Here is a 144,179-nt window from a genome sequence, read left to right as displayed (position 1 = left end):
CACGACTTTTCAAAAATAGCAGATCTACAAGCTTGCAGCGCGGCATAGGGCCCCTCCACCTTGGGCCCTGGTAACTCAGTCCCACTTTACCCCTTGTGACGCCCCTGGGTGCTTAGCTCTATAGGCCTACAACTGAACTGAAGGATCCACACCAAAATAAAAAAAATGCAAGACAGGCTCAGATGCAGTGTTCCATTTTATTCTGAACGCTAACGCGTTTCGGGAACTTTCGGCGCTAGGCCTTCTTCAGAGCAAGTTAAAATAATACATACATAGTGAATCCAACTTACACAATCATCCCCACCTGTGTAGGGGGGAGGTGCTGACTTGAAGTACTCAATTGCTGACAATATGGGTTTCAACATACAAAATGGCAGTTCAGAATAATAATCAGTACAAAATCACATTTCTTTACATTGTGTACATTCTAGTTGGAATTTAAGATATAATGACCCCTACAAGGAATAAAACATCTCAAGGGGACCTTAAGAACGAAAAAACAGAAAAAGGCATCAGAAACTCCACGAGTGCAGGGTCTATGAGAGAAGTCATCATTTAGGCCTTGTGGTTAATAGTATTGAGTTCATAAATCCAAAACATTTCTCTCTGGGATAAGAATTTTGGGAGGTAGGCCTATATGGGTAATTGTGCCCGTAACTGTTTCCTATAAATGAATCTGGTAGCCTATAACCTAGCCTGACACTCAGACTGAATTAACATTTCGTTTCACTTCATTATTCAACAAAAAAATTAAAGGGGTGTGGCTAGCGATTCAGGGTCTGGAACTAGGCTAGGTATAACCATTATTAACCATTATTTTAAAAAAGTCTTACAGAGAGCGCCCTTTGCCTTATCTGTTGATGAAATATCCCTCTCCTCTCCTCTCCTCTCCCCACAATACTGCAATGTAGATGCACTCCGTTACAAGTAGGCTAAAAGTCTGGAATTCATTTGTGCTTGAGTAAAAGTACGAAAGTATTGGCATCAAAATGTACTTAAAGTAGCCTACCAAAAGTAAAAGTACAAAATGTTTGAAAATAGCTGATCTACAAGCTCACAACGCGTCGCATGTAGGGTTGTAGATCGCTATTTGTGGGCTCGCCTATAAGGCGAGCACACTTTAGATATTGTCATTATTTATCTATCAGTCAGTCAGACAGTAGACGGGAACTTCGGTTCCTTTCTACTCCTACATACTTAGTGAGAAAATGAAAATAAAAACATCAATGTGTTCAGTTTACAGTGGCGAAGTGCGCTATTATTTTTTATAGCAATCAGCCAAATGGTGGCGCTGTAGGAAGCCTTCGAAAGTGCGAACTTTGAACAGGTATAGCTCATGCTGTGTTTTAGTTACAGCCATGAAACCTGTATACACGTATGCGTCTCCTCATGCCGAACAACTTTTACCCTCTAACTTTTGACCTCTGACCTTTAGGTCTCCCACAATTCGGAATTATATGAAAAACAGTAAAAATCTATCTCCTCCTGGGATTTTCGCATCAAGTGCACAAAACTTTTTTCACATGAACTTTGGACCAATACGGTCAGATTGATCAACCAGATTTTTTTTAAAGTGAAATATAATTTTTTAATAATTCAATCAATATTGCGGTTTTATGCAAATTATTCTTCGGCCTCTAAATCATACATGCAAAGTTACACGTTCATGGCATTTGGCAAAGATGTGGAGGGTTAGTCAAAGTATCACTGAAACCAATTTTATTCCAATCGGCCAAAGGGGGGCGCTATACGAAGCGTTTGAAAATTCAAACTTCAAACGGGCATAAGTCATGACTCGTTTTGTTTGAAGACATGCAACTTGTTACACGCGTGCTTTGACTCGAGCGGAAGACATCTGTGTCGTTGTTAAGTAAGCTCCGCCCTTCGATTTTCCGCCATATTGAGCAGTTTGTAAAACGCGTAAACCCGCTTTTATTCTGGAATTTTCGCTCCACGTGCACAAAACTTTTTTTACGTGAACTTTGGACCGATATCTAAAGATCTGTCAGATCGGATTTCTTTAAAATTGAAACATGCTTTTTTAAATAAATTCAATGAATATTGCAGTTTTATGCAAATTATTCTTCTGCCTCTAAATCATACATGCAAAGTAACATGTTCATGGCATTTGGCAAAGATGTAGAGTGTTAGTCCAAATATCACTAAAACCAATCTTACCCCAATTGAACAAAGGGGGGCGCTATATCATTTTGAGCAGTTTGTGAAACGCTTAAACCCGTTAGGATTTTTTTTTTGCAATTTGCATGAAACATTCTACACACAATCTAAGGACCTTTATCTAATATGCCTATGAAGTGCACACACACAAAAAAATTATAATAATGAATATAGCTGCAAGCAGCGATAAAGTGGCCAAAGCCAAAAACACCTCAAATCATGAACACAGCCTGCAATGTGCGTGAAATCTTGCAAGCACATTCCCAATAGGTCAAGGAACAGATACCACCCTTCTTACATTGGCCTGTTATAGCGCCACCAGCGGGTCAACTTTTGCACAACACATTTTTGGAACAAAATGGACCAATCGTTGACGTCAGTAACGTCAAAGAGAGCACTGCCTGCGATCTTGACATTTTGTACTTTTATAGCCATTGTTTTCTGGCTTGAAGCGAGCCCACAATTGTTTCGAAGGAACAATATTTTTCTAGTTTCAAATAGCCATGGTATAGAATAGGGCTAAAGTGCATTAATGTATTTTTAATAATATAATTTATAGGCCTATCTGCAAAGTAACTAGTAACTAAAGTTTTCAGATAAATGTAGTGGAGTAAAAGTATGATATTTGGATCCTAGATGTAGTGGAGTAAAAGTGAAAGTACAAATAACTCAAAACTGTAAGTACAGTACTTAAGTAAATGTACTTAGTTACTTTACATCACTGTTTTTTATGGCTTGTGGGGCGTCACGATACCATACGTGGACTCCGTAGTCAAAGAGGGGCTGGATTATTGCACCAGCTATGGTCTTCAGTTCAGTGTGTTAAAATTGACCAATGGGGCGATCCTCTTGCCTATAAAAACTCCTTAACTTCTCTCTCTGAGTCGACTCTTTCCCATCATTCCACAATGCTAGGCTTCTTAATTTTTTTGGTCGCCCTGCCTGTCTCCGTCTGTCTATCTGACACTGACGGACTGACAGGCAGACAGAATGCAAGCGTAGGCCCACTCCTGGACTTGTTTCCTGTGTTGGTCCAACTGTTGGAGAATCATTGTGGTAAGTCACAAACTACAAATTATATAGGCTATTGTTTTGCTTATGTCTTACTATGCTTATACAGTGGTTTAAAGTAACATATTTTTTTATCCACACAGCAAACTCCCAGCACGTCGCCTGGAGTGTCGAACTCGGACCACCTGCTACCTGTCCTACCTGTGGATTTGACAACGACACGACGCTCACATTTGAAAAGGTCCATACCAACATTGGCGGGGCAATTGATCCATTCACAGGTAACGAAAACACCATGCACGCTCACAGGGGCGCTTAGAAAACAATTCTAAACAAATCAGATATTGCAATTTTGCTATTTTGAGGCAATTAGTCTACAGAGCGCATTTGTGTGCTTGATTGTTTTAGGGTTATAGGCTATAGGCCTAGGCTCTGATATTCGCTACAGAGTTATCGCATTAGAGCGCATTTGTGCATGTTGTCTATTTGTGCTAGGGTTATTTTGTCTCTAATATTAACCAGTAGGCCTATATTCTAGGCTATTTGGTAACAGGAAAACTACCTAAAACAAACTCGACCCAAACTCGTTTCCCAACGGGTCTGTAGCCTTAAAGTGATAGTTCACCTATTTGTGGGCTCGCCTATAAGGCGAGCACACTTTAGATATTGTCATTATTGTGGGCTCGCCTATAAGGCGAGCACACTTTAGATATTGTCATTATTTATTTATCTATCAGGCAATCAGTAGACGGGATCTTCGGTTCCTTTCTACTCCTACATACTTAGTGAGAAAATGAAAATAAAAACATCAATGTGTTCAGTTTACAGTGGCGAAGTGTGCTATTATTTTTTATAGCAATCGGCCAAATGGTGGCGCTGTAGGAAGCCTTCGAAAGTGCGATCTTTGAACAGGTATAGCTCATGCTGTGTTATACATACAGCCATGAAACCTGTATACACTTATGCGTCTCCTCATGCCGAACAACTTTTTCCCTCTAACTTTTGACCTCTGACCTTTAGGTCTCCCACAATTCGGAATTATATGAAAAACAGTAAAAATCTATCTCCTCCTGGGATTTTCGCGTCAAGTGCACAAAACTTTTTTCACATGAACTTTGGACCAATACGGTCAGATTGATCAACCAGATTTTTTTTAAAGTGAAATATAATTTTTTAATAATTTAATCAATATTGCGGTTTTATGCAAATTATTCTTCGGCCTCTAAATCATACATGCAAAGGTACACGTTCATGGCATTTGGCAAAGATGTGGAGGGTTAGTCAAAGTATCACTGAAACCAATTTTATTCCAATCGGCCAAAGGGGGGCGCTATACGAAGCGTTTGAAAATTCAAACTTCAAACGGGCATAAGTCATGACTCGTTTCGTTTGAAGACATGCAACTTGTTATACGCGTGCTTTGACTCGAGCGGAAGACATCTGTGTCGTTGTTAAGTAAGCTCCGCCCTTCGATTTTCCGCCATTTTGAGCAGTTTGTAAAACGCGTAAACCCGCTTTTATTCTGGAATTTTCGCTCCACGTGCACAAAACTCTTTTTTACGTGAACTTTGGACCGATATCTAAAGATCTGTCAGATCGGATTTCTTTAAAATTGAAACATGCTTTTTTAAATAAATTCAATGAATATTGCAGTTTTATGCAAATTATTCTTCTGCCTCTAAATCATACATGCAAAGTAACATGTTCATGGCATTTGGCAAAGATGTAGAGTGTTAGTCCAAATATCACTAAAACCAATCTTACCCCAATTGGCCAAAGGGGGGCGCTATATCATTTTGAGCAGTTTGTGAAACGCTTAAACCCATTAGGATTTTTTTTTTTGCAATTTGCATGAAACATTCTACACACAATCTAAGGACCTTTATCTAATATGCCTATGAAGTGCACACACACAAAAAAATAAAAAATAATAATGAATATAGCTGCAAGCAGCGATAAAGTGGCCAAAGCCAAAAACACCTCAAATCATGAACACAGCCTGCAATGGGTGTGAAATCTTGCAAGCACATTCCCAATAGGTCAAGGAACAGATACCACCCTTCTTACATTGGCCTGTTATAGCGCCACCAGCGGGTCAACTTTTGCACAACACATTTTTCGAACAAAATGGACCAATCTTTGACGTCAGTAACGTCAAAGAGAGCACTGCCTGCGATCTTGACATTTTGTACTTTTATAGCCATTGTTTTCCGGCTTGAAGCGAGCCCACAATTGTTTCGAAGGAACAATATTTTTCTAGTTTATCTATCAGTCAGTCAGTCAGTCAGACAGTAGACGGGAACTTCGGTTCCTTTCTACTCCTACATACTTAGTGAGAAAATGAAAATAAAAACATCAATGTGTTCAGTTTACAGTGGCGAAGTGCGCTATTATTTTTTATAGCAATCGGCCAAATGGTGGCGCTGCACGAAGCCTTCGAAAGTGCGATCTTTGAACAGGTATAGCTCATGCTGTGTTTGAGGTACAGGCATGAAACCTGTATACACTTATGCGTCTCCTCATGCCGAACAACTTTTACCCTCTAACTTTTGACCTCTGACCTTTAGGTCTCCCACAATTCGGAATTATATGAAAAACAGTAAAAATCTATCTCCTCCTGGGATTTTCGCGTCAAGTGCACAAAACTTTTTTCACATGAACTTTGGACCAATACGGTCAGATTGATCAACCAGATTTTTTTTAAAGTGAAATATAATTTTTTAATAATTCAATCAATATTGCGGTTTTATGCAAATTATTCTTCGGCCTCTAAATCATACATGCAAAGTTACACGTTCATGGCATTTGGCAAAGATGTGGAGGGTTAGTCAAAGTATCACTGAAACCAATTTTATTCCAATCGGCCAAAGGGGGGCGCTATACGAAGCGTTTGAAAATTCAAACTTCAAACGGGCATAAGTCATGACTCGTTTCGTTTGAAGACATGCAACTTGTTACACGCGTGCTTTGACTCAAGTGGAAGACATCTGTGTCGTTGTTAAGTAAGCTCCGCCCTTCGATTTTCCGCCATTTTGAGCAGTTTGTAAAACGCGTAAACCCGCTTTTATTCTGGAATTTTCGCTCCACGTGCACAAAACTTTTTTTACGTGAACTTTGGACCGATATCTAAAGATCTGTCAGATCGGATTTCTTTAAAATTGAAACATGCTTTTTTAAATAAATTCAATGAATATTGCAGTTTTATGCAAATTATTCTTCTGCCTCTAAATCATACATGCAAAGTAACATGTTCATGGCATTTGGCAAAGATGTAGAGTGTTAGTCCAAATATCACTAAAACCAATCTTACCCCAATTGGCCAAAGGGGGGCGCTATATCATTTTGAGCAGTTTGTGAAACGCTTAAACCCGTTAGGATTTTTTTTTTGCAATTTGCATGAAACATTCTACACACAATCTAAGGACCTTTATCTAATATGCCTATGAAGTGCACACAAAAAAAAAAAAAAAAAAATGAATATAGCTGCAAGCAGCGATAAAGTGGCCAAAGCCAAAAACACCTCAAATCATGAACACAGCCTGCAATGTGCGTGAAATTTTGCAAGCACATTCCCAATAGGTCAAGGAACAGATACCACCCTTCTTACATTGGCCTGTTATAGCGCCACCAGCGGGTCAACTTTTGCACAACACATTTTTGGAACAAAATGGACCAATCTTTGACGTCAGTAACGTCAAAGAGAGCACTGCCTGCGATCTTGACATTTTGTACTTTTATAGCCATTGTTTTCTGGCTTGAAGCGAGCCCACAATTGTTTCGAAGGAACAATATTTTTCTAGTTTTGACATAAAGCTGTGTGAAATACTTGCCATTAAAACAGTGGTTAAAATGTATTAATTGATTACCAGAGTCCCGTGGTCAGAGTTCTGGTCAGTTTTAGATGAATATTAAGTAGTTCCAATGGGGTGGGGGCCATTTGGCGTGGCCCAATCATTGAAAATAGATGAATCCACAAAACTAGCGTCATTTTCTCATTTGTATTGTTGGCCTATTTCTACCATATAGAGCGAGGTTTTGTTCTGATCAGCTGCCTGCAAATCACCTTGTTTTGGGGAAATACGTTGCAGCGGCGTAGTGATACTGGACACAAAAAAATAGTACCATGTGACAGAGGGGTCAAAGTTGGACGAAAGTCGGTCTATTTGGTAGAAATAGGTCAACAATACAAATGAAGCTAGTTTTGTGGATTCATCTATTTTTAATGATTGGGCCATGAGCCCCTGCCAAATCACCGGAACTACTTTATATTCATCTAAAACTGACCAGAACTCTGACCACGGGACTCTGGTAATGGATTAATACATTTGTAACCACTATTTTCATGGCAAGTATTTCACACAGCTTCATGTCAAAAATAGGTGAACTATCACTTTAAGCTAGATGCAGAATAGACCAAAATCAAATCTTTGCACAAAATATTTTGCGTGTGTCTGCGCGCGCATGTGTGTGTGTGTGTGTGTGTGTGTGTGTGTGTGTGTGTGTGTGTGTGTGTGTGTGTGTGTGTGTGTGTGTGTGTGAGAGAGAGAGAGAGAGAGAGAGAGAGAGAGAGAGAGAGAAACGGGGAGGCGGGGGATTGGGGGGCGATCTAGCGCGGTATTGAGCGTGACACTGTATCACAAATCCCCTTTCTTTTCTTTCCAGGAATTGTGGTGATCCGCGAACCCGGACCATATCTTCTCATGTGGAGCTTCCTTACACACGGCATTCCTCCTGAACATGTGTTGGAAACCTATCTGGTTCTTACGCATGGTCTCGAAAGAAGGGTGATCTGCGCAGCTAGATCTTCTGCACGCTTCATGGCTACCAGCTCGGTGATTCTGCATTTGGAAGAAGGCTCACAACTCGAGTTGAAGCTCCGGGCGCATGGCCAAGTTTGGGATGGTGAAATGCATTTCTCTAACTTCAATGGAGTGTTGATTAATTAGATCTTAAAGGAGTAGTTCACCCAAAATGAAAAGTGTTCTATTGATTGCTCACGCCATGGAGACTTGAGTTCAATAATATATAGGCCTATATATATATATATATATATATATATATAGGGTCTATATATATATATATTATAGTAGGCCTATTTGTCCTAAAAGAAAGATTTGCCCCAATTGATTCCGGTTGAACCAAATGCATTTGGGTCCCCATCCGGAATCAATGAGGGTAAAATGTATTGTTATTTGTTATCAAATTGTTGTCTTGGCAATGCGACAAAAAGCTAAAACTATTATTGAACTCAAGTCTCCATTGCGTGAGTAATCAATAGAAAGAACTTAATTTTGGGGGTGAACTACTCCTTTAACCGCTTGAGCACCCGGCCGGGATGCATGGCAATCTGCAACCTTCGCCAAAAATAATCGACCTAATACTAGGCTATACCAGTCGTGAGCTTGTACATCGGCACTTTTTTGGCGAAGAGATTTGGTGTAGCCTTTGTTGTGGGCTCAAGACTCCACTTTAGGCACTCAGGCACGTGTGTAGTGATTTTTGCATTATTACATTAATGAATCACACATTTTCAAAATCTATCACTTTAGTTAGGTACTAGTTACTTTGTAGTTTGATTATTATAAATGTTGGCGTTTGTTTGTTTTTTTCTTTACATTTTATACATTTTGAAATGTTATACACATACAAACCTTTGAAATGAGACATTCTGCGAGTAGCCTATAGGCCTACTTTCAAATGTTGTACTTAAAAAAAATATGTTCCAGACAAGATGTGAGTAGTCCTACTTAAAGGGGGAAACCACCCATTTTCAATATTGAACTATGTTGTTAATATACCTTAGAAGAGTTGTGTGGAAATAAATAAAAAGTTCCCCCGCTTCTGTGTTTGGGGGTTTGTATTGTAAATCACACTGTGATGACATCACACCGGTGATTTACAATACAAACCCCAAAGTCAATCCTCCAGTTCTAGGCAACACAGAAGGGGGGGGGGGGGCTTTTTTTTTTTTTTTTTTTTTTTTTTTTTTTTCACACAACTCTAAGTATAGGCTATTTATACATAGTTGAAAATGGGTGGTTTTCCCCTTAAACAACACTGAGAGCTTGTAACAACTTGGTTTAATTGCATGGAGCCTCTTTTTTCTTTTTTCCCCCCCCTGTTGATTCCCAAATATAAACTGTCTATAATTCAAATGAGCATAAAACAACAGTGTCAAGTTCTGTCAACTCATTCTCTTGGTTTAATTTTAGCCTCTTTATGCATTTAATACTGTTATAATAATGTTATTTCTGACTGTCACCTGCTTTTACACTTAATAAAGTGGAGTTGCTTGCTTAGTTTTTTGTCCTGTTGATCTCAAAATAAATGAATAATAAATGATAAAACTAGCTATTTTTAATAATAATACATGTAAGCCCATAGTTCTGTTGCTTGCATGTATCTGCTGTTGCTTCAACTCTTGTGAAACACTTAGAGACAGAGTTATAAGTTATAACATGTCCTAGTGTTCCACACACATTTTCTCTCTCACACACTTTGAGGCGTGGGAATCCACCTTTTTGGTGTGTTCATGTTCTAACTAGTTCATGTCACATTTTAATGCACTTTAACCATATTGCTCTCTATTGTCTAATTAAAAAATACAGATCTACAAGCTCATAGCGCCTCATTTGGTAATTTTGTGGCAGAATAGTGTGCCTTAGTAGTAGTAGTGTATCCTTCGGTGGGTTCCCCAGCAAATGTGTCAATTTAACCACTTTGACCTCTGTAGTGTTATTGTTTTTTAATAAAAAAAACAAAACAACCCTGCTACTTTTGTGTTATGCTCCAACCATAGTATGATGAAGCTGTAATTGAGGGGGGAAACGTTAGAATATGTAGATAAGGTTTCTGTCCCACAGTAACTATAGGCTATAATATTAATAATCAGTAATATAATGACATACAGTATTTTCAAGGGGGGACCAAGCTGCACTCACAACCTCTGACCAGCAGGTGGAGCCAACGTCACGGTGTCAGCGCATGAAACATAATAATTTGATCATTTTATCATTTTATACTTGACAAATTGACGCAGGGGACATAGGACCATATATATAGCCTACTCTATGCATAGGACTAGGAGCAGGGAAAATAATAAAATGTAGCCTACTTCATACTAGGCTTGTTTATTTGTGTGCGTGTGTGTGTGTGTGTGCGTGTGTGTGTGTGTGTGTGTGTGTGTGTGTGTGTGTGTGTGTGTGTGTGTGTGTGTGTGTGTGCGTGCGTGCGTGCGTGCGTGCGTGCGCGTGCGTGCGTGCGTGCGTGTGTGCGTGTGTGCGTGTGTGTGTGCGTGTGTGTGTGTGTGTGTGTGTGTGTGTGTGTGTGTGTGTGTGTGTGTGTGTGTGCGCGCGCGCGCACGTGTGTATCACATAGCAAGAGTTATCGCGTGACCTGACGCTACACGAGATTTGCCAGGCAGAAACAAACGGAAGCTAGAGTCCTGGCTAGTCGTCTGGCTGCTGGCTTCAAGGAGTTGCAAACGTCCAGTTGTCGCTTGGGAGGAGTAGACATTCTTCTTACCTGAACCACACACACTTTAAAATACGAGCAAAAAAATAGAATTTCTTCGCGTCGGAGCAAGACCCCTGCGGCAATGTCTGCCCAAGCTCAAATGAGAGCTCTGCTCGACCAGCTCATGGGGACTGCGAGGGATGGTGAGTTCAGTTGCAGCACAATGCTAGCTGTGCTAGCCACTTAGCAAAGATGGAGCTCATTGCAAAGGCTCGCTTGTGTTGGCGTGTTGTTGTGGACAAACATTGCATGAATGGATGGGTGGACTTCAGGCGGCTGTTTCAGTGTCTGTCGATCCAGTTAGCCAGTTCTCTTAAGGGCTTTAGATTTAATGTTTGTGTCCATTATAGCTAGCGCTATGAGTTTGACTGTTAGTGTAGGCCTGCAAGCAGCGGGTAATGAGATAAGCCTCTCCCACCCGAGTCGCCGATAATGTTACAACAAATCAGTGGTGGGAAGAAGATGTACTCAAATGTTTTACTTGAGTCAAAGTAGTAACACTTCAATGTAGAAGTACTCTGTTACAAGTTAAATTCCGGAATTCAAAATGTACTGTCTTGAATTAAAGTACAAAAGTATTGGCGTCAAAAGTACTAAAAAAACGTACTCATTATGCACAATATCGTGTTTTCACACGTTGCATTTGAGATTTAGTGGAGTAGAAGTAAAATTATTGAAAATTGGAAATACTCCATTACAGTAAAAGGAAAACTAGTAGAAGAACTACAGTACTTGAGTGCATGTATTTAGTTACTTTACATCACTGCAACAAATGAGCAACACACTCCCCGTGGATCTGATTTTTAAGTAAAGGAAACACATTATTATTTTCAGCAGGCAACTCTGCTTAATTAATAACTTATCTGACACTGACGTTGGCTTCTACGTTTAAAAAGATTGGTCAACTATCGGGAATGGAAGCTCATTTTACCGACTTACTGACTTATTGTGAAAAGCCGGACTCAGCAGCAGGAGATTTTGTATTCATGCAATCCATGCACTTTTGTGTTCATCTGGGATTTACTTTTATGTATTATTTTGCATTCTTGCGCGTGTAAATTGTTGTACATCTGGCAGCACTGCCTGAGTACAGTGAAACTAATATACTCTGTTTGTTTACTAATCAATCAGTCACTACAGGCAATCACTAATATAGTGGTCATGGTTGTATTGAAATCCAGAAATTGCTTATAGCAGCTATTTGGATACAAACATTTAAAGACGGATAGGGCTGTCAAGTCTCTGGTCATGAGCATTGAGCAAGCAATGACAACTTTGTTAATAGCCCAACCCACTTGAAGACAAGAGCTTGACGAGCAAGTCTCTTCATTAAGCTAAGATTAGTTCATTATATAGAGTATGCAAGTTTGTGTTGTGCGTTTGTGGGTGTGTGTTGAGATTAATATAAAATTCTTCCCATGCATATGTTGCATACAAACTGAACAATTGTGGCCCCTTTATTTTATTCATAAAGGTTCAGTGTATCTTTGCCAGCCTACATCAATCTGCAAAGGAGTTGCAGAAAAGCCTGTCATGTTCATCGAGCCGTGAGTCACACATGATTTTTAAAGCTGTTATGATGAATATCCAAACAATATGTTTGCCTTCCGGAAGTTTTTTGTAGCCTATATTTCATATCTCACAAATGGCAAAAAAAAAAGAAAAAGATTCTTCAGGTGGCACTAGAAGTACAATTTGGAGTAGTGTATGCAGCCTGAGCTATGACGTCTGGTCGCGCTGAACAGGAGCACTTCATTGTTCCTTGTAGACGTCTGTTTTCAAAAGAAAATATTAGCCATCATCAATCAAAACAAAAAAAGATAAATCATAAAAAAGAAGAAAAAAAAAGTTGCACAGATCATTTACAATCTGACTTGTGTATGACTCCCAACTTCTTACTACAGGTATGGGCAAGAAAACAGTTCCCATTTATACTTTCCTACAGCGGGTTTAAAATTCTGCAGCTGAGGTCTTGAAGATGCAGATGGGTACAGTATATGGTGCAGATCGCAGTGTGTATAAACTAACTTTTTTCCTTGGTTTTATTCATAATTGTTTTTTTTTATTTCTTTTCAATGTTCCATATCAGTAAAGGACTGACTTGGCTGGAGCAAAAATTCTGGAATGTTTACACCTTATCACATTTTCTATAAGCAAGGTCTTTTCCCCCCATCTAGTCAAAGTTACAGCTGTTGCATAAAGATCCCTTGATACACATCAGTCACAGTCACTGTTGTTTTGTTAATTTGTCAGTGATGTTCCCATACTGTGATTATGATCCTTCTACCAATATTCCAAGCCTACTACTGTAATCAACTGTTATCACAAGCTAAACTTAGTAGAGGATCTAATGTTACCCATTATTCATGAAGAGAGGCTTGGCTGAGGTAAGCACCAAGACTGACAGGCAATATCCTAGACCAGTATGGCCATCTGCCATCCGTAAGCTGGTCACATTACTGACATTAGTAGTCCAATGTAGGCTAGCGGAAACCCTTGTCTTGTTACTTACTGTTCATCATAATACAAGTCTAATATTTTTTTTATTGTTAATAGAACTCTTTGTTCAGACATGACACCCAGTGTTTGGGTTTTCACCTATGCGGTGGACACAAGATCTTGAAATATACCCGTTAGTCACATTTACATTTTTCTGCCCCTTTGCCGTAGTCCGAGCACAGTAACAGAATAGAAAGCATTGGATACCTCGCTCCTACTAACAAGTATGTGAGGTCGTTCTCATCGGCTGTTTTTGGACTGTTTCAGGGGACGAGACGCGTCAGAGGGTCAAGTTCTCAGACGAGCGGGTCTGCAAAAGCCATCTGCTGAACTGCTGTCCTCATGACATCCTATCTGGAACTGTAAGTACTAGTAGGCTACCACTGAGTCCTGAATATGCTTAATGTTGAAATGAACCTTCTGAAAGGTGTTGGACATTTGAGGTCAATGGATCTCAAACGTGACCTTATAATAAAAAAAACATGTATGCTGTCATTGAAGCTCTCCTGAGGAAAAACATTGTATGTAGCACTCATGGATGCCTTGCTTATATGCTTATAGCCGACAAGACAATCAATAGATTTATTGTGTGGGAGGAGATTATCACATGCTGCTACTTTAAATGTGCAACAGATCCATATATCATTTTTTATTTTTGTTAACAATGTCATTCATTTCTGATCTAGTTTTTCGGCACATAGCTTTCCCTATTGTAATTGTCACTGTTTCTCTCTCTCTCTCTCTCTCTCTCTCTGTGTGTGTGTGTGTGTGTGTGTGTGTGTGTGTGTACACATTTTGATAGCGTATGGACCTGGGTGAGTGCTCAAAGACCCACGACCTGGCACTTCGGGCAGATTATGAAATTGCTTCCAAGGAAAGGGACCTGTTCTTTGAGCTTGACGTAAGTGGTGTCCTATGGCTATTAGTAATTATTCCCACAAATACATGTATCAGAATCTAAGTCCTTCTCTTTTTTTCTTTTGTTTTTCCTCCTAAGGCGGTGGATCACCTGGAATCCTTTATCGCAGACTGCGACCGGAGGACAGAATTGGCCAAGAAACGTCTGGCTGAGACCCAAGAAGAGATCAGTGCTGAAGTGGCTGCTAAGGTAAGAGTTGTAAGGCCTCTCCACACCAAAAAGTCTGCAAAGGACTGCAAAGAACTTGCAAAGGACTGCAAAGAACTGCAAAGAACTTGCAAAGAACTGCACAGAACTTTGTCTGCCGACTGTATGCCGACTGTACTTACTGTATGCAGTTGTGCGCATGCGGGGAGATATAGCATGAAATACCATTCCAAACCAGGAGGTGGCAGTAGTCTGAAAGGCTATTTTCACTCCATACTTGATCGTCCCTGCATGCCGTCGCTGTCGGAAAATGCTGTTATTAAGCCTATTATTTATATTATTATTTGGATAAAGTAGAAGTGTAGAACAACCTTTAAAACCAATCATAATCATTTAAAATTGTATCATGATCTGACACTTTCACAACATCTTGTTGCTGCTTCAGCGTTCTGCCTCCGTGTGACGTCGCGCATTGAAAATATCAGAGCTACAAGCTCACAACATGTCGGAACTTGAAGCGTTGTGAGCTTGTATGTCTGCTATGCTCGACACGCACCGTCATACGCTGAAGCACACATCCAGCTTTTCACAGCTGAAAGAGGAGGTAATCTAGATAACCAAACTGGACCCAGTTGAAACGTGGATATTATACAATCAAGCACCTTTCTAAGCGTAGCAATTGGGCAACTTCTACATCGCGCTAGGCAGTTCACTCGCGCCCACTTTATTCAGTTATGTGTAGTGTGTTGTCTCGGTGTCCTCTGTGACTGTGTGGAAACAGTATGCCAAACAGATAGCTACCAGCGGATTGTGTGTTGTCTTTTATCCGCTCTCGTTGGCTCATTTCACTGCCGACCGTCAAGGGACCGACTCAACAAAACCGGGCAAGTCCAGTTTCCCAGTTTTCGGTCGATAAGGTTCCCGACCCGCTGCCGAAAACCTGACGATGAGCTCCCGTTCGGCAACCGACGCTATCCACCGCCTTCCGCCGCCGAATCGTCGACGAATCTGTGCGGTTAAAAGTGGCCTGTAGGCAATGCCATGGAAACCTTAAAGGACAACTTTAGTTTTTTACAACAAGGGTTCATATTTTAGATAGTAATTAAAGAATATAAAAGATGAGTTTTAAAACTATTCTTTCTATTGTTTTAGAGATTCTTATTTCAGTGGTTGGGGGCATGCGTACAAGTGGCTAAATATGTCATTTTACACAGAATAAGCCCATTCCCAAGATGCAACGCAACCTTTCATGGTTGGATGTGACTTATGGGGGCTAGAAGTGTTACTGTAAATGGCAATAAAGAAACTGCTGGCTTATTGTGTAAAAAAATACATGTTTAGCCACTTGTACGCATGCCCCCATGCGTACGCATGCCCCACATTTTAGCACGGTAAACGCGATAAAACAATAGAATGAAGCAAATGAAAACATTTTAACCCTCACGTTTTCTTTTCTCTTATTACAATCTAAAATATGAACCCTTGTTGTAAAAAAAACAAAGTTGTCCTTTAACTGTTCTGCTGCCCTTGACGATCCTCACCGTCATTAAAACCGGTTACTACACGACGCCATTGACAGCGCTCACCGTCAATCTTACTGTATTTACAGTAAATGTATTAATACTTACAGTATGTAGCTCCGGTCGCGGCCGCATCGGTAATGTCCGCGATTTGTTTAAAACGCACGTTGGGCGTGCACGCGAAGTGAAGCTCCTCCATGTTAAGTCAATGGAGAGGCCCATAAAGAGACTTCATTTACTCCAAATAAGACTTTATATCCCATAGCACAGCTCCAAACAACAACAACAAGACAAGCCTTGCGGCCGCCATGACACACTGTCACATGACACATGTCATGTGACTAGATGACGTAATCGTTGATGTCATTCAGCAGTCCGTGTGTGTACACACATTCCAGGCATGCCTTACACAATAACAGCGTGTGCTAATGGGCGGATCTGCGTGGCGTCAACGAAAAGTTAACCCTTCATACCCTGCAGCACTAATTGTGTTAACATTCTGGGGTATGTTATAAATATGGTCTACACAGAAAGTGAAACCCACCATTGCATTTGCATTTTGACACACAGTAGGTGTTCCTGCATAACTTCCGGGTACAACGATGTCACACGCATAACCTCTATGGTGGGTGACATAACGTCAAACTGCATCTTTCTCTATGACTCGGAGTGCGTCCATACTGAGACGATTTTATGTGATTCTGCATACGTTTTTAATCGTTAAGACATTTCGGCCACACAGAGCCAGTGTTTTGGGTGCCCGAATACGCACCTCTTTGAAACCAGGTCCCAGAGTGAATAAATGTGAAGATGACGCTGTCGCGTCTCCGTGTGTACAGCCGAATTTGCATAATTCCTGAAACGATGACGTTGCAATACAACCTCTCCCATAACCCGCATGCTCAGGCAGGATGTCTGGCTCAATACATGACTCGGCATGTATTGACTCAGACTCAATCAATACATGTTTAAAATGGACTGGGAATGTCTCTACTGTTGTCAAAATGTGTTAAATAAGGCTGAGATGGAACAAAAAGGAAGAGGGGGATGAAAGGGGTAGGGGAGAGTTGGGGGTAAACTATCAACAGGGTTCCCACGGTCATGAAATACCTGGAAATATTTGGAAATTAGAAAAATATTTTTCCAGTACTGGAAAAGTTTGGGAATTGATCAAGGGTCCTGGAAGGTCCTGGGAAAATAGCTATGCATTGTCTTTGGTTATTGATTTTGTTAATACCTCTGAAATGACAAATTAAACATTGGCCAAATTGTCAAATATTAGAGGCAGAAATTGTAAAAATCTCCCGCTCCTTTAACTGCGCTCTTCGGGGTGCTGGAGCCAGGGTGGGCCCAAAACAACCGGGAGAGACAAGTTGTTAGGCTCTCTACATTGCTCGCTAGGAAATTAATCCTTCAAGCCTGGAAATCAGTTAAACCTCCATCCATTGACATGTGGATAAAGGAACTAGGAGGTGTCTTGCACCTGGAGAGAGTAAGATTTGTCCTTACAGATAGGGAGCCCCAGTTCCAAAAAATATGGTCACCTATCCTGCGCCTCTTAGAGTCCCTGAAAAGAGCAGACAGTGCTTAGTCGCCCCCTAGGGTCACCTGCTATCTTTTACTGATTAATTACAATGTGTGATTACTCTGAATGCTGTTCGCCTATCTCCGGGGACGCGCGCCGCCATCAGCCATTTGTTTGTTTGTCTTTTGTCTTGTTTTTTCTTTCCTTCCTTGTTTTTATTGTCATCTTTGCTGTTGTATTATTTAAGGTTTAACTGTCAGGTTTGTTTTATTGTTTATATGTGTATACTCGACTTTTGTAATGTTATAAGGTTTTTTCTACTCTGTCATATGGTCCAATTTGTTTTTGTCATCATGCTTGTTCACCATTTCTGCTATGGACGATATGTCTTTAAAAATGAAAAATACTAATAAACAGATGTTAAAAAAAAAAAGAAATTGTAAAAATAGCCGATCTAAATGCTCACAACGCCTCGCAACGCGAGGCGTTGTGAGCATGTAGATCGGCTATTTTCATAGGAGTAAGCGACTCGTTATTGAGCCGAATTATTGTTATATAGTCCTGGAAATCGGGTTAAATATTCTGGAAAAGTTTTGGAAACCAATTGGTAAAGATGTGTGGGAACCCTGTATCAGTGCATTGACTGAAAAATAATGTTGCTTGAAATGTTCTCAAACTGGATTGCATGAGTAGTCATGGCTATGGCACTTTGTTGTCTTTGCAGGCAGAGAAGGTCCATGAGCTGAATGAGGAGATAGGGAAGCTCCTGGCCAAGGCTGAGCAATGTGGTGCTGAAGGCAATGTGGACGAGGCCCAGAAAGTCCTGCAGGAAGTGGAGAAGGTCCGCACCAGGAAGAAGGATGCAGAGGTGAGGGGGTGCTCTGGAGCACAGACATAGAAAGGTAGACGCCTCTTCCGGCTGGGGGGTGCTGGTCCAAGACTCCTGGCAAAAAAAATAAAAAGAATTACGGAATTCTTCCCTATGCGTCACAGAAGCGGAAATTCGGTCGGCCAATCAGAGGCAGATAGGGCGGGTTTTCTCATACGCAACGCTGAGCCGCGCAACATCAGGAACTGGATGAAAACAAAACTGGAGCTGTCACCAAACACTCAGAGATTTGTGAAATAAGTTCCCAGAGAGAAACATGGTCGTTTCATGTACAGCTCCGGGTTGTACAAACAGATGCACATAGGGTGTGCCAAATGCAGTTCTAAGAGCGGCCATTTCTTGGGTAAACACAGCCTTACATTGGTGTTCTGATTAGCCTATAGTATTAGTTCTATGCAATCAAACAATTGAAACACCTGTGTTTTGACCCAAGAAATGGCCGCTAAGGACTTCAATGACGTAGCCGCTGGCACACACTATAGGAAAATAGAATGCTGGGAATCACTTTCCACAGGTAAGTAACATGATTCATTAATCTGTCTAATGAATGTAGACGGGAATGTGACCAAATCCTGGATCCAACTCCATGTCTGGTATTGACACTTGCTTTGGCCGTGTAAACGTGCCAATAAAGCTCCTTTGAATTGAATGGGAAAAGTCCCGGAAAAGACGCGCTGTGATTGGCCAGCAGTTTTTTTTGAGTGACAGTCTGTCTTCCACACTCCGCCATTTCTGCCAGGACTCCTTGACCAGGCGTGCCAATGAACTGCAGCGGCGGGGGAGGTATCTAGCTTTTTATATCTGTGCTCTGGAGCATAAACATAAGCTGCATCAAGTCCTCAAATTAGATCCTATTTCCTACACTTCTTTCCTATTTCCTTGTATGTTTCAAGGTATTTTGTTACAAGCAAGGAAATAGGAATTAGGAAATAGGATCTAATTTAAGGACTTGAGACGCAGCTATAGAAAGGTAGACGCCTCCTCCGGCTCTGGGGCGTTGGTAAAAAAAGTATTGGCATTTTCTTTTTTTTAAGGCAAGCGTCCGGAATTCTGAATGACGCTTCCACGTGCGTCACAGAAGGGGATGTTCGGTAAGCCAGTCAGAGACTGGATTCCCTCCTTCCCAGAGGCACTTGCTCTGGCAATGTAAACGTTTGTCTCCTCATGCCAATGAAGCTCATTTTAATTGAATGTAAGTCCAGGAAAAGACACGCTGTGATTGGTCAGTTGTCACGTTGAGTGGCAGAGTGCCTTCCGCACTAACACCAATAGTTTTTTACAAGTCGCGCCAATGAACTGCAGCGGCGGATGAGGCATCTAGCTTTTTATATCTGTGCTCTGGAGTAACAGAACTGATCTGGTTTTAACCCATTTAGGCCTAGGATTATTGAATGCTTTAACTATTGAAAAATAGCAGATATACAAGCTCACAGCGCGGCAGTGCCGCGCTGTGAGCTTGTAGATCTGCTATTTTTGAAAATGTCGTGAAAATGTGTGAAAATCTTTGAATATATGTATTTTCAAAGCGAACGTTTGTAACTCATATTTACAGGGAAAAAAATGTGAGTGATCAAATAAACTAAACTAAGACAAAATATATTGTCAATTTCGTCAACACATTAAAAACTAGACTAAAACGTTAGGGAGGGACTAGTGGAGAAGTTTGGTTGCTCTCAGGTGTTGCACACTGAAAATAGCAGATCTGTGTAAAGTGTAAAATCAGTCATTACGATGCCGTCAAGGCCTGCCACAATAAATCTTATGATATTTAGCGATTAAAATTAGACTAAAACTCTTCAGTTGACTAAATTATGACTAAAACCAAAAGACATTTTATTCAAAATACTATGACTAAAACTAAATCAAAATGTGCTGTCAAAAACACCCCTGCCTTATACCATTACCATCTGCCCTCTCAGGAAGAGTACAGGAACTCCATGCCTGCGTCCAGTTTCCAGCAGCAGAAGTTGCGGGTGTGCGAGGTCTGCTCCGCCTACCTGGGTCTCCATGACAACGACCGTCGCCTGGCCGACCACTTTGGTGGGAAACTGCACCTGGGCTTCATTCAGATCAGAGAGAAACTGGATGCTCTGAAGGTATGCTCTAGCATAGACATAGAAAGGTAGACGCCTCCTTCGACTCTGATGCATGTGCATCGAGGGACTAAGGGAATCACGTGTGCATTGCTTCCACGTGCGTCACACATAGGGAAGTTGCTAGGCCAATCAGAGGTAGGTGGGGGCGGGTATTTACGTACACAGCCTGTAAGAACAGCTGAGCCGCGCAACATCGGAACTGGCTGTTGAATTGAATTGTAGTCCTTGGATAAGTCCCGGAAAAGTCGTGCTGTGATTGGCCAGTAGTCACTTTGACTGACAGCGTTCCCTTAGTTTTTCCAGGATGTCCGGACTACAACTGTTGCACGTCGCTCCAATGAACTGCAGAGGCGAACAAGGCATCTAGCTCTTTATATCTGTGTGCTCTAGCCCATACATGGTCAACTGGCGGCCCGCGGGCCACATGCGGCCTCCACCTCCACTTAATGTGGCCCGCAAGTTAATTAGTCCCCCCAGGAATCCGCAGAGAAAAAGTTTTTATTCCGCGGAGAACAATCCTGATTCTGCAGAATTCTGTGGGGAACAATTCTTGATTCCGCGGACATTAAAAAAATAACCTAAAATGACCAGTTATCAAGCTAAAAATTATATAGTTCTAATAATCAAGTAAAACCCTTCATGAAATAGCTACAATTAATTGTAATTAGTGGTTAGAATAATCGAATAATCATTTTTGAGAATAAAAATCTAATATTAAATCTATTATTATTTTAATTGTTATTGTTTTTAATAATTACTTTCTATTGCAAAGACTATATTGTCATGCAAACCCTGCCCATAGTAACCACATTTTAGAGGATAGCCTACCTATTACCTAGTATGGGTGTAATATTTATTTATTCTCTTCTGCATTAGCATTGTTATTGCCAGGACCATAGAGGCATAGAGAGGAACTATAGTTCAGGACACAGTTTCTGTCAGGAACGAATGTGGGACCGGGCCGTCCAGCGTCAGTGCAACTAGCAGGAGGGAAGCTAAGCTATTCCCCCAGGCTCTGTATGAGGTGGCCACTTGCAAGACCAAGTACAAATCGTTTTATAATAGTAGTAATAACTACTCCCGCCGCTCTGCTGCCACTGTGACCGTTATTCCGCTGACGTCAGAAAAGTCTGCGAATGGCCGAGAAATCCGCGGGTGGTCACGAATTCTGCGATAAATTCCGTGATCGCGGATTCCTGGGGGAACTAGTTAATACCGGAATACTAATATATTATCGATTTCAGCTGTTAGAATTCCAAACATAGAAAAAATGATAGGCTTTAATTACTTCAGTCTATATTAGTAGCTAAATGACTAGTATTACAATGTTATTGTATTTTTTTACGTCCAATGTATTTGTATTTAAGTTCATAAAGTTAACATTGCATTTGAAATTTTAAAACAAAAGAAGAAAAAAAAAAGTTACTTTTCGGGATTCCAATTCAAAAATAGCAGATCTACAAGCTCAAAACGTGTCGCCCTTCGACGCTTTTTGAGCTTGTAGATCATCTATTTTTGCTATGTACTGTATATGCATTGTGGCCCTGAGTGTGAAAATGTAGTGGCCCTCTTCATCATCAAAGTTGCCCACCCCTGCTCTAGCCCATTCAGGCCGGGAACACATTTTAGTGTATTGCAGTACATGTACAGTATGTAGCAACATATTTGTTTTTCGTAATTTTTGAATAATATTTGACTTTATTCTGAAAAGTATTGACCGTTCAAGTGGTTAAATATTTGACAACACATGAACATGAATCTAAAATACACTGTTGATCCTGTTGTCCAACAATGAAACTATATCTATGAACAGATTGTGGGGGTCCCTGCTTCATCTCTCTCTCAACTAAGGGGTTCTTGGCCTGAAAACCTTGAAGACCCTGATCTACATGATAAATGGGAACAGAAATATTTCCAACACCTTTTTTGTTTTGACAGGGATCAAGGATTCTTGACGCTTAACTTCTAACTCGACTGTTTCGATTGTCACCTCGTTATTGTACTACTATTGTACTCATTCACTAGGTCGTAGGATGGTTAAAATAGTAAAAATGTGTAATGAGTTGGATGTTTGTTCAACATGTCAATTTAAAGGAGAGCAGGAATGTGTTTGTGTACACGATCAAACATATAGCTTGATACCTGAACCAACTTCGTTGTTTCTGCATGTTTGAACAGAAAACTGTGCTGGAAAAGCAGGAGCAGAGAAACCAGGACCGCCTGAAGAGGAGAGAAGAGAGGGAGAAAGAGGAGAAATTGAAGAAGAGGTGGGTAGAGCACATTCGGTCGCAATAAAGTGTTTATATAAAAAAAGAAACAGTATGTGAAATGGCACATAAGTGAGCAGGGAGTTTTGTAACGTCTGGAACTACTGTGTGTGTGTGTGTGTGTGTGTGTGTGTGTGTGTGTGTGTGTGTGTGTGTGTGTGTGTGTGTGTGTGTGTGTGTGTGTGTGTGTGTGTGTGTGTGTGTGTGTGTGTGTGTGTGTGTGTGTGTGTGTGTGTGTGTGTGTAATATATAGTGATGTGTCGTTCATGAGTGATTCGTTCATAAGATTCGAATCATTAGCATGACTCGTGAACGATTCGTTCAAATCCCTCAAAAGGGGCGTTCACACTTTCATTCACACCCCCGCCCCTCCCCCTAATAGCCCCGGCCGGCAGACAGGACGCGACAGGGGCGCCCGCTGGCCTGGTGGTCAAGGCGCATACCACATACTAGGCTATGATGCCTGCTGGTTCGATTCCCGATCCAGACAACCTTTGCCGCATGTCATTCCCCATCTCTCTCCCCATTTCCTGTCAGTCTACTGTCCTATCGAATAAAGGCATAAAAAGCAAAAAAAAAAAAAAGACAGGACGTGACAGAGGGCTGTACTCGCAACGTAATAAAAACGCTCCCGCGATTGTGTTTTTCACGGGACGATCGCGCTATGAACGAATCTTTTGAACGGATCATTACCGTGAACGAAATGATCCGTTCACTGAAAATGAACGGGATTGCCCATCACTAGTGTGGAATGCTTTACTGGCAAATTCATCATCTTTTTTCCCCTTCACAGGACCAGATCACGCAGCAGGGAGCATAAAAGGTTGGTACATTGTCCATAACTATTTAACAATTTCTAGTATTGTATGACCTTTGTAGAGGTGTATTTCTCCATCTCATGGACAATTTGTGTAATTGCAAAAAAATACACTTGACAAGTTAAATTAAAAATTCAATCCATTATAAGATTCCCATTAAGCTGAACATTATAAATTTAATGGAGTTGTAGATATGAAGTATGAAGGAGAACGAAAGTGTTGCAGAATATAGAGTGAGGGCAACCTGAGTTGTCTGCTTACTAGTGGTTGTCATTGTCAAGAGAATCAAAACAAATAGAATGGTTTTCTTTAGACGTTACAAAAGGGAATACATCAATCTTTAGGGCAGGGGTTTTCAAAGTGGGTGACGGGGGAACCTGGGGTGCCGTGACGGCAGTCCAGGGGTGCCGCGAGATAATTTGATAATATTTTGAATTTGTCTGGACACTTAAAAAATGTTTTAGTATCATTTTAAACTTGAAGTACGTTATTTTTTGTCAGTTCTAACCAAAATGGCTATTATCTCAATGTTTTCCTCGCAACATAATCGCTAAAATATGTTATAAATATGAGATGCTGGGAGTGAAAACTATGAATATAATGCCTCGGGTGGAAAAAATATTTATAGGGGTCCCCCGAGCCAAAAACGTTTGGCGACCCCCTGCTTTAGGGCCTGCAGCATTGATGCTCAGTAAGTGTAGTGTAATGATCAAGTGTAATGTCAGCCTCAAAATTTGGGTTGATACTTAATTTTTATTTTTTATTTTAAATAACTGGGTAAAGACTCTTCAAATGCTCCATTGTGGTGATTTAAATCTCCAGCTTTTATTATATTGTAAGAATATCGGGCTACAATGTAAGTAATATGCATGCTCTCTTCTCCTCAGGTCTCGTTCACGTGACCGACGGAGGAGACGCTCGCGCTCTTCATCCCGGGACAGACGCCGCTCGCTGTCGCGCTCCAAGGAGAGGGAGAGGAGGCGACGCCACCGCAGTCGCTCACGCTCCCGGAGCAGAGGCCGCCACAATAGCCACACCCATGACTCCAGACACAAGTAAAAGACGCTTGCGCAAGCAAAATTGTCTCCTGTTCATTGCCCTTTTATCTCCTACACACATCCACGGTTGTTTCACTATTGGAGATTGTCAGGGCTGATTTTTGTTTTCAGGGCTTGTACATCTGCAATTTTTTAATAGCCAAAAGCAAAAATCTAAAATGACACGGATGCTTTCTCTGTTTTAATGGGTTAGCATATTTTTGTAATGCCTTTTTTTCTCCTTCTTTTCTTTCTTTCTCAGGTCATCCAGGGACCGAGAGCGCTCTTCCAGAGACAGGTCATCCAGGGACCGTGACCGAGACCGAAAGGATAGCGTGAACGGCAGGTCAGACTCTCGCCGGACGGATGATGAGAAATTGTTTGGTAGGGATGCAGGAGACCTCTAAAAAGTCCATCCACCTAAACCCAAAACCTCCTCCTGTCTCTCTCACACATACCTGTATATCTTTCCATCCACGCATCTCTATGAATGATAACTTTATATCGCAGACTGTTCTTGTATAACTTCACCTGACCCCCATTTTGTTTGGTCTTTTCTTTGACCGTGACTCCAGTCAAATCTTTTGTATACATACGGTAATTTACTGCATCACTTGAAATATTATATGGCTTCTTTTATTTAGCATCCGGATATATATTGAGGGTTGTCGTTAGATGAGGATTAGTCGATGGTGCAATGTAACATAATGCCCATACGTCTGTGAATCGGGGGCTGGTTTATATTCAGTACATGACATGTCTTTTTTTTTTTTTGTGTGTGTGAAAGTACCTTGCCCTGAAGCCAATTGGAAATGTTGAGATTTGTCTTGATATAAGCATTAACTGATTGGCTATTAGAGTGACTTTAAAATGTAGTCAATGATTCATTATCTTTTTTTTTTTTTCTTGTATACAGAACCACTCTTCTGTAAATGGCGTACAGTTATCCTGATTATCATGTATCTGAATTGGCTCGTGTTTTTATTTTATTTTTGGCCTTTATATCATCAATGTGCGTCAAGGAGCTGTTGAAGCCGCAACTGCATGACTCGAATGTCCACATGCAAATCGAGACTGCAGGTCTCCGTTCTCCAATGTCCACTTAAAGTATATTTTAGTTTCAATTGTTATTTTGGTGATGCCCCATTACTTGTTTTTAGAAAATGTAAAGGAATCCTGGTTGCTGGTGTTGTTGGTCTATTGCTTGCTTGAGAGTTGGGGCAGTTTGATATGGAGCGTAATGCTATTTTGTAGGAAATGGTGGCAGAGACTCCTTCCCAAAATGTGTCCTTTTTTTAAATGTGTTGAGAAATATGTATTATAACATGTTATCCATGGAATGTGATAAGTGGGTTGAGATTCTTTGCTCCTTGTCATAAAAAAAGAAAAATCCCTATTCCAAAACAACACCTGCTACTTTGGTCTTGTCCTATATTCAAACTAATTGGAATGGCTTGTGCAATTTATTCATTAGAATTTGTCAGCCTACCCAAAATTGAATGAAAAATGTAATCGATGCATTTCTTGACCTAATGTGTGAACTCTGTAGACTTGTCATTTGTGTTTTGCTGGAATACTTATTTGAAGCCTCAATAAAAAGCCCGGCCTTTTAATGTTCATGCAATTTCTTGCCCCAGGACTCACAAAATTACATAGAAGGAAAATAAGTAATTTAAATAACAAATTCCCAGAAGGGTCAATGAAGTATTGAATTAAGTTTAAGAAAAGTATGCCACAATTAGTGAATGTCTATTTGACAGTATTGCTCTACAAAACCATCCTGATGCTTGATGTGCATGAAAACAATGAATTGCTTCAATTCAAAATGGTACTTGCTTGCTATGGTCACAATGCACATACAGTATTTTCTGGACTATAAGGCGCACCTGACTATAAGGCGCACTGTCAATGAATGGTCTATTTTCAAACTGTTTTCATATATAAGGCGCACCTGACTATAAGGCGCACATAATAGACGCTACCGTTGCGTTATGCATCCAACAGATGGAGCTGTGCTAAAGGGAATGTCAATGTCAATGAATGATCCATATATAAGGCGCACTGGACTATAAGGCGCACTGTAGTTTTTTGAGAAAATTAAAGGCTTTTAAGTGCGCCTTATAGTCCGGAAAATACGGTACTTTAGTTTACACTGATGGGAACAACCAACACGCACATAACTTATCTGTATGTGTTATCTGAGGTGGCACATTTCTCACATCTTCTCCCCCTTACAGTTATTCCACTAATGTGTTGTAGAATTTAGACAATATGTCACAGGTGGGCATTTTGCTGGAATACTTTATTTGAAACTTCAATAAAAAAGCCCAGCCTTTACATTTTTATAGTACATCATGCCATTTTTTGCCAAGGGACTCAAAAAAATCAACAAAAAAGGTGAATAAAACGAATAAGTAATTTACAAACAAACGATAAATACATTCACTTAGTCGACAGCTGGCTGGCAGACATTGCACACGACAGAGCTTGTCTGAATTAAGTGTCAAAGTCAGAAAAATCTCATTAAGCCAGATTTATACTTAGTCGTAGAACAGGCATCATAAACAGCAGATCTACATACAAGCTCAACACGTTGCATCTGCGATGTCATACAACAGACTATAAATTAGACATTACAATTGCACTTGAATAGTATGAGGAAGAATTTTACAGCAAAGCCTTGATCCCAGGGTAAGGCTTCCTTTGAGATTAAGTTATTTTAAAATGCCCTTCATGTAATGCTGCCTTTCATGGCCATCTTGTACATGGTTTATCAGATTGTCGGGGCATTGTCAATGAAGTTCAATATTTTCTGGTACTTCATATATGGGCACTTGTTTCACAATGTGTAGCTCTCCAGTTTCAAATCAACCTTCATTTTCTGTTTCTCCATGACTGCCTCCAGCTCCGTGGCTCTCCGAGCATCCTGTAAGGGGAGAAAAAAGGATAAATGTATAAATTATAGTGATTTATGTGTTTTCATAACAGACCCTGCCAGGTTCTGTTACCTTAATTGGGAATGTGGGATGTTTTTTGAAACATTCATTACCTCAAGCAGGGCTTTCTGCACTGTGAGCTGACTGTATACTCTGGCGCCCTCGTCTGGAATCACCGCACGTAGCTCTTCCTTGTTGAGGGAGAACAGCTGTGCACCGGTCAGCACTCCCAGACACAACACCGTACTAAAGGACAGAGGTTGAGAAAGGAATGAAATGTTGTATCCTTGTTATATAATCACCCATGATGCTCTCGCAACACAACTTTTTGTTTAAAAAGAAAATAGACGTATAGGCTATTATGATGAATTACTATAAGCTCACTATTACTTATTAATTATTACGACTAATTAAACAACTCTGTTGAACATATGGAGTGATCTTATACTTTATAGCACTGTCCGTCTTTACTAAAGGCTCTGTGACAATGTGACTGAGCACTTTGGGGCATCTTTCCCATTCATTCTGTATTGAGCACACCACAGCATGATGGAAGTGTGGAACCCAGTTTTTAAGAAGTTCTTTGTGGGCCAAGTACTATTTTGCTTGATTTTTTTCCATGTTGAAAAATCTTCATATACACCGGTACACACACACACATATATATATATATATATATATATATATATTTATTTTTTTAAGTAAAATTTTTTGGAAATAGCAGATATACAAGCTTGTAGATCACCTATTTCATTTCCACTATCAATGTTCTTTTTTTAAGTATAAAGTTGTCAAATATGTCAGTAATTTCCTTGTATATTTAGGTTATGTGTCATATCTATCATGTGCAACTTCAAAGCCTAAAAGCCAAACAGAAATGTAATTGTCAACGACAAAAACAATTAAATTGTTAATCGCAATTATTTGAGTGACAATTAATCGTCATGTAAAATGTCATAATCATGACAGCCCTAATTGGGTGCCACTGAAACCAGTTGAGAGTGGCATGACATTGATCATCAAATCAGAATATCTTTGATTTTCATTGACTCAATCAAGCCGTATCAATTTGTTACTCCTTTTAATGTCAGATCTGATTGAGGGGTGCCTGTTTATCCTGTTGGCTGATTGAATAGAACATGGGGAGCATCTTGGGTGGATTATGCTGTGGTTGGTTGATTAGAAATGGAAGGGTGGAGTCTGCAAAGCATATACAGTAACAGCTCAGTTGGAGTGTAGGCTGCCATGGGGATGAAGATGGAACTTTTCCACTCCATTAATTAAAGCACTGACTCAGTGACATTATGATAACTATGACACTCACGGTTCACTAAAGCCCTTCCCTCGGAGCCACTCGGCCACCTCGTCCGGCGGGGAGTGGTAGTCCAGGGGCACAGAGGTGTCCGACGAGCGGGGGATGATGAGGGACGGCTTGTTGAGGTTGGCCTTCCCGTTGGTCAGCCGCTGCAGCAGCTCATCATTCACCTGCATGACTGTGGCAGGTGAGAGTCACGTTTAGTTCCAGTGGTGGAAATTGGTGTTCACATTTTTTACTTAAGTAAAAGTATCAATACTGCAATGTAGAAATACTGTTACAAGTAAAAGTCTGGGCATTCATATTTTCTAAAAGCAAAAAAGTATTGGCAAAAAATGTACTTTAAGTAACAAAAGTGGAAAGTACTCATCATGCAGAATGCGCCATTTCACAAGTTTACAAATGTATAAAATATATCGTCGTTGTCAGGTGAAAACCTTGTATGTCCAAAAGAAGGCGTTGTGTGCTTGTAGATCTGCTGTTTTCACTACTTTTGTGCGACGGCCTTGTATGATGTAGCAGGGCTTGGCTTTGCGAAAAGTTACACATTTGAAACTTGGAGATACGAGGTTTCTGCCCGATAGTGACAATATGAAAGTTTTTTACTTTACACCACTGCCTATTTTGGGGATGTCATCAAAATGCTTTGCCATTTGTCGTACAACAACGAAAAACTATCCCAAAACTAACCCCCCCACCTTCTCTGCGACTCTCCCACTTTGGTTTAGAAGCTGGTACCTTTATCTGTGTCTTCTTGCGCCTGTATGTGTTGGCTGTAGGGCGGTAGGGTGCGGGGCCGCTGGGGGGACGGGGCAGGGTGCAAGGCGGTGGGGCTGGGCGGGACCACGGAGAAGGTCTTAGCCAGCGGGGGTGGGGCAGGAGCCTGGGAATGGGGAACAGAGAGCAAATAACATTGGAATGCATGCAGGTATGTAAGCAGTGGTGTACAGTAAAGTACATTTACTTAAGTAACATTTTTAAGGTATTTGTTGAGTATTTACTCTTTCTAGGTCTTTTACTTCTACTGCACTACTTCTCGGATCTAAATATTATACAATGACAATAAAGATCTATTCTATTCTACTTTCACTGTACTACATTTATTTGAAAACCTGATTTACTTTGTAGATTTTGCTTATTATCACGAAATAATATACATTGACCACTTCAGCCTTGTATACATTTCGTCCATTTGAAAATAGGCGATCTACAAGCTCACGATGCGACGCATTGTGAGCTTGTAGATCTGCTATTTTCAAAAGATGAAACGGGACTTTCTGCATAATGAGTACTTTCACTTTTGTACTTGTATATTTTGATGCCAATACTTTTGTACTTTTACTTTTTTTTTCCAGACTTTCACTTGTAAGAGTATTTCTACATTTACAATATTGATAGGCCTACTTTAACTTTAAATACAACATATGAGTACCTTTCCCACCACTACGCAGGTAGGCCTGCGTGTGCGTGTGTGTTTATGGTGCATTACCTTGGGAGCGCTGTTTGTCACCGGACTGTCTATGTGAGCCACAGGCTCCAGGATGTTGAAGGGAACAAAGCCCACCTCGTTGAACCTATTTCGACATTTCCACCAGCGCTTGGATGATTCCACCACCTGCCCAGGACAGTGCACCAATTAGTATCTCATTATTGTTTAATAAATCATAATAAATCATAGCTACTGTGTATAACCTGTGTTATACTATTCCCAAATATTGTCATTGTCGAGTGGAAACCTTATATGTCCAAAACCGTTTGTTTTGTATTTATCATTTTAAAAATGAGTTAAACTAGTGAGAACAGCCGATCTACAAGCACATATTGTGTGCTTGTAGATCTGCTGTTTTCACTACTTTTGTGCGACGGCCTTGTATGATGAAGCAGGGCTTTGCTTTGCGAAAAAAAAAATTACAAATTTGAAACTTGGAGATACGAGGTTTCTGCCCGACAGTGACGATATGCTAGCAGTTTTCCATTGAGCACCCCGTTGCCATAATTGCTGTATCAGTGTCGAAACAATAAACATAGATCTCTATCTCGTGTTTATTGGCTTTGAAAATCTGATTCTTAAGTTTCAGGCTGACGGGCTCACACCGTGCAAATATGACTCGGGCACCCCAGAAACACCCTCTCTATAGTTGTTAACCTGGTTACTAATCACTGAGTAAGGTGGCATGTTTCAGGCTGACGGGCTCACACCGTGCAAATATGACTCGGGCACCCCAGAAACACCCTCTCTATAGTTGTTAACCTGGTTACTAATCACTGAGTAAGGTGGCATGTCTTCCTGAGATCAGACTATAGCCACAAGGCTAGTAGTTTACTATTATTGGGTGGAGTTCAAGAATGCACCATGCACCACTTGTGTGCAGGGTTATTATATAATTCACATAATGGCTCAGTGCTATGCCACGTAATTGTATTAGTCATTCGCTTGTCAACGTTGTGCATAAGCATTCCCATTCAAATTAGCATTTTTTTTGCATTTGAAGACAGTGTGCGGGAGTATTTCGTTTTCAGTTTGTTAGACCATTGTTTGGTATTCTCCTTGCTGTGTGTAGGTGTGCTAGAGACTATAATATATTTGGGTATTCAACAACAGCAGCTCACAACCTACAAGCTCACAAAGCCAACAATGACATGCCCCAGTATAGGCCTAGGGACGCCAGGGTCAAAGCTGCTGTCTATACATTGATAATTCCCTGGCTGAATGTTTGACACTTTGACTGTGGTCAAGGGTTTTGTTTAATGTTGGAACGAACCAAAGCAGATTCCTTGAATGAATCATACTTGGTGAAGCAAATGCATAAAGCACACACTTGGCAATAAAGTGATTCCCAACATTCCTAGATTTTTGTTCACGGGTTCCCAACCATTTCTGAATCAGGGCCCACTCGAAAATCTTGAAAATGTTCACGGCCCACCCATCTTACTTAAAGGAGTAGTTCACAGTTTTCTATTGATTACTCGTGCCATGGAGTCTTGAGTTCAATAATATTTGTTTGTATTAGTCAAGAGAAAGAAATTATTATAGTAAATGTACCCCATTGATTCCAGATGGGGACCCAAATGCATTTGGGTCCTCATCCAGAATGGGGGTAAATTCATTGTAATCAAATTATTGTCTTAGGAATGCGACAAAAAACTCAAAATATCAATAGAAAAAAAGTAATTTTGGGGGTTACTTTTTTTCTATGGATTACTCACCCCATGGAGACTTGAGTTCAATAATATTGTTTAGCTTTTGTCGCAAGCCAATAATTTGATTATAATAAATATACCCCCATTGATTCCGGATGGAGACCCAAATGCATTTGGGTCTACAAAGAGTTTCCTCAAATTATTGGCTTCGGAATGCGACCAAAACTAAAGAATATTATCTCTAGTCTCCATGGGGTGAGTAATCGATAGAAAAAAGTCATTTTGGGGGTAAACTACTCCTTTATGACATATATGCTGTATATCCACAAGTTTCCAACATCCCATCGTGCATTGCGCAGAAATTGGACGGAGCTTCCGGCGCCGTGATCTACAAGCTCACAACGGCTGCATCTGCGACGCGACGTGAGCTTGTATGTCTGCTGTTAAACCGGAAGTGTGGTGCAGTGTGGTGCAAAACATTCTCCAGTAAATTCCAGCGGAAAGAGGTGGATATATTTTTTTATATTAATGTTATATTAGCATTTATATTATATATTAGTTATATTAACAATTCCGAACACACAGGTTCGGAATCGCAGTTCTAGTTACTTACCTCTAGTACATCTCCTTGCATCACAGACAGCTCACTACTGTTCCTGGCTACGAAGTCATAACTACAGCTATATAGTCTCTCTGGCTCTGGTGGATGTGCATCGCTGTCACTGAGGGGAAAAGGAAATGAATAGAGTTTTATCTTTTGCTCTCGCACAGCAAAATCCTCAGTGTTAATTTAACCCGGGGACAGTAGATTTGGGTCCCTTTGCACAACATGGGTAAACAATAACGGGTGAGTGATTTGTATTTGCAGAGGTGACCTACGTTTCATCGTTGGTGGGTGTGGCAGGGGGACCGACTGACTGAGAAGACATTTGCTGTTGTGAAAGAGAAAAAAAGGATATGAGCACAGCCTGAGACATGCAGAACGAGCTAAAGTAAGACAAACACACCTATTTTTTTTAACACACACACACACACACACACGCACGGTACAATGGGTCTATGCCGTACTGTACGCAGGTATTCCATACCTCCTGTTTTGCGAGGAAGGCCTCATGTTTGTGTTGTGACTCGACCGGATCCTCCCAAACCTGCCCGTCTGCCTTGGAAGCTTCTGGCTTCCAGCCATCCAGAAATACTGGTGTGTACGGTGCTATAGGCCCATGCAGCTGAGAGCTGAGAAAGAATGGAGAGTCAGCATTGGCCTTATATATCAGTTTACAGTGTAACCAAAAGCAACTGGGTTAAACGTAGGTGCAGCTATTGTGAATTAAAATGATTGAAGGACATTTAACATTGAGGAATTGCTATGCATGAATGTCAACCCTGACTGCTTTGTTTTGTGTCAACTTGTCTTTCAGTCAGTGTGGTCGGTGTGTGCAGTCATTTTGGATTGAAGCTGGATCAGTATTCTCCACAGTATCGGAGACAAATATTGACTTGTGTCATGTCAGTTCGACCTCCAAAGGCCAGACTGGGTGAAACTTGTCACTGTTGGCTTCAGACAAACTATAGCGTTCATAAATTCAAGCCGGTATAATCAAACCCTTCACCTGTGGCCCTCTCACCCAAGTCAGTATCCTACCTCACAGTCACACACACACACCCTATTTATTAGGACGTCTTACTGGTGTATACTGTAAATGTTTCATTGATGATTAACTGAATGTGTACGTATGTGACATTTCATTTAACTAGATTTTCCTGATGCCCTGTCACTATTGGCGCCCGAAGTTGATTGCTGGTACTGACCCAGGGAGAGTCCAGTTGGGGCCGAGAGAAGTCCAGAGCTGCCTCTCCTCCTCGTTGAGATTGTCTTGCAGCAGTGAAACGGCAGAGTTGGTGAGGGCAGGGCTGGAAATGGAAGCCCCCAGAGCTGGTCCTCCTGTCGTTTTCACCATCTGCACGTACACAGATAACAGAAGATCATCAGATTCATGGAGTAGGCTACTCATTATGTATCATAACGTTATGGATTAGGCCAAGAAGAGATCTTGAGATACAGAACACAAGTTTAATGTCACGTCATCCTCCTGATGCATCGATTGGAATCATTTTAAAATAATATTCAAGATACTGACTCCTGACTTTATTATATACTGTATATCTATTCTCATCAGTTGATAAGATTATTGCATATAATTTCCTCACTTTCGTTTCCATTGTTAACCTTTGCCTGAAAACGAATTTCCCTGAAAGGACCATAAGGTTTTTAATGTAATTAAATTATGTCACAATTGCCTAACGTTAGTGCCACTCTTATGCAGCATGTCTTGATATTTGACAGTATTGCTCTAAGAATGATTTAAAATCACCCTGACTGATTTGGTTAAACTTAAACTGCTAACACTGTTGAAGCTATTACTTCAAATCAGAAAGTCGCTTGGTATGAACACAAGGCACAGACATACTGTATGGGCCCACCCAATCACGTGCGCGCGCGCCAGGCACACACACACACACACACACACACACACACACACACACACACACACACACACACACACACACACACACACACACACACACACACACACACACACACACACACACACACACACACACACACACACACACACACACACACACACACACACACACACACACACACACACACACACACACACACACACACACACACACACACTCCCTCTTTCCATACAGGTGTGCCACAACACAAGCATTTCACACACCCTGTTTTCAGGTTTACCACTGATCTCTATTTCAGAGAGCAGGCGGAACTGGCTGAACCTGACAGCTATTTTAATTTGACGTATACATTTCATAAATATTGTATTGAAATATGTTAATGCAGCACCCATAATCTCAGTTCCTTCTCATATAACATCATGTCATTCAAGGTTCATTCACACAGAGCACTATGAAAGGTTTCTAAGTCAAGTGGATGTCAGAGTTCACGCCAACCATTACAAAATATATACAATGGTGAACGATGTATTTATAGTTATAATGCTCTGAGTGAACGGCCCATAAGGGTACATGGGGCAGGGCTATCATTTGTTTTACATGCATTATGTTAAATGTATACATGTATTGACTGATAAGTGTTATAGTAGAAGTACATCTCTATCAGGGAACACAATACTTTGAGGCAGATATTAACTGCATACCTACAAATAAGAAATGGCAATACGGCAAACAGTCCCAAAATGAATGCTATATTAATCATGTCATTGGAGTTTCATTTCAGGCTATCGCAATGGGACCTGCCTTGTGTAAATATTGAATGGCACTCATAGTTTCTGCTAAAGGCCTGTCCATACTTCGACCGAAATGTTCGGTGAGTTGTGTTTTCCGACGTGCAAATTTTCGAACTCTCGTTCGGTCTAATGTTTTTCAGAAGTCCAGAGTGACATAATTTTATGGTCGAAAAGGACCTTTTGACCGAAATCTTCGGTTTCGGCCGAAGTATGGACAGCCCTTAACACTTGCAGCCTCTTCTATGGAAGTGTTACAGTGTTACACAGTCACTTGACTGGCTGTGGGGCAAAGCAATTGGCACACTCCAGATCCAGTGCACAAAGAGAATGCGTTTGATACTGTATACCGATATATTTGTCTCCTCCCGCATGGGACTTTGATGACATCATGGCAGACAATTATCGTCACTGTCGGGCAGAAACCTTGTATCTCCACGTTTCAAATGTGTAGCGTTTTTTCGCTAAGCAAAGCCCTGCTTCATCATACAAGGCCGTTGCACAAAAGTAGTGAAAACAGCAGATCTACAAGCACACAACGCCTTGAGGTGTGAGGCGTTGTGTGCTTGTTGATCAGCTGTTTTCACTAGTTTAAATCATTTTTAAAATGATAAATACAAAACAAACGGTTTTGGACATACAAGGTTTCCTTCCACCCGACAACGACGATATATTATGCTCTAAGTACTTTAGGAAACCCTCCCTGTACCATCTCAGCTTTTCATCCTGCCTGCTTTAAAAGACCAGGCCTCATGCTGACAGCAGTGGCAACAATAGCAGGTGGTGTTGTCTCTGTCGGTAAAACTCTGAATGAGTGTAAAGGTTCTGACTGACTCACCATATCCAGCGGTTTGAACACATGGTGTACAAGCTCCTCAGATGAAGGGTTGGCAATGGCAGACTTCAGACGAGCCTAGATAGACAGAGAGAGATTATCTCAGTTATAGACATATAGACATAGAAAGACGTGACAGACAATAATAGATTAGAAATGAATAGTGAAAGAAAATGTGTTAATGTTTTATGTTTGTATGTTCAGTTGTTGTGGCAAAAGTCTTACAGTAAAGGAAGAAGCTAAAACTGTGTTAACAAGACGAGTCGAAAAGCCCTGCTAGCAACCCCCAGGGGCTTTGCTGGCAAGGTCACCAAAATCAGTCAAGTTCATCTGTCTTAGCACTTAAAAAAAGTCGGCTATCTTATAGTTCATAATGATAAGGTCTTTGATTATTTAGTTTTGTTCAATTGTAATTGTGTTATTTGCTAAATACAGTATAGTACATTTTCATCCATTTCTAAATGAAACAATGGATCTTCCTATGTTTTTCTTTCAAAGCCATTATTCTTTTTTAGACTGGGATTCAGACCCACATTTAGTTCAAAAGCCAGCTTCAAATAACAGCCAAAACCATGACAGGACATTAAACTCTGTGGCTCACTGTGTTGAGACATTCGCTATATTATGTTCCTGAGATCATGGGCTCAAATCTCACCGAGTGTGTACTTTTATTTATTTATTTTACTCATTGTCCAATATCCAGACAAATCAGTGTGAGGTTAGGGTTAGGTTGTTTTTTGTAAGCTTAAGGACCGAACTTCCCCCGTAAGATGCAACGATAAATAAGGAGGCAACACCACACCTAAATAAGGCATGACACAGAGGAAGCCGGCACTCCAGTAGTAGACCAGTACACACGCAATCGAATAGGACCGCCAGGCCAGAACGTCAGGGTTAGGTAGGTTAAGGTTAGGGTTACGGCCCTAGTTTTAAAAAGACCAGGGAAGAACTGTTGACATGGTAATGAGCACTGACCAATCAGCTTCATGGCAACACGGTTGAGATGTCTTGCGTGCAAATGCCTGGGAAGTTGATGCTAAAGGGAAGGCCATGGGGTTCACCTTCCTAAGCACATTAGGTTCAAGGGTCAAGGGCCTAAGGGTCAACAACATCAAAGGGGGGGATCATTTTGGGAGCATGAATGCACACAGCAGGTTTCATGGCAATCCAGCATCCACCCATTTGATCTTGAGATATCTTTAGTAACCTGGTGATACTATAATAAGCAAGGGCATTGGGCACCAAAATCAATAAGGGGCATCTTGTTGATGAAGGTGCACAGCACATTCCAGGGCTTGAACCAGTAGTTTTCATCAAATCAGGATTTTTCTAAATATTGTGTGTATTATGTTTGGGGTAAAAAGTGTTCAAGTGCATATTTTCTCCTAGTGGCAATGCAATCCAGCCAGTAGTTTTCAAAACATCTTGTTTGGGACCAAAGTGTTGGACAGACCAACTGACCGACAGACCGACCCATATGGCTATCCTTACATCCCCACTGCTAGTGGGACAATTTATTTTGTGCTAAATACTCTGTCTGTTTGGAAAGATTCAAGTAAAATATGAGAGAAGAAAAGAGGGCAGAAAAAAAGAGTGGTACACAGTACATTTTCATGCTCAGCAATTATTGTAAAATATGAGGTGGCTAAAAACTCACCAATAGGCTGAAGCAATATCTGAATTTCTGGAAAACATCAATGAATTCTTCTTCTGGTGGAGGACGGGCCTTTGCAGTGAGCAAGTCCTCTGTTGAAAAGGAACGGTGAGTAAAAAAGATAAGCAACTAAATCCATTCAATACACAGAAAATACATTTTCTGTAATGTACCGTATTATCAATCTGGGGGAAAATGACAGTTTCCACTTGAGCTGGCAGTTTTTCTTCCACTAAAGGCAGTCAGTGTCCAATCACTTGCTATGGAGGTCGGACGAGACAAGTTTCCTTCGCAATCGAACACTACAGAAGGTGATTTCAAATCCCCTGTTACAGTGCCAGTGGTGCATATTCCGTGTTGTGTCCATAATCTATTCTGTAGAGTTGGGTTGGAATGAAAGCCTGTATACTCTGTAGTGTTGGCTTGTTATGAAAACCTGCATACTCCGTATAGTGCTGAGTTGCAATGAAAACCGACATACTCTTGGACCCCATGTGGCACGTGATTAGAAACCACTGTATTAAAATATCGGTTGACATGACTCAGAGTTGACTTCAAAACTAGAAATATAGTATTGTGGTTATATACAATCAGCCAACCAGTTGCGGTGTCTGTCCAGACTCATAATATGTAATGAATACTTTGAAGGAAGTGTTTTGGGAACATTGTCACATTGACCTTGTACTTTGATCACCTACTTGTAATCAGTTCATTCTGTAAGTCCATGTGGATGTTAGTGCCGAATCTTTAACGAAATTCCCCAAGATGCTCATGAGATATTGTGTTCACAATTTTGGGAGGGATGGGCGAACGGACAGACAGATGGATATTCATATATACATACAGCCAGACAGACAGACAGACAGACAGACAGGCAACTGGCAAACATAATGCCTCCGGCCATGGCTGACCATGGGAGAAGCATAAAAGCTAAATATTGACACACACTTTCTCTATCTCTCTCTCTCTCTCTCCCCTTCTCTCCCCATTGCTTACCTTCAGTGCTTTGCTTTTTGCTTTTCTTCTTTTTCTTCTTCCTCTGGCTGAGTATAGTGGCAGCTTCGGCGGTCTGCTGCAGTTTCGCCATGAAGCTCTCGATGTCTTCGAAACAGTGGTTAAGGATCCCCTGAGGAGCAGAGAGGGAGAGAGACAGGAACCAGTTAGTCACCCTCAGGAATTACACCCAGAGATGATGGAAATCTGCTGTCTGTCATGATGAGGAGACATACCACTTCTCTCTCTGCGCGCAGGAAGGAGATATCTGAACCTCCGTTCACACCGTTTGCTGTGGGGAAGGGAGGAAGATTCAGTTCATCCATTTTCGTTCATTGGAGGACCTGGTATTTCCTACATGTGGAATTCCTGCCACCCGCTCTTCCCTGTACACACACATATATATCCCCCTACCCCCACCCTAAAAACACACAATGTAATCTCTGTGCTCCCGGGGAACCTTTTACCTTAAATACCTCTCTGTGCCTCACTTCACTTCCCCTCCCCGCGTCCCCTTTTCCTACCATCTCATCCTCTTTTCCCTCACTGTCTTCTCCCTGACTCTTAAGCCCACCTCAAATGAATAAAGACGCAAGCTGTTTTTACTGTCATTAACCACATGAACCTCAGTGCCCCTATATTCTGGGCATAATAAGCTTACATTTGGCGAAAATGTACAAACATTTGGCAAGGTAAATCTCCATACCTCTGGGTCCGGGGTAAGGCGGAGGGTTGGGAGGCGGCGGGTTGGGGGCATGTGGCATGGGGGGGCTTGGAATTCCGTAGGGGTCGATCATGGTTTCTGTATTCTGGGGAAGCCTGGAAGGGTGAGAGTAGAGGAGAGATATGTAAACATACATACAACACAACAAGGATGGGACTGACATTCAATTCATCAATTGGAGGGGATGAGCTCACTTCCCTATAACCTCTTCTGGGTGATATGGACAAAACCAAATATCGATACAGTGTCGATATATATATATATACTGTATATAAAACAAATCCCTTTTTTTAGAGTAGACATTTTTATTTTTGCTATTTTTGAAAATATAAAATACGGTTTAGAAAAAAGAGAATGCTTATGCCATATCATGATATTAACATACCGGACAATATCTTATCACAAATATCAATATATTGCCCAGCCCTACCTGCAGTTGTCTTTTCACAGATGGTTGTTCCAACAAAGACTGTTGCTAATAACAACTATTCACTCAATGCCAGCATGGGAAACACCCATCAGAACAAGGGCTTGACTATCCCATTCGATTGTCAAGATCAAAATCCTTTTTGAGATGAATGCAAAATCCTGAAAGAATGAACCCATATGGCATGTGGTGTGTTCTGTGTTGCGCTATATACAGCACGTAGTATACGTCCATGAACATTCTATTTTAATTGTACACCCTCTACTAACCATTTCATTCAGTGACCACCCGCAAGTGAATATATGTGTGCATGTAGGGGGGTGGGCGATATGGTGATAATTATCGTTGAGACGATACAATGTCTCCACGATATGCCTTTTCAAAGGTATCGTATATATATCGTGATACAATTGAGGGAGCCATGTAAAAAATCCTGTTTAATCGTTAATACAGAGATTCATTGCAGAATTCAATTAAACCTGCATTTTGGTCAAAATCATCAGTCAAGGTCTCCACTTAACTCTGACAGTATACAAATGAAACCAAATGGACCCATAAGGGTCCATTTGGTTTCATTTGTATACTGTCAGAGTTACTTGTAAAGTTCAATTTAGACTTCACAAAAGGAACCCAGGGTCTATTTTTTGTCAAGTAACTTGAAAAATAACCATAAACTAATGTGAAAAAGAATTGTGATAAAATCGTGTATCGTGATACAGCTTGGGAAAATATTGTGATATTGTATTTTTCCATATCGCCCACCCCTATGTGCATGTCGGGAGGGAATAATAATGGTTACACCCTCCAAAACAAACTAGAACACACCACTGCCATGCACTGTAGGTGACTTCACAACTGGGTGACAATAATGATCACGAGAACAGATTCCTCAAGGTAATCCACTGTTTATGGAAATGATATGTGGCGGCTCTTGAATGTGAAGCCCACAGCCCTCATACATGCCAACCCACAGTAAACAATGTGGGAAAAACCTAATCAGAACTAAAACGTTAAATAAAACACATGACTTAAAGGTGCTGTAAGTGCTTTTTAGTTTTAGTTTTGTTAGTGTTACATAGCTCTATTTAACGGCAATTTCATTCAACCAGGAGAGAGAATTGAATACAGATATAAACTGGAAGTATTGAAACTGAAAATGAGCAGAAAAGATTTGAACTGAAACTCTAACAAATATCCCTTACCAGTACCTTTGACACAAATTCTCCCATAGATATAACCAATGGCTATGGTAAGCAAACAGTGGAAATACCAGAGACAAGGACAAAACGTTGGCTGACGCTGGTATGTTTGCCTTTCCTTTTTACACACCTGCACAAGCAACAAGTCCTTCAAAGTACTAATTCAAAACAATTCGGCAACATTGAATTGGTACAGTCCAGTCATATCCACAAGCAACACATGGCACGTTCTCTTACCCTCTGTGTGTCCTTTGGGTGTCCTTTACTAACTCCTTAGATTGAATGCCTCAGTAGTTTGTCCAGGTATGAACTTAAAGCACTGCTGTCATGATAACCCTCTCTCTCTCTCTCTCTCTGTCCACCTCTCTCTAGCTCTCTCTCTCCCTGTCACAATGGCCTTGTTCTGTGTCACACACCTTCTTAAGTTATGCAGAAAACCAGAAAAACTGGTCTCCTCTTGCTTTTCTGTCTCTCTCAGCTGCTCTGGCCTCACTCCCCTCCCTCCCTCCCTCTCTGTCAAACAGGTGGGTGAATACCGTCACTGTGATGTTGATTAGGTTGTACAGAAACTAAGAGGGGATGGCGAGAAGAGTGGGGCCAGGTAAATACTGTAATTGTAGAGGAACCATGTCTGTTTGTTTGTTTATTTGATCATTTCTGTCTATTCATTTTACACTGTAGATTCATGACAGACAGACAGACTGACTGACTGATACTTTTGATTATACAATATAGACCTATCCGTGCACTAATATTTCTTCCTCTCACTTCCTCTCTCTCTTTGTCAGACTTTTGTGCTTAGACGCACGCACGCACACACGCACACACACACAGGGCCATGACCGTGATGTTCACTGTACCTGAGCGCCTTGGGGCGCTGCTGGCTCCTGTTGGAGGTGGAGGCCAAAACTGCACCTGTGATGTCATCGCGAATCTGCTCCGCCTGCAGAGACAAGTGGCGTGAAGTGGTGTAAAGTACTGGCATGACGTGTAAAACCTGAACTGGCCTGGCTGGCAGTTCAGCTGTGTGAGAGCGTGTGCTGTGTCACTCGGTATCATGGCTGCTTAATAATGCGTTGTGAATAGGGGAGACCAAATTAAAGTTGAACAGCCATTATTGATCCCGCCATAGTTTTCAGGTGAACCAATGCATTGATTTAATTTAGTGAAAAGCCAAATTCAGTTGAATTATGCATTATGTCGTTGTGATGCGCAAGCAGCACATTTAGTGACTGTATAATGTAATTTCTTTGCAAATATTTTAGTAATTATCACAGAATGTTGCCATGTTTGGATTTGAATCCAGGTCTTCTGCATGGGAAACTAAACAGCTACCTTATTTAGGCAAAAGGAGAATCCCTTCTGGCCAAGAGACGTGGGATACAGGCACGGCTACTCTGCCACATTAACAACACGGCTGTCGAATGTCAGCTATAGTATGACAGCATATTCTCATCCTCTTGTACTCTCTAAGCATGACAGATAGTCAAGGCCAATGGCCAAATTAAAATGAAATTATCATTTTAACCATTCATCTCCAGACCCATCTTGTATCAGACATGACAGACTGAATGAGAAATGGCTGTTTAGGTGTTGTTGGTCACATATACTCACCTTCACAGTCTCACAGCTGAAGAAGTGAATGTCTGGTTTCTTCTGGTCTGCACTTTGGCACACCAGCAGAAGTAGAGATGGGAACCGCTTCTCTTTGTGGAGCGCCTCACAGCGATAGATAGATTTGAAGGAATAGTTCTCCAGCTCATCCTGTATGAATAGATATTGATTATAATATGAATGGCGATAGCTGCAACAACAATAATAATCATAATAACAATGATCTTGTCATTGTCTTTATTTATATCATACTCAACATTCAGTGTTGTTCTATAAGCTCACATGAATGGCAATCCTAACTAGGCCTGTCACAGTAAGATACAATGTTTGAGGACAATGTACACACACCCAACTAAACAGCATTGGCTTTGGAAATGACTTTGTGAAAGGGTTGGTTCATGGACGTGTGCTTAACATTGTATTTCAATGCATTTTAATGTTCTCGGGTTTATTGAATCATTGGTGGTGGTAATCATGGGTGTGGTCACCGCACTATTGTCTTTCCTGCACTGCTGGTGGCACTTCCTCTGATTAATAGGAAGGTGCCAAGTGCTGTGGAGGAGAGGGGTTTCCTATGTTGCTGAGTACCTGTAATGTTATTTAAAGAGTCATTGAGTTTTCACCAAGTTATACTTTATAGTAACGCATCTTTAAGATGTGTAGGTTACTTTTAGGCAAGGGGTAATTGACGTCATTATTTATATGGAAGTATTTGGAAGTCATTGTTACTAATTAATTGGTGCTTTCCTGTGGCAGGATCCACTCCTTATTGCGACCGTAGGTCGCACTTACTACAGAAAGCTCCACCAGGTGTCCGTGCGTCCGTCAGTCAGTCCGTCACACGTCAGACGTCACACTTTTGCCCTGCTCATATCTCCGCAACCGTTGCCCCGATCCATGCCAGATTTTGCACACACACTCCTTACCTGCCAAACTACAACCTCCAAGGACCCCCGGAGTTCCAGGGGGACCCCCAGGTCCCTGGGGGACCCCCAGGTGTAAAAAAAATACCAAATGTGCAAAAATGACCAAATGACCACCCCCACGGGGCTGCTCACGGGGAATTCCCGGGGACCACCCACTCCTGCTACTCCAGAACGGATGCAAAAGTGGTGGCGCCCCCAGTGGAGGACCCCCTCCACTGCAGCTCACATAAAATGCCCTAACTCGGCCTAGGAGCGTCCGGGAGAGCCGGGGCCGGTACCTATTCGTCCGCCAAGGCAACGCGGAGACCCCACCCCTCATTTCTCACATGGCCCTCTTCTAGCGAGACCTACGGTCGCTTATCTCCCGATTAGGGAGTCTTACTGGTTTAAGGGAGGCTGCAGTGACAGACATATTAGTTTTGGCTCTAGTTACTCCCTGAGGGAGAGCTACGGGGCCTTGCTGCGATCAAGGTTATACCCGAAGAGAGTTCTTAGCCAGTTGGGTTATGTTCGTGTTCGCTTAAGTGTTTATTTATTTTTCAGCATTGTTAAATTTGTTATATTTTTTGGTCAGTCTTATTTTTGGCTAGCTTGAATGCACTTTAAACTGCACTGCTGATGGGAGGTGTTTGGGTGAAATAAAAACCCTTAAAGACCATTCTGGGACTGTTCTTGGAGCCTTCGCCGCTCAGGCAACTTTACAAGGCTGTTATACCAGTGAGACTCCCTAATCGGGAGATAAGCGACCGTCAGGTCGCATACACAAACTTTAGAAGGCAATGGTAGCCAATCAGGAGGGAATGTTGATTACATGGATGGCCATGTGAGAAATGAGGGGTTGTGGTTTGTGGTTTGGCAGCCAAGGAGTGTGTGCAAAGTTTGGCATGGATCGGGGCAAAGGTGGCGGAGATATGAGTAGGGCAAAACTGTGATGTATGACGTGTGACAGACAGACAGACGTTCATTGCAATGCCATGCTTTTGTGGATACATATTCCATTTACCCCATATTAAATCTAAATGTACTCTACCTAAAGGTTTAATTTACTTTTCCCTACATTCATCTCAATTAACCACATTTAAAGGACCTACACCATGAATTTTCACTTTTTCTATTTTAAAACCTTTTTTTGGTGTCCCACTGGCACCTTCTATCCTCACAAAGTCCTATTTCTGACAAGTGTGTCTTTCTCTGGTTTTGGGAAGACAGAGATGAGAAGCTCTCAGAACAGTGCTGTTCTGAGAATTGACGCGTGTGACGTCACACACGTTTCTGTTTAAAAAAAAATAAAAAATAAAATATATATTTTTTTTTTCAAAAAATATTTTTTTTTCTTTGGAAAAACCCCACTAGATGCGCCACTGAGCAAACAGAGGCCGTTTTTGGTATTGCAGCTGGAGAGCCTCATTATAGTAGAGCTAGAACAAACAAAGGAATGGTCAGAGTGTTTGTTGAGGGTTAAAACCTGTCTAAGACTCAATTTTGAGCATATATTTATACAAAAAATATAGTTTTAAAAGCATGGTGTAGGCCCTTTAAGGGATCTCTTTTTTTCTATATGTTACCTCTAGGCTAGCCCTGTTTATTTCTTGCCGTGACCCAAGAATGTGATATCCCTGATCTAAATTTTATAATTCTTATAATGAATGTTCAATGAAGGGAATGGGTGCAGTGCTACAGTATATGTACTCTTACTGCTATACTGTGGGTATGCAAAGTGGGCCCAACAACCAGTGGTTACAGACAAAGAGAAGAAAGAAAATATATATAAAGTATGGCATAGCATGAGAAAATTAGCTTGGCTTCAAGCTGTCAGATAAACTCCTATGATTGAATACCTTTTGAAAATCCACACTGTAGCGACACACTGTGCCTACAGGCGGGCGAGAGAGCAATTTGATCAGGCTTCTGTAAATTGCATCCAGCAAGTCTTCAATTCACTACTGCTCACTTGACAGGCTCTAAACTTGTTCTTAAGTGTGTGCATTGTGTTACTGTCATTCAATCTTCAGACAGGTGCAGTACAAGTTATTTTGTCCCCACAGGAGTACACTGTCTGCCCCTGATGCTCTCAGCTGAGTGTCCTGCTTGGGGTCCAGAGTGTTCTTTTTTTTTAAATGAGGATCAATATTGGCCTGACCTGGCTCTGTGTGTCTCGAAGTCGAATGGCCTCTGGTCCAACCTCCAGGATCATCTGCTGGCTCCATATCTTGTTATTCTGAGCCAGCACAGAGAGACGGGCCTGTGCTTCCTCCACACTCTGCACCTCTCCATTCTGGAGCGAGAAGGTCATCAGGTGCTGCGTTGGAGTCAGACACAGAGAAGAGAAAAGTAAAGAACAGGGAATACAAAATATATAACAGGCATCTTTATCTTTATATATATATTTCAAAACAATTCTCTCTGTTTTTGCCAATTAACTGGGGTACTGTGCTGCATGCTTTCCAGATAAAGGGGTTCTTAACTGCAGCATTCCATCCAGTGAGTAGAAAACAAGACAGGGTCTAATAACAGGGTGGCTTCCCTGTGCAATCTTCTGTAGCTGGATAGAATGTTTCAGTTTGTGAATGAAGCACCAATGATGTGCTCATGTGCTAGGTTTAGAAGCATGATAGCTGGAGGCGTAGCAGCATCTTAGCTTTGTGGTTTGCTGCGATTGGTCTATAGACTGTACATACATATAACATACATATAGTGGGTTGAGATATTATATATACATATACATATACATATACATATTAAGCCTTAGAGTGCCCGAGCGTAAAAAGAAATAGTCTCTGAGGAAACTGGTTTGTGCAAATGTCCTTGTTTTTGTTCAAATATACTGTAAATGACAGCTCTTACATTGACAACGTATTGTGACATTTTGATCATCCTCTGTGTGCCCGGGCTGCTGCTTGAATGTTTCCTGCCTATCCTAAAACACAGGACAGGGTGGGAGGGGAGAGGAGAGGAGAGGAGGAGAGACGAGTGAAGGCAGGGATGCTGCAGGTAAGAATCAATTATTTGTATCATTCAGTTATTACAGTGGGTGTTGCAGTCAAAGGACCTTTGCTCCACTCATACATGTAGAAGTAGACAGTTCATTTGTTATTGACAGCCAATTGCCATATGAGTCATTTGAAGGTAGCCTTCCACACTAAAGGATCAAATGAGCAAGTGCAAACTACTGTTATGTAACTGTGAATTGAATGGGAGTTTGTTTGCAACTGTGACGCATGATTGCTGCTTTTGTGTATGTATTATCCTTAGTGTTTCAGCCAGGGGTGAAAGGAACTCATTACAAGTATTCTTGTTACAGTAATTAGTTACTGTAACAAGTTACTTTTCTCTTGAAGACAAAATTGTACTACTTTCAAGAGCACCACCAAATTGAAGAGGATTGGACACATTAATATCACATTTACCATTTCACAGTGACAATATGGAGCTACGTAACTGTTGCTCAGAATCTTCAAGGGAACTGCTTTTATTTGAGTACGGTAGTTTTCAACTTACTTCTACTTGAGTAATATTTAGGTCAAGAAACAGTATTTCTACAGGGATATTCTAATACTCTTTCCAACCCTGGTTTCCTCTGGAATACAGTACTTTGACTTATCCAGCACTAGAGAAAATATTGCCAGACAGAATGTTGGAAAGTCAAAACATCCTAATACACATGTTTCCTTATTCTCAATCTCCCTGCCTCAATCTCTTTTGCTTTTCAGTTTCTTATTCAGTAAGCCCATGCATACATACTGTGAATGACCAGCCCAACCAGTCTGACAACAATACCATGTGTCGGTGTCCCAGTGGTCATTTCTTAGAATGCTGTTTCAAACCAAACTAGAGTATCGCCCAAATGACTTCATGACAGTTTCCCCCCTAATCTCCTTGGCACGTCACTCACTTTATACATCCTTTAATACAACTATACGTTGTGGCTAAAGGTGGAACTGACAACAGCATGTTTCTTTAAAATAGAATGTCTGAGGAGCAAGGCAATTTGAGTTAGCATAAGTTAAAGACTGGTTTTGTCCATAATACATGTGTTCATAATACATGTGTCATTGTCATTAAATGTTTCGATGAATTGAGTACAAAGGACCCCAATGGAAAGAAGCCATATAGTGCTTTATTGGGTTTAAAATCATCTTAGCAGATCTTGTATCGAACTGTACTTGCTTTGTTTTTGCAAAACTGTTTATAAAGTATTCAGTCAGTCATTCAATCACATGAGACTGCACAATCCCAAGAATGCTTACATTTGTAGACAACACAAACACTTCAGCAATGAAGACAGCTAATTCTTAGGGACTTTTTGGGGCAGATTGTCTCTGGGTGACTCATACATTACACAGATACACACATTGATACATACTGTATATGTCAACTATTACATACGCTCAAGAGAGGTGAGAGGTTGTCAGTTCATTGTTTTAGTGAAAAATGGTTGTCACAGACATCACATAAATGTTTAATTTATCCTGGTGACAGTGAAATGTAATGTAATGCTACATACAGATATGACAATTTGTGAGACAATTTCTGCCAACCTAAATGTATTACTGACATTACTGTATTACTGAGTATAGTAGCATAAAGGAATCCAGGAATTACAAGGCCTCTCAATATACATACATAGGACCACAAGGTCTTTTGTTGTTTTATCCTTTTAGCCCAAACGTATGACTGTGTACCTGTGCGGTTATTCATTCAATCAATCAATCAATGTGCCTAACCACAATATATTAAGTTCACAATCAATAAAAGAGACCTATCTCAGAAATGATTTTTGAGATCAACTTACCGGTTACTTGCCCCCAAATATTTTGGATCCGATTACGTCAACAGTCTTATGTCAGTGAGTGTGAGTGCCTCCTAACGGGGTTAATAGCAGTGTGGCTCTATCCTCATACCTGTCTTTCCTCTCCAGCGATTAAAACATTTGTCAAAGTGGAGGTGTGTCACCGTGTTCAGCCCAGCCCAGTCCACTCCACCTTAGAGATAAAAATGTCATTTCTCTCTCCCTCCCTCCCTCTCTCTCTCTCTCTCCACACACACACACACACACACACACACACACACCTCAAATTCAACTTCTTCTTTTGTTCTCTCAGTCTTAGACACATGATATCACCCTTTCTCTTTGACTGGCTGTCTTCTTATATTAGAGTACTGTAAAGAAAGGAATGCTTTTTGCTACACACGTCCAAGTGTATTTCAAATAATTTGAAATAAGTAAGAAACTTTATTTCCTTCACAGGTGTTGCCAATGATAATGAAGGCTTGGTTCCATTCTGGTCAAACAGAGCCAGGCCTAGATGCTGATACTCTGCATGTTGGCTCACTGGAAACGTGTCAAAGTGTGGTCCAGGCAGAGACCCTCATGGTTCCTTGAGGGCGTTCCAAATGCCCGCTTATGGGTGTGTAACTCAGTGTTCATTGTCTCCACCAGCCGAAGGCTGAGGGAGAGTATGTTTTCCCCTCCGTCCGTCCGTCCGTCCGTCCGTGCGTCCGTGCGTGCGTGCGTCCGTGCGTCCTCGCAGTTTGTGAACAGCTAATCTCAGTCACCGTTGGCCCGATCGCTGCCAAACTGAGCACACACACTCCCTGGATGCCAATCTAGAACCTCTGCCCCACATTTTTCAAATCAGCCTCATGGTGGCGCTATAACAGGCCGATTTGTGTGGCCTGGTTGTTACCAGCTAATCTCCGGCGCCGTTGGCCCAATCGCTGCCAAACTGAGCACACACACTCCCTGGATGCTAATTCAGAACCTCTGCCCCACATTTTTTAAATCAGCCTCATGGTGGCGCTATAACAGGCCGATTTGTGTGGCCTGGTGGAGACCTGTGCTCGGAAGAGCACTGCTTCTAGTTTCATGTGTGTTCACTTCACTTGAACACTCTCAGAGTTATAATGGGGTCCTTGAAATTAAAACTTTGAGAAACACTGTGTTACACTAAATAGAACAACAGATCAGTATCACTGGTAACACCTGTGAAGGAAGTTTAAGGAAGGGGGGCGGGGGCCCACGCTTCTTGCCAATATGGCTGCTGCTGTGCATAGAATTAGATAGAGCCTAGTATTAAACAGTTTGGGAACTAATGGCTTCAGGGGCTACTTGTGCTCCCTTAAAGGTCTGATCCTAAAATCACCCGTTACCATATCTACAACAACAGTGAGTGACAGACCTTGCCTAGGGCGCAGCTTTAATACCTGAGATTTCTGAACATAGAGCGCATGCGAACATGCATATACAAGCCACAAGATGTCGTTAAAGCTGCATTCCGGAACTTGTTTGAATGAATAAAAAACAAACAGTATGATGATAGACCTACCTGTCCTGCAGGCAGTGGTTGGAAGTGGTCTTCCATTGAGAAATTAGGACCCCTGTGTCGGGTTCAGGATGGTACACTGACTGCTTAACAGTTGAAGTAGCACGGACTGAAGCTCATAACACCCAATATCGTTTGGTTGTACCAAACTTATATACAATATATGTTGTATTGTGCACAATGAATTAGATAATTAGCATATGCTAATTATCTCTGACTCATTAGTTATGCAACAATATACTTTGCAGAAATTGATTCTACAGGAAACATCTACATAAGGATCAACTGAGAAAAGTTTGGTAAACACTTTTATCAATTTTTAATCGTTTTTTTCCCCCTTTTTTCTTTCTGCCCAAATTGGGTGGAAATAAAAAAATCTGCTATATAAATGTTTGTATATTTAACCTGGTTAACCAGGTTTTTGTGTTTTTATGGTAAGTGTCTCAGTTTACCCACTCTCCCCCTACTCCAGTAAAAGTAAAAGTAAGCCTATCTCAAAAGAGTACTTAAGTACAGTAGCCAGGCCTACTTGAGTAAATGTACTTTACTCAAGTAGGCGTTGCCGCGTTTGGTGTGAACTGTGAAGATCAAATTTCAAAATATTCTCCGATAGGATGTAGCAGACAGGGCTGGCACTCAGAGGCGGAGTCCGCTGAAGTATAGCTTCACAGCGCACTGGCATGTTTGACTTTGGCTTGTGTGTCACTGAGGACATTTGAAGAGAAAACTTTAGACGAATCTTTAGAGGAATCTGTAGAATTTGATGCGTAAAGGTATTTATCACGTTCGTTGAATGCATGCCATTGCTGATGCTGACAAATGCTGTCTATTCATGTAGGCCTAATTGTAGCCATATTGTTGTTTAGGCTATAATAACACATTTTATGGAGCTGGTGTTGGCTTACGTGGCAGACCCGTGCGCATTTTGCGACTTATTATTAGCCTAATATACAAAGCATAATATATAGCAAACCAAGAATCATTTCTAAATAAATAAAGTAAATCTAACAGCATAAAAAAAATCTGCCTTATAGCAGACTATACTAATTTAGGATGAAAATCCTATTAACACATGTATCATGATAAGCATGACAGGTGTCAACACCAGACACCACCAGTCTCTGCATTACTGTTATTTAGATAATTAAAAGGAGTCGAAACAAAGGAAGAAGGAAAATGTGTTTTTGACACGTGTTGCCTATTTAACGTTAAAGCCGGGCAGAAAGTCAAGTCAACGCGCATAACTCATTCAGTATAACTTAGTTTTAACCATAGAGTTAATATATAAAGCTTTTAACCCATTATTTCAGCACTTGAATTCGCTCAATGACAGAACAACCTGCCATAATGTAGCCTAGTTAATCTAGTGTTTGTTACACTTGCTTGTTTTATGCTATCCAAGTATCCATCCAAGTCCAACTATGAAGTATGACGTTAAAGCTAGTTCATGCGAGGGGAGGAGTCAGTGTTCATTCATCATTGCATCATGCGGAAGAAAGCAAGAAAAAGAAACACCCATCCACGGCGCTTGCGGCATGCATCCAGATGTGAGGCGCTAAGAACATAATAATAACAGTTATTCGTATACGTTGAGTCCACGCTGCGTGGACCACGCGTGAATATCGGTACACACGCGTGGATAAACAAAGGGAAGGAACGTTATGTTAATACTCAGTCATCTGATAAGAATCGGCACGACACATTGTTGCAGCACATGTTCTTCCTGGTCTGTATCTGACAGAACACTATAGAAGACCTCCACGTGTCTATCTTTCACGTGGACTTTTATTTGGATATCTGATTTTGAACTGGTTCCGCTCGATCATTTAAGTTCCCACGTAATCAGGTGAGAGCATCAGCACCGCTTGTGCATTGTTTACCCCTATGTATTTTGTGCATTTTATGGGTGAAGTCTCATACAGGGTAGGGGTGCTTTCATGATGAATTTAACTTGCTTTGCCTATTTGCCATTACCCCGGCCCCTATGCTGCTGCAGGTGAGTGGAGAGTGGTTTAATATGTGTGGCACGCAACGAACTATGGCCACAGCCCACATCTGGCTGCTTGTTGTGGTCCGTGAAGAAATGAAAGTGTTGCTGGTCCGCTGTAGAACTTGAACACAGATATCACTGCGGCTCTCTTTTCAGCCTTAAGATATTGAACATCTCATATATATGAGAAAAGGCCTCTTTTTGTTGCAAACTGTCTGTGCAGAGAAAATGCAGGATAAATACATTTTTTACTATCTTGCTTATGTACAGATTCCAGACAATCAGTTGCTTTATCTGGCAAAATAACACGACGTAAATGTGTACACATTGTATCCCCTTACCTTAGATGGAAGAGAAGCAGCCCTTACCCTGTGATGATGACAGGGTTGGCAATGGCATGCCAGGGTCAGAGGTGACTGCCTCCGCTCCAGAGGGCAGCGGTCCGGTGGAGACATCAGAGCCCCCTGCTAGAGATGGATGGAACAGTAAAATAGAATATTTCCTGGCACAGGTTGGATTCAGTGTCGGCCTCGGCAATGTGTGGAGGTTTCCATATTTGTGCCATCAAAACGGAGGAGGTGAGGACGCAGCCGTGTCAATATACCGGTATTAGTGCATGTTTGTATGTTGTATGCCTTGCTTTAGAGCACTATGTAAACCCTTCACGAATGTGCAGTTGAATGGCCAACAACAGCATTTGTACTCTGCTGCACACTTATCAGCAATGACGACATTGAAAAAGCAATTTATTCTGTCAATTTGAAGAAAGTAGGTCAACTGGCTGCCTCAATTTGGACATGTTAGCACATAGAGAAGTAGAACTTGCCATATCTCTTTTAAGTCTGTCATGTGTGTAACTGTGTATTTTGAATTGAACATTATCTGTAAATATGATCAAGTACCGTACTCAAGCCAATAAATAATTGATAATCAAACTCGGACACATACAGTACAAAGCTGAAGTGACTTTTATGTTTTGTTCTCCCCAAATGCCCTTGAACATAGGATGGAAGACAGTCAGTGATGATATTAACTAAACAATGATTATTATTCTGTTTATGATAAGCCAATCTGGCAAGCCATCGTCAAAGACGCTTCTGAAGAGGGACAGACCGAGTGGGCGTCCCCCCCCACTCGGTCTGTCCCTCTTCAGAAGCGTAAGCGATCATGAGACTGTTTCAAGAGAATGATGATAAGCTAACATTCCATGCGCACTCCTGAAACCTTCACCAGCAATGGCCGTTTGTGGTGTCTTGGATTTGTGAACATCTCTGTAGATGTCACATGTTCTTACGGTCAAACTAATGTATATGGGTCATGAAATAAAATGTATGGGTAGTTTAAGCCAAGCAATCAAATTGGTCAAAGACAGACATGCCTTTTTATTTCCATGACGTTTAGTTGCCATGCCAACCCTTGCACTGGCCGGGGAGCTAGTTTGTGATATTTCTTGCTTTCCATGTTATTAATTGTTACATAAACATTATTAGTGATGTTACGGTACAAGAGAGCAGCAACAAAGCACATGTCATGTACAAATACTGGACACCCACTGAGGTACCAATAAGCATGACCCATCTCCGCCAGCAACTTTTTTTATTAACACCTTTTATCGTCTCTGATCAGGAGCTTTCCTCCTCCTATATGTGCTACTGATGTTGATTGTGGGAATTCCATTGTTCTTCCTGGAGCTGGCGGCCGGGCAGTCCATCCGTCAGGGCAGCATCGGAGTGTGGAAGTACATCTCCCCCAGGCTCGCCGGGATTGGCTACTCCAGCTGTGTGGTGAGCCGAAAATGCTCATTGTCCCGCGAGTCCAATTTGTTTGTGGCTGTGGTCAATATTTGGGTTGTGAATGGTGGGCTGTTTGCCAACCCTAGGTGTGGTGTTTAGTTGGATTGAAAACCTCCTTAGTCTTGGTTGTTCGTATAAAATGATAACTGCTCCACGCTTTCTACTCGTACACCCAGCCAAATTCAAAACGGACCGTTGAGAGACAAGTTACCTAGGCAGAAGTCTTACCCTTAAACAAACATAAAGGTTTAAGATTTTATGGGAAATTAATCCATCTAGTCCAGTACAGAGATATGTAAAAGAAAAATAACAAGCATCAACAAACAACATCATTCTTACTCTCAGGATATCATACTGTATATTTACACCTTAGAGTAGACTATCTTAAGTTCTGTAACATGTATTATACCTTGCTAAATAATGCGTCGTCTGACTGAGGCCACAATTATGTATTAAGTAAAACGTCTAGGTCAGCGTTTCTCAACCAGTGGTTTGGCTCCCAACATTTGGGTTATGGAAGGAGACCAACTTTGATAGAGATAAGTGGGGTTATGTAAGAATGTGGTCCTTACTTCTTGGAATAGGCTAATTAGGTTTCCACATACCGGTACAACTGGTTGAGTGCCACTGGATATAATTAATGAATGGCATTAAGCTTCCTTGGAACCTGCTCATGCTCTGTCATGCCAACAGGTGTGTTCCTTTGTGGCTCTCTACTACAATGTCATCATCGGATGGAGCATCTTCTACCTCGGGAGCTCATTTCAGTACCCTCTGCCTTGGGAAAAGTGTCCTGAACATGGAAACGTAACAGGTACCCAATTTAACAAAACATGTAGCTCTTGATTGTTTCTCATAATTATGCAAACTTGTCAATTTGCTTTTTGAAACAAAGGTAGATTATCATTGGTTGTGCATTGGATCATGTAGGTTACATGATCCAATGCACAACCAATGATAATTTATGGGGGGTAAATAAACTACAAAAGAGGAAAGCGTGTCTACTCGAAATGAGATACCGTAAATCCCCAATTAATCGCCCGGTGGCAAACTGCCGCCGGGTCCCATATATCCGCCCGGGGTCTGACCCCATTTTGCGCAATAAACGCCTGTTTCAAATAAGCGCACGGTTTGTATAAGCGCCTGGGCCGTTATTTGCAATTAATATTATCCTTATTATGTTTTATGTAAGAGCCCGGGCTATTATTTGTTTGGTTGTTTGGTATTATTTGCTATTTATTCAACTTAACTGGTCATTTATGTTGCATGGCAGTGGTGCGCTGAAAACAGCAAATCTACAAGCTCACAGCAGTGCTGTGACAGCACGCACCGCACTCGCTGTGCGTCGCTACGGGTCATATGTTGCATGACGGTAGTGTGCTGAAAACAGCAAATCTACAAGCTCACAGCCCTGTGGACAGACACTTCTAAGCCAAATGTATATGGTGCCCAGCCCAGCCCAGTGCTGCGCTACCATGACGCGCAGGACGCACTGTCTGTGCGTCGGGGAACAGATTGCCAAAGGACTCCAAAAAAAGAGAGAGGAAAAAAGGAGTCTGCTGCTCACTGCGCACTGACCATCATTCATTACTGTCTAAAACGTTGCTACAATGCAAAGTTTGCGTGAGTAGGCTACTTTAATGGCAAAACGTTGTGATGGAGAAAGACTGGCCAATAAAGGCCAGCTGGATCAGAATAACTCATTACCTGTTGCTGCCTCTTTTTATCCAGTCCGCATTTTGAAGAAGTACTCCATTATTTTGAGGTTCAAGGGGAATGCAGAAGGCTTAATCATAATGCAATACCATAATGGTTTAATGTCAGGATAGTGGAGCTGTTCAGTGGTCATGTCAGCGAGTCAGAGCACCAGCTGCAGGACTTCTGCGCTAATTGGGTCGTTGACTCGTTGACTACAGAGTAGATGCGTCTTTGCTGGCATGCGGTAATTGATTATTTTGGAGAAAGATTCCCTTAGTATAAATAATAGTATCTATATTTTTTTTAAAAGGCATTAATACACTCTTGATATTTTTTAAATGAGGTTTGGTCTAATAGATCACAATGTGCTATTTTCTGGGTGTGGGTAACAATTAAAATAATAATAATAATAACATTTATTATAACATTTTGATTATTACCCCTATTATATAGTTTGAGAAAGAAACATTTACCAAATAATGGCCCAGTGCTAGCCAGTGCCAAAATAAATAAAAGCCTGTTACCAATAGCCGCCTGGTCCCTTTTAAGCGCCCGGGGTCCGACCCCATTTTGCGAAATAAACGCCCGGGCTACTAATTGGGGATTTACGGTAGTTATATATGCCTACTCAAAGCGATAGTGTGATGTATGGTGTATGACTAGACTAGAGGTAGGTTCTTTTCAGGAGTAGGTTCTTTCTGTGTAGAAGGCTGGTACCTACATCATTAATAATTTGATGACCATCAGTGGTTCCCTAGGGAGACACAAAGCACCTCCTTTGTACACTATGGAGACACAAAGAGTGTCTTCCAATTATTGGTTAGGAATAGGAATTTCGACAAAAATGAAAAGATATGCATTAATTCAAGTCTCCATGGGTTGAGTTATTGATAGAACCCTTTTTGGAGATGGACTATCGCTTTAATTGGATTTGTAGCTGGAAATTGGAGGTGAAATTGTTAGAAGACAGTACAGTATGTGGGTTGTTTTTAAGGAATCAAAGGGTCATGCAATTTCACTGCTAAAATAAATAAACTATATAAATAAGAGCAGTCATGCTTTGTTGCCACATTGCAAAACTGACATGCACACGTTTATGACATCATAACAACATAGTGTAACTAGCAGCTTTTTACTCACAGAAGCCCCCCTCCCCCCAGACCCTAGCAGTTCTGTATTTCTATCGCTGCTCACGCACCTCACGCGTCTCACCTTTTTCAACTCTAATCAGTTTGCATGCTTGTTGTTTACAGTAGCCGCCCCCAAGACATGTCTCAGACGATTAAAAGTATTATTTCAGTAAAGCTGTCTCTGTTTGTTAATGTTATATATATTTTTTTAACTTGTAGTTAAGGAATGTGAAGCCAGCTCTCCCACAACATATTTCTGGTACCGGAAGGCCCTTGACATCACAGATTCCATCGAAGAGACTGGACAGTTCAACGTTTATAGCACCTGCTGCCTGCTGGCTGCCTGGACCATCGTGTGCCTGGGGATGTTTAAGGGTATCAAGACATCTGCTAAGGTAACTTGTCTGACCAGCTTTGGCAGATGATTCTCAAAGGTCTGTTATGCCTATCAGTCCAGATGTGCTGTCAAGTGAAGAGCAGATCGTTACACTTTTCACACGGTGGTTTTCAATCCAACCAAACTTCAGAATAACGGAAGTCAGCAGAGCAAACTTTGGTCGGAACGAAAGCCTATATTCCCCCCATGGCACTAAGTTGGACAACACTGGAGGAGGAGATGATTTTATAGCGTGGTACTGAAAAGGGTGTGTGTGTGTGTGTGTGTGTGTGTGTGTGTGTGTGTGTGTGTGTGTGTGTGTGTGTGTGTGTGTGTTTCTGTGTTACGAATACAGGGCTAATCTCGCAAACCCACTGGACCGAAGTAAATCGCTTATTATTTATCACTGATTATTATTTATATATATATAGTTTTATATATATAGTTTTATACTTTTTAAAATATGTTATGTTTTATGAATTGTTTTTAATTTTAGAGGCAAATAATAACTATATTTGGAAGTCAATATGACATCACAGCGATATGTCAGTGTCAATATGGCATCATCAGACGCCATTATTAGACCCCGTCTTTAAACATCTGAAGCATTTCCAGATCAGTTCCAAGCGGAATTAGTGCTTTTAAGCATCCCAGCCTTGACTGACTCACTGACTTGTGTAGGACTATTTTTGTCTGTGTCTCAGTGTGTCACTTGGAGTCTGGTGGCTCATATTGGTCGTGTAAATGAAGGTGTGGACTGGTGGTGTCCAGTTAGTCCATGGCCTGTCAACAAACAATCAGTCATCTCTATGTGTATTTTTCAACCCCTGAGTCTGTGTGTAACAGATAGATTGACAGCTGTGTGACAATTGATAAAAACATTCACCATCCAGTGTTTCTTACACATGATATGGTGGAATGCTGCATTGAAATACTGTGGCTTGTTCTGTAGGCTACATGTTGATTTAGCTGCTTGCCTCTTCCTTGAGCTCTATGTACACATCGCACTTCCTGTAGTTTATTGAAGTGTCTGTCACTTGTTAGTTCACACAACTTCACAGATGACAAATGGTCATCGTTTTGCATGTGTGGATGTGTGGATTTGTTTTGCTCATGTAGGTCAACAAGGCAATTTGCCTTCATTAAAAGCTCATCCTGTAAAATAACTTGCAGGGTATATAATTATAAGCTGTCATATAAAACTAGTAAAACTAGTACAACACTGGACTCTCAAAGGGGGAGAATATTTAACTTGAATCCTATTGTTCTATTGTGATGAGGACGTGAAAATAACACTTGTCATTGTCTTATGTATTGAGAGCTCATGCTGTAAAATATGCAGCCTATAATGTGAAAGGACACATTTCAGTGAGCTTCACGTAGGCTGGTGGCTATTTACCACACAAGCTCTCTACACATATCCTCACAATAGAATTTAGAATAGAAGAATTCATGACACGTTCATTTTAATGCCCCCCTTTAATATTCAGCATACAATAATGGGTTTGTGCACCCTATGTACAAGGGGTGCATCTCTCCACTCCGACATGTCTCCTTTCCGACATGTCTCCATTCCGACACTAACCCTATCTCTACCCCTACCCTAAACCTTAGGCCCATGGGGAGTGTCGCCACTCCGACAATAAGAAGTCCATTTCGGAGTGGCGACATGTCGGAATGGAGAGAGCCTCCCATGTACAAGACAAGTGCAAAATTGCGAGGGATGCTCATAGGCTAGCAATGTATTGGTCTTCCCAGGTAGACTTACAGTAAGCCTTGTCATATGCTTAACCTAGTATGTTAAGAGTTAAGATCTGTTTATTTGACAGGGACCTTGCTCATTAATGGACATGTCAGTTTTCACTTCAATGTAAATGAGCCAGATTTAGCCCGCTGTGGGCTAATTTCCATCTGCAGTCCCTGGACCCCCATTGGTGGTGATCAACCCCCCCAATCCAACCCTTGATGCTGAGTGCCAAGCAGGGAGGCATTTGGGTCCCATTTTTATAGTCTTTGGTATGACCCGGCCGGGGAATTGAACCCCCGACCTCCCAGTCTCAGGGCGGACACTCTAACCACAAGGCCACTGAGCTGGTCATGGTCATGGTTCCCACGGTTCTGGGAATTTCAGGAATGTCATTGACACCCCCCCACACACGCCTGATCTCACACAAATACAAATAGCTCTGTTGCAGCTGACCCATTCAATGAATTGTCACTGGGAGATCAGAGAATGCTGCAACTCTTGAGTCAGTCGTTTTTACCAGGGTGCATTTATCATGTGGTTTTACAAAACATTCCGTAGAACCATGCAGTTGCTATGGCAGCCATATGATATGCTTACAAGGCTCCCTCAGCTTCTAATGTACTCTCAGCTTTCGGTCACATAGCATTCCCAGCTTGAGGGAATAATAATTTATTTCGGATAAACATTTGACCATTCAGGCTGCGCTACAGACACCCATGTGGACCAGGGACCTTCAAAGATAAGATAAACCGTTGGAAAATACTAGGTAAATAAAAAATGCCATTTGAACTTTTCTCTTCATTTGACTGAAACTCAAGTACATTATTATGAGAGCTGAGGTAACATTTTCTGGATTCTACCACAGCATACTATGTCATAAAATGTGAACCATTTTGAACCAGAACCACCATATCCACAACTTTCCAACGTCCCATCGTGCATTGCGCAGAAGGTGTGCGGCAGCTTCCGGCGCCGCAGCCGAGTGTGATCTGCAAGCTCACAACGGTTGCATCTGCGACGCGACGTGAGCTTGTATGTCTGCTGTTAACCGGAAGTGTCCCACAGATAATGCTACTGTAAATTCTCGCGGAAACAGGTGGATAAGAGAGATGCAATGTTGTTGACAGCTGCTGGGAACTCACAATTACAAATTTAAGTTGTCGACTAATTGTCATACAAATAATTGTGGTTTTGGCTTTGAACACTGAATGCAAATTTAATTTGGCCTTTAGGCTTTGTAATCACACATTTCACAGGGCAGATTATGACAAATAACTTAAATATACAAAGATTGTATGGTTGGATAGTTGATCTACAAGCTTACAACACATCATGACGCTTGTAGATCTGCTATTTCTGCTATTTTTGGAAAATGTTTGAAAAAGTATGAGCATCTTTCAATTGTAATATTTGATAATAAAGTTGTAATTGCCAAAGTGTCTTTCTCTGCTTGTCATAGTAGTATTAATCCCCACTAGGGCTGTCACGATTATGACATTTTGCATGACGATTAATTGTCCCTCAAATAATTACGATTAACGATTTAATTGTGTTTTTGTCGTTGACAATTACATTTCTCTTTGGCTTTTAGGCTTTGAAGTTGCACATGGCAGATATGACACATAACCTAAATATACAAAGAAATTACTGACATATTTGACAACTTTATACTTAAAAAAGAACATGCGACGCGTTGTGAGCTTGTAGTATTTTTTACTTAAAAAAAAAAAAATGAACATTTCTCAACATGGAAACGATTATGACAAATAATTGCATTAGAAGATTATGTAATATTTGTGACAGCCCTAATCCCCACTGTGTTCTTTCAGGTCATGTATTTCTCCTCCGTCTTCCCATATGTGGTGCTGCTGTGTTTCCTTATCAGAGGGTTACTGCTGGACGGAGCCCTAGATGGTATCACCTACATGTTCTACCCCAAGGTCGGTGCACGACAACACATCTGCTCTAGGAATGGGACAATATGAAAGTTACGGTTATTGTGACCAAAGACATTGCGTTACATTTTCGTGATAATCAAAATATCCCCAACAATCATTATCCTGGGGTCGGAACATTTGCAGATAGATCGGCTCTTTTTTTGGCAAAGAGATTTGGTAGAGAGTGAAAAGATTGTATCAAGTACGTTATTTCCATGTCCTTCTTACCAATTAGAGGGTTTAAATGGTACCGATTCTGCAGCTTGTTAAATAAAAGTTTATTGATCCCAGTGCATGGCGGAGGATAATTTCACGATAAATAAATATCTCCACGATACGATTATTATTATCTGTTTTTTATCACGATAAACGATAATAACGATTATCGTCCCATCCCTAATTACAGGTCTCTCTTTTTGAGCGCTGCTAACCGCTCAAAAGACCACTCATTGCAGATGACCTAAGACTCATATCTTGCTTCTAACCCAGGGAGAAACCTGTGTATATTTACAGAGTGTGCTGTGCTTAAAGTTCATAGCACATTGCTTGTTTCTTTTGTCCTGTTGTGGAGATTACCCTTACGCATCGTGTTCTGCCATGCACGCACACCCACAGCTGGAGATCTGGGCTGACGTGCAGGTGTGGCGGCAAGCGGCTACGCAGGTCTTCTTTGCCCTTGGCCTGGGCTTTGGATCCGTCATCGCCTACTCCTCCTACAATCCTAAGAATAATAACTGCCACCGCGACGCCTACACGGTCTCCTTCATCAACTTCCTCACCTCGGTGCTGGCCACCCTCGTCGTGTTCGCCGTGCTGGGATTCCGCGCCAAGAACAAAGCCATGGAATGTCTAGCCAGGTATGTGTTAGATCTTTTCATCATTTAAACGATAATCATGCTGGGACGTACCGGTCGGTGTTGGTTTGTGTGGTGACCTTATGGTTTGCAATGGCGACAGTTCGATCCCTGCTGTGTCCACCTCTTGCACCCTCTCTGCCCATCAGTTACACTCACTTAAAGCAATAATTGCAATGAAATACATGAATGCAGGCAGCTAAAAGCACGAGAAGTGAGACAGAAAATCATAGTAACAAAAGTACCATAGGGATACACATAGCCTAAATAATATATTTCTTATGGTTTATTTTAAGATTGAGTAATTTACAGCTGTGTGAAGCAGCTGGATGCAGGATTCAAGTCCAGCCGGAGCTTGTCATGGCTGAAATTCAAGGTTAAATATTGTGGTTTTATAGGACAAAAGCAATAGAGCATATAGTATCATATGACTTCCTCTATGGGATGTTTTCAATACATAGAAAAGGTCATGCTAGCTGCATTTGTGCCTCAAATAAATACATCGATTTGATGTTGCAAAACCGACATGCACAGGTCTATGATGTCATAACGACACAGTGCAGCTAGGGCTGTCACGATTATGACATTTTACATGACATTCTCACTCAAATAATTGCGATTAACGATTTAATTGTGTTTTTGTCGTTGACAATTACCTTTCTGTTTGGCTTGTGGGCTTTGAAGTTGCACATGGCAGATATGACACATAACCTAAAGAAATGACTGAAATATTTGACAACGTTATACTTAAAAAAGAACATTGATAGTGGAAATAGCCGATCTACAAGCTCACACGCTATTTTTTTAAATGTTTGAAAATATGTGTATTCTTCATTATGGATTATGACAAAATAATAGTGATTTGACGGTTATGTAATAATTGTGACAGGCCTAAGTGTAGCCAGCAGCCTTCTACCCAGCGAGCATCTAGCCCATTCTAGCCGCGCTAGCAGGTCTGTGTTTTTTCACTTCTCACCACTAGCCTGTTTGCATAAAGTTACCCCTTCTTGTCGTTCTCAGCAATGTGAAAAAGCTGCCCGGGCTGTTGTCGAGCGGTGGCGGGGACTACATGATGGCACCTGCCTTCATCCAGGCTGACCCCAGTTCTGTGGCCCTGGAGGACTACAGGTCTTGGTTCAGACAGCACGGCAAGCATTTCAACGGCTCACTCACAGACTGTGACATGGAAGCAGAGATGCAGAAGGTAAAGATGGATTCTCATAGTGGCATCCACCATCTTGATTTGTATTCTGAGTCACATTCATTTATGTTTTCCTTTTTTATGCAAGGGGTGAATACGACAAATAGGACCGCAGGTATTATAGATGTTCAGGCCACCACCATACAACCGCATTTTTCCTCAGGTCAATCCTGACTGGGGACCACCCTCTCTGCCCTCTGTATCTTAAAAAAAACAACAACATTATGACAACAAAATGACCCACATTTGAAAATAAGGGAATAAACGCAACTGAAGTTGCGGATATTCTAATGCAGTGGTTCCCAAACATTTCAGGTCCGAGACCCAAAAGAGAGACGTTTCCCCAGGACCCAAACTAGTGAAAACAGCAGATCTACAATCGCACAACGCTTCGTAAAGTCCGCGAAGACCCACAAATGGGTCCTGACCTACTGTTTGGGAAAGAGTGTTCTAACGCAGTGGTTCTCAAACTTGGGGTCGGGACCCCAAGTGGGGTCCCCAAATTATTTTGTGGGGTCCCCAGATGATTAGCTTAATGTAAAAGAAATGTCTCACTCAACGGTAAACAAACCAACATAAGTGTATACAGGGTATCTGCACATTTATAAAGTGACAATTTAAGGATTTTCAAGACCGTTTTAATACCAAACTGTCAAATGTTAAGTAAGCAAGAGGCGAACATTGTGAGAATAGCAGATCTACATGTTCACAACGCCTGAGGCGTGAGCATGTAGCTCTGCTATTTTCACAATATTTATCTGTGGAACCGAGTCACGTTAAATGTAATGAGACAATGAAGACGTTGCCAGCACTCAAGGAATCTCCTTTTAAAACGTTTTATTTACCTCTCGGGACAATGAAAAACTGACGCGTTTCGACCAGTTGGTCTTCGTCAGCGTTATCGCGTTAACGCTGACTAAATAAAACTTAAAAGGAGATTCCTTGAGTGCTGGCAACCTCTTCATTGTCTCATGTTCTTTTGAGCCGTGCACCGAAAAGACATTATCTAATTTGGAGTGTTGCGGGCGCTCTGCTTTGTTGCAGGCTTCTTTCTCTACGTTAAATGTAATACCAATTGATGTGGATTTTCTAATTAACAATGCCAGTTGGAACATCCCTCTCTTATTTTCTCCATACTATGTGTGATTTTCCAGTGAAAAGGGAGTACAGATTCTGACCTTTTGGCCTCTGTCCATTAACTCCACATTCCGTTCATGATGCAGATGTAAACTTAAGTGTTTTGTTGTGACTTGTTTATGACTACTGGTTCATAGGGCGGTTTATGGTTTATCTCACCTATTTTCTGTTTTCTCTATCAGGAGGAGTAGTTTCTCCTCTCACAAACCCTTTGCAATGTCTCAAGGTTGCCCCGTTGCCATGGTAACTCACTCACACCCCCGTTCGGGAGGGCCTTCCCCCTCCCTTCCTGTTCCAAAAGCTGTTATATGCGTGTGTTATCCTTCTCCTCTCCGTTGTTGCCTGGACCGAAACACTGTTCATTTCTGCTGGGTTGCAAATGTGCACACACTTTTTTACTATATTGAATAAAACCACCAAAAGACAGCTCTGGTTTTCAATTTTTTATTTCATCGTAACTGGTACTTTCAAAAAGCCAACTCACTACAATTCCAAGTGCTTGTCAGGGTGTGGGTCCCCAGTTCATATATGTTTATTTTGGGGGTCACAACCTTAAAAAGGTTTGAGAACCCCTGTTCTAATGCATGCTTCTCTCTCATTCAAACGTGTGTGTTTGCTCTGTGTGTAGGGTGTGGAGGGGACGGGTCTGGCCTTCATCGCCTTCACGGAGGCCATGTCCCTCCTGCCCGGCAGCCCCTTCTGGTCAGCGCTGTTCTTCCTCATGCTGCTCAACCTGGGCCTCAGCACCATGTTTGGCACCATGGAGGGCATCCTCGCCCCCCTCACGGACAACTTCAAGGTGCTGGCCAGGAACAAGACCAAACTCACAGGTAAACCTTTTGACTCGAAAGGGTTGCTCCTGAAGTCAAATAAAATGTTGCGGGAAATTTGTTTCGTAGCGACACATAGAAATGCAACCCATGGCAACACATTATACAGTTAATCACTTAAATCTTATATACTTGGGTAGACCGACCCCCTTGGGTCTACATACAGTACAAGGGCAACTGGAGGCCTTGGAGCCACATGCATGTCCCCACCTTCACTTAGGGGCCTTTTCCACCGGCAAAGAACCGGTTCTGGTTCTTTCTCCCGCCTATGGGATGAACCAGAGGTGAGCTTTTCCGCCGAGAACCAGAGTTGGTTCCGAACCGTAAAAGTTGGTTCCAAACGGGAACCACAAAATCCTTGGTTCCTCTGGTTCAATCATGGTTCAATCTGGTACACAAGCCTGTTCGCAAGAACGAACCAAGGTTCCAAGAAGGTTGAACCGGCACTGGTTCTGGAACCGGTTCTTTGCCGGTGGAAAAGGCCCCATTCACTTAATGTGGCCCACAGGTTAATATAGGAATACTGATATATTGATTTCAGCTGTTACAATTCCAAACATGCGAACATGACCCGCTTTAATTACTTCAGTCTATATTAGTGCAGTAGCTTAATGACTAGTATTAAAAATGTATTGTCTTTTTTATGTCCAATGTATTTGTATTTAAGTTCATAAAGTTAACATAAGAAAGAACATATAAATGCATTTGATATTAAATCAAAAATGCACTTTTCAGCATTCAAATTCAAAAACAGCTTGTAGATCACATATTTCCGCCAAAGGTTCGCCTATCTTCACAAAATATTCTACGAGGGTTCATGTGGTTTCCATTCTTGTGTCACAGTGTTCAGCTGCATTCTTGGCTTTCTGCTCGGACTGGTCTTCACCCAGCGCGCTGGGAACTATTTTGTGACGATGTTTGACGACTACTCCGCCACTCTGCCTCTCATCATTGTCGTGGTGTTTGAGACGTTCAGTGTCTCTTGGATGTATGGAGCTGATAGGTGAGAGCCTGTAATCTAAGCCAGTGGTCTTCAACCTTCTCAGGACGCGACTAAGAGTGGAGGCATTACATTTTGTATAACACGGTTGTATTGTGAAAATAGCAGATGCTCACAACGCCTCGTTGCGAGGCGTTGTGAGCATGTAGATCGGCTATTTTCACAATTTCTGCCTCTAATATTTGATAATTTGGCTAATGTTTGATTTGTCATTTTAGAGGTATTAAAACGTCCTCAAACTGTCACTTTAGAAATGTACAGATACCCTCTATACACTTAAAATGTACCTTGGTTTGTTTACTGCTGAGTGAGAAAACAATGTTGCACATTAACTCTTTCCACGCATTGAACATTCCCGCTCGCCCCATTTTTTACAGAAGCTCGACGCCAATTGTACGTTCTTTGGCTCGTTCTTTTGTACCTTGGTTTGATGTCTGTAAACTGATGAGGGGTCGCGCGGGTGTATACCGTTGAAACAGCTCCCGTAAAAGTATCCTCAAAAACCCACTGGACATTAGCATCAATGGAGTAACAAAACACTTCCATGTTATTTCCTCTGGATCTATTGCTCTGTAGCGCTGCCTTGACCTACGGCATTCTACTGAGACCATTGTAACATTAATTCTTGCATGAGGCTGCCCTCTACTGCTCATATAGCCACGGTACACCTCTAAGGAGAAAATTAAAAAATAATAATGAAAAAAAAAATAGTACATCTTTGTCTATAACATCGCAAAGGTAAGGTGCTTTTGCTGGCACAAAACCCAATAATAAATAACAACATCTGGCAGAATAAGAGTTAACTTGATTATCTGGGGAACCCCCAAAATAATTTGGGGACACCACTGATCTAAGCCACATAGGAAGCTTCTCCTCCCTGTCACTGATCAATTCAGTTCCTTATTAGATGTATTGGGTTCCTACACCTTCCTACCGGTCTAAACACCCACCTCTCTGTGTGCTTGAAAAGGTTCCTCGATGACATTGAAGTAATGCTGGGCTGGCGGCCCAGTGTCATTTACAAATACCTGTGGAAGTATGTATGCCTGCTGGCCATGGTGGGACTGCTAGGAGCCAGCCTGATCCGCATGTTCATCAAACGGCCCACGTACATGTCCTGGAATGAAGAGCAGGTATGGACATGGATGATGATTGACTGACCGATTGATTGATGCCTTTGATTTTGGTGCCCAGCCTAAGGCCATGGCTATACGGAGCTGGATTTTTTAGATATCCCGGTTTTTCAGATATCCACATAGAAAAATATCTAGGTCCACACGAGAAAGATAAGTCCCCAGACCTCCACTGGGGGACAAGCACACACACAGTCAAGTCTTAAGAGATATCCGGGTACCGTGTCTACACGGATCCAGTGAATCGGATATTTTTCAATGTCTTCACTTATTTATCCGGTTTAAAAAATATCCAGCTTCGTGGCCGAAATATCCAGCTTCATGTGGCTGCAAGCCCCAACAGCACAAATAAATGTCTAGCTTCAGAAATATCCAGCTCTGTGTAGCCATGGCCTAAATGAGCACTTCACACTTTCATGCATTGCATTACATCTCTGGTATACTAAAACAAATATTCCAAAGCTTTGTCTGTCATAAAAAGAAAATATATTGTCAATCTTCTGGGGCTTATCTGATAAAGTCACATTTAATGCACATTACATCTTTTTGTAATCTTAAATATCAGAAAAACTTCACAAGCTGGTCCGTTCTCTTCTCGTATTCATTCTTTTTCACTTTACTTCCTCTCGTTGACATGACTGTTTGATTAATCGACGCAACAACTGCTGCCGTTGTTTCATTCATGCACTTAGTTTTGTATGAACGAGACGAGAGCGGCACACACTTATATTCATATGCCGCGTGTTTAGGGGCTGTCACAACTATTACATAATCGTCAAAAAAAATAATTTGTGATAATCGTCATAATCGTTTACAAAAATGTTTATATATGTTCAAACATTAAAACAATTTGTGGAAATAGCAGATCTACAAGCTCACAATGCGTCGTGATGCGACACGTTGTGAGCTTGTAGATCAGCCACGGTATTTCCACTATCAATGTTCTTTTTCAAGTGTAAAGTTGTCAAATATGTAAGTAATTTCTTTGGATATTTAGGTTATGTGTCATATCTGCCATGTGCAACTTCAAAGCCTACAAGCCAAACAGGAATGTAATTGTCAACATCAAAAACACAATTAAATTGTTTACCTGAGACGAATAACAGTCCAAGTCTATATTTTTTGAATATATATATATATATATATATATATATATATATATTTTTTATATATTTTTTTTTTTTCCAGACTGTAAACCACAAACTTATACTGTTGTTCCACAAACTGTTGGAGATTAGCCTTACATTAAGCTGATCCTGCAGTGGCTTCCGCATTGTGGCTTTACGGCTGCAGGGAGCATCTTACCGACTAGTCAGACAGGCATCGTCGTCAAAACTGCAATTGCGACTCTACACATGCACAAACATGCGAAATATAGCACATCGCAGAAGTTCTGCAAGATGTATGCGACTTGTCCGGAAGCCTTGTTTAATGTATTAGTCCGTATTTTTTAATAAAATTTGTTTTTACCAAGTGTACTGCTTTTCCTCGTTTGCTACAATGTTAGCTGCAACAGGGCCCGTTGGTGGCTGGAAGCATTATTGTGCATTCTTCCGTATACACATATGTCATGTCCTTGTATGAGCGAATGCGGGAATGGATGAACGTCACGTGATAAGTGCAGCCATCTTTAACCAAATCAGAGATGCTCGATTTGGAATCGACACACACTTGGTAAAAACTCATTTTATTTAAAAATACGGACTAATACATTAAACAAGGCTTCCAGACAAGTCGCATAAACCTTGTAGAACTTGTCCGGAAGCTATATTTCGCATTTGTGCATGTGTAGAGCCGCAATAGCAGCTTTGCAGACCATACCCCCGACCTGTCTGTATAGTCGGTAAGACGCTCCCTGCAGCCGTAAAGCCACAATGCGGAAGCCACTGCAGGGCTGGCTTAATGTAAGGCTAGTTGGAGATAAACAGTTTTTCCACTTTCCAAAAGTATTACCGGTATGTCTTATAATTCATAATGAGTTAAGTAAAAAAAATCGAATTCAACAAAATGAGGGGGGATTGCATTAAGAACTTAACAGATTAAAAACGTCTAGTTTGTGTTTTACAGTCTGGTAAGTTCGTCTCAGTTACTCTTATTAATCGTCATGTAAAATGTCATAATCGTGACAGCCCTATGCGTGTTTCTGTTCTCCAGGCAACCGAGGTTACTCTGGACTATCCGGACTGGGCTCTGGCCGTCCTCTCTCTGCTGATAGTATTTGCCACGCTGCCCGTTCCCCTGGGTTTCATCCACCACACCTTGAGGAGCCGGTTGAAGCAGCCCTCCAGGGACATGGAGGCCGGTCAGTACAGCCTCGTCAGCACGGACGACAAGTGTGAGACCCCCATGACCCCCATGACCGCCTTGACGGAAGTGGACCAAGATGGAGTTGACTTACAGTGAGGTCAAAGTGTGAGAGTTGACATTATAGGAACGTAGTGTGTCACCACGCACGTGCACACGTAGACATCAAAGGGGGCTCGAGCCCCTGCCCTTTTATCCATCTGTAAAGTGTGCCCCCTCCAGACCATGAATGTGGTTTTTACTATGGTGAAAGAAATGCAAATGCCCTCTTTCCATGCCATAACTGAAGGCAGCATTCAGGAGAATGGCCTTGTCCAAACTCTCCTGAACTTGAATGCAGCATCTTATGTTGAAAGCAAGAAATGTGTAGAAATCAAGCATCGAAAAACTGCTGATTTTCACCAAAAGGCCCTTTTGGAAATGTCAGCCCCTGCCTCTCTAACATTCTCTGCACGTCCCTGTGTGTCACTACAGTGTGTTTTTACTATTTATTGCTGAAGTGGCATTAAGAATATTTGCTGGTTTAGCTTGACATTAAAAAGATGACAGCAACGTGTAATGGCACACAATGTATAACTTTCTCCCTGGAGAAAAGACATTTTGCATTAAAGTACTGCATTTTGTACGGTAAATTATCCCTAAAAGGAACATTGAGTTCAGCTTTAATGGAAAAGCTAGGAATGGAAATACAGAAAGAAAGAAAGCGATAGAACTTATGAGTTCTATGGAAGTGAGAAACTCAGTGAATTTAAACATTCAATTGTTTCCTGAACACAACCTCCTAACCATGCCATAAGTGACAGTGTTTAACCGTTTTTGTTTTCGTAACGGTCCAATTCAATTCTTTTTAGATACTCTTTTTTGAGTTGCAATTATTACTTCATATTTGTCATGAATCAGCTCATCCGCTTATCCCGAAAGAGGCCCCATTTAGTCACGAACCAGCTTAAAGCACTCCTACACAGGAACAGGAAAGAACCACACAAGGAGCTACAAGCAGAGTGGGAATGGGTCAACACACATTTCTTTAATCGAGATGTGTAACCATGTCCTAGTTTGAATATCGTGGGGTCTCTCTTTAAGCTAAACGTTCTCATATCTTGAAGACTTCATTAATTTAGGCTGTTCAATCCATAGGACAGAAGATGCAATTACTCCATGTGTCTGGAATCTGAACCCATTCACTACATAATGTTATGGTAAATGTGAGGGAAATGTCTTCATTTTAACATTCAAGTACATAAACGTACATAAGTGCATAAAGTACGTAAAATGTGTACACACCGACCGGTACATTTTAAACAGTTCAATTTTCCCACATTTATGATGACAATCATGACACATACATGTACAGTAAAAGTGCTATCCATATACATTATTCTGTACAGATTAGATTGCAGTTCATGAAAACATAACATATTCATTTATACATATTGTTTGTACTATATTGAAGCCTTCTGGAAGGCCAAACACTTATGCAAGATCTACTTTCATTGTGTTTTTTGTATGGTTACAATTCCTCTGATGCCAACTTTTAACATGTATAATATCCAAATATCCTACTGTGTTCAACGTCAAAGTCATTTTCTTATGTGTTTTGAAAAAGCCTACTGATTTGCAGGTACTATGCTGTGTAGCAGTATGCCAACACAAGGGCTGAGTAGCATGCATTTTTTTTTTAAATTGAATTGGTGCCACAGTAAGTGCCAAGCTATGCTGTGGTTCCTGTTGCCCACCTCCCCCACTGTTGGTCTGGGGAGGTTGTAGAACACCACATATTGTAGCTCCACTGATACACATTATTTTCTATGTGAATGTTCTCTCCTTGCTAAATAGGCACTCTGACCTAGCCTGGGGCCAGCCTATATACAATGCAGCTACCTAGTAACTGCGTATAGATCCCCTCCATGTTTTAACCATAGGTTTTAACACGTTTGGGGATGAAGTCTAGCTCCAGCTAGGCTAACTCTGACCACCCATAGCAGCTCGGGGTAGAGCGGACACTCAGGGGGTAGAGCGGACGCCTGAGAATCGGTTCCCGGTTCGATCCCTGACTGCCGCTAGGTTAGTGTCCTTGAGCAAGACACTGAACCCCCTAACCATGTATTGCATGGTTTCCTCCTGTGTGTGTGTGAATGGGTGAATGTGTTTAAAGTATTTTAGGTAAAGGCGCTATATAAATGCACCACCCAACATGGGTCCTTATTTCAGCATGGACAAGGTCTTGATCCCTTGCCGGCTTCCCACCCAGTCACCGTCAGTTGTTTTCGGTGGAGCGCCTGGCTAAGCCGGAGGCATTGCTACTGGGACTTTAGCCCGGGTCTCTCTGTGGTGGTGGGCAAGTTGCCTGCATTCTGCGAAGCTCATCAGGTGGTGAAATGATGATGTAACTAATGGAGGTTAATTTGAGTGATTACAATGTGAAATTCTTACATGTGTAAATTGTATATTGTATACAGTATGTGGGGGGGGGGACGTTTTATTGTGAGCCATTCATGGAAATGTTACATTTGCACAAGAGCCTTGTATGATCACATTTTTTCAATTGTAATAATGCAGCTTTGAAACAAGCTGCATACTACAGTGTTCTTTTAACAGCAAAACAGAACGTAATGGATTAGAAAAAAACTTTGCTAAACACATAATGAGATACTTTAGTGATCGTTTTGTAAAAAGTGTCATCTTGATACTGCAATTTTTACATCCATCTATGCACCTGTCTATAAACGTAACTCGTGTAATCTTGTGCTTTTTCAAAAATGGTTACAATGTCGCCATAGACCTCATGAACCTCTTGTTAACTGGGTGAGAAATGATATGCTGCAGTCTATTGATGAGGGTGATTGATCAAATTATGCTGAGCATTAACCATTTGTATGCGTTCTGTTTGATAATGTGGTTTTATGTTAATGTGCAAGTGTGCTTTTTAAGAAACTCCTTTATCCAAATCAATTTCTCAAAGATGAATGTCTGTATGAATTATCATTATTGAGAAGATGTAATATAATAATACTTTTTCTATTGTAATATTTTGTTGGCAATCTTTTCAAGTTTCTTTTCTTTTTTTTTTCCTGTAGAGTGGATTTAAATAGTTATTTTCTTGTTGTAATTTAGTTCAAGCTTTATGTCTTGTATTTTACATATATCTTTTATTTGCATTTGTTTAGTTTTGTAAAATGTATTTCAAGATTTACATTTTCAGTTGTTTTTTAGTAAATTATATTTTCAGCTCACATATTGTTACAGTTCCAATGCAAAACAACATTTTGCATTGTCAAAGTATCTGTACTACAGTAATGTTAAGTAAAAGAATTGACAACAAAAATTCTATTCCATCTATTATCTTAACAAATTAATTTCTTTAGGAAAGCAGGTGTGTTTTGAGCGCAGCTGTCTTGGACACACTGGGAGACCATGTGGGAGGAGTTAACGAGACGTTAAATTAGGAAACCCACCAGGTGGACAGCCTGCATATGTATCAGGTAATATACTGTATGTTCATGTCAGATGTAGGGCTGTCACGATTAGGACATTTTACATGACGAGTAATTGTCACTCAAATAATTGCGATTAACGATTTAATTGTGTTTTTGTCATTGACAATTACATTTCAGTTTGGCACGGCACATATGCCAAATAACCTAAGTATACAAAGAAAATAAGGACATATTTGACAACTTTACACTTTAAAAAGAACATTGATAGTGGAAATAGCCGATCTACAAGCTCACAACGCGTCGGGATGCGACGTGTTGTGAGCTTGTAGATCTGCTATTTCCACAATCTTTTACTTAAAAAGAATATATGACAATTTTTCAACATGGAAACGATTATGACGATTATGAAAAATAATCACGATTATGTCAAATGATTGTGATTAGACGATTATGTAATAATTGTGACAGCCCTAGTCAGATGGGTATTTTGTCAATACATACTGTCTGTCAATGTCATTTGTAAATAATGAAATTGACAAGCAGCATGTCAACAGCTTTTTTTGCTGAAGCCAGCTCCAAAATGGAGTCAAAAGTGAGTTTGATGACAGAATTACAGAAATGCACTTTTTCATTTATGTCTTGCTTTGGACTCAGTCACCCACAACTACAAATGCAGTGATGTCATTACGTGCGCATCCCGCATCAAAAACTCATTCAAGTCGCCCAGGGACTCATTCATGTCATGGTCCTGGGGTCCCGGGGATGCGCCTCAATTGGAGTCCATGTTAATATTAGTTTAGATAGTTTAATTCGTTTTTTAATGTATTGTGTAAGATAAACACTGTAAAGATTTATTATCAGTTAAACATCTAAAAACTATTTTCACTAGTGGTTCTCAAAGTGGGGTCCTGGGTCCTTGAGGGAGTTCCAGGGGGTCCCTAGATAAATGATAGTTAGGAACCAAATATAACTTTATGGGTCTGTAACTCGGTGAACAAATGGAACCAAATGGACCTGTTCCATTTGTACTCTAGTATTTTAACATTTAATATAAATTGGGGTCCCAGTGATATAAATATAATTAAATGGGTGTCTGTAGCCTAGTGTATTTAGAAATCCTAGTTCTAAGTTCAAACATTAGCCAAATTGTAAAATAAATATAAGAAATAGGCAAACATTTTGAAAATAGCTGATCTACAAGCTCACAGCGCTCGAAAACATTGTATTGAGGACTCATAAAACTTTTCTGGGACCCATTTGAATGACCACCTGTGGGTCCCGGGACCCATTACATTGAAAAGTAACATCACTGCAAATGTGTTATTTACTGTGACCTTTTATTTATATATATATATATATATATATATATATATATATATATATATATATATACCGGTATATTGCCAGAGAGAGGTCACACACACACACACACACACACACACACACACACACACACACACACACACACACACACACACACACACACACACACACACACTCTTTTGGACAATGATGAGATGAAAATATGTTTACATGTTAACAACTTTATATTCTTCAGTTGACCGGGGTCCACCAGGGCTCTATACTTGGTCCCCTTCCGTTATTTACACCAAATGTCTTTGCCGAAAATGGTCAATCTACAAGCTCACAGCACACAGCACTTTGTGAGCTTGTAGTTCGTCTATTTTCGTCTATTTTCACCAATTTTCACAGCTTGTCCGTATGTATCTCTCTGTCTACGCCTCTGTTAACGCCTGACACTGGTTCTATGGGTTTGCCGCTCTGACATCACGCTCTGGCTGCACTGTGATGTCACACTACAGAATCACTTTTATGCCCTAGGGTTAGGGCATAAAATGTCATGGAAAAATCCAAAACTATTATAACCTTGATGTGGATCAGTATTTAAAAAGAAAAGGTGTAATGATGGCTCTGTATCTTTACAGATTGAAATCAGGATTTTATTATGCATATCCGGTCCATTTGTACATGTTTAGAGTTAAATTAACACTGAAGATGTTACTGTGTATAGGAGTATTGTAGCCACTATTCTGTCAACACAGAAATGTCATTTTTTCTGATGGCTGGTTGCCCAGGCCATTGTAATCAAGGGTACATCTCTGCCAAGGTAACTTATCTGCCAAGCTGTGGCAGCTGGCTCTCAACACAATATTTTGGCTGAAAGCATAGTACACTTTGTGTATATGCTTCTTATCTAGCAGTCCTTGGGTCCTTTTATTGAAGGTCCTTGAGATGGGAATGGAACACTGGGCCTTCCCGTGTGAGTGTTTCCCAAGAATTGCAAGTTAAACAAAAACGTAAGTTGACAACACACTGAACTAAGCATAATCAAGTCAATACGGCATGGATTTCTACACTGAGAGGGCAATTCTTTCAACATAAGATGCTGCACTCAAGTTCAGGAGAGTTGGACACGGAAATACTCTTGAATGCTGCCTTCAGGTATGCCATGGAAAGAGGGCATTTGCATTTCTTTCACCATAGTAAAAACTGCATTCATGGTCTGGAGAGGGCACTTTTTTACTGATCGGTGAAAGGGCAGGGGCTCAAACCCCCTTTGGTGTCTATGTGTGCACGTGCCTGCTAGCCACTGAGAGAGGGTGAAGGCCATGTGTGTGTGTGTGTGTGTGTGTGTGTGTGTGTGTGTGTGTTTTTGACGCACGCTGGGGTGGAAAGTGGGTGGGTCCTGCACTGTGGATCTGGGAGTCATCATTGCAAATGTCTAACTGAAGTCAAGAGTCGATAACGGACCCAAGCAGACTAGTTTGTGAGGGGTTTCTTTTAAAGAAAGATGTCGTCCTGGAGCTTTTTAACTGCGTCAGAAGAAGCGATGCTGAAGCAGCCCGTGATTAAGTTACACAGAATAGGTGGGTGCATGTTTTCATGTCACTATATGCACTTTTCCAGTGGTTGACAAAGTAGCCTAGAATGAACGTCTCAAGTAGGCTAAATACTCCAAGTATGCAGAGACCATTGTAGGCTACAGACGGATTTATTGTTGGCAACTGTAGGAGCGGTTTGGAGGACAACTGCTTTGAATTGCTATTATAGTTTAAACACAACAGAAACCAAGGATTATTTATTTGAAGAGCGAGAAATCACAGTAAAAATCCAAAGCATTCTTCCTCCACACTGGAAAAAAAACATTATCTGAAATTTTAATGGGATGAATTTTTACACTTGAGGCTGGTAACCACTTTTACATTTCATCTTATAATGGTTTCTTTTGCCTCCGACCTTCTCGCGCTTACTGGTTCTTATCAGTGTGGCGTTGTCTTCCACAACATGTCAATCATATACTTACAGCTCACAGGAATGCTCCATGTGGATATAGAGACAGACATATTCTATCTGAGATGAGTGCATTCCTTTTTTATTATTACTTCTAAAACGTGCTTAGACTTGTATCAGCTCTATGCAATATGTGTGTCTATCTCTTAAGTAATATTTGACTTGAAACTGAGAAAGACAATTGTGAAAATCTTTCCGTGTTGTACCCGAACGCGTTCAATGAACGAGCAACTTCCTTGTGCATCTTCCTTGTATTTATTTAACCATTTTACTCTCAATAATAATATTATTATAAAACTGTTTGTATTCATGATGTTTTGCATTAGCACAGTGGACATATAAATTATTATAATGTTTAAAATACAGGAAGTGCGTTTTGGTCATCAGGCTTGCCTAAGCCTTTATTACAATTTAAATTAATCCATATCTCATTTAGATTTACTACAATATTGTCTGGGCAAGAACATATCCAGTGAATTGAATTACTCATTACACAAAATAGATTTGTAAGAAAGCCTGATGAATGAATGTCTGTTTTATGTTTATGTTTATTCATATATATGAGGAGGGAGAGGAGGAGGAGGGAGAGGGGGGAGGATGAGGAGAGGAGAAGAGAGGAAAGAAGAGGAGAGGAGGGGGGAGAGGAGAGGAGAGGAGGGGGGATGGGAAGGATAAGGATGAGTGGGTCGAATAGAGAGGAGAGGAGGGGAGGGGAAGGGAGGGGAGAGGAGAGGAGAGGAGGGAAGGATAAGGATGAGTGGGTCGAATGGAGAGGGGAGGGTTCAGCTCAAGAGGTTAATGCTAAGAAAGATATTCATTAGATTACCTGTTATGAATTTAAATATCCAATGTATACCTACAACAATGCATGCATTTTAACATAAAATATATGGTTTAATGTAAAACAAAACACACTTCCGGTATTTTAAACGTTAAAATAAGTTATATGTCCACTGTGCTAATGCAAAACATCATGAATACAAACAGTTTTATGATAATATTATTATTGAGAGTAAAATGGTTAAATCAATACAAAAAAAATAGGTCCTCACGCATCAGCTCCCACTCCAGCTCCCGCTCACGTGGTCTGCGAGTCTGCAGCTGGGTGCTATTGGAAAATAGCAGCTCACAACCCGTCGCATCCACAAGACAACGTGAGCTTGTAAATCAGCTATTTTAACCAATGCGGAAACATGCAGATGTGCGCGACGTTTAGAAACCTCTGGCTTCACAGTGTAGGAAGAATGGGCACTAGTGGGCACCTAAATATTGTGGGCACTTCAATGTTAAGTTGGATGAAATAATTGCTGTGTGTGGTTCTATATGGGCTTGTTACAATAATTTTGACAAATAATAGCTTGCAGCAATGTCTAAAAAAAATACATTTGAATAGCCAAAAGTATAAAAATATTATGGTTAAAAAAAAGAACAAAAAAGAACTAAGTTAGTTCATTTTGGGGAACCATGAACTTTAGTTCAAAATGTAGAATTATGAACTATGAAATGAACTAGTTCATTTTAGAAGTTTTGAACTTGAACTAGTTCATTTTGAAAGTGAACTTTCCCAACACTGAAAATTTTTCATAATATGTGGAACCGAGTCAAACACAATTTAATGTCTCAACTCCTACAATTCCAAGTGCTTGTCAGGGTCGGGGGGTCCCAGCTCAAATGTGATTATTCTGGGGGTTCGTAGCCTGAGAGGTTTGAGAACCACTGAGTTAGAGAGGCGACCGCTCGTTTATCAACGAGTCTGTGACCTTAAGATAGATGCAGGATAGACCAATATTTAGAGTGAAAATCTTTAAAGGATAACTTTAGTTTTTTACAGCAAGGGTTCATATTTTAGATTGTAATTAAAGAATGTAAAAGATGAGTGTTAAAATGATTTCATTTACTGCTTTCTATTGTTGTAGAGATTCTTATTTCAGTGTTTCGGGGCATGCGTACAAGTGGCTAAATATGTCATTTTACACAGAATAAGCCCATTCCAAAGATACAATGCAACCTTTCATGGTTTGATGTGACTAACTAAGATACCCATGTACCTGGCAAAATACTTCAAAAACGTCAAGGATGTCCACAATTACAACACCAGAGGCAGCGCCACAGATCACGTTCAACCCATAGTCACCTCAAAGAAAGGGTCAAACTCGTTCTTCTGCTATACCACAAAAATGTGGAATGCCTATTACCGAAGGTCTTAAAGGAGTGTGGATCACTAGCATCCTTTAAAATCGCCCTGAAAAACCACTTACAGGCAGCAGCCGTTCGCAACTGGTAAAAACAAACCTAGCCCAGCCCAGCCCTACCCTACCCTGCCCGTTCTTTGTATATACTTTCTGTTTGTATAAACTTACTGTTTTTTGTTCTTTCATTTTTTTATATATCTTTTTACTGACTATATCTACTGCATAGTACTGTGTTCTATTCGTCTGTCATTCAATGTTATATGAGATACTTAAATGGTTTCCTGTGGAAATAAGCTTAGTCTTTTCTAGGATCTCCTTTTAGTAGACCTTGTACCAGTGAACTGTACCGTCATGAAACTGTACCTTTTTCTATGCAAACTTCTAATAAAGTCTTCAATCAATCAATCAATATGGGGGCTAGAAGTGTTACTGTAAATAGCAATAAAGAAAATACTGGCTTATTGTGTCTAAAAATACATAATTATTTAGTCACTTATACGCTGCAGTAAGCATGCCCCCATGTGTACGCATGCCCCACATTTTAGCACGTAAACGCGATAAAACAATAGAACGAAGCAAATGAAAACATTTTAACACTCACTTTTTCTTTTCTCTAATTACAATCTAAAATATGAACCCTTGTTGTAAAAAAAACAAAGTTGTCCTTTAACTCTTTGCTTCAGGGGGTGCCTGGAACAAAATAGCTTGCATGTGATCTCAAAACATTTTATGATTTTGTATCCTTTTTTCCCTCTCCTCGTTCTCCATCTAAGATGTCTTTCCTGCCCAACTACCACTGATGAAACATGTCTACAGCATGAACAGTAGTCTCAAACATCACCAGAGAATTCATACAGGAGAGAAGCCCTACAACTGTGACCAGTGTGGGAAACGATTCAGCAACAGCAGGTATCTCAAAGAGCACCAGAGAATTCATACAGGAGAGAAACCCTACCGCTGTGACCAGTGTGGGAAACTGTTCAGCCAGAGCAGTCATCTCATATGTCACCAGAGAATTCATACAGGAGAGAAACCCTACCGCTGTGACCAGTGTGGGAAACTGTTCAGCCAGAGCGGTGGTCTCAAAGCACACCAGAGAATTCATACAGGAGAGAAACCCTACTACTGTGACCAGTGTGGGACAAGATTCACCCATAGCAATAGTTTCAAAGAGCACCAGAGAATTCATACAGGAGAGACGCCCTACAACTGTGACCAGTGTGGGAAACGATTCAGCAACAGCAGTAATCTCATATGTCACCAGAGAATTCATACAGGAGAGAAACCCTACAACTGTGACCAGTGTGGGAAACGATTCAGCAACGGCAGTAGTCTCAAACGTCACCAGAGAATTCATACAGGAGAGACGCCCTACCACTGTGACCAGTGTGGGAAACAGTTCATCCAAAGCAGGTATCTCAAATGTCACCAGAGAATTCATACAGGAGAGAAACCCTACAACTGTGACCAGTGTGGGAAACAGTTCATCCAAAGCAAGTATCTCAAAGATCACCAAAGAACTCATACAGGAGAGAAACCCTACCGCTGTGACCAGTGTGGGAAACTGTTCAGCCAGAGCAGTCATCTCATATGTCACCAGAGAATTCATACAGGAGAGAAACCCTACTACTGTGACCAGTGTGGGAAACTGTTCAGCCAGAGCGGTGATCTCAAAGCACACCAGAGAATTCATACAGGAGAGAAACCCTACCGCTGTGACCAGTGTGGGAAACTGTTCAGCCAGAGCAGTCATCTCAAAGCACACCAGAGAATTCATACAGGAGAGAAACCCTACTACTGTGACCAGTGTGGGACAAGATTCAGCCAGAGCAATAGTTTCAAAGAGCACCAGAGAATTCATACAGGAGAGAAACCCTACTACTGTGACCATTGTGGTAAATGGTTCACCCACAGCAAGAGTCTCAAAGAGCACCAGAGAATTCATACAGGAGAGAAGCCCTACTGCTGTGACCAGTGTGGGAAACGGTTCAGAAGGATCCATCATCTCAAAAGTCACCAGGAAATGCATACAGGAGAGAAACCCTACAACTGTGACCAATGTGGGAAACTGTTCAGCCATCGCAATGATCTCAATGCTCACCAGAGAATTCACACAGGGTTGAAGCCGTATCACTGTGACCAGTGTGGAAAAGGGTTCGGAAAGATCAGTCATCTCAAAAGTCACCAGATAATTCATACAGGAGAGAAGCCCTACTGCTGTGACCAGTGTGGGAAACGGTTCAGAAGGATCCATCATCTCAAACGTCACCAGAAAATGCATACAGGAGAGAAACCCTACAACTGTGACCAGTGTGGGACAAGATTCCGCAAGAGCAGTCATCTCAAATGTCACCAGAGAATTCATACAGGAGAGAACCCTACTACTGTGACCAGTGTGGGAAACGGTTCAGCAACAGCAGTAGTCTAAAAGAACACCAAATAACTCATACAGGAGAGAAACCCTACAACTGTGACCAGTGTGGAAAAGGGTTCACCAAAAAGGCTGATCTCAAGCTTCACCAGAGAATTCATACAGGAGAGAAGACCTACCAATGACAGAGATTATAAAAATAACAAAATAACAAAAAGAAACAACTGAATTTCAATGTAGTGGATGGAGAGGAATAGTCCAGGCGTTTCGGGCAGTATTTTGATCGAATCGTGCACTTTATGAAAGAAGCATGAAATTTGGCACACAGTTAGAACATGCCATATGGAACACTTTTGGCTATAGGGCCATCGCAGATTTGTCTTGGGAAACTTGTGGGAGCCCATCAAAGTTGGGCTCTCATAGACTTTACTATACAGTAAAACCAGTAAGACTCCCTAATCGGGAGATAAGCGACCGTAGGTCACATGTATACACAAAGAGGGGTGGGGTGTCCGCGTTGCCTTGGCGGACGAATAGGTACCAGGCCCGGCTCTCCCGGACGCTCCTAGCCCGAGTTACGGCATTTTATGTGAGCTGCAGTGGAGGGGGTCCTCCACTGGGGGCGCCACCACTTTTGCATCCGTTCTGGAGCAGCAGGAGTCGGTGGTCCCCGGGAATTCCCCGTGAGCAGCCCGGTTGGGGTGGTCATTTGGTCATGTTTGCACATTTTGGAATTTTTTTACATCTGGGGGTCCCCCAGGGACATGGGGGTCCCTGGAGCTCCGGGGGTCCTTGGAGGTTGTAGTTTGGCTGGCAAGGAGCGTGTGTGCAAAATTTGACATGGATCGGGGCAACGGTTGCGGAGATATGAGCAGGGCAATAGTGTGACGTGTGAGGTGTGACAGACAGACAGAGGGACTGACTGACTTACTGACTTACTTACTTACACTTTGTGGTGGTTTTGATAGTAAATGCGACCTACGGTCGCAATAATACAAAAAATAAATATGCTTTAAGTAGCATGTGAGGGGTCTAACTAGGTGTTTTTCATGATTCTGAATCCAATGCAAGCATTTGTTTTGCAGGAAAAACATTCCTTGGGCTAAAAACGGACCCTATAAAACTATGGTTTAGTGAGTCATCACTTTTCACAGTTTTGTGGCGGCCGTTTTTCGGAAAGGAATGTTTTTCGTGCAAAACAAATGCTTGCATTGGATTCAGAATCCCGAAAAACACTTAGTTTGACCCCTCAAATGCTACTTAAAGCATATTTATTTTTTGTATTATTTTACTCTAAAGACTCTAAAGTCTATGAGAGCCCAACTTTGATTGGCTCCCACAAGTTTCTCAAGACAAATCTGCGATGGCCCTATAGTAAAAAATGTTCCATATGGCATGTTCTAACTGTGTGCCAAATTTCATGCTTCTTTCATAAAGTGCACGATTGTTGCCTGAAACGCTCTGACTAGAAGGACTTTTGTCCCACCAAGAAACAGCAACCAGTGGGGGCAAAGAGGGGTGGGACAACGGGCGGTACTTGACAGAGGGTGAATTCTGAGTGTTTTCGGTGGACAACTTCACCACTTTTCAGACTTCACCACTTTTCAACCTATCTTCATATAATTGGTCATCACTAATGTTTTATTCATGAAAAAATAGCACACATTTTTTTCCTACTCAGTTTGTGTCTCATAGGAGGGCTGTGGGCAGTTCAGAAACCCAACTACCAGTGACATCATCAATGGGGAATCCAAGCTACTATAGTTAGTCCCCCCAGGAATCCGCGATTCCGCGATCACGGAATTTATCACGGAATTTATCGCGGAATTTGCGACCACCTGCAGATTTCTCGGCCATTCGCGGACTTTTCTGACATCCGCGGAATAACAGTCGCGAGTGGCGGCAGAGCAGCGGGAGTAGTCATTACTACTATTATAAAACGATGGGTACATGGTCTGGCCAGTGGCCACCTCATACAGAGCCTGGGGGAATAGCTTAGCTTCCCTCCTGCTAGTTGCACTGACGCTGGATGGTCCCACTGTCTCCACATTCCTGACAGAAACTGTGTCCTGACCTGAACTATAGTTCCTCTCTATGCCTGGCAATAACAATGCTAATGCAGAAGAGAATAAATAAATATTACACCCATACTAGGTAGTAGGTAGGCTATCCTCTAAAATGTGGTTACTATGGGCATGGTTTGGATGACAATATAGTCTTACAAGTATTATTTGAAAACATGCATTGGCCTCATAATCATGTGTGATGTGTTGTAAGCGAGGTTGTGTTATATGCTGCAGTTGCGCTTGAGAATCTGTAATCATCACCTTAAGTGTTGTTTGTGCTTGATCACAGTAAATGTGTTCATTTGTTTTCTCATTGTTCATTTATCCAAGAGTCTGTGCACAAATGGAACTGTAAGCACTCAGGATCTTTTGGAAAACACAAAATCCCCCTTGAACCTTAATAATTGCGTCACATAAATATACAATGCTTAACTCTCTCACATTCATAATCTATTTTCCATTAATAATTCTGAATATCCTGTATCGTTCCCCAAATGATTCCCTGAAGTGTTTATACAGTATATGCCTTTTGCATAGTTGTTGCTAGTGGCTATATTTAAATGTAGTGTTAACAAAATATCTTTCCATTTCTGGATCTCTGCTGGTACTTGACGTCTTTTTTTTCTGTGTTCAATAGGCTAGCTGGCTTTACATGGTGAAAACATTCATGCAGCTAGTTGCAGGTTTTAAATGGCATGAAACATAATTTACAGTACATGCAACTTCACAGTTACACAAAGTTGCCAATGCCTTTACACTATACAACTCTAGTGAAATTTGGTTTCAACTAAGTTTCAACTAACTAAACTTGTGCGAATGTTTCTCCATGCAAAGTAAGCTAGTTAGTATGAACACATTTCTGGGGTAATCTGGGTTTTATTTTCTCTTTAATATTCTCCTAAATGCCTTTTCAAGAAGACATTGGTTTCATGAGGTATTTGTAGTACTTATTTGTGTCAACCGAGTGCGCTGTTGCACACCTTATAGCACGTTCCACTGATCAATTTCAACACACTAAGCCATAAAATAATCTTTTTGATTAATTATCTTACTTGGTGTATGTGTCCAGCTGTTTTTCTTATCATATTCCTCATCATCTTTTTAAGCAGTTGTTCTCCTAGGGCACCCAGGCTACTTTATACGTTCATTTAGGGATTTGTTCTACTGTGCAACCAGGCGAATGCAGTTTGGTACAATTACTAGTTGTCCCCAGAGCCCGGCCCTATTATGATCCAGGTCTTATGCCTTATGCCTTAACTTCTTTGCCTTTTTTTACTATTTTGTTTTTGTTTTTTAAATATTTCAAATAGCTGATCTGCAAGTTCACAACGTGCAGATGTAGATCAGCATTTGAAGTATTTAAAAATGTTTTTCAAAATAGTGAAAAAAGGGTAACAAAGTTAAGGCATAAGGCATAAGACCTGGATCATAATAGGGCCATTAAGAGTTCAAAACCTTTAATCCCTATCCAAGTGGATCAGATTTGGATCTTGGGTGTTAATGACATTATTCATTTCATCAAACGTATATTTCTTATTGACTTGTTTTCTCAGATAATTGTATGATCACAGATCGGACATCAAGTGACCCAAATCCTGCATTTGCTTAACTACCCAAAATCCAAATCTGCTCCACTTGGACAGGGGTTGAACTCTTGGGTCAGGAGATGGATTAAACATCACCATTTATTCACATTGTGAATACTGTGATCTCTATAATCAACTTGAAAAACAAATATAATCCACCTCATAGACGCAGATGTAAATTTTCTCTTCCATCTCGTAGCCTACATATTTTCTGTGTTCCTAAGCCATGTCACATGCATCTCTTTGGAGACACAATTGGCTAGGGAGTATTGTTGTCTTGGATGCGGCTTCAGTTCAACCTACATGGGGCCCAATGGGAGGAGCTAATTGGAAGAAGATAAGAAAGGAACACATGCGGCAGATGTAACCAAGACACCCTGGCATCAGCATCAGGTAAATACACATCACAAAATGTATTCTAAATGTGAACTGCTGTATTTCCTTTGCATAATGATTATAGTGTGTGTGCGTTAGCGGATGTGCACACATGCAGGGCCCACTAGGGCTGATCCTATATTAAATTCATAAAAGTCTCGGTGGCCAATGATTTGCTTGAAGAATCAGTGGAAATTTGGTGTTGGGAGGAAACAAAAGGTCTTGCCAGCTAATTGGGCCAGCCATGCACTGGCCTGGTTGTGGCAACTGAGCTAATGGTATATGCTGTGTCATGCAAAGTCAGTCTGTAAACTCCTGATGTTGATACAAAATGAGAACACATTAAATTATATTTAATTTCAACAATAAATACATCAGAATGGAATTGATTGAGTCACTACACATGGAAATGTGCTTTCATCTTGATATCTTAGACACTCAACAGTGGTTCTCAAAGTGGATTCCAAGGACTCTGTGGGTTCCTTTAGGGGGGGGGGTCTAAATTGACCCATACAGTCTGTAACTCTTGACAGTTTACAAATGGAACCAAGTGGACCCTAACAGGCCCATTTGGTTCCATTTGTACACTGTCAGAGTTCAGGTGAAACCTTGAAATGTGAAGATTTGAGAACCACTTCTCTACAATACAAACTAATTGTTCCTATAGCACAGTAGGTGGACTGTAGCAGAGAGGCCCACATGGCTGGTCTGGTGGCTCTGTGCTTGCTGCTGGTTCTTCCCCTGAGCTGTTCAGAGATGACCCTGCTGTCTGAGCAAAGCGTCAACCCTCAGCCGGCACCCGGAGCCTCCCTGCTTCCTTCACCACACATAGGAGACCTGCTCCGAAAAGACGAACCCACTCCCCTGAATGCAAAGCAAACATGTAAGTCTAGGGTGGAAAAAACTAAACATGTTCTTGCTATGTGATATCAGATATGAATATAACATTTAAGCTAGACAAGTTTGGGCTGCTACACTGTAAGGGGAAAATTCATTGTGGAAATTAAAATGTCCCACATAATAGCTATCCAGTATGCCTTACTGCGACTTTAAAGGGGAAGACCACCCATTTTCAATATTGAACTACCGGTATGTCATTAATATACCTTAGAGGAGTTCCCCCCTTCTGTGTTGCCTAGAACTGGAGGATTGATTTTGGGGTTTGTATTGTAAGTAAGTAAGTAAGTACAACGGTGTGATGTCATCAAGTTGTACTTTACAATACAAACCCCAAAATCAATTCTCCATTTCTAGGCAACACAGAAGGGGGGGAACTTTTTTTTTAATTTCCACACAACTCCTCTAAGGTATATTAATGACATAGTTCAATATTGAAAATGGGTGGTCTTCCCCTTTAACCAGTATTGTGTTTTTGAAATGTCTTCAAAAACACAGTTTAGTGTACTGTTTAGCTGTAGAATCAGATTGTAAATCTGTACATTTGTAGGCCTATATACTGTAGCACCACCTTCTGGTGCATGTAGCGTAATGCATCTTAGCTCATCCTTGAATTGACTGATGGGTGGACATCATCAAAACTTTATTGACCTCAGTCTCCTTTTAAGGATTTGTATGTAGACAACGGTTACATGTTTGTATTCTGATATTGATGATGGAAGGTTGTCACTCCATGTATTGCGGAATAAGCTTGTTATGTGTATACAGATGTGACTGTGTGTGTGTGTGTGTGTGTGTGTGTGTGTGTGTGTGTGTGTGTGTGTGTGTGTGTGTGTGTGTGTGTGTGTGTGTGTGTGTGCGTGTGCGTGTGTCTAAACTCCTAATAAAAACATGAATGAAAAGAGTTGTGTCCCTCTGCAGATGCCCATGTAGTCAAAGCCAATGAGAAAGTGGGTGTGTTCATTGCTGCAGCCATGGGAACGGTACTTGTGATGGCTGCAGTCTATTGCATCTACAACAAGTTCTACACCAAACACCAGTACCTGCACACCCAGCTTCACGATGACACAGGTAACACTGCTGTCACACTTATGAATGCGAATGAGAATAACAAGTATGAGATTCATACAGTACATGGAACAAGGTTGGCATGTTGTGACATTTATCACAGAGCAATAGCAACATTCTATAGTATATAAACCAGTATATAAAGAGTCATGTGTATTGGACACTGAGTACATTGAGATAGGTTGCATTATACCCTATCTAGACTAGATCACTAATCCCTAAAAACCTCCAAGACAACAAGATTGAGACTGAACAATTAGCTCTAATCACAGCACTTTTGCAGAAAAGTAACCTCAGAAAATGTCAGTATTATTCCCTATAGCAGGGATTCTCAAACTTTTTGGGCTTCAGTACCTACCCCCTTTTCCTGATAATATGAATCCAAGTACCCCCTTTAATCGACCACAACATTTTGACTAGAAAATACTGTCAAAATCAAAAGTCCAGTTTTTATGTCAATATGTTGAAAATAAAAGTAAGTAGTCTGTTCTTACTTAAGTTGGTTTAAAGCTTTATGGAGCAGCACATTCACATACATTTGTCAATGTTTTATCATTAAACATAACCGTAAAATAAATGTTTCTATTTTCCATTTTCTCTCAAGTATCCCCTGTAGTACCCCCATTTGAGAAACACTGCCCTATAGTATTCAGAGTCTTTCTCTTTCTCTTCAGATTTAGCCCTTGACTCCACCGAGCATCCTCCCATGTTCTTCCACGGCTCTCTGGGATTCATGGGCAGCGTGGGAGAGGTGGGGAAACCCGGTTATGGCGCTCTCTCCGACACCCCCTCCATCATCTCCATCCCACCCAGCCTGTCCCCTCCTCCCTCCCTCCCACCTCCCTCCTTCCCGCCTCTCTTCCTCTCCTCACCTGCTCTCCGAACTATATCTGCTAAGGACCTGGAGAAAAGCTTTGTCTAATCTGTTAAATTAATTAAATCATTGGGACGCAATTACCATTAACTTGACAGTCACTAATTGGTTGTCCTAAAATGTGAACTGTAGTCATGTGTAGGCTTCCACAGTCCTCAGAAGTCAGAACAGTCCTTACACTGTTTGCTATAACATTATCTTGTGGTAGGTATCAATTGTATCAATAAACTATGAGGAATAGAAAGTCTTGCCTTGGTGATCTCTGACTCTGTAATGATGCAGGGATAGCTTAGCGCAGGGGTTTTCAAAGTGGGTGACGGGGCACCCTGGGGTGCCGTGACAGCAGTCCAGGGGTGCCGCGAGATAATTTGATAATATTTGGAATTTATTTGGACACTTAAAAGAATATTTAGTATCATTTTAAACTTGAAGTACAAAGTTATTTTCAGTCAGTTCTAACCAAAATGGCTGTTATCTCAACGTTTTCCTCGCAACATAATCACTAAAATATCGTCACTGTCGGGCAGAAACCTCGTATCTCCAAGTTTCAAATGTGTACGTCTTTTGGTAAAGCCCTGCTTCATCATACAAGACTGTCGCACAAAACTAGTGAAAACAGCCGATCTACAAGCACACAACACCTCGCATAGTACATTTTATAGATGATAAATACAAAACGAACAGTTTTGAACAGTTTCCACCCGACAACGACGATATCCTATAAATATATGGTGCTGGCAGTGAAAATTATAATGTAGGGGTGCCTCGGATTAAAACAAATATTTATGGGGTGCCCTGAGACAAAAAAGTTTGGGAACCCCTGGCTTAGCGGTCATTGACTGTCTCGTAACAGAAATTGCTCAGGCTCAATCCCCTCCTGAAGCATTGTGTCCTGTTGAGCAAGAAGCTGAACCTCCTACCAGATCCAGGACATTGGAAATGTCATGTGCGTATCTATCTATTAGAACAGGGGTTCCCAAACTTTTTTGTCTCAGCCTCTCAGGGCACCCCATGAATATTTTTTCAATCCGAGGCACTCCTACATTATAATTTTCACTCCCAGCACCTTACATTTATAGCATATCGTCGTTGTCGGGTGGAAACCAAACCGTTCGTTTTGTATTTATCATCTACAAAATGTACTAAAATAGTGAAAACAGCAGATCTACAAGCACACAATGCCTCGCGATTCACTAGTTTTGTGCGACAGAGGTTTCTGCCTGACAGTGACGATATTTTCGTGATTATGTTGCGAGGAAAATGTTGAGATAATAGCCATTTTGGTTAGAACTGACTGAAAATAACGTTGTACTTCAAGTTTAAAATGATACTAAATATTTCTTCAAGTGTCCAAATAAATTCCAAATATTATCAAATGATCCCGCGGCACACCTGGTCTGCCGTCGCGGCACCCCAGGGTGCCCCGTCACCCACTTTGAAAACCCCTGTATTAGAAGGTAAATTTGAAAAGGACCATGGCACATCATAGCTCATAATTCAATTCAATTCAATTCAATGCAGCAATGTGACATAATTGATAATCGATAGCCAGATTGCTTTGTGCCATGCTGCAAGCTTTTACGTATATCTGCTTTTTTTTTACATTTTTGAAAAATATCAAAAATGTTTGTATTTTTCATTGAAGTCTTCCCTTCTGGGGGGTCCCTGGCACAAAAAAAAATCAGATGGGGGTCTGTGGCCCAATAGGATTAATACCATAATAATCAAATAATCAAACGATAAAAACAGATGAATGGATTGGGAATACAATCGTTATTGCAGCCATGTTATTGGAACTTTAACCTGTGTTAGTCAGCCAGACAGACAGACAGACAGACAGACAGACAGACAGACAGACAGACAGACAACAAGCTGTTGGCCGGCTGAAGCAATACAGTGACCAGGGTCGCCTTTATACAGTTTGGTGCCCCAGGTGAGATTGGCATTTGGGACGCCCCCCAAATAGGATTTAAGTGGTTAAGTGTGCCATGACCATTCATGTTGGTACAAACACATTGCACCTGCACATGCAATATATGCTGTGGGGATAGTTGTCACAACTTAGTTGGTGTATTAAAATATTTGCCGGTATGTTTGAAATCATCAGTAGACTAGCCTATATGTGTCATTTGTTTTTTTCCTATACCCGAATGATGTTGATGAAGTGCTTCTGATCATTGCTACAGCCAATAACTCATAGTAATTGTGTACTGTATGTATCTGCCATGAGTTGCTCAGTACCTGCACAGCACACCCAACATCATGATGTCCCAGGATACCATTCCATAGTATTATACAGGTTTGTACAGGAAATCCTTTGCATAGAGGTGTATAATTGTGCTTTCGTAAACCATTTCAAGTTTAAGAAGTGGTGTATGGGACAGGTAATGATTCATTGATTTGTATGTAAATTGACTATGAGATTATTGTATAAAGACACAGGTAACTTGATATTTTATTTTTATTTTTCAATTAGGGGTTGAATAACTACAGCCTTAGGGCTTAAAATGTTTTGACAAAGTTAGGTTATATATCTCTGCCGTCGGGCCGAAACCTCCAAAATATTCATTTTCGGGAAAATGAGCTCAAGTGGAGTTAGGAGGTTTTGACCGAAAGGCTTTTTACTACTTTTCATTGGTTCAATATTGTTTTAACCAACACACAGACGTAAAGGGTGTTCAATAGCACATATTTATGAAAAAAAGAGCGGGCCAATCGGGTGGAGTTAGCTGGTTTGGCAGAAAGTGTGGAGTTATGAGGTTTTGTCCCAAGCACTTTTTACTACTTTCCTTTGGTTCAGTATTATTTTAACCAACACTCAGCTGTAAAGGTTGTTCAATAGCCCTGATTTATGCCCGAAAATCAGAAACATCAAAAATGGAGTTAAGAGGTTTTGGCCAGACAGTGATGATATACAGTACCAATTCTTAATTTGTAAAGATCCTTAATTACTAGTCTATTCATAACGTTGTCTAGTAAATATTTGCAAGAGTCGTTTTGTCTGTTCTTAGTTCTTTTTTAGTTTTTTTTGTCAGTGGTTTTATTTGTAGGCTAAGGTTTTTTATTTGTTTATTTATATGTCCCACAGAGGCTATATCTTAATATCTTTTGATCAAATCCGTACATGTTGACTCAAGGGTCGATATCTCAAAGGGACAAATGCCCTGTTAAGGGGTGTGTGTGCCAGTGCCCCTCCCATCTTGCAAATGCCGGAGAAACTCTCCAATGTCTCGATAGACGAGTGTGTTTACGCTTAACTATCTCCATTCACCGTTAGCGTGGTACAAGAATAGCCACTACTTGATTGAATAGTCACTCACTGCTTAAAACGCCGGACTGCGGACGGAAGTGACACGACATAGCGCACTACACACACACACACACACACACACACACACACAGGAGCAGAGATTAACACAGCTAGAGGCTCTAATCTGGTTTCAGCACCATGGACAGCGGTAGTCACCGATAGCGTTTCAACATGCATCCGTCCTGTCTAAAGTTGTCGGCGTACCTTTAACCTCAACGGATTTCCAAGTTTCACGTTTTAATACTACTTTTGCATACTTTTCTCTTCTGCGATTCTGAAAAGGTCTACGTTATCGTATGTTTCCCTTTGTAGATAATGTGTAGAAGAAGATCAGGCCTGGTTTATTTTCTGGTCGACTGCCCTTATAATTCTGGACAAACTTTTAGCTGTTCTTTAAAACAGTGAGTCATTTGGTTAAATATATTTGGTTAAAGTTGTATGTGTGAGTGAGAAATCCAAGTCGTAGGGAGTAGAGGACAAGGCTGCGCGCTCGGGAGGGAGTGCGCAAGAACAAAACATCGGTCGGAGCCTGGAGCCGCAAGGATGGAAGTCCGGCCGGACAGGTTTAAGATTGTTGCAGCCAGGACTCTCGGAAAAATATATGGGTAAGTGGAAACAGATTGCAATGTACTGTAGACCTAGCGGTGGAGAATGTGTCACACATGTAATGTTATTTAGTTTAAACACACAAAGTTCACTTTTGGTAAAGATATTGGACTCAAACCAATTCTTAAAACGTATAGGCTGAATGCAACTAACTGATCAACTGAAGATCAATATGTGTCCTGCCGGATAGGGCTGGGTCACCTGCATCTAAAGCCTGGTCGGCGAGGTTACCTGCATCGTGGACTACACGTCTCTGCAATTAAAGATGCAATTAAAATGAAAGGCCTATTTAGCCAAATAAAGTGAGAAGCCAATTCTATTCTCATGCACTGCTTCGTGACTTGACAAGCTCTAGTCACTGGAAAACCGCAAATCAACATTTGTCATCGAAGGCCACTGACTGAGGCCAGTTATTGATATAGAGGATGTGATGTGAAGCCGACCGTATTCATTAGAGTGCAATGTAGCCTACATCCGGTGCATGAATTAAACAATTTATAGGCCTAGGCTATTTATAAACACATCTCAAATTTCTCAAATGGCAAGCAGCCCAAGTTCGTGTAGCCTACTGTAGGTGTAGCTTTGAAAGTTCCTTTCACTCTTGCGGGCCAAGCTCACTTGCCCAGTATGGAGTGGGCCACCTGCCCAGTGGTGGAAAAAGTATAGCCTATTCCGGTATTCCGATTTATTTTTTTAAATAAAAGTATCAATACCGCAATGTAGAAATAGGCTGGCTACTCAATTCAAAATACTCAATTAAAAATGTACTTGAGTAAAAGTCTAGGTATAAGATATGGCTAAATTGGTTAATGTATGTTTCATAATATTATAATTCAATATCTGTAATTAGTAACTTCAAATAATTGTAGTGGAGTAAAAGTATGCTACAATAGTAGCCTATTGGATCCGAGAAGTATAGAAAATTGGGAATAGGCCTACTCCAGTAAAGTACAAATACCTCAAAATTGTACTTAAGTAGCCTACAGTACTTAAGTAAATGTACTAATTACTGTACTGTTGGCCTTGTGAAGGCCTATCCACTGACTGATTCATTAAGTGTGGCAGAAGGTTTCAGTGTTTCAATTTAGGAAAACCTACAAGCCAAAAGCAAAAGGGCTCTCTAATTGTTGTATTCCACAATGGCCATAAATTAGGTAGGCCAATGATGTGTTGCTCATAGGTTTTGCCGTGCCATATTAAAGCCATATTGCTCCGAACTGTTTTACTCCACACGTGTAAACATTGATTGGTTGATTTGAACCAATCAATCAAACTGTTTTAGGCCTACTCCACAGGTGTAAACACTTCCGGGATTAGCTGCAAAGTTTTCTAAAAACCTGTTATTTAGAGATTCGATATGATAATACTGTGAACGCAATGAAAATCTAGACTTTTTAAGAAATAACTAACTTGATTCGAAATCCTTTGGGTATTTCGTTGACTGAGTATTGTAAGACAAATTGTCTTTCTGTGACGAGCCTGATTGGCTAAACTAAACATGCACGCGTTTCTTTGCGGACTGACTCCCGTTTCTTTCTCTCGGGATTTGAAGTACCGTCTGAACACAAATCCTCTCCCGAAATAGCCCTCTCTCCCTTGTCCAAGCTGTCGGCCACGTAAATCCCTATAGGCCGCACACCCAGGCCCAGGGCCACCTCTCCCTTTCTCTTTCGTCCCTCCCTCTCCTCTGTCTCTAAGTAGCTACAAGTGGTGGAAAAAGTACTCACTTGTTTTACTTAAGTAAAAGTATCAATACTGCAATGTAGACATAGGCCTACTCTGTTACAAGTAGAAGTCTGGAATTAAAAATGTACTTGAGTAAACAAAAGTATTAGTATAAAATGTACCAAAAGTAAGCGTACTCATTGTAAAAATGTTCAAAATGTGTAAATAATCTTTTGAAAATAGCCAGAATGCATTGTGAGCTTGTAGATCTGCTATATCCAAATATCTGAAATATATAGAGAGCTGATGTGTTATGTAATAATAATAAAAATCTACAAATTAACTAGTAACTAAAGTTTTCATATAGGCCTAATTGTAGTGGAGTAAAAGTGGGCCTACAATATTTCCCCCTGAGATGTAGTGGAGTAGAAGTAAAAGTACAGAAACTTGGAAATACTCCAGTAAAAGTACCTCAAAGCTGTACTTAAGTACAGTACTTAAGTAAATGTACTTAGTTACTTTACACCACTGCCTATATACCTCTCCAGGCTCGCTACGTCCAAGGTTCGATCTTGTTGTTATCATGCTCCATCCCCCTCAAGGCATTTACTCTGAGGATTACACTCACTGTCTGTTCACACTAGCCAAGCACTTACTTCCTCTCAGCACGTGCTCTGAGGTGCACCTTTAGCCAGGCACTGTACCAGAGCAGGCCTATCGTGCGTAATGCGTGCTGACTTGTGACTGCCTTTTGCACGCACGCACCTTCTGAAGGTGCACTTGCTTTTCTATTCTATTCGGTTTAGGCTGCCCTGTAGCAAGCAGCTACTGCATGTTGAGAGTTGTGGATCAGCTCTATTATAGCTTCTGTTATCGCCTATAACTTGGTCTCCTACTTACTGTACATCACGGGCAGTTTCTACATTTTCATCCCTTACACTTGTATTGTGTCATATCATTTAGTGACATGCATACGGTATATGATGTAAAAATGTCCAACTAGGCAGCTAAAAGTTGTGATCAAAGTAGCAAGTGATCATTCCATTGATGACAAAATAATTTGGGCATGCACTGTAATCATAACACAAACAGTACACAGATCAGTCTCCCAAGGCTACATATTGTGCATCAATATATATCACAACTCATAACATGTGCTATTCGTGATAGGCTTTGCTACAAGTCACCGGTAGTGAAATATTCCATCCCATCATATGTTTTGAATTGAGCAGTACTTCCTTCAGTCTGTGTAGTAAGCAATGTTCTTGAAATTCATGTAGTGCAGTTAATTGGGTAAATCCTTGTGGCATTTTAACTGTAACATGCTTGTTTGGAAATAATTTCTATAATAACTTGTGTGATATGGGCTGTGCTGGTGAATATCAGATATTGTGATGAAAACACATTAATTGCAACATCCCTGGTTAGGTTCTGGCTTAGGCCCTGTGTTGAATGGCCTTTTGCCTTCTGTTTATTTTGTCACTGCTACCCTCAGAAACACCACGCTCATTACACAGTGATGTAGTGCTAGTCTTGGATCAAGACTATCAACAATGTTTTTTATCAAGTCTGACTATTGCTTTCATATACTGTAGATAGGAAAGCAAAAGTGAGACTTGCTGAAATACTGTACATCATAGTCTTGATCCAAGGCTAATGTAGTACTATATGTTTGATATTGATCGTAGTTCAATGTTTGCACCATGGAAGCATTTCCCAACACTACAACATGTTAGAACATCATGTCTTTGTCACACGTAATCAATGATTCAAAACAAAAACAAAACAAACAGCTGAATATGTCAGGGTTTTGATGATTCCAAGATCTTTGTTTTGAACTCTGAACTGCATTTGCTGAACTGTCCTCACACTTGTCCTTGAGTTGTGAATTAAGAGATTAAGTTTGAAGGAATACCTGGAGAGTTTCTCGTGTCTTGTCTCTTGGCTGTCTTTCTGAGCAGACCTTTGGAGGCATGCACTCACTTCATGTAGAACCATGACTATTCCTGAGTCCTGTTCCTACTGACTCCGACCATGTCTATTCTGAGATTCCTTAGTCCTGTTCAAACTGACTAGAATGAATAAACTGTCGGCAAGCTGCTGCTGTGTTGCGCGACAGTGTATGAAGGGGAAGGTTCAAGTGAACTGCTGAAGCTTACAAGGGATATTCTGTAACTCAAGGTCAAACATAGTCAGCCGGACATCAATGAGCTAGAGTAGATGTGTTGAAACATTTTTTGTGAAAAGGTTTGGGAGATTTTCTTTGGAAGTATTTTGCATAGATACAAACTTTGATATAATTAACTATAATTATACAGTACACTACTCATTGTTGTGCATGTTGAAACCAGCTAGGGCATTGTGCAGAAAGGAAAAACTCACTGGATGCAAAGACTTTCTGGACCCAGATAAAAGAAAGCAGTGTTGTGAACTATGTGTGACCTGAAGCGAGAAGGGGAGGATTGAGGAAGAAAGACAGGAAGAAAGATGAGCGATGGACAGGAGGAATGGAGAGAGAGAGAGAGAGAGAGAGAGAGAGAGAGAGATGCCCACAAAGACAAAAATAGCCAGCGAGACAGCCAGGGATATTAATAATTCAACACTGAGAATCATTGATACTTGATCAATGTCAAAGACAATTCAAACTGCATCTCGAATTAACTATTTCATTACAAGAGTGTGTACCAAGAGTGCTGAGCAGTTGTGCATTATTTTGGACCAAGAGTGCACTTTGTGTTTGTTTAGCACTGAATCCTTTTTTTTTTGCTGACTGCACTGTGCAGCTTTGGTGTCAAGAACACAGAGTCCTCCAGTCTTTTCGTCCCTGAGCCGTGAGTTGTGATCCCTGTCATTGTTTCAAGACTCCACCTTCTACAGTGCAAAGCAGTGAGATACTTTTTGACTATATGACCGCTTCTATACTTGGGATGCTTTGGTGGTCTGATGGCGCACCCTCTGTTCAGTGATTTAGCCATGTGATCCATGTGGTTCATGACCAGTGTTGCATTGGTCCGGTCACGCGTGTAGACATCGTTCCGTATCTTTTCTAAAGAGTGTCACAACTCTCACACGCACACCGCACGGACAGGCATCGAAGCAAAACAACCCCCAGGTTCACACCTCGACATGACGTGACGTTATTCAAATTGCGTCCCCCCAAACATTGAATCAGGTCAGGACTATAATATATACGTCTATACTGTAGTTAGACCAGTGGTGTTCAAATGAATACCACGCCGTTTGCCCGCCTGGCCATTGGCCAAGGGCGTCTATCCAGCGTAATGTTAAAACGTAACATTAAAACCTACGTTTTTAAATAATTATAGTGGAGTAAAAGTACAATATTTGGATCTGAGATTTAGTGTAGTCGAAGTAAAAGTATTGCAAATTGGAAATACTCTAGTAAAGTAAAATAAAAATACCTAAAAATTGTACTTTTGTACAGTTAAGTACAGTACAGCCCAGCGAGTGGTCAGCACGGTGAGCATGAGACCGGTGGAACGGCCGTGGGCGAACGGCCGAGCGGGCGAACAGACTTGTTACCGTTCAAACTGTGTTCCTGGGAGGCCCAGGGACCAGAATTTCTGGCAACGTCATGATTAACAGCCAATGAGGGACCAGCATTGCTGGTGATGCCAGTGGTGTGAGTGCACCTCATGGCGCGCTCTGCTGGTGCACAAGTAGGCCATACAGTACATGGCCTACGTGTGCACAAGGCGCAAGTTCGCACCTCGACAGAGTGCAGTTCTAGTTTAATGTAATGTAATGTAAAACATGAGCGACTACTCAAAGTATATATATTTCAGTATCATATATATTTCACTATGTAACTAATCTTTCCCCATACTCGTAAGAGTTCAATCAAATGTAGGTCATTTGTGTTAAACTAAAACTTATTTTCATATTATGATGAAATGGCAGAATCATTTGGAATGATTGGTTGATGGCCTAATTCAAGTCAATTGTGGGCTCTGTGGCAATACGTAACTTGCACTTAGACATGTATATCTTCATAAACATCAGCAGCATGTTACGTGTGACTGTACGGTTAGTTTTCATTGGCACTGAACTGATAATGATACCCTCTATTTACAGCATTCCCACGTCAGAAATTGCAAGTCATTATGTCTCAACTCTCAAAAACGTATTACAGTATCCAACAGGGCTAATCTGTCCCCTGTGCTTTTGGATATTATGTTAGCACGGAAAAGTGCAGTGCTGTGATTGACAATGTGTCTCATAAAAGGACTGGAACTTTTCCAGTGATGTGACACTCGACTTTCGTCACCTGAAAATGTCCATACGGGATGTTTGCAGTATTTTGGGGGGCTTTTCTTTAATCGATAGTGTACAGTGGAGATGGACAGGAAACAGGGAGAAAGAGAGACATGCAGTAAAGATTATCGGGAACGGGACTCGAACCCGCAATTTACTGTCAGGCTACATTAGAGCCCAAGTTTGCTACATTAGAGCCTGTTTGCGTTATTAAAATGATCCATTAAGAACTTCTGAAATGTGTTCGCAGATACCACATGGAAATTCTGAGTGATGTTTACGAGCTACAGGCTCACACCATGTCGCAGTTATTTTCACGGTATGGAAAAGTATGTATAGGTCAGATCTTTCTATACTGGCCTGGCATTGGATTTTAAATTACAGTATGCCTTCTCTCCTGTACTCACTCAATCTGACCTTCTGTCAGTGTCTTCTGGCTGTCTCAAAGACAAATACAAAGGGAGTTGACTGCCTGTAAAAGATGTCACGGATGTGTCAGTACAGCGCAGTTAATGAAGCAAGCTGTCATCTTCCCTGTCCTGACTTCATGGAAGTCAGTCTGTGTCTGTGAATTCATATAACTAGGCTACTACTTTCACACTGCTCAGCTCAACTCATGGCAATTGGATGACTGGCCCAGGGTGGATTTATATTTCATGGCTCCTGGCCTCCCAGCACAATGGTTGAAAATATGTATGTATGAAAGTAGGTCAGAGTGATGATGAGGTGCAATTATATTATTAATTTATTATTATGGTATATTGCTTAGTAGTGAATACATTTGCTAGTTTGAGTCCTGAGAATTTTGTAGATAAGGTCAGACGGTAGGGAGTAGAGGATGGAAGGTCACAGCTGGCAGCTAGTCAGTGCTCATTTGTTTTACGGCCGTGTGAAGGAAGATAAGCCGTGTGAGGAGTTCTTGGCTTTTTAACAAGAATGTGTTATTGTTTTTTGCTTAGCCAATTATTGAACTGAGAATCAGGGTAGAGCGAGCCAGTCTGTCTTGTCTGTCTCTTGGTGTAGGACGTATGTACATGTGTGTGACTGTTACAGTGCTGTAAATAAATGTTTTCTATTATCTTTTAACATCGTTTCTGAGTCAAGGTTTTGTTGATCCTTTGAGAGTTTTAGTTCTGCTATGGAGTCCATAAATTAAGTAGTATTTCTACGTCAGTGACTTGTTATCTGTATCATCATCCCAATCAGATTGTCTATCACTGTTTCAATGCTCTAAACTAAACCAGTGATTCTCGCAGTTTTTCGTGTCAAGGGCATCCAATTTAGCGAATCCCGCGAATCCCCATCTGAAAACATGTTGTGCCAGGCACCCCAAGATTTGTCTTCTTTAAATCTTCCAAATTTTTATAAGAGAATCACATTGTGATGTTGTGACCTTTTAGATCAGATTTTCAAATAGCCGATATAATATATAGTTAAAATGCTTAAACTGTTTGATGCTTTAACTAACTTTTCTGGTGACCCCCTGGAACAAACTTGTGATAGAGTGTGGGTAAAAATGTTAATTGGCATAATGATATGATATGTGTGATAAATCAGTGATACAGTAGGTTCAGTGTAGTTTTCATAAGTTGTGTGACATGGTTGATGGGTTTTGCTATGACATAGGCTTGGGCAATTTACAAACCTTCTATATTTGTCTGTGTCCCTTTTATGCTCTTATATGGAGATTCCTGGTGTCATCAATATGACGTTATAGTGTATACTGACATCATAGAGTTCTATGATAAAGCGTACTGCAGGGCGTAAATCATAGGACATTGAGAGACAGCGAGGCAGAGGTTGTACACATTGCATCTCTGTTAGCTGGGTGAAAGCTGGAGCAGTGGTTCCCAACCTTTTGTTTACCGGGGCTCCAAAATGTGACTTTGCGTTTACGTCCATGGTCTTTTCCGGGGTTTTTCCCATGGTATCAAATACTGATATTTCATCCCTATCCTGTGACGTCATGACTCCTGAGGATCATCATCATCATTCACTCACAACTTCTTGTGAGTGGATCCCACGTGCAGTCTGACAATGCCAGGCCAGCTGATTTGGGCAGAGACCAGAGGGAGAGGGAGCAGAAGAAGACATGCCTGGATGAGACACGATGCTTTAATCACTATTCTCACTGCACTGCTGGATGTCAGCCAGCCAGGTCATTCATGTCCACAAATACAAAGCAACAAACTAAAACAAACAAACTAGATTGTAGCTGTAAAAGTTATTTACAATTTATTATGTTTTTTTTAAATGTGTCTCTTTTCATGTTATCGCCAAAATAAAAGTCTGGGTTTCCGAGGCTACTTTTCATGTGACATACATTGACTATACCTGTAAGACGCCCTAAGGGCGAGAAGGGAGCGGGACGGAATTCATTTGCAAGTGTGATTCGAGTCAGCTATCCTTCTGCTGAGCTGGGATGATATTGATCGCTGTGTATGGGGTTATATCTCCATATATGGGGCTATATCCTAAGGGAGTGCTTCGCTGTTACTACGTGTCATCTTTTCGACACCCAAACCCAACACTTACTCTAACCCTAACCTCCGTGGGGTGAGTCGCCAACCCTCCCGACGCTCCGCTGTTGAAATGATGACACGTAGTAGTAGCGAGATTTCACCATATCCTATATCCTTCTGCTGAGCTGGGATGATATTGATGACATCAGGGATCTCCATATATGGGGCTATATCATATATCCTTCTGCTGAATGATATGGGGCTGTTACTGTAAGTCTCATGTTAAGTCTAATTTTGTAGGCAGAGGAGAACTTTTGGGGCCAAAAGGCCCCAGCAGCACCCGTGAATCTTTTTACTATTTTTACTATTTACTAATTTGTCTTCTCTTTGTTGTTGAAAGGAAAGTTGTAGAATTATACTTTAGTCATTATTTTTTGTCTCGGATCTGTTGAAATAGCGAGGGACATATTGATAATAAATCTGCTTGGAGGTCTGACTACAAAATGATGTCACGGCTTAAAAGCCCCATTGATGACATCAGGGATCTCCATATATGGGGCTATATCGTTTTGGGCATCACTTCCTGACTGTTGTCACTCATTCAATTCATTTGAGGGATCATCAGTCAACAATAATGTGGGTGTGGAATAATACGACCTGACAGAAATCAGAAAGGGTCATATTAGTCTGTCTACTTACAGTACTCTACAAGATCTTCCTCCACAGTGCTGATTCAAATCACCTAACAAACACCATGTAATCCTCATTCAGAGATTCAGGTGTCACAGCCAATGTTGCCATGTCTGCTTATTGAAAGCGACTTTGGACTTGTATTTCTGTGGAGTCGCTTGCAAATATTGGTAGTTGCGGGTTGTTTTTTTGGGGCTTGTTTCTAAAGTGTAGTTATTTATTGGCCTTGCTTCCTATTTCTAATGTTGTTTAAATCAGTGGTTCCCAAATTTTTCATGTCAAGGACCCCCAGATTAATAAATTGTCCACGGACCTCCATCTGAATAGTTTGTGCCAGGGAGATTTGTGTGGTTAAAATGTTAAAAAAAAATTGCACCCGTGCGAAGTGAGCGGTGCAAACTAATTCCTGTGCAAATCAGTGTTGATAGGCATGCATGGCAATATTCTTTTAGTTTTGTATGATGTCAGTCTAGAGGTCTGCTCAGACTATATAAGTCTTTATTGTCATTTCTCATCAGTTAGTTGACCAAGCTACGGATTGTAGCTTGTAAGAGTGTCATAGTGTAATGATAAGTGACCTTATTTACCTCCAGAGAGGCCTCCAGAGAGGCGAGAAGAAGCCAGAAGATGAATATTTTAGTTTTTCAAAGTCTGTTCATTTGTATTTTAAACTTGTATTAGCTGCCTATCATTTATAACCTGTAAGATTTTCCACAGTCTGTCTAAAAGTGTGGTTATCTTATCGCTTATAAGTGATATTCATCTAATATAATTTTGAAATTCAAGGTTAGCACCGCTCAATAATTTTTTATGACGTATTTTACGCGGCCTAAACGCGTTATGACGTATTTTACGCGGCCTAAACGCGTTCTAAATCAGGGTGAACCAATCGAGTGCCTCTGTGACTATGACATCATGGACAGATCAACAGAATCGAAGTGTTTCATTGGTCTAGCGAACACATGTCATCATCATTTGTGACATCATAGTTTTGGTAAAAAAGCGGTCTTTAGGAGCGGTTAGCACCGCTCAAAAAGAAATAGCCAATGTAAAGTAAAACACAGCCTAGTCACTTCTTTTGGGCTTGTTTTCATAGACCTGTTTTCATAGGCCGCTTGTTTCACATGCAAAATCTGGCAACACTGGTCATAGCAGCTAGGCTACAGCAGCCAGTAAGACATGAAACACAGGACAGACAGCTACTTAGCCAGGCTACTACAGCTGTCAAGAGCCATTGATAATAGGGTAAGTATAGTTTTGACCCTTTCTGATTTCTGTTGCCACATTATTATTGACAGTGACACTAATAATCACTGCCTGGAACATGAATCGTGTTTAGCCATAAATTATAACTTCTTGTAGAGTGCTTTTATTTTGGGACGAGAGAAAACATCCCAAAATAAAAGCACTCTACAAGAAGTTATAATTTATGGCTAAATCGAGTTCACCTGTTTGAGCTAAGGTGCATGCAATCAGAGGCAGAGCCACTGAATCTAATGTGGTTTCAAACAGATTCAGAGGGGAAAGGAGCTTTTTGTTTGTTTATCCTGTGGTGGACACTCTTCCTGTATTTCGCCTCCCCTTTGTTTACATCAGTGGACTCTCTGAAAATATCAGGAAACAACTGTCCTCAATATTCAGAGTAGAAGGCACACAAGGTATAGCTATGCAGTCATTTTGCTTTGTTTGTGCAATTCATTGTTATTATAATTTCTGTTTGTATGGATATTTGTTTGATTTCATGGACAATAATTTAACACACAGTTATTCACTGTGTGTTAGGTGAAGATAAATGAAAACAATTGTGGAACAGCAGTTGCACCTTGGTTGTTGTTGTGCCCCAGAAAGAAATGTAAGAGCAGTTACATAGACTCTCTCATAGAGAAGCCAAGTATCAAATCTGAGTGCTCCAGGTATGTTGGGTTTTGTTTGGTTTATTTGGTTTTGATAGAAAAAAGTGTTCTCTTGGACACATGTCACCAAGCTGTCTAACTTCTAAACTAATTACCTTTTTAGACTGTAGATTGTACTAGTACTAGTATGACATTGTCATATTGTACTAGTATGACATTGTCATATTGTACTAGTATGACATTGCACTCATTAGAGATTAGGTTAATTGTCTTTACTGCCACATGACTGAGGCTGGTGCCTTTGGAATGTGATGGCACAATCTGAGGGCATGCCTACACACTGACACAGAAGAAACACTATTCTAACTGCAAGGGTCTTCAATGTTTTCAGGCCAAGGACCCCTTAAGCCCCTATCATAGTAGGCACCGCGGTGATAAGCTATCCACCGCGGTGTAGTCTTTTTAAGTCATAAAACTACAACATTACGTCATTACTCGCGGTGAAGAGCTATCCACCGTGAACCCCGACACATCTCTCTGTTTTTAATATCAGACAGATCGGCCCATCACCCCGTTCACTGATTGGCCAATCTAGACCAGTCAATCACAGTGATAGGACTTCACCGTGACTGACTATGATGGCCTCCACTTGTTTTCTCACTTTAGGTGGATAGCTTATCACCTAAAATATGCGGTGAATAGCTCTTCACCGCAGACTCTGACAGAGGCTTTAGTTACAAGCAGTTTTTGGGGGATATGTTCCACAGAGACAGCTAATAACAATATAATATAATACGTTAAAATGAGTTAATAAGTCAAATGTTTTATTTGAATACAAATTAAGTAATAATACTGGTATAAATTAAATGTAAAGTAGTGGTAGAACGGCAGGTGTGATAAAGCTCTTAAAGGAGTAGTTCACCCCCAACATGACATTTCTTCTATTGATTACTCACCCCATGGAGACTTGAGTTAAATATATATAAATATATTTTTCTCGCAGACAAATATTTGATTATAGTACATTTACACCCATTGATTTCAGATGGGGAGTTGGGGACTCAAATGCATTTGGGTCCGCATCCGGAATCAATGGGGATAAATTTATTGAAATGAAATTATTGTCTTTGGAATGCAACAAATACAAAAAAATATCCATGAATTCAAGTCTCTATGGGGAGAGTAATCAATAGGAAAAAAAACAAGTCATGTTGGGGGTGAACCACTCCTTTAAGACGGACATGATATTTAGTAGTATCGATAAAATAAAATAAAAATAATGTAACTAAATGTGGCGATTTCTTCGTTTTTAAATTTCAAAAACAAATCCTTGACTTTTCTAATTCCGTAATGTCCGCAGGGCGCTTGAGAAGAAACAGGAGAATGGAGAGACCATCGAGCTGTCAGCGGAGGGCCGTCCGGAGCTGGTGCAGGAGAAGGAGATGCCCGTGGTGGACTGCACCTGCTTCGGCCTGCCGCGCCGATACATCATCGCCATCCTCTCTGGCATTGGCTTCTGCATCTCCTTTGGCATCCGCTGTAACCTGGGCGTGGCCATCGTCAGCATGGTCAACAGCCACACCGTCCTCAGAGGCGAAAAGATGGTCATAGTGGTGAGTGGCCCTAAGTGGTTCCCAAACGTTTTTTTTTTTTTATATAGGGCACCCCTGTAAATAACTTTTTAATCCCCGGCAGGCAGTGGCGTCAGTTCAGAAAAAGCTAAGGTATGGCAACATGACTGGTGTCTTGCACGCGCGCGAAGGCGCGTGTGCAAGACACCAGTCATGTTGCCATACCTTAGCAACAGGCATGATACAGTACATTTATTTACATTTTAGTTTTTCTCCCCGTTTCTATGGTTTCTTGGGCTGGATATGGCAGCCTGGAACGGTTGTTCAAGTGCAGCTAAACGTGGCATGTTAGGTGCCACAATTAACAATTTGCACCTCCGCAGCTGACCTGCGGAACCTGGGAATTAACCATTTTGTCAAGATGGGGAGAATAAAAGTGTGGAGAATATAATTATAATTCCTTGTTAAAATGACCATTTTGTAAAATTTTGCATTTGTAGTTATTTTACTGTAATTTAACAACATAATAACCAGCACAGATAGACAAAGAGACATTCATGGATTTATATTTAAAAGTAACTTTTATTTTCCCCCTGGACCCAGGGTATGGCAGCTGCATACCCCTGCCATACCCAATTGACACCCCTGCACTTTCGCTTCTAAGATACTGTTTGTCACGGAGTTAAAACGTGAGAGAATATCCGTTTCCATTAGAACAGACTGAAAATAACTTTATACTTGATGTTTAACCACTTTGAACTAGGGATGGGACGATATGAAAATTTCATATCACGATTTACGATTTTTATCGTGATAATCAAAATCCATTATCCTGGGGCGGAACATTTGACAAAAAATAGCAGATCGACAAGCTCACAAAGCATCGAGCTTGTAGATCGGCTATTTTTTGGCAAAGACATTTGATATTAGAAAGTGTGTACGTTGTGAGCTTGTATATCTGCTATTTTTGGTGAAGAGGGTTGGTGTAGATGGAAAAAGACCTCGAGTACAGTGCAACTCAGGTCTGTTGTATTAAGCATAGAGGGTCTAAGTGGTTTAACTGATATTGATATTGAATTCCAAATATTATCAAAGTATTCTGCAGCACCCCTGGACTGGTGTCACGGGGCCCTAGGGTGCCACAGCACCCCACCCACTTTAAGAAACCCTGACCTAAAGGATGAGGTGGTGTTGGGGACATCTGTTCAATGGCGTTGTTGGGTACATGGATTGTCACGAGCAGGGGTGTCACACCAAATTCTTGGTCCTGGGTACAAGGATTCACTGTGGGCCCCCCATGAATGTTAACTATTGAAAAATAGCAGATAAACAAGCTCACAGCGCGGCACCGAGTGCCGCGCTGTGAGCTTGTATATCTGCTATTTTTTTTAAATCGTGAAAATGTGTGCAAGAAACCTATGTCAAGGACCCCCAAGATGATATGTATTTGGCCACGGACCCCGATCTCAAAATTATTAGTTCCAGGAAATTTGAGTTAGAAATGTTCGCTTAAAAAAATACATATATTCAAAGATTTTCACACATTTTCACAACTTTTCAAAAATAGCAGATCTACAAGCTCGCAGCGCGGCACTCGGTGCCGCGCTGTGAGCTTGTATATCTGCTGTTTTTCAATAGATAAAGTTATTAGGGCCCCTCCACCTTGGGCCCCAGTAACTCAGTCCCACTTTCCTAACCCTTGTGACGCCCCTGGTCACGAGGCCTGCCCTGAGGGTCTTAGTATGTTTTTTTTTCTGTGGGATTTAAAATCGACCTCTTCTCCAGAGTTGTTGTACAGCTCACAGTGAGCACATTCCCTGAGGTGCAAACAATACTAGGCGGCCAACAGGTTTACCGCATTGGCTCCTGGGCTTGGTGCCCATTATAAGATGTTGATTTCCTTATGTGTCTGTGTGAAGAACTACTCGTGCCCTACAAAGCCTAATAAGTACAGTGCAGTGCAGTAACTACAGGAAAAATACAAAAGGAACTGATAAAATGGGTTTAAAAGTGTTTCAAGCATATTGCAGAAATGTTATAACTGTTCTTGAGATAATTGTTTATTCCCCAAAATCACAACGCTAGTTTGACTTTTGAGATACACAAATAAGTCGGTGTGTCCAAAAACGTAGTTACTCCACTTTGGCTTAGGCAGTAACTGTAGGTCGGATAGGGTGTTCCTCCGCATGTGTTAATTCCTCCTGGTGAAACTCTGTTGAGTAAAAAGGGAGTGGCTGATGACTAATGTATAACGAATGGGACCTGTGCTCGTTTACACCTTCCCACATGACCAAATATATAGAGGCTAGCAGCGACAGGGACTACAAGAGTGGGGGAAAATGTCATATATTGTCACATTATTGGCATATAATGAATAATTGGGAAAAGTCAGTGTTATGGTCAGTGGGGTTTTCATAAGTTGTGATATGTTCAATGCATATGTCATAGCAAAATTTCTATGACATATGCTTGGGCAATATACAGAATTGAAATATAGCCTAAGCCTACCTATGTACTCCCACCGAGATATTGCTCTATGCATGCATTGCATTATTATTAAAACACAGGCCTCTATTCTATGTCACCCGTTACCCCTTATCCTCACCTTTAACCCACGAAATGCGGGTAAGGCAACTTGCCCTTTCCCTAAATGGCATTTTGGGGATGCTACCCATTATGCAGACTCCTTTATTTGCGCATGGAGGTGTGGCCGTGGGCGTGTTGTTGCTATTTCCCTAAAATTGATATTTTGGCAAAGCGTATTTAGGATCCTAAAATCACCCGCTTTGCCAGCTGCTCTGCCACTTCGTTTGGTATAGCGCTCACAATGGAATACATGGACACCGGAGTCTCCAACACATTGTGCACACAACCTTCAGTTGTCTCCTTTTGGTCTAATTATCCACAGATCTCAGTGATTCTATTTTTCCCATAATTCGCAAGTACAGTAAGTGTATCAGTCAGTTCCTTCTGTCAATACTGTTTATATAAGATGAATAGTCTATTTAAATAAATGATTTGTGACGTGCGTCATGCCATTCGCTCTTTTCAGTTTGATTTACAGGATATAAAGACCTGATTACAATTATACAACATTCTCTATAATAAGTAAGAGTGAGTGATACTGCAACTATACCTACCAAATATGGCTGTGTATAAAGCCAATCAGAGCTTTTAGAATCAAGGTCGGGAAATGGCCACTTTGGACAGGAGCGCACTGACTAGCTGGTAGATCGGCTATTTTCAAATAGCCAACATTTAAATATTTACAGATATTTACAGATTTAATAGGGACAAAATTTGTCATTGGTCATGAAAGTGGGACTCTCCAAGAATTATGGAGATGTTTTAATTTGAATAATTGCTTCATAATATTGACAGAGCTATGAGCAAATCAATATGCAGTGTTTTTCTTTGCTTCCTTGATAGAAGCATGATGCGGCGTGTGCCACTCTAAAAAAAAAAGAAAAGAAAAACAGATGTACAAGCTATCAATGCACTACGTTGTGGCGTGTTGACAGCTTAAGTCAACACGCCTATCCACCCATGGATAATGTAACGGGTAGCGCATGTGTTTTTAGGGATTTAGCAGGTCCCCAAAATAGCAACTCCTTCGTTGGAACACCCCTCCTAAATACTAAACCCCCAAATTTAGGAAATAGCATCTCCTAAACCCTAATCGGCAGAATAGAGCCCTAAGTTTAAAAATTAGTGTAGCCTACCATGGTGTAGTTGAACAATGTCAATGGGAGTATTTGTCAGAGGCGTGTCAGCTTTCATTCCAGCTTGGAGGGTGCTGTCACAGGATTTTAACCTGAATCCTGAATCCTATGCTTGACTTTTTAACTTGAATCCTGACTTTCACCGTTTAATTGGAATCCTATAATTCGGTGTTTGTCCACTGACAAGTATATATGCAGTATGAGAGACTTTCTGACTTTCAGGACAGTTTCATACTTGTCCGACTTGATTTCCATCCATCCATCTTTCTAGATACAGTTATGTTGTAGTTGCCGCACTACTCCTCCCACAGTTTTGTGGGAGCATCTACTGTACTGTACTGTCTGTCGGCCGACCTGTCTCCCCTTGCCTGCACCAAGAAAACCAGGAAGTGATCTTACATGAAAATGTATTTTATTTCTAAATGTATTTATTATCTAATTTTGTAACTTAGTTATAGCAACATTGTTCATGTCATGTAGTTAGTTTATGCGTATTTGTTGAAATTAATGAAAATCGCTATGGCGAATTACCACTGCCGCTGTTGGGCGGTTGAAGGCTGGATTTGAGGGAGCTAAAGTCACAAGACACATATGGTGGCGGTGCTCGCTGACCGTGACGAATGTGGTGCGGCGCGGACAAACAGAGCGATAAATCATCATACCGATTTTGATCATTACAATTACAATGAATAAGCATAAACAAAACTTCACATGAATGATATTCATGTAACTAAGATATCCGAACACACTACTCCTCCCACTTGGGCCATATGTCAAATTGACCAGCTTCATCGGGACACTTAAGGTGCATTTTGCAAAGCGATACGTTATATGCTGTAGTTTAACATTGACTTTAATTAAAAATGATGATAAACTTTTCACAAATATGGAGATATCTGACATCATAGCTGACCACATGAGACTGACACAGTATGACATACCGGTATATGGACATTCCAAGATATGGGCAGGGATCTCCATATATGAGCATACCCCCGCGTCTGCCTCCACCTCGCCGAGATCTATCTTTAGAGGGGTCCCTGGTTCCTGTGTGTTCAGGCATTCCGGAGAAACGGACTACTTCACCCTGCCTGGTAGGCGAGATTACCTTTTGAGTATAGAGACACACGGGCGACTACAAATATGGCCGCCATAGCGACCCCACTTCAAGATGCGCTGTGATTGGCCGGCAGTGTATAACCCTCGCTGTGATTGGCCGGTAGTGTGATGACGTAATTTTTCCGCGAAAACCGGGGCCCGGTCAGGATCATAGAAAACATATAAGGAGAAGGCTTTAGAAGCTGAAAATAACGGAGTGGGTGTTCTAAAACTTTAGCGATTTAACAGTTAGGACAATTTTAAGATTTGTTTTATAAAAAAAGTTACATGGTATAACTTTAAGTACTGTACTAAAGTACAGTTTTGAGGTATTGGTACTTTACTTGAGTATTTCCAGTTTTCAGTACTTTTACTTCTACTCCACTACATCTCTGATCCAAATATTGCACTTTTACTCCACTACAGTTATTTGAAAACTTTAGTTACCGTACTAGTTACTTTGCAGATATAAATGATTATATTATAAAACATACATTTAGCCCTCTTCTATACCGTGGCTATTTGAAAATAGCCGATCTACAAGCTTGTAGTTCTGCTATTTTCAAACATTTTGTACTTTTACTTTTAGTACTTTAAGTACATTTTTGTACTTTTACTCAAGTGGACCTTTACTTGTAACAGAGTACTTCTACTATGCAGTATTGGCACTTTTACTAAAGTAGAAAATGTGAGTACTTTTTCCACCACTGCAGTCACGTAATAATGTAATTATATTCAATTCCTCCCTGATACTATATCAATTCTCTTCCTGTCTCTCTCATCAGCCAGCTCAGTTTGACTGGGATCCAGAGACCGTGGGAATGATCCATGGCTCGTTTTTCTGGGGATACATAGTAACTCAAATTCCAGGAGGATTCATCTGTCAAAAGTTTGCAGCAAACAGGTAGAACCTTTTTTTACACTGAAAGCTGGGACAATAACAGATGCTGTCATACAGTGTGTTATATCTAACGCTTGTCTTTCATTCTGTCTCCTCCTGTGCAGAGTCTTTGGATTCGCTGTAGTGGCCACGTCTTGCCTGAATATGTTGATTCCCTCTGCAGCACGGATGCACTTTGGCTGTGTTATCCTTGTCAGGATATGTCAAGGACTTGTGGAGGTGCTTGGCTCTTGGCCCCGATCTGTGGCTTTTGCTTGCACTGACAAAACTTAGCATAATGTAGCCTCAGCTGACAACTAGCTGCTGTCTTGATCTGGCCACGTGCCACACTTGAATTGTTACCATATACTCTGGCCTGCTAGTCATTTGTGTTAATACAAATTAAGACAGAGAGACCTAAGGTTATTTAAAGTATTTTCATGCTATGGGGAACCTAGGTGTCCAAGGCCGCTGAGTTTAAAAGGGGAGCGTGTCATCAATTCGACATAGCATCTTTTCGACGGCAAATCTTTTCGACGCGGGTGAATTTTAACCTGGTGAAATGCTAACCTGCCGACGCTGTTGTTAACCACTATGTCTAAATCTAACCCAAACCCTAACCCTAACCTCAGTAAAACTATGCCTAAACCTAACCCTTAGTCGAAATGATGTGCCGTCGAAAAAGCGATATTTCCCCGTTTTAAAAGGAGTCTAAAATGATACTGTAACGGTCAGAGAACTTCTGTTTTCACAGTTGGAGAATAAACCCAGTAACATTAGCTGTTTATCTTTCAGAAGTACATTTAAATATCACTGAAATCACTTCCTGAAATGATTCCTCATCCGATAGGGTGTCTCATATCCTGCCTGCCATGGTATCTGGGCCAAATGGGCGCCACCCCTGGAAAGAAGTCGTCTGGCCACAACAGCCTTTTGTGGTGAGTTTAAGTTGTCATTGTAGGTTTCTCTCTGCCATTCAGAGACTAATGTTTTTGATAATGTTTTATTTTTGAATTTTTTTGGTTGGTAAAAATACAGTATACTCTCACTATACACTACAGTATATCATTGTTGTCGGGCAGAAACCTTGTATCTCCTTTTTTTTGCCCTACTTCATCGCATAAGAGTGTCAAGCAAGCCGATCCAAAAAGTTGTGAACTTGTAGATTGGCTATTTTCACTATTTCTGAATATTTTTGTTCCATTTCCTGAAAAGTATTTATTTATTTATTGACATACGAGGTTTCCACACCAGACAGTGACAGTATAATGTAAAGACTTTTAATGATGTGTCAGAGAGAATAATACCTGGGCACTTCAGGAGAAGTGCCCAATTAAAATATATCGTCTCTGTCGGGTGAAAACCCTGAATGTCCAAAACCGTTCGTTTTGCATTTATCATTTTAAAAATGATTCAAACTAGTGAAAACAGCCGATCTACAAGCACACAACGCTTTGTGCGACCGCCTTGTATGATGAAGCAGGGCTGGACTTTACGAAAGAACGTACAAATTTGAAACTTGGAGATACGAGGTTTCCGCTCGACAATGACGATATACTGGAGCACGCGACTGGACTGGTCTGCTCGTGTTTGTTGTTTTGCAGGGGTCACTCCTGTCGAGTGCTCCAGCGTATTTTATTTTGGCAGACTCTCAGGTATTATTCTCTCTGATGCAAGTTGTCACTGTTGAGCACCGACGAGCCCTTGTACTGTATACCTTCTGCTGGCTGAAGCACGCCGGACTTCTCTTCACATTTAATGATGTGTGTCTGTCTACTCTATGTCCTAGGCTCTTATGCTGGAGCAGTGATTGCCATGCCTCTCGCTGGTATACTGGTCCAATACTCGGGGTGGCACTCAGTCTTCTATGTCTATGGTCAGTGACCTTCAACCCTTTTAATTATGTAGAGGTTGATTACCTTAAAGGACCAGGTCACCTCTGGGACAACCAGATCTTATTTTATTGTTGTGTGGGACACGATCAACACAATCCTGAGTTATTTTTTGTGTTCAATCTGTGTTTTTAGATATTTTAGTATTTCAGCCGATTTCAGCATGCTACAACTGGTCATATGATGCGAAATGCATCATATGACCAGTTGTAGCTTGCTGAAATCCTAACATATCTAAAAACACAGATTGAACACAAAAAATTATTCAGGATTGTGTTGATCGTGTCCCACACAACAATAAAATAAGATCTGATTGTCCCAGAGGTGACCTGGTCCTTTAAAGAGGTGGTGCCATTATTCCCCCCCCCCCTCTAAAACATGATTATCAGGTATTATGATTATACTAGATTTTTTCCAAAAACGTTTTTATGTGGCCACACCCACCAGTTCATTGGTATGCATGGTTGTCATGGTGGGTGGTGACCCAGCTGAAGTTAGCCACAACCACGTATGTTGGGTGAATGGTAATTAGGGGAGGGGTTGATTCTGTGATGTAATAAGTACAGTATGTGTGTTTTTGGACTGGCACGTTTGACCCTGTTGACCATGTTTGACAAGGTGGCAGCCTACAGCTAAAACCCAAATAGAAAGGCAATACATGATTGCTCATAACAACCACACCAGGGGGTCTAATGAAGTACTGTCAACCTCCTAGACACATGAAAACCAGAAAAAGTACAAAACTATGGCACCGCCTCTTTAACTGATTATCTACACATAATTCAAACAAGAACAAAATGAAAAATGCGAAATTCATGGTGGGGCCGCTTTAACAAAACAATACTGCCCCCACCCCGCAGGCACCTTTGGTGTCATTTGGTACTGTTTCTGGATCTTGGTGTCCTATGAAAGCCCAGCAGCCCACCCCACCATCACGGAGGAGGAGAGGACATACATCGAGGAGGCAATTGGTGTGTCCTCCCAGAACCAAACTCCAGTAACGGTGAGTGTATAAATACTAGTCCTTGCCCGTTCAATCATATGTGCTCCAAACTATTTACAGTTTGTGTTATGGGTAGTAGTGTGCACAGTATTGAGAAGTAATGTTGGAGAACCCAAACGTATCAGTGATACGTTTGGCACTGTTTCAGCATGCGTTACCATTGTGCCCGCTCCCCCCGTTTTCCAGTAAGAAATTATGAAACTTGTCCAATCATAGAAATTGGTCCTGGTTGACCAACATGTCACGTGAAGCTCACCAATCCAACAGATTTTCTGACATATGCCCGTTTATGCCCGTTCTGATTGGCTACGGGCATAGACGGCTCCTCTCATGGCCCTTATATGCCTCGATGTTATGATGTCACCCTTTGCCCCTCTGTGATTGGCTATGGGCCCATGGCATATACATACTGTAGTCAAATCTATACACAGACATAGTCAAATCTATACAGTATATGGCCCGTAAGGCCTAATTGTACGGCAGCAGAGCACACCTTGTTGGCGACCGTCAGGGAGCCAGTTTTACTATGGAAACCTGCAGCAGAAGTGTCTGAAACACTTTCCTGTGGCGCTTGTCTATCCCCCCCCCCCCCCCCCCCCCCCCCACACACACACACATGGCGAGTGGCGACCGTCAGTCTTAAAGGAGACATCCAGACCAAAACACATATAGGGTTAAATCTGCCTTTTATCATACCCCTTCATACCTGCTTTAGTCGATTTTTTTCATAGCTGCCCCTGTTGCTAGATTTCGGCTGCCCCTGTTGCTAGATTTCGCGGGCTCTCTCATAACTAACACAGTGGATTGTCCTTAGGCTAGTGCGGTTATTTCTTTAGCTTCAAAGTCAGATTTTTTTTATTGGATTGTGTTTACACAACATCCTGAGACCAACCACACCGCTGTTTTGACCTCACAGGAACCCTTACTTGTCAAACAGACCCCTCCCTCCCCTACCTTTCTAGGCTCTCCTCTCCCTGCTCTGATGTAGAGCAGAAGCCGTTTGACAAGTAAGGGTGCCTGTGAGGTCAAAACAGCGGTTTGGTTGGTCTCAGGACGTTGTGTAAACACAATCCAATAAAAAAATACTAACTTTGAAGCTAAAGAAATAACCGGGACAATCCACTATGTTAGTTATGCGAAATCTAGCAACAGGGGCAGCCAAAATCTAGCAACAGGGGCAGCTATGAAAAAAAATCGACTAAAGCAGGTATGAAGGGGTATGATAAAAGGCAGATTTAACCCTATATGTGTTTTGGTCTGGATGACACCTTTAAGTTTCGAGACCTCTGTGGAGCCGCAAGTTGACTACTGCGTCTACACACTGTTTATTAAGGCTGGATTTACACTGCAGTCAAATCGGATCTGTGCGTTCTGACTGATTCTAACAGCGTCAGCCCAAAGCTGCCCTGCGTCTACATATCTGCTTTGGTTACCGTGGTAACGACGTCGGCGTCATGACGTTACGTCACAACGTTGACGCTAAGTTGATCACGTTCAGGAAATGCGACATAATAGACCATAGTAAACACACGTTACAATATTGTTTTTCTTTCTTGTTTTCTTTACTCTTCTGTTTCACTCTCCTATCTGGTTTTATCTATTTAGCTCACGTGTTTTCTCTCTCCTTCTCTCTTGTTTTTCTCATATGCTCAGTGTGCTGTAATATGCGCTGTAATCAAATAGTAAATACTCGCGCTGTGTAATGATGTCGGCGCTCCGCGCTCGGGTCGCGCAGCAAGTGACATTTGGACAGTTTGATGTGACTTGCATGTGACTTGCATATAACTCAATGGGGTGGATGTGGTTACTGCTTTCAGACTGAGACAGATGGATTTAGACTATCTAAAAAAAATCGGATTCCACTTTTGATGTGACTCGGATCTGATTCAGGCTAGATTTCAGTGGCAGTGTAAAGCCGGCCTAAGTGCTCTGGTGTTTTCTACAAACTGGAATTGTCTTTGCATGATTTATGCTTCTGACGCACCCTCAACGTGAATAACGATCTAAAAACAATGTGTCGCGCGCATCAGACTTTTGTCCGTGGAGAGGACGAGGCAAAGCGTTTCAGGGTAGCGTCAGCAAGCCACAAGCGGCAGCGAACCTGCGGGTCGAGACCCCCTGACGGTCGCCCCTTGCCATCATGGCGTCTTACTGGTTATTTATATCAGGTCACACTTGTTGATGGCGTTGTCATCAAGAATGCTGCTCCCTCATTGGCTGTTGATGACGTCACTCTGTGTTATTACAAGGGTTTTCCCATTGGAAGATGTAAGCGCAGGCAGACAGACAGACAGACAGACAGACACACACACAGACACACAGACACACAGACTTAGATTTGCCTAATTGCGACCGAGGGTCGCAGTTTAGTTGAAACCGAAGGTTGCAGTATACCATGAGAAATGTCGCAGCTTGTCTCCGTGTCAGTCAGTCAGTCAGTCAATCAGTACACATTTTAACAGTCTATGGGTTGGTTCCCTTGTCACTGTGACATCACAGGTGATAATCACAGGTGACATCACCTATGTAAAAGTACATATATGGGTATTCCCCAGAATCCCTGTTATGCCCATACGTATATGAAGATCCCTGATGTCATCGATATACTGTATATCACTGGCCAGATGGCAAAGGCATGGCCCACATCTGTGTGGCTGGTTCAGATAGGGATATCCATGTATGGGCATAAAATATATTGTATGTATATGGATGGATACATATTAATAAAGGATAAAATAAAATAAATATGGGCCATATGGGCATTCACAGAAACAAAATCCCTTTTATGCCCATATGTGGAGATTTCTGATGTCATCAATCCCAGGCCCAACTGGCCGAAGAGCCTGCTTTACTCTGATTTACACCCTACCTTCCCCGAAAACGTTAATATTAAGTCCATATTTGTATATGGATATATATATTAATAAAAGAAAAAAATACATAAAATGTCCATATACAGTATGGGCATTCCCAGATGATGCCCTGTTAGGGTACCCCCTTATGCCCATATATGGAGATCCCCAGGCATCAAACCCAGGCCCTAACTTGCCAAGGCCCTGCTTGGCTTTACTAATTAACATACGATTTATGCCCATATATGGAGATCCATGTCCCAATGTCATCAATATTAAGGACATATCTGGGAATGCCCATATTTGGTAATGTCATGTGTTTACATAACATTGTTGACTATCATGCAGGGGTCTCCATATATGGGTAACTGATCCGATATACATCACTGGACAGATGGCCAAGAATTGGCGTGACCTCGCCCTAAAGGTCGCATGTCACCCTGAGGCGTCTTACTAGTATGTGAAACAGCACATGCTGACTCTGTCTGTCTGTCTGTCTGTCTGTCTGTCTGTCTGTCTGTCTGTCTGTCTGTCTGTCTGTCTGTCTGTCTGTTTGTCTGTCTGTCTGTCTGGACATTTTTTAACCCTAACCCTTTTTTACGGTCTATGGGTTTGCTGCTCTGACATCACGCTTTGACATCACTGTGATGTCATGGGAACCACTCTAACAGAATCCCTTTTATGCCCATATATGGAGATCCCTGATGTCATCAATATTAAGCCCATATCTATCAGGACTTCTTATGGGAATGCCCATATATGGAGGAAGACAGCCCATATCTGTGTGGCTGGTTCAGACAGGGATCTCCATGTATGGGCATAAAGGGGATTGTATGTATGTCATCTGTGATAGATGTCATAGGATTTTCACACAACGAATAACTGAGTAAGCATGTTTGGGATCTCACTGCAAATCTCCATATACAGTGCATGGATCTCCATATATGGGTACCAGGGGTCTCCATATATGGGTAACTGGTCCGAAATAATCACTGGACAGATGGCCAAGACATGGCGCGACCTTGACCTTTAGGGCTTCGCCCTTTAGGGCAAGGTCGCTCGTCACCCTGAGGTGTCATACTAGTTTATAGTTAGATTGTAAGAGGAAGTAGTGTTCTGATATTTATGAACAGGTTAGTGGTTCAGTGTGCCTTGGTCTGAGAATTGATGTTAGACCAGGGGTCTTCAATGTTTTCAGGCCAAGGACACCTTAGTTGAGAGAGAGATGAAGCAGGGACCCCCACAACCTTTTCATAGATTCCATATAGTTTCATCGTTTGACAGCACGATCATCAGTGTATTTTGAATTCATGTCAATTTGTGTTTTCAGATATTTAACCACTTGAACCACAAATACTTAATAAACTTGACCTTTCACTCTGTACTTGGTCTGCTCTTTTCCCCTCTACACCAAACCTCTTTGCCAAAAATAGACGATCTACAAGCTCTCAACGTTATTTTTGGCTAAAGTTCTCCGAATATGGACGCTAAAAAAGTTTCTATCACACAAAGATTTGGAGGACCCCATGTAGTAACTCTGAGGACCCCCTAGGGGTCCCGGACCCCCTGTTGAAGACCACTGTGCTAGAGATTTGAATCCTCTAATGTTTTGTTACATGATTGCTAGCTTGCCATATGAAGGGATGCTTTCTAATGGTTATTTTACATTATATAAACAATCTCTGTATGTCTGTTGATGGTGGTGGTGATATACAGTATATTACAGGTGAAGTTGCTCAGTTCTGGAGCAGTAGCCTACGAACAAAGGATATTTTTGTATTATTTACATCTCCTCTACAGTCGTGGTTAGGGTTAGCAAGTGATTGTTTTAGCAAGAGTTTTTCCTGTGAGTGCGGGGTTGACAAATTACTTCCACTAAGGGGTGTTGGTGCATGTTTCAAAGGTGCATCTTACTAGAGTGGAGGCAAACAGGCAATGATTTAGGCTAGTGTTTCTCTGCCCTGGGTGTGGAGATATGTATCTGTCTCTCTATTCTGCCACCACTATTGGTAATAATATTCACTTTCATTCACCTGGAGTGGCTGCTTGGGAATCGGAAGGTTCCCACTTACTGTAGGTCCCCGGCTACCCTGGGTGAGTGTAGAATTGAGCTTACTTAACCCATTAAGACCTGAGGCCGATTCGGGGCGCCTGCTGGCCTACTGGTCCAGGCACATACCCAGGGGCGCCACAAGCCATTTTGGTGCCTGACTCACGCCCCCAACAGCTCGGGGTTAACTGCTCTGCCAAGTTGATATTCCATAGTTGTTGAGCTGGGCAGGGATAAGTTAATTCACATGAGGTTAGGTTTTTAGGGCTGGGACTTTAACTGATTAATTGCGATTAATTAATTACAGAAAATTAACGCGATTAAAAAAATTAACGCATTTTAATTGCACTTAGTTTTTGCACCACAGAACCTTCAGTTTCGGGCATACCGATCATAGCGATGCACCAACCAAGAAGAGACAACACACGTAAAGGGAGAAGTAGCCGATCAGAGCGCTTTGCTTGGCCCAGTGGATGCGAAATTTAGATAAAAAACTCACTTGTTGATTCCCTCGTACAACAAAATGTGTTTTACTTTAAAGAAAAATGCTTCTCAGGTCAGATATCGATGTGCGATTAAAATGCGATTAATTGCGATTAATTAATCACAGAGCCTGTAATTAATTAGATTAAAATTTTTAATCGCATCCCAGCCCTATAAATGTTTGATTCTTACTTGCCATGTATCAGATAAGATCAGTCTATGACCGTTGGATCTCCACTGCGTGAGTGTCTGTCTGTCTGTGAGTGAGTGCAGACTCAGAGTGCATCGCGGACTGCGCTGCGGCCCCGCCCCCAGATCAAATGGATCGGCTTGGCTCTTCTTTTTTCTTTTCTCTCTCATTTTTTGGTGCCCTTTGGCAGCGTGATGCCTGACGCACAGTGCGTCATGTGCGTCATAGCTGTGGCGCTGCGCATACCACTTAAGCATTGCCACATAGGCATGGATGCCTGGTGGCGTCGCCGGTTCGATTACAGACTACATATGCTACGTGTCACTCCCCATCTCTCCCCCCATTTCCTGTCAGTCTACCTATCCAATAAAGGCATAAAAGCCCCAAAACTAATCTTGAGGCCGATTCTGCAAATTCGTTTTAAACCAGTAGTTATTTTTCGTGCCAAGGACCTCCAAACTGATATGAAGAGAAGATTTGTGTTAAAATGATTGAAAATGTATCAAATGCTTTCAAGATCTTTCAAAAATAAGTAAAGTAAGGGGGCACGGTGGCGCAGTCGGTAGCGCTGTCGCCTCACAGTTAGAAGGTCCCAGGTTCTATCCCTGCTGGGGACGCTATGGGCGCTGGGGGGTGTGTTCTCTCCGTCCTCTGCGTCATCAGTGCCCAGACTGAGTGGGGTTGGCGAAAGGGCCTTTCTGTGTGGAGTTTGCATGTTCTTTCCATGTCCCCTAGGATAGGTACCCTCACAAAAAACAACTTCTACCACTTTTTCTAATCACATGATCAAATACTGGATTTTGATTGGTTTAAAACAGTGGTAAATCAGGCAACTCCAGTGACTTTCTCAAAGTTCCCGGCCTGGCGGCTTGTGGCACAACCCTGAAACAGTGGTAAATCAGCCAACAACCCACTCCCTCTCATGGTAAATGGCTTACATAATCCTGGTCACTATACTGCCACCCCCTGGTCAGCCGGGGCTAAAAGTGTGTGTGTGTGTGTGTGTGTGTGTGTGTGTGTGTGTGTGTGTGTGTGTGTGTGTGTGTGTGTGTGTGTGTGTGTGTGTGTGTGTGTGTGTGTGTGTGTGTGTGTGTGTGTGTGTGTGTGTGTGCACTTCTCTTATCTTCATGCATTTCATCTACGGATGCAGGAAAGTTAGAAATACAGTATGTAGCGAGTCAACGACGCATCATTTATGCATTCAATCCTCACATTCTTTCTAGTCGTCTGGTTTTTAAATTGATGGTGCCTGCCTGCCTACAAGTGTGCCTGCCCATGATATAATAGCAGTGGTGTATCTCAAAGGCAAATATTGTACTTTTTTTCTCCACTAGAATTTTTAGAAAACGTATTAGTTAGTGTATATTTTGATTATTATTACAAAACATGCATTAAACCCTTCAGCCCTAAGAGTACAAGCTCACAACACGTCGAAATCTTGTAGGTCTGCTATTTTCAAAGCAATAGTCTTTCTTACATCAATACTGATAGGCAAAATCTATATGGCAGGTCATTGGTATTGATCTGTGTTCTGCATCTGTACTCAAAAGTCAATCCATTCATATTCATGTCTTCATAGTACGTCACCCTTCATTACCACAATGGACTGTCTTCTGCCCAACCTATCTCCTGGGACTGGTTTCATGCATTGGGAATTAAAGGACCATATCGGCATCATGTCGGTGTCTATTCAGAGCTTCGGCCTTATACATAAACATAGACCACTTTCCCATGAATAGCTTTTATTTTTCATGAGAGTACATTTGTTCACGTTTCCATTAAAACATTACCAAACTTACAGTACCTGAATAATAATGACATTTACGTTAGTAAATCCTAGATGTAAAATCTTTGTTCGTAAATCAGTCTTTTTCAAATGCTTTAACATGCATTAAAATGCAATGATTGCTTGCTGGATTGTCTGCGTCAAGTCCCTGCAGGTCAAACCATACTGAAATGAATGGAATTTGATGGCTTTCTCGGAAATCAAACAAACCACGATCATGGACGGATTAACCCCCGCGAGGGCCCCTAGACAATATTTTTTTAGGGCCCCCCACCCTCCACCATAACCCCCCCTCCCTCCTGACGCGCACTGCCCAGCTCGGATTTTAAGCCATGATGATCATCTGTGGGCCAAGAAAGCACCTGTAGACAACAGAGGAGGGGCCCACACATTTGATTTTTGATTAACGTATACATTTAATTTAAGTAAATTGTCAATGACCACGCTGCCCAGTTCCCCCAAGGGCCCCTGAGAGCCAAGGGCCCCTGGCCCAATGGTTAATACAGCCCAGACCACGATATGCTTTGGAAAAATGGTCAGCAGTAATGTCAAGTATAACGTGAGTTGTGCAGTTCTGTCAGTCATGAATGGATAAATGACAACTTATGAATGAATAGAATATATTTTTATTGAATATAAAAATGCAATATATTTATTATGGTTTGGAAATTAATTGGATCTGTTTTAGGTACTCTGAGAAAGCACATCTCCCAACCATAGGGACTCCGAATCCCCAGTACATAAAATAAGATCCAAAATGAGAGGTGGTACCAGGGGTGGAGGGTGAGCAGCAGTTTTAGCAGCAAAAGCAAGCAATCCAAGCATGAAATGAGAAACGCTCTATTATGAAGTGAGTATGTGATTGGTCGAGAATAGCGGTGTTCTACTATGGAGTGAGTATGTGATTGGTTGAGAATAGGGTTTTCTATTATGGAGTGACTATGTGATTGGTTGAGAATAAAAGCATGGGGATGAGACAGTAGCCAGCAGCAACTGCACTTAAGGCCTATCCATACTATGACCGAAACCGCCGTTTTCGGTCAAAAGGTCCTTTTCTACCATAAAATGATATCCCTCGGGACTTCTGAAAAGCATTGGACCGAACGGGAGTTCGGAAATTTGCACGTCGGAAAACACAACTCACCGAACATTTCGGTCATAGTATGGAGAGGCCTTTAGTTCCCTGACAGAACTTGGTCTGCGCATGTCTGTGTCATGCGCAACGCTCATAACCTGACTGCGCCAGATGATAGCAGCAGTGCGTATGCCTGGCTGCATACCACTCTGCTTATACCATCATCTGGGATTGCTCCGGCAGACCCGTTGTAAGGGGCGGGCCATTTTTTCAAATTCTTTAGCAGGTGATTGGATGGGCCGTCTCTCTATCACAGTCTGGGAGTGCCAACTCCAACCACTCATATTGGCTTGTCTGCATGACGTTACACCCAGAATCCGCCTCCTGGGTTTCCACGTGGTCTGCAATCAGACTCTATTGGCTCAGAGCCGCTCAGAGCCCGCCCGTAGCTGCCGCTGATTGGTCCGGCCCGGGACTTTACGAGTATTATCAACTCTCCCCAGATCTCAGATGGTAGTAGGGCGGTACGCACTATACCACCATCTGGCGCAGTCAGGTTACAACGCTCATAGGTCAGGCTAAATATCCCAGAGCCACAAACTCAATTCAGGGGGGCTATTTAAGAAACTGTAGGCCATCTTGTACATCTCATGTCTGTTCTTTTCCTGTAGAAATTCAACACACCATGGAGAGCGTTCTTCACATCTATGCCAGTGTACGCCATCATCGTGGCCAACTTCTGCAGGAGCTGGACCTTCTATTTACTCCTCATCAGCCAACCCGCTTACTTCGAGGAGGTGTTTAAATTTGAGATCAGCAAGGTAACTAATGGCAATGCGCAACGGGGGGTCAGGGCGATGTGATGAGAAGTACTGTACATCTGTACACACCCACTGAGCACGCCGTCTAAAAGTGGTCTAATAGACGTATAGATTTGAAAGTTTTTTAGTTGTCTAAACTTAGACTAGACGACTAATAGACTTCTAATAGTCGTCTAAATGTAGACGGTCTATATTTAGACGACAAAATGTAATAATAGCATAGATTAAAATCTGTGTGTGCTAGGCAATTCTGTAGATTGAAGGCAATTCTGTAGAGGTGGGTTTTCAGCAGGGATTTAAAACAGGGCAGAGACTCAGCGAACCTTATCTCTTCTGGTAGGGAATTTCGAAGAGTTGGGGCTCTGAAGGCAAAGGCACGTTCACCTCTTGTTACGTAGTTGCAGGTAGGAACGATTAACAGACCTTTGTCTGGCAATCTGAGTGTACGTGAAGGCACATAAGGCTCAAGTAGGTCTGAGATGTAGGACGGTGCGAGTCCGGACATGGACTTGTACGTGAAATTTTAAAATCAATTCTAAAAGAGATGGGCAACCAATGTAGGGAAATTTTTCTGGAGCCAGTTAAAAGCATTGCAGCTGCATTTTGAGCTGCAGGCGGCGAATAGATTTTTTGGAGACACAGGAATAAATTGAATTGCAGTAATTGAGGCGTGAATAGATGAAAGCATATATTTTTGTCAAATCAGGGGTGGACAGAAAGGATTTGATTTTGACTATATTCCTAAGATGATAGAAGGAAGTTTGGACAACCTTCTTAACACTTCCCCAGCCGGGCCAGAATGGCTTGTTGTGGCCGGAAATTTCTATCATTGTATTATGATCTGAGACATAATATTATGATTACAAACATCAACAACAACGCGTGCCTTCTAGGATGGCTGCATTCTTTTTTTCTCCTCCGTCAATCCCCCCGGTTAAAACTCACCAGAAGTAGCTCGTTCTGCATTGGCATATAGTGGGGAGTTTGGCCGAGTCGTCTTCTCCCTGTGCGTTTCGCGTGCGCGATCCGTGTGCATCAATGTGGGCGCATGTGATCATCTCCATAATAAGAATCCACGGAAGAATTTTCATTAGCCTAGCCGCTAGGACAACGGCTATGCTAGCGCTAACGTCCACACTGTAAGTCAATGGCTAGAAGGCTAATCTGCCCCGGAAGCGATCAAAAGCACTTCCGGTTCATGCGCAAAGAATCATGCTATTGGTTAGACCGGTGGTGAGACAGAGGATGGCTAGCGATTGTTTTTTTTTCGATCATTATCACTTATTTCATTTTTAATGACCTAGTACGGAAAAATATGTTTTTTTTTCTACTAATTTGAGTACAGATGATGTACGGTATAGTCCGGTTTTAATATTAAGTGGCTCCCCAGGGCTGGCAAAGTGTTAACATGGGTGTTTGAGTGCTTGCATGTTGGTTAGAAGTATACGTATATGGCTCTGGTATGGACCTTGGCGAGAACAAAGGATTTGGGGCTTTGGGTAGGGTTCAAATACCCTAATTACACTACATGGGAATTGTAAGAAGATTTTTTTTTTACCTTCATTGGTAGCGTGTTTCTGTGAAAACCTGCATACACAACATGTATGTGATTTTTGGTCTGTATAACCTACTAACTTCCAATCCCATCCGCCACTGTTGTCTTAGGTGGGAATAATTTCTGCCCTTCCTCACCTGGTCATGACCATCATTGTGCCCATTGGGGGGCAGCTAGCCGACTACCTACGATCTAACAACATAATGACCACAACCAACGTCAGGAAGCTCATGAACTGTGGAGGTACAGTAAGAGCGGAACAGAAGGATGGAAGAGTAATGTAGATAGTTGACTTATCCTGGGATGTGTTGCTTATAGCAGTGGTTCTCAAAAATTGATTCTAGGGGGGTCTAAATCGACCCATACGAGTCTGTAACTCTTAACAGTGTAAAAATGGAACCAAATGAACCCTGACTGGGTTCATTTGGTTCCATTTGTACACTGTCAGAGTTAAGGAGAGATCTTGAAATGTCAAAGTTTGAGAAACACCACTGGGATTGGGGTCTTTATGTGTGGAGCTTTCCACTTTATCCCTGTGATATCCTCTGGGTTTGCTGGTTTCCTCCCACCAAAAGAGAAAGGTTACGATGGGTTAAATGCATGGAACAATTGTATGTTCAAATGTACTTCACTAGAAAATGCATTAAATTAAACTATTGTCAAACCACAAAGCCATTCCTCTTCACTGATCTCTATCAGAATCTCAACTGGATCATAAGGATTATGTCAAACAAAATTGCTCAGCAATTCATTTTCCAAAAGTTAGGGATTCTCAAACCATTCTGACAAGTGAGCTCACACTGAAATCAGGAGTTTCCTGTCAGCCAAGCGTTTAAAATAAATAGGGATGCATCGGTGGGTGCAACATCTTTGGTTTGATTCCAGCTGGAGTAATTTCTTTCTCCCTTTTTACACCCAGCTTCCTTCACAACTAAGTATGGATTCCTATGTTGTCTCTCTACACCAGGGGTTCCCAAACCTTTTTGGCTTAGGGCACCCCTATAGAGAAACGAAGCCATGTCGTCATTTGTGCGTAATGTCGCCCTCTAGGGGGTTCATGCTGGTATTGTTTTGTATTCAAATCGCCATAGAGACCTTATCGCCTAACCGCATATAAGGACTGTGTTAAAAATATAAACACACCGTGTGCGCGTTTCTGTCAGGGGGGGGATCTGCATAGTTTATGATATTCATTCATATCTGATATAGCCTGTGTAACTCGTTTCTAGCGTTTATTGTGTTACTCTTTGGGTAAATCTGTAAATTTCCACCTTAGTCGATGCTTCATATCCATTTGGGTCAATCCGAGACCATGGTGTGTTTATATTTTTAACACAGTTCTTATATGCGGTAATCGCAAATTCCTCAATGGCGATTTGAATACAAAACAATACCAGCATGAACCCCGTAGAGGGCGACATTTCACGCCATTTCACGGAAGTGACATCACACTTCGCTGCTGAATAAATATTATTTTCATCCGAGGCACCCTATACATTATATTCATAATTTTCACTCCCAGCACCTTATATTTATGGCATATTTTAGCGATTATGTTGTGAGGAAAACATTAAGATAATAGCCATTTTGGCTAGAACTGACTGAAAATAACTTTATACTTTATACTAAATAAATTCTAAATATTATCAAATTATCTCACGGCACCCCTGGACTGCCGTCACGGCACCCCAGGGTGCCCTGTCACCCACTTTGAAAACCCCTGCTCTACACTGTCCAAAACTATTATTGCAGTCATTTAATTCTGACTACAGTACAGGCACACAAACCCATCAGATATGGACCTGTGAATTGCATTGATAACTCTCAGGACAATTATGGGGTTAACTGTAGAGTCAGCTGAGGTGAGAACATGATAGCTGCATAAGGGCAAAGAGTCGCAATGGTGAGACGAGGACTATTTTTGAACTACAGAGAAATCAATAGAGAATCGAGGGACATGGGGAAGTACATGTCGCACTGTGGCGAAGCTGCATCATGGTCAGAGACTATGCTGGGCTAATGTTAGCCCCCACTGCTAACACATCTCTTTCGGATGTGGAAGAGAGAAAAGACTCTTACCAATAAATTATTATAACAATGTCCTCCAACAATGTTGCTTGTTTCCAACACCTGTATTGTAACTGTACACCTTTAGCCCATTTTGTTTCATTGCCCCTTTTCTATTCTACTCTAAATGGAAAGCGAATGTCTGGTGAACAATTTACTTAAGTTTCAACTAGCCTTAGTGGCATCAGTTTTAATGAGGTTGAAACATGTGCATACACGTACAGTATATTGTTCAAAACATAATACATCACATACATGGCTTTATCAATTGAGGAATATTTCTATTATTATTTTCTACCTGAAATACTTTTCCTTTTTAAATGTTTTCTGTTCCTTCACTTTGTTCTCTGTAACAGGCTTTGGAATGGAGGCTACATTACTGCTGGTAGTGGGGTTCTCTCATACAAGAGGCGTTGCAATTACATTCTTGGTCCTGGCAGTTGGCTTTTCCGGTTTCGCAATTTCAGGTGAGATTGAGGTACTATCAATATAGTACTCATTTCTTTTCCTCTTAATTTTTTCTGACTGCAGTTGCTTCACGCATCTGTAGTGCCCAAACATAAAACCGGCAACAGCAACATAATCCTATACAAGAAACACAGTATTCAGCATTCACTTGGAGCTCTCTCACAGATCAAAAGGATCTTCGTCAACATCCGTAAGCTCTAATTCAAACTCTACGTCAGCCTTGATCTCAACTGAGGAGCTTGCCTTGATCCCCCCATTGAGAATTGCTTCATTGATAAAGCATATGTAATTAATAAGATAGATCTGTATAGTTGGCCTGAATATTAGAGACATAGATCTTGACTTTGGCATAGATTTTTTATATAGTATTTTTCATTCTACATGCACATAATTTCCATGTGCATGTCGTTCTGGAAAACGACATAATATGGCATAGAATTGTGACATTAATCTCACAATATGGCACATAATAACATAGAATAATACCCAGTCAGCTGCACTCCAAAACTGTCAAACACACCCAGCAAAGTCAGCATTTACAGTATCATTGTAAAATATATTGGTTAATTAACTGTCAATCATTTAACACAGCAGTTCTCAAACTATGGGTTCCTTTTTTTAATTTTTTTTTTTAATCAAGATACGATTAGAATAGAAAAACAAAAGTGAGGTTGCTCATATGACCATATAAGTTATATTATGAACTGAACTTACATAGTCGTATACTGTAATTTCAGGCTAATGGATTACAGGTCATGGTGACTTTGGTTTCCCTGACTACGAGATCATGTTTTGGTTATACGTATCTCTGTTTTCTTGTTATGATATGGGGACCAATCAATGAGTCATATACTGTATCCTTATATACCGTGTTAACTTCCATCTTGGAAGATAGAGAATTAGCAAGCTGCCACTAGGGTGGTATGCTCACTGTATTGTCTTCCTTGTCTGACTCTCTTCAAATACAGCAATGTATTGATAGTCCTTTGGCTCGTCTCTGTCTTATTTTGGTTATGGATTTATCTATATCCATATTTATTTAACGAATTAATAATTGATTTAACAAGGACGGCCACTTGACAACTCATACACACACAGCTCACACCTCCAACAATGTTGTTACATTTCAACAGAATGTTTAAATAGGGATAAAGCAGCTTCAGCCTGGGACTTCAACAGTCTATACACATAATACACAATATACACATAATACACAATTGTAGTGCAGACTTCCTGTGTTTTTGAGATTGTGCTCATGTCATTCACATGCTTCTCCACAGGGTTCAATGTCAACCACCTGGATATTGCACCCCGTTATGCCAGTATCCTCATGGGCATCTCCAATGGCGTGGGCACTCTATCTGGCATGGTTTGCCCTCTTATAGTTGGTGCCATGACAAAGCATAAGGTGAGAAGAACTGTTTCTGAACACATGCTGTGTTATAATTTATGGTATTACGCTTTGGTGCTGGAGATCATGTGCTTGTGAGTGATCTTTTACTTTAATTTATCTTTATTCAGAGGAGTCAATTGGGTATGGCAAGGTATGGCAGCTGCTCCTGCAGAAAAAAAATGCACTTTTTAAAATAAATTAACAAATTGTTGATTATTCTGTTATTAGATTACTTTAAACTAACTACAATGCAAATTAGAACAAAAATAATACTACCCACTGATGGTAATCATCATCATCATGCCTGTTGCTAAGGTATGGCAACATGAGTGGTGTCTTGCAAGACACCAGTCATGTTGCCATACCTTAGCTTTTGCTGAACTGACGCCACTGTCTTTATCTCATCTCACCCTCTAATCACAATCTCTTATCCTTTCCTTCTCTCTCTCTTCTCTGTAGACACGGGAAGAGTGGCAGGGTGTGTTTCTCATAGCCTCACTCGTTCACTACGGAGGGGTTATATTCTATGGTGTGTATTCCTCTGTTTCCCATCATTTTCTGCTTGCCTTTCATTCTCATCTGCATTATTGTGTACAGTAGGCCTATACCGTATTCTGTACTGCAGTGGTTCCCAAACCTTTGTGGTCGACGACACCCAAAAGAGAGATTCAATGTTTGCCCTGGACCCAAACTAAAAATAAAAAATAAAAGATATTTTGGAACATTTTTATTAAAAAAGAATTATCTTCGGAATTTTTTAAATGTAGAAAAGAGAAAAAAAGGTTTTACTCGAGATGTTACGCATGAAAGTTTACCCACAAATGAGTCACGACCCAGTGTTTGGGAAGCCGCGTACCGTATACTGTAATGCTGTCATGACTGCCAGTGTTGGAAAGAGTATTCAAAATCAAGTATCAATAGTATCAAATACTCTGTTACAAGTAAAAACAGGAATTCAGAATTTACTTGAGTGAACGCACAAAAGTATTGGTATCAAAATGTACTTAAAGTACCAAAAGTTAAAGTAGAAACGTCTCATTTCGAGTTTTCAAAATGTATTGAAATTCTCACAATGCGCTGCATTGCGACTCATTGTGAACCTGTAGGTCGGCTATTTTGAAATGGACGAAATGTATATAGGGCTGAAGTGGTTAATGTCTATATTTTGTAATAATAATCATATCTACAAAGTAACTAGTAACTAGAGTTTTCAAATAATTGTTGTGAAGTAAAAGTATAATATTTGTCTCTGAGATGCAGTGGAGTAGAAGTAAAAGTATTGGAAATGGGAATTACTCAACTAAAGTACAAATGCCTAAAGATTGCCCTTAATGTAGTACAGTACGCTGATGTCTGCGACGGGGGGGGGGGGGAGTACTTCTTAAAATACATTCATCATGCCTTTTGCTAAGGTATGGCAACATGAGTGGTGTCTTGCACGCGCGCCTTAGTCATGTTGACATACAGGGGTGTCACAATTTTTGAAAAGTCATGAAAATGTGCGCATATCTTTGAATGTATATATTTTTTAAGCGAACACTTGTAACTCACATTTTGCTTCCGGGGGGTCCCTGGAATTAAATATTTTGAGATAGGGGCCCGTGGCCAAATACATATAATTTTGGGGGTTTTTCACATGAAAAAGTTTGAGCACCACTGACATAGAAAAATAGGTTTTTAAAAAAAACCTTAGAAGGATTTGAAATATTCAAAGACTTGCACACATTTTCAAGAATTTTCTAAAATTGCAGATCTCGTACAGTATATCTGCTATTTTTCAATAGTTAAAGCACAAAACAATGCGTAATAATGTGTTCCAAGTCTAATGGGTTAAAACCCCCTCCCCTATGAAGAACAGTCATGGGGGGCCCGGAGTGAAACCTTGTAGCCAGGGCCCAGGATTTGGTGCGACACCCCTGTTGCCATACCTTAGCTTTGGCTGAACTGACGCCACTGTGCCCCACAGGGCTCTTCGCGTCCGGAGAGAAGCAGTGGTGGGCCGAGCCGGAGCAGCTGAGCGACGAGAAGTGCGGCATCCTGGACGAGGACGAGCTGGGCAACGAGACGGAGGAGCTGTACCGGACGAGCGGTGGCGGCGGCTACGGCGCCATGAACCAAGACCCCAACGGAGGAGCCGCCGATGGAGGCGGCGGCGGGGGAGGCGGAGGGTGGGTCACGGACTGGGACAAGACCGAGGAGTACGTTCAGCCGGCGGGGACCAATAACTACCTCTACGGAGGCGAGCAGGACTCCCGGGAGCTGAGATAGAATGAAGGGTGTGTTGCTGGTAGCCTTTTGGGGGTGGTGGGGGTGGTGGGGGATACAGGAACGGTAGTTTGTTTGTGGAACACAGAACTTTTTGAAAAGGAATGGGGAGGGGAAACCGTATTGTGGGTTGGTGGCAGGGGGTCGTGCTCAGTCTTGATGCACTATTGTTATTGAACTGTAACAAGTGACCACTACACAGTGGAAACGAAGGGAGGTGAAGGACGCATACTTAACTGTAGGTTACGTGAGTGTGTGTGTGTGTGTGCGTGTGTGTGTGTGTGTGCGCGAGCGTGTTTGTGTTTGTGTATCTTGTGTGACCGACATGGTCACTAAGAGTATTCCGGGGCTCCAAAGCCTCTTTGTTGACAACCGTCAGGATTGTAGATTAACAGACCTAGTTTTGTTGCATTCTTTATATTTAGCATGTTATTTATGACCATTTTCATTCCATATTTTAGTGGTTATACTGTATGTCTACAAAGCAAAATGTGTTCTTTTAACTCTGAAACCTTCAGCGTTAAATGAAGAACTTAGCATTTTACTGTGTAGTTTTGTCTATAATTTGAAAATGTTCTAATTTCCTTTATCAATTTTATATCTTCCAAGGACACCAATCATTAGACAAGAGATTGACCACATGGTAAAATCCTGAATGTTAGTTTATCTGAGTGAAAACACATTATTACAAACATATTTTAAACTAACACTCAGGATTTTGTTGTGCACAACATTTTCAAATTCAGTCCTTAATAATGTGCACAATTGTTATCCTCGTGCCAATACAGTAAAGTATTTTGTGCTGTAGTGTGGGTTTGCTTATCCACTGGGGACTCATGGTTCTCTGACAGGTCCAGAACCCTAGAGTCCCTATTCTGGGGCAAACTTTGACCAAAAATAACAGATCTACAACTGTGCTTCTGAGCTTGTTGATCTGCTCTTTTCGGCAAAGAGATTTGGTGTAGAGTGAAAAAAAGGAAGGGGCCTTTTTGAGAACCATGGTCAACAAAGTACAGTATATGGGGTTTAAGTCGTTAGAATCTGAAATGATGCTGTTTTTTCCGGATACAGCATTTTGTGTCCTCATGCACTGGAGACGGTGTGGAGCGAAAATGCCTTGCACACTGGTTATTGTACACCGCAAGAAATCCTCAGTGTTAGTTTAACTCGGAGTGTAAAAGAGTAATAAATGGACCCGTACAAGACGCCACTTAATCCGGTGTTGAGAATCGAGGCAGAGAGTTCATAACGCCAATGTCATATTTGTTTCCAGCTAAATAAACGTATACAAATTATCCCAATATAATTTCAATTTCATTCCAGTTCTTCATTGAGTGCATTTAAGAGATATACTGTAGTTCAAAACTAAATCAATCAAAAATCCTTTTGATGACACATTGAGCGACTGGGAACCCTGTGCTTGTGTGCGCACACACAAAGGCGAGCCGATGCTCTCTGCCATGGTGACAAAGCAATAATACACTGACACTGTAGTGTTGAGTGTGAGTCGAAAAATGTCTAACCCATAAATACAGTACAGGTAAAGAGGTTTTACTGCCCTCCTTTACTCCTGTTCTTGTTCAGTCTCCAGGTTACTTTTTCTGTCTCACGCTCTTCTTTTATGGAGGAATTTATCATCCCATAACTTTCACTCCACTTGTTACTAGCCAACTCATTTTAAAGTATGTAACCTGATAAAAATGTGTTATAAACTACAGCACAACAATGTCATCCCATTGTACATACATCTTTATTGATAGGTGTTGTGGTTATTTAGCTAGCTTCAGAGTCTAGGCTAAATGTGAAACATTGCTGTTAGGTGACGGTTAAACAGCACAGGCAAAAAGGTTAATCCGCACAGCATCCCTTTGACTGAATGTTTCATTCACATTCATTTACAAACAAGTGTTGCTTAGTCTCCTTCACAGTCACAAAGAAATTATGATTAAAAACATCTTAGGATTTGTACTGTTGTCTCTTCATTTTGTTTTATTTGTTTCAGAATGTTTTTGACCTGTCTGTCGGTTTATTTTCTTTTACTGGAAGCGGTATTGTTCTTGACTGTAAACCAATTGTATTATGCAAAATTAAAAACATGTACATGTGGAAATATTATATAATAAAAACGTAGAGGTTATTACTGATTACTATATACCGTACACTTCAATTGTTATGGGCAGGGTTTAACGTAAAATTGTTCAAGTTGAATCGGCCTGGTTTGCTTGTCATTTAGGAATTGTAAAACCACAACCTAATCATCTGACAGCAGCGTTTGGGTGAGTTTTATTTTGCCTTTGGCTGCTTTACAAAATTACACTGTCTTGTCTAGCTGCAGGTGTGAGTCATGCAACATTGGCTGTCTCTCCATCGGCCCTCAATGTGGTTTACACGTTAATGGGGCTTGGGATCCTTCTATCCTGATACAGTGGTGTCCGGTTCCCGTTATGCTCTGCCCCTTCCCAGGAAGCGCATCGATCATGGAGCAAACAGATATTACACCCGAGGAAACAAAGAAAAATCGACCTTTTGATGGGACAAGAAAGCAGGACTGGTGGCCGCTGTCAGCGTTGTTCCATAGACCTGTTGCTATGGGACATGGACATCTCTAGTAGTCTAAAATCAGTTGGATTATCCCGCCTCCATCTGCCAGCCAGGAAGCCAGTGAGTGGGGGTGGATGGGGGGGCAGACAGACATATTCATTGCTGATAATGGCCTACTGCAACACAATATGCTTGACAATGCATTGGTACATTCACAGTGTGTTCTTTCTTATTAGTGGGCCAGAAGAACAAAGGTCACAGAAAGAGGTGTGTGTGTGTGTGTGTGTGTGTGTGTGTGTGTGTGTGTGTGTGTGTGTGTGTGTGTGTGTGTGTGTGTGTGTGTGTGTGTGTGTGTGTGTGTGTGTGTGTGAAGCAGCAAAAGTATAAGGAACGGAGGGAGACGTCTGACATCTGAAGCTGACTGACACGCTATACTGGGCTGAGGATCTTCCTGGAAGAACCGCCATGGTCAAGTAATTAAAGCCAAGATGGATGAGTTCAGAATTATTCTTATTTCTGTTCCTTCAGCTTTATGATGATCATTTATATTTTGTCTAGGACAGCATTCATTTGGTCTTTGCCACTTTAACCCTGGCTAGTTTGGACATATTATACATGTATACAATCTAATCATTGAGCAATGGCTGCAGTATGAATTATACTGTGGAATATGAATTACCTTTTTACAACATACCACTTTAGGTCTATCAAGTAAGTAAGTAGGCCTATAGGTCTATCAAGTAAGTACTTTAGGTCTATCGCCTAACATAATTAAGAATGATGCAGTGGAACGGTTGCAATTGCAAGTTGCAACACCTACATGAAGTTGTAGCTTTATCAAACTGCAAGGCAAGCACTGGTTGCAGCTATCTGCAGTAAAAAGTGTCTCGTCCATTGTGTAAAGTACAGTACTCAAGTACTGTACTTATGGTACGCTTTTGAGGTATTTGTACTTTAGGCCTAGCCACTTGAGAATTTCCGATACTTTTACTATACTTTCTAATCCACTATCTCATATTGTACTTTTACTCCACTATCATTATTTTGAAACATAGTATTATTGTTATTAGTTACTTTGTAGATTTTGTTTATACAAAACATACATTAAAGTTTTAAAGGAGTAGTTCACCCCCAAAATGACTTTTTTTCTATTGATTACTCATGGAGACTTGAGTTAAATAACATCTTTTTGTATTTGTCGCATTCCTAAGGCAATAATTACATTACAATAAATGTACCCCCTTTGATTCTGGATCATCCGGAATCAATGGGGGTAACTTTACTATAACATAATAATGTTTTGTCTTAGGAATGCGACAAATACCCCAAACGTATTATTGAACTCGAGTCTCCATGGCATGAGTAATCAATAGAAAAAGAGTCATTTTGGGGGTGAACTACTCCTTTAAGCCCTATATATTTTGGCTATTTTCAAAATAATGTTATGTTTGACTTTTACTTGTAACAGAGTATCTCTACAGTATTGATACCTTTTCCCCCAGAAGTTCAGGGTTGTCAATATTGGACTGTCAGAATCCAGGAGATTTATTTTTGGGGGGTGCGCAGAACTCCCCAACCGGGGTCTGTGGGTCCCCAAAACGTCTTAATAGATATATTTTCCTGTGTTCTGGTGAATTTTGTGCATGTTTGATACTTTTTATCAGGCTTGCTTTACTAGCATGCACATGATGGGTACAATTTAAGCTTTAAAATGCCAAATGTAGGTGTACAGATTTGATGACAGAAGCAAAGTAAGACATCTTTAAAAATTACTTCTGACTTAAAGATGCTCTGTATGATCTTGCATACATTGCCCCCACCCCTAAAGCGGGGGGTCTGGGGGTCCTCCCCCATAAAAAATGTAAGATGGTAGATGTAATTTCCTGTGTTCTGGGGAATTTTGGGAGTTATACCAAATCCAGGAGAAATCCAGGAGATTTGCCAATCTAGGAGATTCCCAGGAGATGGGGTCAAAATCCAGGAGACTCCTGGGAAATCCAGGAGCATTGACAAGCGTGCCCAGAACTGAGATGGAGTAACCTCGCCGCGCTCGCGTCACCAAGAGATGAAGTGTCTGTCACTCCTTTGGACATTTACCCACTCACACACTGAGCCGTAGAGTCAGAGAGTGCTTGGGGGCAGCAGTCGCTGTATGCTTCACGTTCTGTCCTGTTGGCTCCATGCAGACCTGAAGCCATGACAGACTCCCTCCTGGCCTGTTGTCACAACTCAACTTAATTGTGTCCCCAGTGGATACAAATACATCAGGTAACGTTGAAATGAAGATGACACGGAGAGTGACAATGACGTATATGAAAGTAAAGTTTAGCTACTGAACAGCAGTGGTTTTCGACTCTGGTGGTCCTGCATGGTGGGGACATGGCATGCTGCTGATTTCATCATAGGCCTGGGGCTGCAGCCTGGGCTACTTAGCATAGTTTTGGCAATGTTGATTGATTGATTTAACAGCTTTTCAACAACAACAACAAAAAGCACCGGAAGTACAGTTCTAATAGTATGCAAAAAAAAAAAAAAAGATTTAACCCAAGAAAGCACTAGGCCTATGGCTTGTTTCCATATTGGGGTCTGTATGTGGAGTAGGAAAAGTGAGAGTAAGTATTAGTACCTGGAATAATATACTGTAAAGTAAACCCCACAATAGTCCAGGTTCTTCTTGTGTACATGGGGTGCGTTCGGAAACCCGCACCGAGTGTGTGCTCGGTGTAGTGAGTGCAGTGGGCGTGACGTTGGAGAGTGCGTTCAGTGTGGCTTATTTACGAACGACCAGTTTTAACAGGGAGCTGTGTGCTTTTTCACTCTGAACTCTGAAGGCAAACTTTCTGAAAAGCAGCAGTTGCTAAGTATGCTAACGTAACATTGACATTGAAAGGAGATGTAATTCAAAGCATTGGCATACCTGCTGTTAGTTTACACGTTAATGTGTGTGAAACTATCAAGGCCAAACGACCAATTAAGCTGCAAATGCTGCATTTTGCGGTAATTTCCTCCATTCTTCACAGCTGAGAAGCGTTCGAGACATGGCTATGAAAACCAACCAATCAGAACACCGAACCACCGCACCACACCGCCTAACCCCATCTTCTGAGTAGGGTTGGTGAGTGCGTGCACTCTCAACACACCAGTGCGCCGCGCACTGGATTTCCGAACGACAACGCACCAAGTGCACCGAATAAACGAACGAGATATGCATGGCACACCAGTGCGTTGAGTGCGCATTTCCGAACGCGCCCCATATTGAGACCTAGACAGTTAGGGCAGCAGTAGCTCTGGTCCAGAGCTCTGACAGGCGGCTGACTAAAAAAACTAGACCAGGATTTCTCTAACCCTACGAGGGCTCAACTTCAGTCAAAATAAACTAAACTACTTCGCTACTCACCTAACCAAAGGTAGTTTTGCATTGTGAAAATGTGAAAGTCTATTCCCCGCTTTGCGAAACCTCTCAGTACCCCACCCACTCTGTAAAATAGAGTATTTTTGTGATTAAATAGAAACGCATCCAACGCGACCGCCGCTTATTTCCGGGTTGTGTCTGCGTGGCCGCTGGGTGGCTCGAAGTGGGTGCGTTTTATTTCATGACAAAAATAATGTATTTTACAGAGTGGGTGGGGAGTGAGGACTGCTGAGAGGTTTCCCACCGTGGAGAATAGACTTTCAACAACGCAAAACTACCTTTGGTTAGGTGAGTAGCGAAGTAGTTTTGTTTATTTTGACTGAAGTTGAGCCCTCGGAAGGGTACAGAAATCCTGGTGTAGTCTTTTAGCCATCCGCCTGATAGAGCGTCCGCTCTGGACCAGAGCTAGGGTAGCAGCAAACTATTATCTTGCATCATTGCTACCACCTAGTGGTATTCACTTGACATTAGTTTAACTGTCCATATTTTAAAACCCCTATAATAACCTGGGAAATACAGAGCCATGGGTAGGCAATCCCACCTGGTAGTGGAGATCTGCCTTCTGAGGAGTGCCATTTCTAGTATTGTTGACAAAAGACTACACAAGCAGTATGTCTGCTCTATAATTTGATAGTAGGCTAATTCAATCCTTGCTGTAGAGTGTTTGTTTAGTTAGTAACAGGAGTCTCCCTATCTCTTCAACTCTCCATTATCAACTTAATTTGTGTGGTTGCTGTAGGCAATTTCACCTAGAGTAGCTAAGCCCTTTTTCTGTAAACGTTTCTGTAACCCCAAAGTCAATTGAGTTCAGTGGACTTGTTCCTTTTCTGATTGGACTATATAATGTCAAATCAGACAGCATTGGTTCATCAGGGCCAGTACACATTTTCTCCCAGTGGATTCCTCGCGACTCACATCAGTGCAACCACACTTGCAATGTCCCAGTATTGCACCTTTCTAGTTGCCAGACCCATGAAATGGGTAGGCCTACATAAGCAAATGTCGGTCTGTCCCTTTTCTATATAAAGGGTATATATGATGATGACATGATGATGACATGCCTACAAAAGGCATGATGTCATAAATGATGATGACAGACAGGGGGTCTGGCACAACCAGGTTGACCTGGTCTAGTTTTTATAATGTTTTTGTTCCAATTTCGCTTGTTTAATCACTGTGATGTCATGGGAACAAATCCCTTTTGTGCCCATACATGGAGATCCCTGTGATGCCAGGGGAACCAAATCCCTTTTATGCCCATATATGGAGATATGGAGATCCCTGTGATGCCAGGGCAGGGGAACCAAATCCCTTTTATACCCATATATGGAGATCGCTGATGTCATCAATATTAATCCCATATCTGTGAATATCTATGGGTACCAGGGGTCTCCATATATGGGTATCTGGTCCGATATACATCACTGGCCAGATGGCCAAGACATGGCTCTTTTACTGGTCTGTATCTTGACTGAGTTCTCTATGCTGATTGGATGAAATTAGTATCTCGACCTGAAAATGCATTTTCTGTTTTATAATGGAGACTCCAGTTACTGAACAAACACTATAAGCCATGAGTACTATCTGAATATAGAGCTATTTAACACTTATTCTAACCAAAGAAAACACTAAGGCTTTTTTGGCATACAGTATCGATGTACCTCCAGAGGGAAATGTTGTAGGTAACAAGTAGGGCATTGCTCAAGCATTTTGTTGCAGAATAAAATGGGTGAGCCAAAATGGGCTCAAACTCAACATTATTACTTTGTGCTCTGCACATAACTTGCCACCAGTGCAGTCGCGAAGTTAACTCAACACATTTCTCACTCTGACTTGTAACTATTCATCATATGTTGTCTCTGCAATATAGGTGCAACTGCCTTCCAAATGACAATGGGGTGTTTATATGGGTGTTTATATTCAATGTTTGAGGGCCTTATCTTTTGTGTATTTCTCTGCATTGCATTTCCATATACAATTGTTAGCTTTTTCTTTACATTTTGACCAAATTAATTAAGTCACAGACATAATAGTTAGGAAGCTTTCTGTAACATTGTCTTGTTCCGTTTATTAACTGTCATGTTCACTTCCCTCTCTGCATTTCACACCATCTCTGCTAAAATAGCTATAGTTCAGTTATTGAGAAGGCGAAAAAAAAAACAGCAAATAAATCCAAAAAGTAGAGAAGCCACAACTCCAAAGGTCAAACACACAGGTAAGACAGGCAGAACAGAACCTGAGACAGGACTTAGGGAAGCAGAACACAGATACAAAGGAACAGAGGCTGAGACGGGACTCCGAAACACATGACAAGAAACACATGACAATACTTAGAATCTGGCAGGGAACAGCAGGGCTTAGAGACAGATCATGACAAAAGCCTTATGTCAGGACTCTGGGTGATGATTTTGCTCTTGTACACTAGTACACAATATTGTTTTGCTCTCGTAAGGTCAGGGAACCACACATTTGTATTTACAAATACACAAGCCACTAGAGGTTATGAACCTGTCTGAAAGCAATTAGCCAATTGTCAGGTTCAAATCTAGACCATGCCACCATGCTACAAAGCATCACATGATGCATTTTGCATCATATGATGCTTTGTAGCATGCTACAATGATTCCCTTTGCATCATATGATGCTTTGTAGCATGGTGAAATACTAAAATATCTAAAAACACAGATTGAACACAAAAAAGATTGTGTTGATCGTGTCCCAAACAACAATAAAATAAGATCTGGTTGTCCCAGTGGTGAAATGGTCCTTTAAGTCCTCTCTTCACCCCTCTTTCAGTTCCCTTTAACGGCCACCATGCAGGGCTCACCGCTGCATTGTTCTTCCCCTCAGCAGTACCAGTGACCAGGAGTTGCACTCTGTCATACAGCATGCTCGACTCTGTTCCCATTTGCAGTGATGTTAGCAGATCTTGCATGAGGTTCATAGTTGTATGTAGCCTTCACAGCATCTAAGGAAGAATATGATGTACTGTAACCTTCAGCGTCTAAAGAAGAATTAAGGAAGTGGCCAACACAGATTGTCGAAATCAAAATGATTCTACATGGCTTTTTGTGTAACGTTAATGTATAGTGTGTAGAAAAGTGTACATAGTTTGTGAATTACATATAGCGTGAACCTAACCCAAGTCACATGTTTAACCTGTGATGTTGAATGAGGCATGCTTGGCCAAGGCTCCTCCTCATTTCATCTCAAAGACACCACATTTGCTTTTCTCCACTTTTCCTACGCCTTACCCTCCATCTCTATATGATACTGCACACACACACACACACACACACACACACACACACACACACACACACACACACACACACACACACACACACATACACACACGCAACACTACATACGCAGGACATTCTCATTGCACTGCTACTGTACCTCATCTGCCCGTGACCCACTTTCCTCCCCTTGCCTTTGGCACAACGAGGGTTAAACCCAGAAAGCACAAGGGAAGCCAGCTTCTCAGAATAAGGACAATGGACACACAGTAGACGACACTGAAACCACCGCAGTACATTAAAATCCGGTGGTGGCGGATGCTGGTTGTGGAGTGGTTCACTATCATAGGAGATCACTCCCCACTAGAGCTCTTAACCGAGAGCCATAATGTGTTATCCCAGCCTCAATAGGCAGGATGTGGTACATTCTGCGCTACCTTTGTAACCATTTAAAACACTCGCATAACTGAGCCTGATTTGGGGATTTTGAGGTGGATTGGGTTTGCTCAGGAAACTCTCAAAAATGTGCCCTTTCATGACTTTTCCTTAACATACAAGCCAAGTCTTGTTTTTTCTTCTTCTTTTTTTCTACCATTTGAGATGTTTTGTAAATATGAAATAAATATTTTTGGGTGTTTCCTGAGCAGTCTAATTCCATTTCTAAATCTAAAAAAAAAAGTAAAAATGACCTGTTCAGTCATACGTGTGTTAAGCCCAATTTTATACTTTGGTGTCCTGCAGCAAAAATAAGCAATCTCACATCACGTTGCATAGTGACGCGTTGAGAGCTTGTAGATCTGCTTCTTTCCTTTGCAAAATGTTCGCATGTATAGTTACATGCACAAAATAAGGATACCAGGTTGAAAGTGGCTCACACACACTAATGTTTGATTTACCCTCTGTTGTATGACCTGTGAGCTTGTGCTGTAGATCATCTATTTTCGGCATGGAACACCATCGTACGACATAATGTACTGTACTATATATAGCATATAAATCAGGTCTAAAAGTGGGATTCTGTGTCTATTAATGAAGGCGGACATCACTTGTCATTGTCAATCCACCAGCCCTCTCTCTTTCTCTCAAGAACATCAACTCAATTCACACAGTAACTTGTGATCATGGGCGTATTCATCGCCACAATGTCACAGGTGCCTGTTTGCGTCTGAATGATTAGTCGATATGTCATATTGTATGTTATTCTCTATTGTCTATCTATTGTAACCGTAAACCCCTTTTGATGTCAGCTTTGATATATCTGTGTAATCTTCCTGTGAGCTATACCTGTTCTCTCTTTTTTTGCTGCAGGTGTCAGCGGCAATAGACCGTGGAACAGATGTCTTCCACAGCTCCTACTCCCACTGGGACACAGATGTTTGGAACAATACACAAATAATACATCTCACCACACCTTACTGGGTTAACTGTCATCTGTAGAAGATTGTGGGTAATGTAGTTGTATTTCTTTTTTCTAACAGTTATGCTTGGGGGGGGGGGGGGGGGGGGGGGTCAAAGAGTTGTCCATTAATTTCTTCAATAGCATAGACCCTGTAGCCTGTTATTTTTAATCGTCTGTCAGCATCAAACACACTGGGAACACTGCTAGATGGCCTGAATCTGACTGCTGGCAGAGTGAGACAAGGGGGGGCTGTGTGTGTGTGTGCGTGCACGCGTGGATGGAGGGAGGTGGGGGACTATGAGACAAAAGTGTGAGAGAGGGGGAGAAGGAGAGCGGGATGTAGCATATTGAGAGGGGTAACAGAATAGGAAGGGATGCACGTGGGTGTGAGAGAAAGAGAGGGTGGGAGATGCTGATTGTGTTGAATGGGACGAGAGAGAGTGAAGGAGAGAGATCAATCGGGGAAATGGAATGAGAGGGAGGAGAGCATAGAGACGGATAGAGAGAGAGCAGCTATTAAGATACTCCAAAGTGGAGTGTGTGTGTGTGAGTGGACGTGAGTCAGCCGGCTATAGAGGGACATGGAGGAGGTAAAGGGTGTATATAATTATGTGTGAGTGAGTGTGTAAATGAAACGAGGGAGCGCTCACCAGAGCCTCCCCGTATCAACGGAAGCTGCCCAGTAGACTGCATTTGTTCACATTTGTTCAGGATACGGCCAATGCCCATTTGCAGACCACAGGGACTTCAGGGAAATGTGATTTCAAAAGAGGAAAAAGAAAATTGCTTTATTTCTCCACCAGCCCCCACCCCCCTTCTCCTCCTCCTCTTCCTCCGTCTCTTTGACTTCACTGGATCTTGTGCACGTCTGCTCTGCTAGTCCGTGGGACCTACTTTCTCCGTGGCTTCATGAAGGAGGTCACTGCGGGCACACAAAGGAGCAGTGTGGACGTCAGCCGCGCACCGGCAGGTATTTGCTATTTTGAGTTCCTTTTTAATTGGTGTTTGTTTTCAGACACATTTTTGTCATACAGTGTATGACTTGACTTGTCTAATGATGAACAAGGTGCTTGTGGCGTCAGGGGAGGAGAGAAAAGAGGTGTGAGAGAGAGAAACAGAGGGGCTGGTAATAAGTGTTAATAAGATAACATAACAGGAAACACAAAGTTGCATGACAGCAGCTGGGTGCGTATGAGCACAGAGAGAAGTGTATTCTGAAGCTCTGGCTGTCTTTGTAGCTGCGAGGCGTGCAAGGCTGAAAATCGCAGTGATATTGAGAGGAAAGTGAGCGCCGGAGTGAATGTAGCACCAGAGGGGTGAATGACTCCAGTAACCGATATGAGAGGTCTGAAACTCACATGATTTGTATAATTGATGTGCAAAGTGAGGACAGGGCAAACGTGTAATGAGTAGAAGCAGAGGCTGCAGCAGAGACAACTTTTCAGTAATTGCGCATACAAATTCAGAACAGCTTTATCCCAGCTAACTGGGCTGACTAAGCCCACATTACCATTGATTGAGCTTTGTTGGCTATTGTGTTTGGCTGCGGCAATCCATGAAGCAGTTGTACTGGAAGTTAAATAGATTCACTTCTTTCTGGAAAGTGAGTTATCCACTGAGTTGAGTGAAATTTAACATCAATTGTGTGGCACTTGAATGAAAAGATGTGTTCTTCTTTGTGATGTTTCTATGGTCAACTGAAGTTCAATGCAATAACGGAATGCCTTATGATTGAAGCTGAAGTGCTGTTTCAACCATAACCTTTTTATTTTTATGCACTCCCACATGGTAACTCTCAGCCTCAGGCAATATTGCCTAGAGTTAAATTAGCCGAAGTGGGTTATAACCTCTGGTAATGCAGTGACTGAATTCGGTCTGCAGGTGTGATTTCTGCCGATACAGACAATATAAAAGGCAGCCTAAGATTACTCCATATATCGTCGTTGTCGGGTGGAAACCTTGTATGTCCATTTTTATCATTTAAAAAAATGAACTACAGTAAACTAGTGAAAACAGCCGATCTACAAGCACACAACGCCTCGCACCGCAAGGCGTTGTGTGCTTGTAGATCTGCTGTTTTCACTACTTTTGTGCGAAAGCCTTGTCTGATGAAGCAGGGCTTTACTTCGCGCAAAAAAACGTACAAATTTGAAACACAGACAGACAGACAGACAGACAGACAGACAGACAGACAGACAGACAGACAGACAGACAGACAGACAGACAGACAGGCAGGCAGGCAGGCAGGCAGGCAGGCAGAAGAAGAAAGTCATTGGAGAGCTCATCAACACAGTGGTTTCCACACTGTGTGATGGCTTGTCAAAAAACTGTAGATCATCATTACCTTATCTGTGTCAGAGCCTCGCCCAGGGCGTGGATTCACCTGCACACATGCACAAGCACATACACGGATACTGTATTTGCAACCCGCATAATGTATATTTGTAACACATGCCAACACAATACACATGAACATAGACACACACGCGTCTTTTACACACTCACATAAATGCACACATGCATGATGCATGTAACATACTGTATACGCAGTACACAGTACACACATACACGTACATACTCGCATCCACATAAAATACACACACGTGCATGCATACACATACAGAGCAAACTCCTCAATGCTAATGTAATTGAATTCAGTCTAAAAACGGACACACGTGGACCTACAGTATAGGGTTTGATTTCTGGCCATTTTACAAATTTCAAAGAGTCAAATTAACATAACACACACACACAGAAACCATAATAATTATAGAACATTCATGCATGTATAGTAGACTACATGACGTGTACTCGCACACACATGCACGCCCGCACACATGCGCACACACACACACGCGCGCACGCACGCACGCACGCACGCACGCACGCACGCACACACACACACACACACACACACACACACACACACACAGAAGAGCACACACTTGAACATGTTTACTTCATTCCAGGCCTGTAAGAATGTTTGAATTAGAATGTTATGTGTGTCAGAGGCTTGTTGGTAGCGGCAGTACAGTGATGCGCTCTCTGCCAGCGTAGCAAGTCATTCTCTGAGAGCAGCTCTGACTTTGATCTGGTGGGTACAGACTAATTGGCCATGCACAGCCTCCACAGGCCCTACACTACACATGGTGTAATGCACAGCAAGCAATATTGACTTTAATAGCTTATTTTTGTATGGGAGAACAGGACCCGGGGGAATTCATTTGCAGAGAGGGGAAAATAGACAACCAGGGCACTTTGCAGGAAGAGTGGATACACAGTAAGATTAATGGCTCCCTCGCAAACAGAGAACAATTGATCAAAATTGAACAAAGGCAGTCTCCTGACATTATCAAAGCCAACGTGAGATTAAGCAATCATAGGTGCTGTAAATGTGAATATGTCAGAAGGGGGTGTGGGGGGATTATTAAAGGTGAAAGGAATAAAATAAAACAAATTCTGTCCCATCAAACCAGAAAGATTTATTGTTTTGTGTATGTACACAGTATGTCCTATCTATAATCCTTTCCTTTCTTCTTTCCTTTTTACAGTAAAATCATCTGTGTTAATTTATCCATTTCTCACTCAAGATGTTACTAAAATGATACTAATCCTGGGTCCATTTGGTTACATTTGTACACATTATTACATAACATTTGTATGGATACATTTGCTGTTCCCTTTCCTTTATTCTCCGTTCCTTTCCTTTCACTCCCTTCCTTTCCCTTCATGTACTCTACTGTACTATCCAGTAGTCTCCCTTTGTGTTGAGTGCTATTCCATCGCTGAAGGCAAACTACAAGTATAACTACGTGCAGGTCACTATAGAAGATGTGACAGTGGCATATGCTGCAGTAATTCTCCAGGGCTTCCTATAAAGAGAGAGTGAGAAAGAGAGTGAGAAAGAGAGAGAGTAGGACAAAAGGGAAAGTGTTCCCAGTGGCAGCTATAGGAACTGCTATGGAGGGAATGTAGAACTGGGCTCCCTCCATTATCCACCTCTAGAAACAAAATGCAAAGTCCAATCAATGTGATATTCCTAAATTCAATCCCAAGAAGTCGCAGTTACTATCAAAACCTCCACCGGCTGTCAGTCCGTTCGCCAGTCCATCCGTCACGTCACACGTCACACTTTTCCCATACTCATATCTACGCCACTGTTGCCCCGATCCATGTCAAACTTTCCACACACACTCCTTGGCTGCCAAATCACAACCCTCACCCCTCATTTCTCACATGGCCCTCTTTTAGCGCCACCATGAGGCCGATTCTTGCAAGACACATTTTTGGATACTGCTCCTGCAGATTTTGCCCTAAAATCACGCAAACCGGTACACAGTATCTCTACAGTCATATCATCAAAATGCATCTGTCCCATCTAGCGCCATCTCTCCCATTTCCCATATTCCCTCCTGATTGGCTACCATTGCCTTCCAAAGTTTGTGTATGCGACCTTATCTCC

At 41.4% G+C, this 144,179-nt stretch overlaps 4 protein-coding genes across 6 annotated transcripts; 3 read left to right on the top strand and 1 right to left on the bottom strand.

Annotated features, from left to right (window-relative positions):
• Positions 1–10,658: 10,658 nt before the first annotated feature.
• On the top strand, positions 10,659–26,019 carry luc7l (LUC7-like). Of its 3 annotated transcripts, XM_080747778.1 has the most exons (11): positions 10,709–10,847; positions 12,179–12,251; positions 13,471–13,565; positions 14,006–14,104; positions 14,201–14,311; positions 18,039–18,182; positions 20,123–20,299; positions 22,478–22,566; positions 23,360–23,389; positions 24,272–24,439; positions 24,684–26,019. In XM_080747778.1, the coding sequence occupies exons 1-11, from the start codon at positions 10,845–10,847 to the stop codon at positions 24,826–24,828; spliced, it is 1,134 nt and encodes a 377-aa protein (XP_080603904.1). In that variant the 5' UTR covers positions 10,709–10,844; the 3' UTR covers positions 24,829–26,019. The 3 variants fall into 3 exon arrangements, with proteins under 3 accessions (XP_080603905.1, XP_080603904.1, XP_080603906.1); XM_080747779.1 differs by lacking the exon at positions 12,179–12,251 and having other exon boundaries at positions 10,659–10,847; XM_080747780.1 differs by having other exon boundaries at positions 10,771–10,847; positions 12,179–13,565.
• Positions 26,020–27,260: 1,241 nt separating this feature from the next.
• On the bottom strand, positions 27,261–39,382 carry eps8l1b (EPS8 signaling adaptor L1b; the record flags this gene model as incomplete). Its single annotated transcript, XM_080747786.1, has 13 exons — positions 39,277–39,382; positions 38,807–38,862; positions 38,574–38,703; positions 37,581–37,669; positions 35,927–36,001; positions 33,623–33,771; positions 32,864–33,046; positions 32,427–32,535; positions 30,162–30,287; positions 29,411–29,555; positions 28,682–28,850; positions 27,471–27,603; positions 27,261–27,347 (listed from the first exon to the last, which is right to left on the bottom strand). Exons 1-13 carry the CDS (start codon positions 39,365–39,367, stop codon positions 27,261–27,263), a joined length of 1,542 nt encoding a protein of 513 aa, XP_080603912.1. The 5' UTR covers positions 39,368–39,382.
• Positions 39,383–51,767: 12,385 nt separating this feature from the next.
• LOC308303125 (sodium-dependent neutral amino acid transporter B(0)AT2-like) lies at positions 51,768–69,012 on the top strand (the record flags this gene model as incomplete). Its single annotated transcript, XM_080747448.1, has 12 exons — positions 51,768–51,779; positions 52,120–52,351; positions 53,400–53,557; positions 54,260–54,380; positions 56,614–56,789; positions 60,347–60,457; positions 61,070–61,311; positions 62,329–62,512; positions 64,275–64,476; positions 65,320–65,479; positions 66,447–66,609; positions 68,764–69,012. The coding sequence occupies 12 exons, from the start codon at positions 51,768–51,770 to the stop codon at positions 69,010–69,012; spliced, it is 2,010 nt and encodes a 669-aa protein (XP_080603574.1).
• A 21,932-nt stretch (positions 69,013–90,944) lies between these two features.
• On the top strand, positions 90,945–129,126 carry LOC308303124 (vesicular glutamate transporter 1-like; the record flags this gene model as incomplete). Its single annotated transcript, XM_080747447.1, has 13 exons — positions 90,945–91,006; positions 103,313–103,565; positions 109,129–109,247; positions 109,349–109,463; positions 110,074–110,161; positions 111,013–111,099; positions 111,976–112,118; positions 121,226–121,375; positions 123,041–123,173; positions 125,354–125,464; positions 126,746–126,873; positions 127,318–127,387; positions 128,825–129,126. 13 exons carry the CDS (start codon positions 90,945–90,947, stop codon positions 129,124–129,126), a joined length of 1,761 nt encoding a protein of 586 aa, XP_080603573.1.
• Between the last annotated feature and the right edge of the window lie 15,053 nt (positions 129,127–144,179).

Source organism: Nannobrachium achirus (assembly GCF_963921795.1).
Source record: "Nannobrachium achirus genome assembly, chromosome: 18".
NCBI classification, from domain to species: Eukaryota; Metazoa; Chordata; class Actinopteri; order Myctophiformes; family Myctophidae; genus Nannobrachium; species Nannobrachium achirus.
This window is presented reverse-complemented; position numbering and strand designations above follow the sequence as displayed.

Bases quoted from the DNA above. Each gene is read 5' to 3' on its own strand.
- luc7l (XM_080747778.1), top strand. The intron at 14,105-14,200 runs GTAAGTGGTGTC...TTTCCTCCTAAG, and splicing joins ACCTGTTCTTTGAGCTTGAC to GCGGTGGATCACCTGGAATC. The intron at 23,390-24,271 runs GTTGGTACATTG...TCTTCTCCTCAG, and splicing joins CGCAGCAGGGAGCATAAAAG to GTCTCGTTCACGTGACCGAC.